This window comes from Hyperoodon ampullatus (genome assembly GCF_949752795.1).
Source record: "Hyperoodon ampullatus genome assembly, chromosome: 18".
Taxonomy (NCBI): Eukaryota; Metazoa; Chordata; class Mammalia; order Artiodactyla; family Ziphiidae; genus Hyperoodon; species Hyperoodon ampullatus.
Window position 1 is genome coordinate 46,084,943 of NC_136931.1, and position 106,852 is coordinate 46,191,794.

Genomic DNA, 106,852 nt, shown 5'->3' on the forward strand with positions numbered 1-106,852 from the left:
AAAGAGGAAAGAAAATCTACCATCCCACCATTCAGGGCTAACCATTGGTAACACCATTTGGCTATATATTCAACCTGGCGTTGTTCTGTACAGGCATGTGCTTTTCAGCAAAAATCGATTCATAGTGTACGTACTGTTGTGAAACTTGCTTTTTTCACTTTGTGTATTGAGTAGCACTGTTTTGTTTTAAAGTATGATTATGCACACACAAAAGCACACATATCATGATTACCTATGTAAACAGTACCCAGAAGCCCCCTTAAAACTCCCTTCCAGTAGACCCCACCCCCTCAAGGGTAAGCACTATCCTGACTTCTAACAGCTTAGATTGCTTTTGCTTGCGTTTGTTCTTTACATAAATGGAATTATACAGCATATATGCTTTTGTACTTAGCTTCTTTGCTCAACATTGTGTTTGTGAGATTCATCCATATTGTTGCATTTGGCTGTGGACCATTCGTTTTCGTTGCAGTATAGTATTCCATTGTGTTAACAGACCATGATTTATCCATTCTGCTGTTGATACCGCATTTGCATCATTTCTAGCTTTTGGCTGTTAAAATAATGCTGGCACAGTTTTTTCCTCCACGAGAGAAGCTGAAGTTAGAGTGGGTAAGAGGAACACTGACTTATACCTCTTAAGGACTTTGAATATTGTGAAAGATAGTAGTGCCCAGCTATGGTGCTGCTCCACACTAGTGTGCTACTGCAAGGAATTTGTAACTAAGAAAAAAGTACTAGCAAACCATGATGTGCTATAGATGTAGACATAGGTGTGTATGTTAGAGCAGATGCAGGGTTAATCCTCCTCTGTGGGCCTAGCCTTTTCCCTAAGGACGCTGCTCCACCTACCACCCTTCCCAGTGGCAGCACTGGAGTATTCCTTGCCCTACAAACTATGTTCAGGATGTAGACTTGGTGTCCTTGCTCCCTCCCTTTCTGGTAAAACCCCTACTTACTCCATTCAGGCTTATGTGATCCTCTCACTCTCCTGGTTACCTGATTACTCCCATCTTCTTAAAAAAATTATTCCTGCCTTTCTCTTCCTCTATACCTCCATCCTTCCATATGACTTCATCTGTGTGGCTTACCCATCTGTGTTGGGAGTCCCCAAGATAATCATACTCATGGCTATGATTCTTACAGCAAAAAGATGCAAAGCAAAATTGAGCAAAGGAAAGGGTGTGTGGGCGAAATCTAGAGCAAACCAGGCTCAGACTTTCAGAGGGGACTTTGAAAGTGGTGTCACAGAGTATGTACTTCATTCCCCCAGCAAAGAATTGTTCCAACATATGTGGAATGTTGTCTCCCAGGCAAGCTCATCAGCAACTGAGGGCCCAGGGTTTTGATCGGGGTCTGGTTATTTAGGCATCTTCTGCGTGGCACATACTAAAATCCCAGACTCCCAGAAGTAAAGCACAAATACACATCATTGACTGTGCAGTTTAGGCGCAGTGAGCCACCCTTATCAGTTTTGGGAATGATGGAAACCCTCCTCAAACCCTAGTTTCCAGATGTCAGCCAAGGGCCAAACTTGTAAGCAGTCTTTATAAAGGATAGGAGTCAGGCCTGCTGTGTTAACTTTCCTGGACCCATCCTACACCCTGGCCCCTGTTCCTTTCCCTGTGACCTTTTCTTCTCACCTCCTCCCACCCAAACCTGTAGACACACCTGGACCTTGTCTGTCAACCTCAACTGCATCATCTCTGAATCATGGATTTAGACACCCTACGCTTTGATCTTCCAACTGGCTTGCTCAAGAAATAATAAGTACATACACACATAGAGTGACCTAACCACTCCTTTGCTCAGTAACTGCGTTTAGCTTGGTGCAGACCTCCAGGTCAGGAATCTTTCTACTTTGGATTCATTAGCTTCCATCTTTCTTCTACTTTCCCTACCACCATCTCCAACCAGCCTAGACTCCTTGAACTATCATTATCTTACACATAACCTTAAACTCCCTTGCACCTCTTTTGAGCTTTTTGTGCTCTTGCCTAGAGAAACTTCAACCCTGAAAGCATCCAACCACCCACATGTTCAGTATTCACTCAGAGGGTTGTGTCCTGTGGAAGAGAATCACAATTGAATACATTAGTACCACTGTAAATCTGATTACTGCTCTCTCCTGGCCCTCAGCATTGCCAGCAAAACTTAGTACTTTTCTGTAATCACCTCTCTGTAGTCAGCAAATGGCCCTGCTATCCATTTCAAAGAGAACTAGAAGACAGTGGATGGAAACTGCCTCAGGCACTCACCACACTCTCTAACATATGCATCCAGCCTTTTCCTGGCTGTCCTTTAAAAACAGAGGAAAGATCACGTAGCAAAAAACTGCTTGTGCTCTGGCTCCCTAACTCCCACCATTCCCGTTACTGAATTACCTCTTTCTCTGTGTCTTCAACTTCTTCCTTGATAAAGGATCCTTTCCATTCGCATTTAATTATAATGCTAGCATATTATATAGCATATTAATGTGTTAGTATTCATATATTTATATATACAGGTGTAACTTGGAGATATTGTGGGTTTAGATCCAGACCCCAGTAAAGCAAATATCACAATAAAGTGAGTCACATGAATTTTTTTCTTTCCTAGTATATATAAAGTTAGATTTACACTGTACTTTTGTCTATTAAATGTGCAATAATAGCATTATGCCTAAAAAACAATGTATGTACCTTTATTTTAAAATAATGCTGTTGGGAAAATGGTGCCGATAGACTTGCTTGATGCAGGGTTGCCACAGAACTTCCCATTTGTAAAAAATGCAATATCTGCAAAGCACAATAAAACGAAGTATGCCTATAATTGTAACTATGTAGCATTTATTATTAGACTTCTTTTTTAAGAAAATTATCCTTGAATCCTACATCCTACTAGTTCCTCCTTAGCTCTTGAACTATCTAGATGCCTGATCCCCCTTTCACTTCTTAACCCACTTGTTCTACTTCATACACCGCTAAAACAGTTCTTGGTAAGGTCACTAATGATCTCCTGTGAGCCTTTCAAAGTTTTCCTCTCTTGCTTGTTTTACAGAAGCATTCCATACAGTCTGCCTCTCCCTTCTGAAAATACTCTTGTCTTCCTGGCTGCCCGATCCTCGGTCTGCCTAACTCTTAATTCTTCAGTCACCCCATTTTGAAATAATAATGTTCCTCAGGGTTCAACTTGAGCTTTTTTTTCCTTCTCCCCGCTGCTCCCCACACACAACACTACCACAAATTATGCAGTGGAGTTTCCCACATTTGGGGAAATCACAGGGGTCAGCACATCCGGAAAAGCCTCACCCTGGGAAAACCAACTTTGTGATCTTGTTATCTCTCCTGCCAGATAAGTTTGCTTTTTTTTCCCCCCCCCCTCTTTTTAAGCTGCGTACTCTCTCTGGCCTTAACTACATGGAGTTATTCTCACATTCACTCATCTAGCACAGAGCTTTTCTGAGTCTGGATCTGACTTTTCCTTTGGCCGAGCCGCAAGGCTTGCGGAATCTTAGTTCCCCGACCAGGGATTGAACCTGGGGCCACAGCAGTGAAAGCGCTGAGTCCTAACCATTGGACCGCCAGGGAGGTCCCTGGATCTGATTTCTTGATACCTGTGCTTGGAGGTCTTATAGTAGCCTCTCAAATGTAACGTTCCCCAAACTGAAGTGGTGATGTTCCCTCTGCTTTTCTTCCAGTGTTCTTGATCCAGTTATGTAGCAACACCATCTACTAACCCGACTGTGCTGGAAATATGTAAGTCACCTTTGACACTCCATTTATCTTCAGTTCTGCACCAGCTTCAAGCCTGTTACCAACTTCTATCAATTCTTTCTCTTTTTTTTTAACTTTTATTTTATTTTATTTATTTATTTTTGGCTGTGTCAGGTCTTAATTGTGGCATGTGGGATCTTTCGTTGTGGCGCGCAGGCTTCTCCCTAGTTGTAGCACACAGGCTCCAGAGCACGCGGGCTCAGTAGTTGTGGCGCGCGGACTTAGTTGCCCGACCAGGGATCAAACCTGCGTCCCTTGCATTGGAAGCCCCTCGGAAGTCCCAACTACTACTTTCTAAATATATCTAATACCTCTTTTATTTTTAAAATGTTTAATTATTTTGGTAAGAGATGTGTATGCATGTGTTTTAATCTGAATGCTTCACAAAGGCTTATAATGAAAGCCCTCAGTCATGCTAACAATCAATCATCCCTTGCTACCCCTAGTCTTTTGTTTTTAGTTTTACTGATTTTCTGTGGAAAAGGGGAAACTATTTATTCAACAAATCTTTATTGACCCCTTATGTAGAAGAGGTATAGTTCATTTGCAGGGTAAGCAACAGTGAACAAAATAAATCTTGGAGCTTGTATTCTGGGAGGAGAGAAATGAGTGAAATTTATATAAAGTATGTTAAGAAGATACTTAAGGGAATTCCCTGACGGTCTAGTGGTTAGGACTCAGCGCTTTCACTGCAGGGACCCTGGTTCAGTCCCTGGTTGGGGAACTAGGATCCTGCAAGCTGTGTAGTGTGGCCAAAAAAAAGATGCTTAAGTTCTATGGAGAAAAAGCCAAGAAGCGGGGGACAAGAAAGGGTGTGTGGGCTTGAGGGTGGATTGCTGCGTGAATTTTAAATAGGTTAGGAAGCTGACATTTGAGAAATGACTCAAGAAGCTGATTGGATGTTCAAGCAGAAGAAATTTTAGCTGCAAAGACCCTGAAGCAGGAGTGAACCTAGTATTGCTGGAGTGGAGTGAGGGAGGAGAGGCTTGTAGAATGTGAGGTTAGAGTGTCAGTGGAGACTGGACAGGGAAGGAATAGTGGAGTCCACTGTAATGATTGTCATTTGTTCCGAGATGAGAAGCAATTGTAGGGTTTTGAATGGAAGAGTGACAATCTGACTTACATTTTAAAAGATTCTCTGGGACTTCCCTGGTGGTCCAGTGGGTGAGACTCCGCAGTCCCAATGCAGGGGGCCCAGGTTTGATCTCTGGTTGAGGAACTAGATCCCGCATGCATGCCGCAACTAAGAAGCCTGCATGCCACAACTAAGAAGCCTGCATGCTGCAACTAAGACTCCGCATGCCGCAACGAAGATCCTATGTGCTGCAACTAAGACCTGGTGCAGCCAAAATAAATAAATAAGTATTTTAAAAAATCATCATCATCATCTCTGGGGAATTCCCTGGTGGTCCAATGGTTAGGACTCAGCACTTTCACTGCTGTGGGTCTGGGTTCAGTCCCTGGTTGAGGAACTAAGTTCCCGCAATCCTCGAGGTGCAGCCCCCCCAAAAAATTGGCACTTCTGCTACAATTGTCAGTGAATCTCTTCCAAATGCACATCTTTGGATTTAAAATAAATAAATTTAAAAAAATAAAAAGAATCTCTGGCTGCTGTGTTGAGAATAAATTACTAGGGAGGCCAGTTAGGAAGCCAGTGCAGTAACCCGGAGTGGTTCTCCCTGCTCCCTGATAGTAACAACATATGGCCTAGCCTTCCAGTACTGAATCTGCTGCAGAGGCCTTTGTGGTTTGGTCTCCTCAGTGGATTGTTCCTCTGGCTGAGGCTTTAATGTATGCATTCAAACAGTTAAAAAATAATAGGATTTCCAATGAAGAGCTGTTTCCCTTTTCTCACTGTCCCTCAGACCTACAATTACCCTCTTCACATGGAGCCAGGTTGTTTCCAATTTTTGCTAGTCCAAGCAGTGCTGGAATGACCCTTCATGAGTCATTTCACAAATAGATGAATGTATTTGTAAGATAAACTAATAACTGGAGATTCTGGATAACTGGAGACATAACTTCATAATTCTAATAAATATTCCTATGTCCCTTTTGATAGAGATTATAGCAATTTACACTTCAACTGGTTTTTCAGGGTGCTTATTACCCTATATGGTCACCAGTACGGCATTAGCAAACTTTTGAGTACGTTTGCCAGTCTGATGAACGAAAAGTGTTATTTCAGTACCCCGTGCATTTCACTTTGAGGGAGGTTGAACATTGTAAAATGAGTTTGGTATTAATATTTCCTTTACCGTGAACTTTTTATAAATATTCTTTATTTGTCTCCTCTGATGTTAGTGTTCTTGGTTATTTACAGGAGCTCTTTTTTTTATTAAGGGAAAAAAGTTTTTAATTCAATAATACCTGTGCATAGTTACTACAAATGAAACAAAATAGTATACAGTTTGTCTACTTCTCTTCCTTAAATGCAAATACTATTAACAGTTTATCTGTATTCTTCCAGAAAGTGTCCCTCTCAAGATCGTGTGTGTATGTATGTGTGCGCACCATACCCACGTCCCCCCTTTTGTTAATGTGTCAGTAGGAAGAGCCTGTGTAAACTGTTCTTTTTTTTTTTTTTTTTTTTGCGGTACACAGGCCTCTCACTGTTGTGGCCTCTCCTGTTGCGGAGCACAGTCTCCGGATGCACAGGCTCAGCAGCTATGGCTCACAGGCCTAGCCGCTCCGCGGCATGTGGGATCTTCCCAGACTGGGGCACGAACCCGTGTCCCCTGCATCGGCAGGCGGACTCTCAACCACTGCGCCACCAGGGAAGCCCCTAAACTGTTCTTTACTTTGTTATTTTCATGTGTTTATTAACTACGGACCTCCTGATATATAGATTTACTCTCTTAATTCCCCCCATACACACACACAGAAATTCGCACATCCTTGCTCTGTATCCTCTTAATATACTTACTATAACAATTACGGCTAGTAATACTCATTACAACTAAGTAAATATTTTTTATGGATGAGCCAAGTAGTACAAACCCTGTCTGTATTTCCTTTTTACAGAATGTTTTATTCTTCCCACCACTAAAAATTGCCTTTTTTTCACATGTTGGTTGACTTTAAAAGCTGAAAACCAATAATATTCTGATATGATTTTATAAGAATTCTTCTGCACAGAGCCAAGTGATATGCCTTCTCTACAGTTCTAGAACCATAAATACTGTACCTTTCAAAAATATATATTACTATGATCAAGATTAAATAGATTGTCTTTTTCTGGATTCCATCAGTTTCTTAAGATCATCTACATTTTAACTTGCTTCATGACTGGACCTTGCCTTTTTTCAATTTTTAGATTGTTTTTCCTTTATCTTTTTCCTTTTTCACATTTAATATATGCAAAAGGATGTGTGACCCATAATATGAGTAACTGAACCTATCACTTAACCCAAAAACTAGAGCATTACCAACAACCTGCATCTATGTATTACCACTCCCCTATTCCATTTCTGCTTCACCCAAAAGGAAACCACTATCCTGAAGTTTGTATTTTATCTTGGTTTGGTTTTTGTTCACGATATTTTTCCATAGAATTTTTTTTTCTTTTGACTGCACCTAGCGGCATGCAGGATCTTAATTCCCCGACCGGGGATTAAACCCATGCCCCTTCACTGGGAGCATGGAGCCTTAACCACTGGACCACCAGGGAAGCCCATCTGTAGAATTTCTGATTGGCTCTTGCACGTGTGTATTCTCTTGTGCTCTCTCTCATATCTTCTATTAATTGGAATCTACTCCATTCTTCTTGAGCTCACCAATTTTCAAATCTCATTTAGACCACTTTTTCCTTGGACCATTATTTTCCCTACAGCTTTTCGATTTTCCTGGAGTTTCTGAATGTTCTGTTTTGCTTGTATTTGTTGCCTTCATCATATAATAAAGTTTTTCCAAACTGTTAACTATCATTTGATTTAGTCTATGAAGTCTCATTTTTTCCTAGAGACTATTGTACTATAAACTTTCGCCATTCTGCGAAAGGTTATACAAACATGTTGCTTTCGAGATCTTCAGGAAACTTAGGATCCTGGGATTTCTCTTCATTCCTCTCCTGGGTTAGAGTCACAGTTTCCTCAATGCCATGTTTTCTATTTTCTTGTTAGAATTCTTACTTAGGGAGCTTTCTTAAAAAGTATACAGGGCCAGATAGTAAGTTCTCTGTCACATCTTCCTCTTTTTTTTTTTTTTTATTTAACAACCTTCTAAAAATATAAAAATCATTCTTAGCTCAATTGCTGACTGTTCATCTTACATGCAGTGGTACTAAGTCTGATGCCAATTTGATTTTTTTCCCATGATAGATGACGTGTTTTTTCCTCTTTTTTGGGGGGTGGGGAGGGGTGCAGCATGGCTTGTGGGAGTTCCCTGACCAGTAATTGAACCTGGGCCACAGCAGTGAAATCGCTGAATCCTAACCACTGGACCACCAGGGAACTCCCATGTAGACCCTTTTGACTTAAAGATTCGTATCTTTCCTTTAGCTCTTTCTCTTATTACTTCTTAGATAATTTCTTTGATGTTACCCACCCTGTTCTTTCACTAGATCTCCCTCTTACTCAAATGTTAAAGCTGTCCAATCGAGGAGGACTTCCCGGGTGGTTCAGTGGTTAAGACTCTGCGCTTCCACTGCAGGGGACACGGGTTCGATCCCTCATCAGGGAACTAAGATCCTGCATGCTGCACAGGGCAGCCAGAAAAAAAAGTTTTTTAATAAATACGGTAGGGCTTCCCTGGTGGCGCAGTGGTTGAGAGTCCGTCTGCCCATGCAGGGGACACGGGTTCGTGCCCCGGTCTGGGAAGATCCCACATGCTGTGGAGCAGCTGGGCCCGTGAGCCATGGCCCCTGAGCCTGTGCATCCGGAGCCTGTGCATCCGGAGCCTGTGCTCCGCAGTGGAAGAGGCCACAACAGTGAGAGGCCCGCGTACAGCTAAATAAATAAATAAATAAATAAATAAGGTAAAAATTAAAAAGCCGTCGAATCGAAGCTTTGTGTTTCTTAGTTTTTTTTACCAAGGTTGTTAATCTTGGTAGTAGACTTCCTGTAGTAGACTTTATTCAAATATCTGACAATTCTTGGTTATCTCTTATTGGAAGGAAGCAGAAGAGTTGCCCTGGAGCTCTGGGTGTGGCCAGGATTTGTCATCTGATAAATGCTCGAAGTTGTGATCTTTATCTTTGAGGTCTCTGAGGGCTTGTTCAGAGGTGCCAATGTTTCCAGATCCACAGAAACACTGTACCTGCAGGAAAGAGTCTTCCTTGTACTTGTTTGTTTTTCCTAGGAGTGTGTTGTCAAATTATAGGTCATTCCAACTGCAGTGAGAAACAAGATTGTTCACGGCTTGTTGTGCAGACAGACCTTAGATTAGTTTTCCTGTTTTCAAGCCCCCTTCTCACGCTTGTCCTCTGTCGTACCACCTGCTTCAGAGTCTGAAGCATTTCAGAGTTTCAGGCAAGTGGCTCCTCCTGCACAATAGCACCCCCGGGTGTGGTCCAGGTGGCAGCACCCTCTGTTCTGCCGTGGGTCACCACACTTCTTTCATCTGCTCTAATCAGTCTAGAAATTTGTTGAAAAAATACCTCACAGATTCCTCCCTGCCCAATTCTATTTATATTATAAATATCATCTTAGTCATTTACTGACAATTTAATGTAGTCTTAAAGGAAAAGGTAAAATTTGTAGTTGGTTTACTGTCTTTTTTTTTCTTTTTTTTTTGCGGTATGCGGGCCTCTCACTGTTGCGGCCTCTCCCGTTGCGGAGCACAGGCTCCGGATGCGCAGGCTCAGCGGCCATGGCTCACGGGCCCAGCCGCTCCGCGGCATGTGGGATCTTCCCGGACTGGGGCACGAACCCGTGTCCCCTGAATCGGCAGGCGGACTCTCAAACACTGCGGCACCAGGGAAGCCCTGGTTTACTGTCTTGAACCAGAAATCTATTTCCCTCTACTCGAGTGTGAAGCACCGTCAACCCTTTCCCCTCCCCCCTCCCACCGCGTTGGGTCTGTTGCTGTGCGCGCGCGGGCTTTCTCCAGTTGTGTCGAGCGGGGGCTACTTTTCATTGCCGTGCGCGGGCTTCTCACTGCGGTGGCTTCTCTTGTTGCGGAGCATGAGCTCTAGGCGCGTGGGCTTCAGTAGTAGCACACAGGCTCTAGAGCGCAGGCTCAGTAGTTGTGGCACATGGGCTTAGTTGCTCCGAGGCATGTGGGATCTTCCCAGACCAGGGCTTGAACCCATGTCCCCTGCATTGGCAGGCAGATTCTTAACCACTGCGCCACCAGGGAAGTCCAGCACCATCAACTCTTGCCTGTACTACTGTAATAACCTCTTCATTGGTCACCCTCTACCCATACTACACTCTTCCAAACCATTTTCTATGCAGTAGCCAGAATGAATTTTTGGGAATACAAATCTGACTGCCAGGTTATATCACGTGTCTTAGAGAAGGCATCTAATATGGAGGCCTCAAGAGATTGTGTCCTACTGGAAATGGCATCACTACAACTATGGTCTGAAATGGATGTGATCATGGTGTCAAACAGCCAAACACATGCTGCTCGCAAGAGCCAACCCCTAAGCAGGGCCTCTCTCTCCCCAAGGCCTCAGTCCTGGTCTAGGCCTCTGAGTCACAGATGTAAAAATAAGTCGCAGGGCTGTGAGCTAGCAGGGCAGCAGCGCACCTCTGGTTCTGTGGCTAGCTGGTGTTCAGCAGCAGTGAATTTGTGTCCAGCACTGCTACCGCTCCAGACAGCCTGGAGATCTAGCTCAGCTCCCGCAGGGACTAGGCCTTGGAGCTGCTTGTAACCTGGCACTGGGTTTATCTGTAGTTGTGAATGATCAGAACCTCAGGCCTATTCTCTGCAAGTATCTAAAGGGCTTCTTGACAAAGCAAGAAATGCCAAGCCTGTCCATACTTCTTATATCCTCTCCCTGGATGTGTTCCTGGGTCAGATGCCTCTCTATGTCTGGTTTCCAGACTGTCAGTGGATTTGCTCTTCAGCTTTCATCATCCCAGGTCATGACTTATGCTCAAAACATACCTAGTGTCTAAGCCAGCTTACTTTTTTCTTTCAGCTGCTACTTGGTTTAAATCTGGAAATCCTGCAGTCTTCAGACTTCCATTGAACGGAGATAGGCCACTGTCCTGGTGTCTATTCCTAGCACAGTCAGAAGATAGCTGCTTTTTCTTTTCCCAGGAATAGAAAGGAACTGTCAGACATGCTCATTTTTGCATTATCCCAACTTGAACTTCCCTTGTTCTCACTTAAGGAGGCAGGGAAGTATAGAACCAATATTAGTGGGTGCAAGTTATGTCTGTAACAGACAGCTACAGATGACCTGACAATGATGAGCCACAGAGACTGTTGGTGGAAAGGCTGGCAGTATCCCCAAAATTGCTGGCATGAGCCCCAGGGTACCTAATGGAGCAGGCTGACATCTTTTCACATTGGATCCTCTCTACATACCCCATGAACAAACTGGGTGTGCACACAGTCTTCAGCCTTTCAAAAAGAGATTTTAAAAACTTAGGATGGGCTTCCCTGATGGCGCAGTGGTTGAGAGTCCGCCTGCCGATGCAGGGGACACGGGTTCGTGCCCCGGTCCGGGAAGATCCCACATGCCGCGGAGCGGCTGGGCCCGTGAGCCATGGCCGCTGAGCCTGCGTGTCTGGAGACCGTGCTCCGCAACGGGAAAGGCCACAACAGTGAGAGGCCCGCGTACTGCAAAAAAACAAAAAACAAAACAAAACAAAAAAAACCTCAGGAAATTGGGAATAGATGAGAACTTTCTAATCTAATAAAAGACATTTACAAAAAATGTACATGTAATGTAATGTACATTACATGTAATGGTGAAATGTTGAACTCTCCTCTTGTGACTAGTGTCAATTAGCATCACTTCTATTCAGCATTGTATTGGCTGTCCTAGCTAGTGCAGTAAGGAATGAAAAAGAAATAAAGGTATAAAGATTGGGAAAAAGAAAACTATCATTTTTAACATGACACAGTGGGGTATGTATAAAATCCAAACCTATCTACAAACTGCTGCAATTAATAGGTGAATTATCAACAGCTACAAAAATTGCTTGTTTCTATGCACAAGCAACAAGTAATTAGAAAATGAAAAGTTAAAATATTACCATTTATAATAGTACCCCGCCAAAAAATCAAATATCTAGCAATCTAATGAAAGATGTGCAAGACCTCTACACTGGAAACTACAAAACTACAAAACATTTCTGAGAAAAAATAAGGGCATATATGCAAGACTTTGGAGTAGGCAAAGAAGACACAAAAAGTGATAACCATGAAAAAAAGTGATAACCATGAAGAGAAATTGGACTTCATTAAGACTAAAAATTTGTTTTATCAAAAGATATCAAGAGAGTGAAAATGGGAGCCACAGCCTGGGAGAAGTTACTTGCATTATGGAATATTAGCCATCAAAGGGCTCATAATCCAGAATATATAAAGAATTACAAATCAGTTTTTATTAAAGGACCAACAATTCAATTTTTAAAATCTTGAACAGACAATAAGTTCTGTCTAATAAATATTTAATAAACATATGAAAAGGTTTTTAATACTTTTTGTCATCAAAAAATGCAAATTAAAACCACAAGGAGGGAATTCCCTGGCATCTTAGTGGTTAGGATTCCGCACTTTTACTGCTGGGGCCCGGATTCCATCCCTAGTCAGGGAACTAATATCCCCAAGCTGAGGGGTGCCGCCAAAAAAAAAAAAAAAAAAAACCCACAGTGAGATGCCATAAAAGACCCATGATGTTGGGACTTCCCTGGCAGTCCAGTGGTTTAGACTCCATACTTCCACTGCAGGGGGCACGGGTTCGATCCCTGATTGAGGAACTAAGAGCCCACAAGCCGCGCAGCCAAAAAAAAAAAACAGACCATAATGTGAAGTGTTGGTGAGGACATGGATGAACTGAGCATTCCACACTTTATTGGTAGGAGTGTAAATCGTTATAACCATTTTGGAAAACTGATGGGCAGGATCTACTAAAGCTAAATATGTATATTTATGACCCAGCAGTTTCACTGTTGGGTACATACTCAGTAGAAGTGATTGGCTTATGTCCACCAAAAGACATGTAAGAATGCTCATAGTGTAAGTCATAATAGCCAAAACCTGGAAATAAATGTCCAACAACAGTAGAATGAATAAATAGTGGTATATTTATCAATGGAATACAGTGAAAAAAAAAAACAACTTGCTCTACACATTAACAAATCTCACAGACATCATGATCAGTGAAAGAAACCAGACACAGAAGAGTATATACCGTATGATTACATCTACATGAAACTCAAAAACAGGCAAAACTAACCTTGGTGATGGAGATTAGTAGTTATATTTGGAGGAGGTAGGGCCTGCTAAAGTATTTATATCTTGATTGGGGGTGTGGGTACAGTACGTAAGTGAAAATTTAGGGATTCCCTGGTGGCACAGTGGTTGAGAGTCCGCCTGCCGATGCAGGGGACACGGGTTCGTGCCCCGGTCCGGGAGGATCCCACATGCCGCGGAGTGGCTGGGCCCATGAGCCATGGCCGCTGAGCCTGCGTGTCCGGGGCCTGTGCTCCACAACGGGAGAGGCCGCAACAGTGAGAGGCCCACATACCACAAAAAAAAAAAAAAAAAAAATTTCAACTGTGCACTTAAGACCTGTGTATTTTATGTAAATTAAACATCAAGATAAAAGATATATGGAAGGGGACCTTAGATTCTCTGCATTGCTCTGCCCTCTGAGACCACACAGAGACCCCTGAGTGTCTTGATAACTCCCTCTGCCTCTGCCCTCCCCACCCCAGCGCTATGGAAACACAAATTTTTGCATCAAACTCTCCAGCGATTTCCTGTTTCTCTTAAGAAAGAGTTTCATCCTTCCCAGCCTGCCTTATATGATCTAGTCCCTGGGGAACTACCCTTAACTTTCCCTTAGTTCCAAATTCCAAAATGAGTCAAATTCCAAAGGCCTTTGCAATTCCTTTCACCTGGAGGTCTCTTCCCCAACTAATTGCTTCTCATTCTTCAAATGTCAGTTTAAACATTACATTTTCAGGACCTTCCAGAGTGTGTTAAGTTCTCCTTGACTATTTTTCTTCAATGCAACATGTCCTCACTATGCTTGCATGTCTATGTTTTACCTTTGTCATTTTTGTTTGGGGAAGGATCACTTTTGTCTTATTCACCACTCCATTCCCAGTACCTGGCGCCATGCCTGGCCCGTGGTGGGTGCTTAGAAACTTGTTGAATAAGTGAGCAAGTTACTTTATGAATGCCTGCTGTTTGGTATATGCGGTGCCAAGTGCTGGAGATACAGTTGGGTATGAGATGAATATCATAGAAGTTCACAGTCCAGGAGAGGCAAAACGTAACTGTTTTGTGAGATAAATACCATGACTGGGAAAATATAGCGTTGGGGATTTCAGAGAAGGCTTCCTGGAAGAGGAGGTCCATGATCCATGCTTTCAAACAACTTAAAGAGCCCCACAACCAGAGACCTGTCCTGAGAGGGGACCAAGCTTGTGACAGCTTCTGGACTCATGGTTCTCTTGGATTTGCCTGTGACTATGACTGTGCAGATGTGGAAACTGCTAATTTGATGAGATCACAGGATTTTTGAGAAGTAATCTCATTTCTTCTTACTGATCTGATAGGCTTTATGTGAGATAAAGTTTCACTTTCAGCGTTCTCCATATATGTTTAAGGCAACCTAGCTCCCTTTCAATAAGCCCAATCTCCCTTTTTTTTTTTTCGGGCCCCAGCAGTGAAAGCGCCAAGTCCTAACCACTGGAATCACCAGGGAATTCCCTCCTTGGTGATTCTTATAAGTGTTGGCTTATAAGTCAAAGGTGGCTTTTAGTTTCATCAGCTCCTTCTGAGAACCTCATTGTAGTCTCAGAACTGGATAGAGCTGCCCAGACTCATTTGTTGCAGGGCAGAGTGAGCATGGTTCATTATTTTGCACTTTAACAGCAATGTTTCATGGCAATGAAATCATTGTAGGTTAAGAGCCAAATTTTAGTTTATAAACTCAGCCTTTTCTCAAATATTTCTAGTAACTTGGCTTTAAAATGTTATTTGGTTCTGCCCAGTTTTGCCCCTAAATGGAAAGCATGAATATTTGGCAGCTGTGTGGCTTAGGGTTAAGGTTAGGCACAACATTGCTGAGCAGTGAGAAAACTAGAGGTCTGGGCCCCGAGCCCATTTCTCCCTGTGGAGTGAATGGGGAGAAACCCCTTTCACTGTTCACCACTCACACACACTGCTCTCCTACCTGGCTGGAACACCAGGTGCCCCGAATTCCACAGGGGAGGCAGCCAGCTGTCTGAAAACGGGAGTCCGATCTGTGTGGTCCTACCATCCAGCACGTCCATCGAACATGAGCTGAGGGGACTTCCCTGGTGGTGCAATGGTTGAGACTCTGCGCTCCCAATGCAGGGGGCCCGGGTTCAATCCCTGGTCCGGGAACTAGATCCCACATGCATGCCACAACTAAGAGTTTGCATGCCACAACTAAGGAGCCGGTGAGCCTCAACTAAGTAGCCCGCCTGCTGCAACTAAGACCCGACGTAACCAAATAAATAAATAAATAACATGAGCTGAGCATCCCAAATCTCTTGGGAGGGAGTCTAGGCTCTGTGACCAGGGCCCAAGGTTGTCAGGTCAACATTGACACCGGAAACTCAACCAGTGGCAGCTTTACTGTCCCTGCTTGCTACAAATTGAAGATCCAGTTGAGATGCCCTAAATGAACTGCAACTAGGGGCAACCACGTGTAAAAATCTCTGGAGGCCTAAACAAGTTCAAAGTCGTCAGGTCGGAGGACTCTGACATGATGTGTTGAAGAAACGGAAGAAACAACACAGCCCCTGAGGCGCTCCTTCCCACGGAGCCCAGCGGGAGCAGACAAGCTGCAGGGTGGCAATCTGTAAGTTACTCCCAGGCATCAGGACTGCTGCCAAGGACAGCCATTCTAGTGGCCACAGTGCTCTTTTTGTTTGGGCTAATAAATCCGCTCTTGTTTCAGTGACAATGAGTTGGGGTTATTACATTTTGATAACCAAAAGGAGGGTCCACCCACACTCAGGAAAGGGGACAGAGTTCTGGTTTCTTCAACCAGATGGACCCATCTGGGGGACTCATGCCCCTCAGTCTTGGCCCCCTTGTAGATTTACAAATCTGAGAGAATGCTCATAAATTTAATTGTTCAGAACTCCAAGTGTTCAAGTTTGAACTCTTTACAAGGCCACAGAATCAACTCTGCAAACTACCCTCCCACAGTTCTTGGGAGACACATCTTTCTGGACCAAGACCACAGCATAGACCTGAGCTAGGGTGGTGCCCATCACCAGGTCGACATACTGGAACCTGAGGAGAGCCGGACCTTGGCTGTCTATCAGCTATAGAATGGACTGGAGCTCCCTCTGGTTTTCAGGATAACTTGACCTCAAGCTGTGCAGCCCTTCTGGCTCCACCAGCACCAGAACCTTGCCTGGTTCCCTCCGCAGCACACCTTTCCTTCCTTTCCTGGTCATAAGTCCTTGGATCCCTGACAGTCTGTGAGTCCTGGAAAATATCCATCTCCATTGTGCAGAACTTCACAGCTGATAACTGTGGTATGCACAGCCTCTAGGGTGGTCCCTAGTGCATCCAGCAGCTCCCCCTCCCCCACCCCACACACATCCAGACCCCTCTGCTTCACCACACCCTGGAGAGCCCTCAGGGAGTCCCCCAGCAGCTCCCCCTGCCTTCACGTATCTTACATGTTCCCTAAGGTGGTACCAGGCATCCTGTCCTGGTTGCAGGGGAAGGGGCCTGGAATCCTGGGGTCCAGCCCACCCATCAGGGATCTCCCAGGCTCCTGGCCAGCCCCAGACCCTCAGAAGGGTCAAAGGCAACCTGGGATCTGAGAGGTGGGGGTGAGACAGAAGCAGACGGCTCAGCCTGGCAAGGGCTTCTTGGCCACAGCACAGCCATTTCCAGCCAGTGGAGGGTGGAAATGGAGAAAGAACAACAGGATGCTCAAATGGTTACCGGGAAAGGGAGGGGTGAGGAGCGACTTCCTCAGGGAGACGACCTGGAGACTGGGGCAGAAGTTTCCCCTTTGGCACATGACCCATGCTGCCCTCACCCCCTTTCCTGCCTGGGGCACACCACCCAATAGACTAGACTGGCCTTGCCCCAGGTCTCTCCGTACTCAGCAGCCAGCCAGTTGCTCTGTGCCCAGAATGTCTGGCCAGCCCTCTCCAGACTGGCTCCCAAATCCTGTGGATTCTGGAATGCAGCTACCCTTCCTGGGGCTCCCAGCCCATCTTGCAGCTTTCACATTCTGCCTGAGGGAGACCAGTGAGGTAAAGTTACTCTCCAAACTCAACCCCATTGCCCCTGCCCACCCCCTCCCCACAACCATCACCACCAAGAACACTCGGCTGGCTGTGAAAACCTCTTCCCTGAACGCTCGTCTTTCAGACATGCCCACTAAAGCCAACAGGTAAAAGCCCAGCCTGGAAGCCCTGGCTTTGACTGCATAAAGAGCACACAAGCCAACAGTAATAACTTTGGCTGTTCAAGAAAATCATTTCTCTAATCCCTTATGAGCCCCTCTATGTGGGATGCTCCTATTCTGCGCTCTTCTGATGTTAGGAACGTGGACCCCTCATAAAAGCTAGATGTAGAAAATCAGCTTTGTTTTCCTCGACAAGGGGAGGCTCCTTAGGTCAAGGCCAAGGTGCATCTCTGGCCCATCTCACTAACACAGTGCTCTTGGGTTGCCGAGGAGCTCCTGAAACCCTGTTCTGCTCACTCCTGCCAGAGAACAACCTCCGAGGCTCCCATCCCTTCCGTGGGGTCTGGCTCCAACTTTGCCTTTAACCAATACACAGGAGGGCAGGTGGATTCAGGGAGAGGCCTTTGTTTCCTGGCCTGGGCCTTCTTGGCTTCCTGAGGGGCAAGTTGAGGTGTTTGTCTGGTGGTCTCTGAGGCACCATCCCATCCCCCTGTGCATGCTGAGTCTCCAACCGTAGACCTCTCTGCAGAGCTGGATCAAAGCTTCTGTACCTGAGGATATGGGGGCTCCAGGAAGGTCCAGCCTCCACCTCTAGACCTGTGGACTCCATCCTCTTTTTTGGCACTCTGGTGTAAGGGAGCTTGGAATAAAGAGGTGACATGAAGTGACAAATGTCCCAAACCTGTGTGGTGGGTACATGGATGTTTTTTCCGTTCCTCTCCATATGTATGTGCGTTTGATGAACGAAAATAGTTCAAACCTCTAGGAGGTGGGTATGATAGTTATAGATGTGCTCACAAACCAGACTTGATATATCCACAATACAAGATGTCCTCAGGTAAGTCTGAGAGGTCCAAGACAGCCTGGTGCTCAGGGCACCACAGACGCCACCAAAGGGGCCCCAAGGTTGGCAATGTCCATACTGAGTTCCAGTAGGAAGTGCACATGGGACTTCCCTGGTGGTGCAGAGGTTAAGAATCCGCGCCGTCAGTGCAGTGGGTGCAGATTCAATCCCTGGTCAGAGAACTAAGATCCCTCATGCCACGCAGCACGGTCAAAAAAATTATTAAAAAAAACAAACTGCACGCATGGCTGAATAGGTCTCCAGAACCTCCTGGCCCTGGACTGAAGTCTAGAGAAGGGTCCAGATGGTGCCAGGCACGAGTGGTTTCCAGCACATTACTCTGGGACCATGAAGCTTGGAGTGAAGTGAGCAATGGTGGTTGGGTATGCAGGTCAGAGCCTGCCAGGGGGCCCTTTTAAAGACCCCATCCAGTGTTTATCAGGTATCTCTAGGCATGGCCACTGGAGGCTTGGAGGGGCCTGCATTAGGAGCTAGGAGAACCTCCGAACAAGAGATAGGCTTGTCCTGGGACTTCCCTGGTGGTCCAGTGGCTAAGACTCGGTGCTTCCACTGCAGGGGTGGCGGGTTCGATCCCTGGTCAGGGAACCAAGATCCCGCATACCAAAAAAAAAAAAAAGAGAGAGAGAGATGGGCTTGTCCTGAGACTGCAGGAGCCACACTTGGCCCACTCAGAAGCCGGGCACCATCATCTCTGATCCCTTTTCCAGCCTACACAGGTACGATGACACCAGTACCTGGGGACACTTCCTCCAACCCAGCTGCCCTCTTCCACATCACATCCCTTCTCCTGTAGCTTGGATTCTACAGCCTGTTATGTCAGTAACGCTCTCTGTTATTCAACCCCCAGGTGAAGCCTTTCTCCATCTTCTTACTTTTACCTGAAAGCTGCTGGGGCAAGGCAGTTAATATGAGAGAAGGCTCTATCAACCTGAAATAGATCCTCAGTACAATTTGGAAATTCTACCACATTTTTCCTTTCTGCATTCAGACCTTTCTCACTCTCCTCACACCTCTGTCAGCAAGTTCCCCTCACTCTTTACTGTAGCCTCACGTAAACCCATGGCCAAGCATTTTAGACCCCCTCCAGCCTTTTCAGAACCTCACAAGATGAATCACATCATCTTTCTCCTGTATATTCTGTCTCTTTTTGTCAACTGGATCTTCCTCTCTGACATTGAAACATGTTTAAGTTTCTTCCACCTTAAAAAACCAACCACAAAAAAGTCTTCCCTCAATCTACACCCACCTTCAGCTCCTACCCACAGCTTCAACAGCCCCCTAAGCCCCAGTGACATCTCCACCTCTCTCCCAAGCTCCAGACCTCCAGCCCCAACTGCCTACTGGGTGCCTCCTCTTTGATGTCATGTTCACAACGGCACTCATGGCCTTCTTCCTGTCTTCCTCCCTTCCAAATGTGGTCTTCAGGAGCTTCCCAGCACTGAGTGTCACCACTCCAATGGCTCGTCCCAGAAACCCAGGAGAGATTTAGGATTCCCTCCTCTTTCCAACCCTCCATGTCTAGTTCAACCACTGACTTTATTCCCCACTGCCACTACCATAGTCTGTGAATGGCTTTCAAAATGAGATTCACACAGCCACTAATATAAGAAGGCAATCTATTGGGGTAGAGGAAGAAAATATTAGAATTTAAGACTTATCTTTTAAAATTCTTTTTATGTGTGTTCCATTATGTAAATAGTATATTAGTAGTGTAGTGCATATAATTTATAAGTAAAATAAATCTGGATGATATTCAAACATTTTTCCTGATAGATGTACAAGAACAAAAAAATGTGGAGGTCCTGGTTTACATTGGGATCATCTTTTGCTTGGACAACGGAAATAGACTACTAACCGATCTCTACATCCATCTATCTATCTATCATGGTAAAAGATACATAAAATTTACCGTTTTAACCAATTTCTTTTTTTGGCTGCATTAGGTCCTCATTGCTGTGCGGGGGCTTTCTCTAGTTGCGGCAAGCAGGGGCTACTCTTCGTTGCGGTGCACGGGCTTCTCATCGCGGTGGCTTCTCTTGTTGCAGAGCACAGGCTCTAGGCGCACGGGCTTCAGTAGTTGTGGCAGTCAGGCTCAGTAGTTGTGGCTCGTGGGCTCTAGAGCACAGGCTCAGTAGTCGTGGCCCACGGGCTTAGTTGCTCCACGGCATGTGGGATCTTCCCGGACCAGGGCTCAAACCCGTGTCCCCTGCATTGGCAGGCGGATTCTTTACCACTGCGCCACCAGGGAAGTCCCCCATTTTAACCATTTTTAAGTGTACAGTTTTGTGGCATTAAGTACATTCACATTGTTGTGCAATCATCACCACATCCATCTCCAGAACTTTTTCATCTTTCCAACCCAAAATTCTGTACCCATTAATTACAAACTCCCCATGCGCCCCTCCTCCCAGTCCCTGGAAACTACCATTCTACTTTGTCTCTGTGAACTTGACTACTCTAGGTACTTCATATAAGTGGAATTATAGAATATATCTTTCTGTGACTGGCTTCTTTCACTTGGTGTAATGTCTTCACAGTTCATCCATTTGTAGCATGTGTCAGAATTCCCTTCCTTTTTAAGGCTGAATATATTCCTTTGTGTGGATATGCCACATTTTGTTTATCCATTCATACATCGATGGACACTTGGGTTGCTTCCACCTTCTTGACTTTTATGCATAATGCTGCTATGAACATGGGCATACAAGTCTACATCCACTCTTGCCTCTCCTCTCTAGTCCTTCTCCACAATGTAGCCCAAGTAATCCCTTTAAACCCACAAGTATGGTAAAATCACCCCTTGCTCTCAGGTAAGACTTTCTCACTACCTTCGTTTCTTGAACACAAAGCCACCAAAGACACCTGCTGTTACTTCGGCCGTAATGTCCTTTCCTCCCTGCTTCTTCAAATTTTTCTTTTCCCCACTCCTCTCCCTCTTAGGCCCTCAACTCCTGCTCTTTTCCTGAGCGAAGAATTCCCCATAACCCTCCTTCACTAGGTCAAGGGACGCTCTCCCTCCCTCTTCCACTTTCCCCTCCTACCGCTTGTCGCAATTGGCACTATATCATTAAGCGCATTTATAACAATGATTGTTTCCACCACTAGAGAATAAACGTATGACGGAGAGGGCATTATCCAGTTCCTACAGCTCCTGCGAGAACCTGGCATCTAGTAAGTGCTCAATTCTTCAGTAATTAATTTTCATAATAAGTCTGTGAGGACACAGCTGACCCCTCCCTCCCGGAGACCAAGTCACAGTGGAGAACCAGGGTGACCCTGTGGGCTCTGGCCACCGGTCCTCAACCCCCACCCTGGCTGTCCCATTTGGAGGTCCTCCGTCCCTAGGCAAGGGGGTGCAGGGCCGTCCCCGCCCCGCTCGCGCAGGGCATGGCTGGGCACCGCTCCTAGCCGCTTGGTCTGCAGCCACCCGGCGTCCGCCTGGGGCGGGGGCGGGGCCGGCCCGGAGACGTCACTTCCGGTGTACACAGCCGGTTCGGGCGGTGAGCTGGGGTCCGGGGAGCGTCGCAGGTGAGGAGCGGGCGCGAGCGGGTGCTGCGTGGCGCAGGCGGGCGGGCTCAGGGGGTGGTGGGCCGCGGCTGGGGCCGGCGACTGGACGAGCTCGCGGGGCGCCGCTCCGCTTGGGGCCGCAGGGCTCAGGGCCGTCGGCTCCCGCCCCTTGCCCGTCCGCTGTGGAGGACGCCGGGCTCTGGGAGCGCTGGCTGAGCGGACGGAAGCCTGGAGGGGCCTCCTGGCTCGTGCCTGAGACCGGGGGCGCGGCGGGGACCCCGCGGAAGCGGGGCAGGAAGGGCGCGGGGCGCTCCCTTGGGCCGCCGGAGCCGGGGCGGTCGGGCTGCCGCCGGGACCCGCTCCCGGAAGCCCGCCGAGCAGTCAGCGGAGGGACGGCGGCCTGTGGGTCCCGGGGTCCACCGGGACTGCCTAGGGACGCGGCCCTCACGCCGCCCCGCGGCTGCCGGTCGGCTGCGCGCACCTTCCCCGCCGGGCCGGGCCCCGAGGAACACGATTTTCCGGCCCCGCTGAGCCCGCTGGCGCAGTCGGGCCAGGGGAGGTTCCGCGGGGACCGCCGGAGGGCCGGGGCTGAGGATGAAGGACCCACGGCTGAGGGGCGAGCGTAGGGTCAGGGGTGTGTCTTCCTGCTCCGCGCGGTGCGAGGAAAGAAGCATGCCTGGTTGGCATGATAAGAATTTTGTTTATTCTCCTCACAAATTTTGCCAGATAAATACTCAGCTTGGAGGGGGGGGGGTTAATTTGAAAATAGCTTGTTTCCGCCCCGCAACCCCATTATAAAAGCAATTCATTCTCCTTTCTTCACATTCAAGACAGCACAAAAAGTGTTGTGACAATACTTTTTAAAGTGACCGTCATCCACCAACCTACCGCTCAGTGACAGCCATTGCTAACATTTTGGTGATATCAATAAATACAGATATTATCACTCTTATGGACTTCATAATGTACCGTTGTATATCATAAGTTAACAAAGCCAACATATACCAAGTTAGCATGTAGATTGTTTCTAATTCGTCACAAGATAGACAATTCTGCCAGAAGGATTTGTCTGATTGTTGTTTTGGGTTAAATTTACAAATGAGGTCAAAGGTAACATTCATTTAAAAAAGACATAGTATTATTTTTCCTTTGTTGACACTTCAAAAATTATTCTCCATCCCAATATTCATAACATCCATCCATATTTGTTTCTCCTTTCATGGTTTTATTTTTACTTTTAGCTGTTTTTAATTTACTTAAAATTTGGTTTTGGTTGAAGATATGAAGTTATTTTCCAAATAGGTTAATTTTCCCAACTTTACTGAATAAACTATAATTGCTGTTTTATCATATTTTAGACCTAAAGTTCTAAGTTTGTGTTTGTAAAGGACTACTTACAGATTTGATATTTAGATTTTGTGTCTGCTGTTTTATAATTCCATTCACAGTATCTTTTTTTAAAATCATTTTCCTTTGCAAGTCCAGGATGTATTTCATGTTTGAGACTCTTTTCTTTTGAAGTAAAAAAAAGTTTAGTTATTGCTGTTTCATTTGCTATCTTGCTGACAAGATAATAAACTCCATATGAAGAGTTCAGGTTTGTTGTGGCAACTTTTCAGTCTGGCATTTGAGATTCTAATCTTCCTCTATTTTTGCACACGAATACGTAGGTTAGCATTGGAGACCAAGATAGAAAAGTTCTCAGATTCCCTTGGCAAGCCTAGATTTTTCAATCTAAAATTATCTCTGGATTTTTGGAAGACAACATGTTTTAAGCATCCTCTTTAAAAATTTTTAAACAAGTTGCACATGATTCTGCTGAAAATTTTACTAAGTGTTTATTCTGTTGAAAACCCGAAGCCTAATACACCAGAAGCTTTTTGTCAAGCGGGTCTAACAAGTCTATAGGAAAATGATTGTTTCTGAGAGCTAGTGGACTGGGGCATCACATGAGTTGAGTGTCCACTCTCTCCTTTTCCCTCCTGTGACTTTCTGCTTAGTGGAAAATGATGACCTTCTAAGGTGGAGAGAGAATGTTGGTTTGAATAAGGAACTGCTTTTTTGGAGTTACAGAAAAAGCAGGATGCCATTTTCTCTTATAAGTTCACCAAGAGCCTGAATGTTTCAGGGGTTGTGCTTCAAATGTCTTTATCCATAATGAAACTGTCCTCCTGAGGGTCCTCTAATTGATAGATTCAGTGGCTGCTGCTTTCTCATTTCCCTTGACCTTGGCCATAAGTATTTGGCATGGTGAGCCACATTTTCTTGCTGTTGTGCATCTCCTCTTGGTTGGCCTTCTTGACTTAAGCTATTGTGATCATTAGCTTAACTTTGTGACTGTGCTTTTTCACTTGTCTTTGCTGCTTCTCTTCTTCCCACATCTGCCTGGGAGCATTTTCTAAGGCCTAGCTTAATATCTCTACCTCCTTCCCCCAATGCATGCTCCTTCCCACTTGTCCAGCATGTGACTTATAGGTAGAGACCCATTTCACCCCCCCATCCTCTTTCCAGTCGGTGACCCCAACTCAGACTTTGATGCAAGTAATTTCTTTCTCTTCCTCTAACTGACCCCTGGACATGTTTCTGAGGCCGTACTTTCTGCAGGTGATGAAGCCCTTCATTGCTTCCCAAGGTGGCCTGTCCTTCGTGACTCTAAATTTCTTACCAGCTGACTTACCACAACTCTTCTTCCTTCTTTTTTTTTTTGGCTGTGCTATGCGCCATGCAGGATCCTAGTTCCCCAACCAGGGATTGAACCCCCGCCCCCTGCAGTGGAAGCGAGGAGTCTTAACCACTGGACCGCCACGGAATTCCCTCTTCTTCCTTCTTGATTTGGGTTCTATTGCCATTTGCTTTCTATTCCTACAATTTGATTTAAACTTGTACCTTTGCTCTGAGGGACTTCAGACATAATTTGATCCCACCCTGTATTAGAAAAATGAGACCCAATTAATTTAGTCATGAATTTAGTTATCTCACATTTATGGAGTATTTACAGTACAGGCCAGTTACTGTACTGGAGGATTGGAATACAGAGCTGGAAGGCACAGCCTAGGAAAGAAAACCAAATAAGCAGTTGCCATCAAGTATCGTAAGTGCCTAGAAGCAGGAGACAGGTTTTAGAGATCTTGCCTGTCTTGCTCACTGCTGCTATCTCCAGGGCCTAGAACACACAGTGTTTGGGGAACAATTAAGTATTTGTTGAATGAATCAATGATCATCTGAGAATGAAATCAGAATAAATGTTAAATCAGCTATCTGTAGAAAAGATACAAGCCAAGAGACATTTTGTAAATGTAGTTTTGAGAATTTCAGGGAAAACTTTTAAGTTTAACCAAAATGACCCAGCTATAACCCTAGGAAGGCATGATTGGAATGTGTTTGTGGCCAGATGCTTAAACTTAATTTTATATCCTCAGAAGAAAGATTTTGATTCTAGAAGGAGAGGGTTGGGATGATGTCTGTGGAAATTGGGGTGGTCGGTCCAAGAGAAGAATTGGGTGATGTGTCTGTAGTACCTTCTGGGGACCTGGGCCAGAGGAGCTCTGTGCAGTCCTCCACTGGGCCTTTGCTCTTCCAAACAGATGGGTGCATCTCTGTTGATGCCTCTAGTGGAGAGAATCTTTCCTTTGCTTTTCTTCCATGATCCTAATGCCCTTTGATTAGAACATGGCTTCACATGGAGATTTCCTGTTGAGAGTGGTCTGCATCCAGACTCCTGGGTCAGATCCTGGACTTGGGATGCTGGCTAACCTCTCTGGTTCCCCATCCGAGGAATGGGGATAATAGTAGCACCTTCCTCTTTGCTGCCTAGCCCCTGGTAAGAGCTCAGTAGGTGTTAGCTCTCATCATTATTTATAAACTTTGTGACTGGCCCTCTGGTTAATACATCATTCACCTTTTGAGCTTAGATAGCCTGAATCAGTCCCCCTGAACCTACTTGCTCCTGGGTGCACTGGGAACCAGAGCTGAGAACCAGAAGGTGGGAAGTCATGACAGATAGGCTCTTCCCAAACAGCTTGTTCAGAGAATCCAGCTGCAGTTGTTAGGGAAGACTGCCAGGTGAAGGCTGTGCTTGAGCTGAGTACTGTGAGCCCAGCACCACAGGAAGGGGAGAGGACTTTTAGGCAGGGCCACGACGGCTGTAAAGGTATAGAGCTGAGCAAGTTTGAGGTATGTGAGTTGCAGGAGATTTAGGGTGAAGGGTGGATAGATATGAATAGGAGAGTAGAGGGAAATGAGATTGGAAAGTGGGGCCAGCTTTTGAAGATATAATTAATAGCAGTCTCTAACTTATTGGGCATAACAGTGTGTCAGGTGCTGTGTTCATCCCTTCGACTCACTGTGCTAGCCAGGTTTGGTGTGAAGTGCTTTGTGTATAATACCCTGTTTGGTCCTCATAACAACCCTCTGATGTAGGTATTTACTACTATAAGAGAAATGACATGTTGGATGTCCCCTCTATTCAGCCTGCACATTGCTACAGGGCTAACCCTTGACATCTGTACGTTTAAAAGTCTTTTGTGACTTCTGTTTCCTGATGAAGTCCAAGCCCACCAAGATTCTCTGACTTCATGAAATCATCTTTAGTTAAAGTGTGAAAATATGTGTCTTAGAACTGAATAAAAGCAGCATAGGTGCAGATATGCATCAAACTCAGAGAAATATCATTTCAATGAAAAAGGCAAGATGCAAGACAATGTGTATATGTGCCCATTTGTGTAAAAAAAAAAAGGGGGGGGATACACATGAAATAGGTTTCTAAGTGCAGAAAAACAAGTCGCGAATGATAGAAAAGAAAGAGTGATTGCCTTTGGGATGAGGCCCCAGAAATCTAGGCTGTTAGACTGACCTGGCTTTTTCTTGCATACTCTTTTGTACAATATGAATTTTTTCCACTGTGTATGTATATTTTCAATTAAAAAGTAATAGGAATTAAAATCTAAATGTCTGCTATATACATAGCAGTCACTTAGAGAGGGAATGTAGCATAGAGTTTAAGGGCAAGGACTATATCCAGACTGCTTGGGTTCAAGTCCTGCCTCTACCACATAACTAGTCACTAACCTCTAAATCATATAGCCTCTCTTTACCTCAATTTACCCTGTCTGAAAATGGGTGAAGTAATAGTACCTACCTCCTGGGGTTATAGTGAGGCTTAAAGGAGTTAATATTTGTGAAGTCCTTAGAACAGTTCCTGACAGGTGTGGGTTTTTGTTGTTGGTGGTAGTGTTATGGCCCTGTGTTTTACACCAAAGTGAATGTGAAGATGTGTCCAGTCTCTCTCTCTGTGTGCTTACAATTCATCTGGAAAGGGAAGACACACAGAGCTAATGATGAGCAATGGCAGTGGAGGCTGCAGGAGCTCAGGAAAGGCTCCATAGGAACTAAAGGGGCCTAAGATGGTGTCATCGAAACAGTGGATCTTAAATATGGGTAACTTCTAGAAAAAGTGAAAGGAGAGAAAAGGATGCAAAGAGGCTTGTTCCAGGTGTGATGTGTGTCCCAGATGGACTGAGGCAGAGAAATGAGACGGGAAAGAGCCTTGAGGGAGCCTGAAACTGGGATATGTCGTGCCAGGGCAGGTCATCATTAGCTGGCAGAGTTTTTCTTAGCGTATATAAAGTAATGATGGGATTTATAGCGATGAGAGTTTAGGCTTCATGAAATGTGCTAGCTCTACCTTGAACTTTCAAGTGGTTGTGAGATGTTCCTGTGTAATTTTTTTAATGAACCCCTTCATACAGGACATGTGGGTTACTTCCAGGTTGGTGCTTATAGTCAGTGCTGCCAGTGGTCGTCCTGGATGCAGGCCTCTACGTTTACTGAGTCTGTTTCTAGGGTTCATTCCTAGATGGTATTGATTTTTTTTTTTTAAGCCATTTTGACTATATTCCTTGTGTCTAGGCCACTGTCAGATACGTGCTTTTCCAAATTGGTAGTTGCAACGAATCATAATGTGAAAGTTTTTGAGTGTGGAATTAGAGCTAGATATTACCTGAAAAAAAAAATTGAATTTTCTTATTGAAAATCATTTTGGGATTAGGTGCTAGTGAGATCGTCGTATGACTGGGGAACCTGGGAATACCTGAGTCTTCCCCTAACCCACTCCCAGGTCCCAGAGGGGGATGTATGTGCCTGAGAACAGGTAGAGGAAGGCTGGCTTGGCTCCCAGACTTGAGTGCTGTAGGCTGGTAACCTAGGCAGGGAGAGGTGAAAGTGGTTCCTCTCACCAGCTCTCAAGGACCTATCTTGTCTCTGGGTCTCCAGGTAGGAAAGGATGTACCGTGCCTGTCCTTGTCCTTAAGTCACTTTGTAATGTGCTTTGTAAAGCGAAGTGATTCATTCCTTAGCACTGTCCCTGTTCTTTTTCTAGTTTGGGGCTGCAAGAGGGAGTGGTAGGCAGGGAAATGGGAGGAGCCATGACCTCCTTCCCGTCTTGAGTACACAGGGCAGCACTCCTTTTAGTTTGTTGCCAGGACTTTGGGAGTTGAGGCCAGGGCTGCAAGAAGGTAAGAAATATTTTTGAAAGTTGTTGTAACTGTGGTATTTGGGGTGGGGGTGGGGAGAGGGAGTTAGTATTTTTACTGATAGTAGGCCAGAATGAAGAATTTTTAAAAAAGATAAAATGCCGCCTTCTGACTGGTTCCTGGCCTGTTTTCAGAGCAGTAGTTCCATTTATTGAGTGCTGTCCTTTATGGATTTAATCCTCACCGCAGTACTGAAGAAACTGAGTCACAAGAGTTCAGGTAACTTGCCTGAGGTCATAGAGTTAGTAAGTGCCGTTCATTCAACTGATGGTTACTGAGAGCAGGATTTCATATCTAGGGTCAATCTGCCTCCCAAACCCATACCCATAACTACTGCATAACCTCTCAACCTTGAGAGATTTCATCTTACCCACAAGGTAGGAACATGAGCCACTGCCGGCCTGCTCTCTAGGGCTGTCTTCCCTGCCTCAGGAAGTGGTGGGAGGTGGGGGTGAGATGGGCAGGAGGCTCCTTGAATGTTCTCATTGCTAAATATTTGACCTGCTGAAATGTTTGTGGAGAAGAATGAGCTCCCTAGCTGTGACTCTGATTTGCTGTTCTTTTTGAGAGATGGAAAGGCTTGCTGGGTGTGCAAAATTGGAGTCAGTGTTCCCAGCCTGGAGGAGGGAACTTCTATAATATCCACTGATGAAATTTTCATGGGTACCTTAAATTTTCAGAAATGGTCCTGAAGCTGAAGTGTATTTATCTAAAGTTTATATAGTTCCTCTCTGTACTAAGAGAAATAATTTCCGTATTATGGTTTGATTTACCTGTTTGTATATAAGCTTCTTGATAAATACTTGTTTTTCCCCATTTGAAGTTAGTTTTGGATAGGTTCCACAGTGCAAGTTGTTAAGAATGAGTAACACTATACAACTTTGAGTTCTTAAATAACTTTCTAATGGATACATTCGTTTTCACTAGTTCAGCATGCTTTGTTTTGTTTTGTTTTGTTTTTACAAGTTTGGAAACTTTTTGGTAAACTGAGCTAAAACTAGACTTAAACAGAGCTGAGTAGACCAAGGCCTTATCATGCTGTAATACACTGGAACAAAAATAAACTGCAAAAAAAAAAATAAAACAAAAAAATAAATAAAAAATAAACTGCAGGTTTTTAATAGGTGTAGATTAAAAAAAATTTTTTTTAACAAATTGGATTTGAAAAATAAATCAGTGTGATTTTTACTTTAAAGTAATGATTTACTTTAAAGTAAGTTATTCTAACTCCTTGATTTATACTCGAATTTCCTTCAGCAGCACAGTTTATCACAAGCATTTTCGTAGTGCTTGGGTGCATTTTGATATGCAAATTTTTAAATTATCATTATTATTTTTTTTGGCTGAGCCACTCGCATGTGGGGTCTTAGTTCCCTGATCAGAGATCCAAGTCCCCTGCATTGGAAGCAAGGAGTCTTAACCACTGGACCACCAGGGAAGGCCCTGATATGCAAATTTTTATTGGTCCGAGACCATTTCAATTTACAGATGAAAACTTTGTTTCACCTGAGTAAATTTTTCCAGATGTTTAGGAGCCAACTTTGTTCACCTTTTGGTGGTGTATGGTAGTTGCTTGTAGATAAACCTTTTCTTGGCAAGGCTCTGACACCCCCCCCTTTTTCCTTTTCTTTTGAAGATTTCTGTTTAACAAAGATTTTTTTGGCTTAGAGTGTTTCTCAAATAAAATTCAAAAGTTCTAATATTTAACTTTTAATTTGTTGTTGTTTTGTTTTTGTTGTTCTTTTTTTTTTTTTTTGGCCACAGTGCTCAGCTTGCAGGATCTTAGTTCCCTGACCAGGAATCGAACCGACACCCTTGGCAGTGAAAGCGCAGAGTCCTAACCACTGGACCGCCAGGGAATTCCGTGGCCTATTTTGTTTTTAACCTGTGTTATTTTGAAACTAAATTTCAACTCTGTTGACTTTGTGGTTAGAAAATTTATTTCTTCTGCTTAACTGAAATTACCAGTTATTTGTAGATTACCAAATATAAAAGCTCTTCAAATCTGCTGATGACAACTTGCTTTGTTTTTATAGAGGAGTGTCATATTTTGTGATGATAAATTGTTTTAGAGCAAGTGTCAGTACAAGGGGCAGTCAGGTGTCACCACGTGGAAGCACTTGGTTCCTCCATTAGACCAGAAGCTCCTTGACATCAGACTGTTAACCTCTGCATCCTGGTGCCTGGAGCTTTCAGGCACGACTTACAGGGTTGAGCCATGCTTGTGGGCACAAGTGTAGAAGCATCTTTATTTTTATTCTTTTTATTTTTATTTATTTATTTTTGCATCTTTATTTTAACTATGATAGATTCCAGCTATGATTAGAATTTTTTAGAATTCTATGAATAGAATTTTTATTTAGTAGGGTTTTTTCTATCTACTTGAGTTTTCATACCTCAGTATAGGAAAGCATGGGCTTCAGATTTTGTCAACCAGTCAGTTATTTAGTAATTTTCCTTTTGTTTTGTTTTAATAGCAGTTTTAGTAGCCACTTCTTGACTAGGAAAAATGTAGTTTAATCTTGACTTCCTTAAAACTTCTTCATTGACATTTTTTTACTCTGATAGAACTTTAATGTTTCAGGAATTGTTGCATGATTCTTTAAATTAAAATGCGTTAGTGTTCCTTGAAAACTTTCTATATAAACTAGTGTCCAGTTTTGCACATAGTTTTCTTTGGGAGCAGTCTCCTGGGCACAGAAGTAGTCTGGGCTTGGTGGACCCAGAAGTGTCACTTCCTTTCCTCTGGCCTTGGCTCTCCATGCCTCCCTTTCCGTTTTGATGTTTTAATGATACCCTCCCTGCTCAGTGATTTGTGTTCAGGAAGCTAGGCAGTGATTACTTTTGTTTCTGCTTTGTGAATTTCTCCCCCCACTTCCTATTTTTACTGAGCAACTACGGGAAGTGAGGCGGCTCCTGGCTGGCTGCTGCTAAGCTCTGATGTTAGGTGGCAGAGGACAAGGCCTTAGGGCCTAAGCCATTCAAAGCATTTTACACCTTTGTCTTTGCACTGCCTCCTTCTTCATGAATCGTAGGAACACGCTCTTATGATTGGGTAATTGGGTTGAGATGACCACCTGTCCTTGTCAGCCTGGGGTTGGGGGGAATTGGGTGCCGCTCAGCTGGAGGGCAGAGCTTTTGTGAGGTAGGTGAGAGGTTGTTCCAGCAGTAACAATAGAACATAGTGGCGCTGTGGAGAAGTAGCTGTTGTGGGTGGACAGTGTGGCAGGAACGAAAGGTGGGTTGAAGGGACCTGTTGCAAGTAAGGCTGAAGAGGTGATTCTGGATGTAGGCGGGCCGTGACTGGCAGGCTTGGCGTGTGAAGTGAGCAGCCTATCTGCTCTCTGAGGTCTTTGACCAGGCCTCAGCCTCTATGGCGCTCTCCTTCCTCCCAACTCACGGCATTTGTTTTTTCAACCAGGTATTTAGCATTTACCTGCCTCTTTTCCAGTGATACCTCAAATGGACCTGTTGTAGCTTAACTTATGGGGAAAGTTTGTATCATCTTCCCAGAAAGAAGTAACTTTTTAATGTATTAGGTACTTGAATATAGAAGGAACTTGTTTAGCAGAGTTGCTCAATAGCGCTACTATTGACCTTTTGGGTGGATAATTCTTTGTCTTTAGGTGGACAGGGGGGTTGTCCTGTGCATTGCAGGATATTTAGCAACATTCCTGGCCTTACCCACTAGCACTCTCCCAGTTGTGACAACCAAAAAATGTTTCCAGACGTTGCTAAATGTCCCCTGGGCAGATGTCTGTGTGTGTGTGTCTGTGTGTGTGGCATCATCTTCACTTGTTGAGAGCCACTGTGTTAAAAGATTGAATGCTGACTTACTAATTTTGTGAAATGGAATAAAATAGAATGGTTCCTTGGGATTGGAGCTATTTATTAGTTTCTATTCCAGTATCTGACATTCTCATACATTTTTAGCATGCTACTTAGATTTTGCTGTTGTCTATCTATTATGCTTTCATTGAAAGATCTGGCACCTGAGCATCTGGAAGCTTGGCTTTTGGTCCTCATAGAAGATATTCTCTCTTGGCCTTACATGCTTGCTCCTGAAGGCTAGTTCTTTGGAAGCTGAACAGTGCTGGCATAAAGGTGAGAGCAAGAGGCATTTAGGATGTAACAGTAACAATAGCCAACATTTATGAAGCAGTTGTGATGGACCAGGTGAGACCAGGTGAACAGGATTGAACCATGAACTGTGGTGAACAGGACTGGCGGGACTGAATGTAAGGGATTGTAAGGAAAGGGAACAGGATAGGGACCATCTGGGATAATACCTTACGTTTAGTTGCAGGGTTGGTAGTGCCTTTAACCAAGGCAGTAAATGCAGGAGGAAGACCCAGGAATGGAAGGATGACTAACATTTGAAGTCCCAAGAGAGAGGGGTCTTGACTGGAGAGGTGAATTTGGGTCATTAGCAATGCATATGGCTATGATCTCCTAAAGAGAGACCACTTTCCTTTCTTTTCATTGCTTGAGCTCAACTTCCTGCCAATTTCTGCCAAGAATCCTATAGCTTGAAGCCATCTCCTAAGGGTAATAAACAGAATGTCCTGGTCTAGATCATTGACGGAGGTGGAATAATGCAGTGATGGAGACCTCCGCTGCTAGTGGCAGGCTCCCAGGCCCCAAACCCAGCTCTGTTGGGGACTACTACCTTACCCGCGTGGCAGGAACTTGAAGAACTCACTCAAGCTCTTTAACTGCCTCACAGGATCCTTGTGAGCATTAAATTAGGTAACAAATGTAAGGTGCATAGCACAGTGCCTGGCACTCAGTACCCATTCAGTTAATGTCAGTTGTTTTTATTTTACAGTTCTAGTGAGCATTAAATGAGATTATGTATCCAAAGCTCCAGGTATAATGCTTGACACATTGTAGTCACTTAATGAATGGTAGTTTTGTTGAGGAGTACTTGCGTGAACATGGCATGTCATCAGCTTTTTTTTTTTTTTTTTTTTTTTTAAAGCAGAACCTTTTATCTAGCACTTAGCTACTGCCTCTGTGGATAGCAAGGCTGACCGTGTGAATGCTGTATAGAAATAACCATTAAATAAATACTGAGGATGAACTAATCATTCAGCAGACATCTGTGCTTGGCACTCTCTAATATCTGGAATGAGCTTGGTGATCTTGGTGGTTGGAGGTGGCAGAGAAACACAGGGGAAACTCGCAGGTGTGATGCAGTACGTTACAATACAACAAAGACAATGCTAAGACAGGGCTAAAGACAGGCTCTTATGGTTGCACACAGAGGCGCTTCTACCTCAGTCTTTGTCAAGGTGGCTTCCCAGAGGAGCTGACATCTCAGTTAGACATCCCAGAAGAGTGAGAAGAGTAAGCCAGGAGAGCTTTCCATGCAGAGGGAGCTGAATGTGTAGGTGGTGAGAGGAAAGATGGCACAAGCAAGAACTAGGCAGAAATGGGGTGAGGGAGGTGGGGGGAGGTTGGGAGAAAGTTGGGAAGGTAATGGAGAGCCATAATCGATCTTAAGCAGGAGAGTGGCGTGATTAATCACACAGCAGCCAGAGGGGAGCAGTCCAGGCATTTAGAAGATCACTCAGGAGGCTCCTCTGTAATTCAGACAGGAGGTAAAGAAGGTTTGAACTTTGGATTGGCAGTGAAAATAGAAGGAAAAAGACTTGCAAGATGTTAAGGAGGCAGAAAGGGTATGACTGAATGATTCATTGGATATAAAGGAGAGTAAGGAGTAGAGGGTAACTCCAGATGTCTGGCTTGTTCAAGTAGGTGAATGGTGATGCCATTCACCAAGACAGGGAAGGGATATGGGAAGACTGGGGAGAGTTGGTTTTGGACATTTGATTTGGGGACCTGTCCATTAGGCAGTTGACTCTTTGGGATCTGGAGTACAAGAGAAAGATCGGGCCAGAGAGATGGATTTGGGGATCATCCCAGTGAGAATATGTTGATCTTAGAAACAGGGCACAGCATAGAGCTCTGAGGAACCACAGCACTTCAGGTCTGTCCGATGGGGAGTGACTCAAAGAGGCAACTAAGAATGGCCAGAGGAACAGGAGGAAAGGAAGGAGAACTAGCATCTTTTCATATCATTCTTTTTAATGTGGTAACACAAGGGCAGCCAAAAAAAGTAGAGCCCTAATGAGAGAGAGAACTAAGAACTGAATCATTCAGGCATTTTCTCCTGTCTGGATAGATACTTTAAATTCGTGAATGTTGAGAATAAAAATCTTCAAAGCATTTTTTTGGAGTGCATTTCTAAATATGGCTTGTGTCATTCTGAACTGACCGAAAAAGCACCATGGAAGTGGTTGGGCTTTGAACTTCATGGGCAATAACTTTACTAACCTCCCTAATTTCCTGTAGTGTCCCCAGATTATTAAGGGTGGGTATTTAGATTTACACTGTTGCTGTCTAGAGAGGACAGAGAACTTTCTGTATTTTTTTCCTCTGAAGGAGTTGTTTATGGAGTGGTTCACCTTTATTTTTTAAATAACAGCTTTATTAAAATGTAAGTCACACACCGTACAGTTCACCCATTTAAAGTGTATAACTCAGTGATTTTTAATGTATTCGTAGAGTTATATAACTACCACCAGAATTTCAGAACGTTTTCATCACTCCAAAAAGAAACCCTGTACCCATTAGCAGTCATTCCTCATTCTTCCCATTTGCCCCAGCCATAGGCAACCATTAATCTTTCTGTTTCAGTGGATTTGCCTATTCTGGACATTGCATGTTAATGGGATCATACAATATGTGAATTTTGCGTCTGGCTTCTTTCACTGGGCATAATGTTTTCAAGGCTCATCCGTGTTGTTGTGTGTATCAGTACTTCATCCGTTGTTTTGGCCCTGCAGCATGGCTTGCACGATCTTAGTTACCCAACCAGGTATTGAATCCAGGCCCTGGCAGTGAAAGTGCCGAGTTCTAACCACTGGACCGCCAGGGAATTCCCGTACTTCATTCCATTTATGATTGAAGAATATTATTCCATTGTATGGCTATACCACTAAGTTGTTAGACATTTAGGTTGTTTCCACTTTTTTTTTTTTTTTGTGGTACGCGAGCCTCTCACTGTTGTGGCCTCTCCTGTTGCGGAGCACAGGCTCCAGACGCATAGGCTCAGCGGCCATGGCTCACAGGCCCAGCCACTCCGCGGCATGTGGGATCTTCCCGGACCGGGGCTCGAACCCGTGTTCCCTGCATGGGCAGGCAGATTTTTAACCACTGCGCCACCAGGGAAGTCCTACATTTAACCTTTTGAGGTACTGCCAGACTGTTTTCCAAAGTATTTGCACCCTTTTACATTCCCACAGATTCTGATTTCTCCACATTCTTGCCAACACTTGTTATTGTCTGTCTTTTTATTATAGTCATCCTAGTAGTTGTGAAGTGGTATCTCATGGCTTTGATTTGCATTTCCCTGATAGCTAATGATGTTGAGCATCTTTTCATGTGCTTAATGGCCATTTGTATATCTTCTTCAAAGGGTTCAACTATATTTGATCATCAGTTTGGGCAAGGTAGATTAACTTGTAAAACCTGACACTGTAAAAAAACAGATGAACATACTTGACTAGAGAAATGAGGGAAAAGCGTGTGTGTGTGTGTGTGTGTGTGTGTGTGTGTGTACGTGTGTTGAAAGATGCTGTAAACAGATGGTAAAAGATAAAGGACAGGCTCCCCAGAAAAATAACCAGCACTCTTCACCCATATCAGGCCTGAGCTTAAGAAACAGGGTGCTTGATGATCCTGTTATTTAGCTGGTTATTTAGACCATGGTCTCCACCTTCTTCCCTACAGCACCTGTCTTAAGGCCACAGATATTGCAACCACTGCCAGGTTTCTGCAGATCTATGGCCTGACAAGTAGAGAGGTCACTTGCCACATGGATAAACATAGTTTCATTTATATTGAAGCATATATCAGAATTTCTGTCCTTTTAAGGCTGGATAATATTCCATTATGTGGTTATACCACATTTTGTTTATCCATTCATCCGTTGATGGATATTTGGCTTGTTTCGGCCTTGGTATTATGAATAATGCTGCTATGAACATAGGCGTACAAATATCTGTTTGAGTCCCTGCTTTCAGTTATTTTGTGTATGTACCCAGGAGTGGAATTGCTGGATCATATGGTAATTAACTATATGTTTAATTTTTTGAGGAACTGCCATGCTGTTTTCCATAGTGACCGTACCATTTTACATTTCCACCAGCAATGAACAGGGTTTCAATTTCTCCACATCCTTGCCAGCATGTTGTTTTCTGTGTGTTGTTTTTTTCTTTTTATAATAGTCATATATGCATATGAAGTGGTATCTCATTGTGGTTTTGCTTTGCATTTCCCTAATGATTGGTGATGTTGAGCATTCTTTCATGTGTTTGTTGGCTATTTGTCTATCTCTTTGGACAAATGTCTATTCAAGTCCTTTGCCCATTTGATAGTTAGATTGTTTGGTTATATGTTTTTGAGTTATATGAGTTCTTTATATATTCCGGATATTAATTCCTTTTCAGATATATGGCTTACAGATATTTTCTCCCATTCTTTGGGTTGTCTTTTCACTCTATCAGTTGTGTCCTTTGATGTACAGAAGTTTTAATTTTGATGAAGTAAAATTTGTCTGTTTTTTCTTTTGTTGCCTTTGCTTTTGGTATCATATGCAAGAAATCATTGCCAAGTCTGAGCTCATTAATTTTTATATACTTAATGAATTTTGCACTAGAAGAGTTATTCTTTTGATTCTGAAATTCTACCATTATTGGCCACTAATATAAAAACTTATTCTTCAGGTTGACTCTGGGTCCTATGACACGGGCTGGGTAGTATTAGATGGGTTCCCTTATTTCTGGCCTGATAAGAATTCCTGGGCTTATCTTTTTGTTTTTGACCCCAGATCTAGAATCAGCCATTTCTATAAGGAATTCTCATCCTATTTGGTGGGAGGAAGTAGCATTAAGGGCATTAATTGCAACTGGGATGTGAATTTAGATCTTTTCAATAAAGTAAATGTGTACTTTTTAGAAAGAAAAAGATAACTCATGATTCAAATTCAATAGAAGGATTACAGGATTTTTATTTCTTTGATTTTATGTTTGTGTCTCTTCTCCTTTATTGACAATAACACCAGAGAGGTACAGTCAAGACACTGTTTTAACTTGAAAAATCCTTCTCTGTGTGGTTATGCCACCAATTTGATAAATAGTTTAGGTTCACTTGTCTGTTTTTTATTTTTAGGATTGTTTTATTTTTTATTTACCTTTATTTTATAATTATATAGTATATTTACATGGTTCTAAAGATAAAACTATATAAAGCCAGGTAGACTGAGAGAAGTATGGCTTCCTTCCTTGCCTTTATTCTTCTCTGTACCTCATAGGTAAACATTTTTATTGGTTTTTGGTTTACTCTTCCATTGCTTATTTTTAAAAATATAAGCAAGTGTGTGGGGGGGTGTGGGGGTGTATCCCCTACAGGCTACTCCACTCCCATTTTATTTATTCCCTTGTTTTTCATCTTGGCAATCATCTCTCTTATTTCCAAGAGTTCTTCCTTGATTTCTGCTTCATTTATGATTTGCTTGCTTTTGTTTTAAGGTTGCATTATCTTCTCATATCTCTCTAAGGATACCAGTTAGAATTTCTTTAGATACCAGTTTTTCTGGGACCTAAAATATATGTTTCTTCTGGAGTCTGATCTGCTTTTCATCTTAGTTTTCCTTTATGTCCTCTTGGTTTTCTTTCATTATCTGGTGATGCTTATCAATGAAGAACCAGGTTGATTACATAGGTTATTGACAAGAGGTTCCTGTTTTTCCAACAGTCCTCTTGCCTTAATAGGAGTTGGCTGATTCAGTGACCAGGAGTGAGAAGTATGGAGGAGATCAGGTAGATGAACCTATTTCCCACTCCTGACTGTACCTGCTGACTCAAAGCTGGGCGTTTATCCAGCTCCTCCAGGAAAAGGGCTCTGCTTCTCTGCCCGCCTTTGGCTTTACATGTTCTGAGAAGTGTCTAGCTCTGCTCTGGTCTATCTTGTCATACAATTTCCTCCACTTCCTTTCTGTCTCCTAGAAAGTGGCCAGCATTCAAATAGACTATATCCCTCGGCCATTTTAATTACTGTTATGTTGTGGATTCCTTGTGAATATCTTTATGTTGTCTTTGGGATTTGAGGAAGGTGGGGAGGTAAGTATATGTGCCTGTTTATTTAGCCTGTCATCTTGAAATGAAGCTACTTTGTGCCATACCATTTCTGACAACAGGACTGCTTTTCACTCCTTTTTCTCTGTTGGCTTAATGACTGAAATGGATTTAAAATTGTTCTCTGTGTTCACAAATAATAACTATCACATCACTGAAACATGTGATGCCACCCACCCTAGAATACATAGATTTCTACTCAGTTTAGGGATTGGGTGACTTTACAAGACCTTTCTTATTTGTCAGTAACTTTTTTCCAGACAAGCAAGATAATAAGACCTGGTTACTTTCACTTACTGGAATGATAATAATAATAAGATCATCAAACAATTAGTGCTTAATATGTGCCAAACATTATTCTACATGCTTTGTATGTATAAACTCATGTAACTCAATAACAGTAGTTACTGTTATTATCCCTATTTTACAGACGATGAAACTGAGGCACACAGAGATTAAAGAACTTGCCCAAGTCACATAGCTGGTAAGTGGCAGAGCCAGAATCTCACCCAGTTAGTCAGCCACCAGGGCCACTCTCTTTTCCACTGCATCTCTAATGGGAAGCTCTTCAAATTTTCTCAGGATGACCACTTTTAAAAAATTTTATCAGTTATGGGTATAAGAAAACCCTTTTATACTTAACTTTTGTCTAGTTTCAAGCATGTTCTTTGTTATTGTTTGAAATACAAATTCCTGTTGGCTTTGATGCAGAAAGGAATGCTTTAAATGATGTAATCAGGTCTGAGTTCAATTTTAATCTATTGAGAATTTTTGCAAATTATTGTAGTGTTGAAAAGATGTGATATCTACTAAAATGTCCTTTTCTGCCATGTGTTTGAGAATCTTAGGCAGCATTAAAACTTAGGAATACCGTACTTAAATCTTATAAGTCTTGGCTACAACTAACTTCTGAGATCTTTCACAATGCATATTTATTTCCATGTAGCATGAATAGTGGATTCATAAATGGTGAATATTTTCCCAGTGAAAATTCTTTTTAAGAAAATACACAGCAGAAATGTCCTTAAATGGATTGAACATATTTTAGCTCTTCAGGGAGATAAATATGGAGGAAAACCTTTCAAAAAACAATAAGACAAGCATTGAGAATAATTTTATTAAAAAAATAAAAGATATATCCAGGTGCTTATATACATGTTTGTGTGCATTTTAAACTTTTCATTACAGAACTCTTTGATCATATACAACAGTAGAGCAGATAATATGATCAATCTCATGTGTACCCATCACCGAGCTTCCATCAGTATTTTGTCAGGGGATATTATGATCACTGCCATGAAGATGACTCCTTAGATGGATGTCACCACCTTCTTTGCATATTGTTTCTTGGCAAAAGCCTATTTGAAAATGATAGAACTTGAATGGTATTTCAATTCCATAATATTTCCTTGAATTCAACACTATCTAGTTTTGATTACAGCAAAGATCAGCACAGGAACACCAGATCTATTAAGAATAAGTAAAAACCAATTTTTGTTTTCTTCAGGAGCTTGTTTGTTCTTCCTGCCTGGAGAAGAACCCCAGGCTTGACTATTGGACCTGAGTGGTCTTGTTGGAAGCAGTTATGATACAAACAGAAGTTTTCATTGAATTTTCCAACCAGCCCCTTGGTTCTAAGAAATGGAGTCATTTATCACATGGAGGTGGAAGTCCCTTTCTGGATTCTTGATGAATAGGAATATTGGTGAAATACCTGAGTTGCCTTAAGTGGTGTTTATATAGTCAGCAACTTCAGATGTCCATGCTCAGGTGTCGTCATCCGGCTTTCAGCAGGTTTTTAGCTGACCAGTTTGACTCTCAAATTATAGCATGCATCTAGAATCACCTGAGGATCTTGTAAAAAATGCATATTCTCTGCTCCTGCCTCCAAAGATTGATTCGTTAGATTTGGATTGTATTCTAGGAATCAGCATTTTAATAGTCATTCCATTAAAGGGATGTTCTGATTCTAATGTCAGGGAAGGAAGTCCTTAAGCTTTGGTTGGCTTCTTTCTTTTCATCCTAGTCTTAACAAGGTTAACGTTAATATGGCATCTCATAAAAAATTGCTTAAAATTTTCCATTCTTAATAACATGTTCAGTGGGCACTATAACCACACCCTGTACACTGATATGGCCTATAGACAGACTTATCCTAATACAGGTGCACCTTTGGTGTTTAGCAATCAATTCTGATGCTCACAGCCTGAGGACCACACCTTGAGGATACAGGTGCACAGGTAGTAAGTGATATGGTGACAAAGGGTTCAATATGGGAATGCCCTGGGAGTCCAGTGGTTAGGACTGTGCGCTTCCACTTCAGGGGGCATGGGTTCGATCCCTGGTCGGGGAACTAAGATCCCACAAGTAACATGGCACAGCCAAAAAACAAACAAACAAAACACAAATAAACAAAAAATTAAGCTAAAAAATAAAGCAAAAGAGCAAAAAAACCCCACAGAGGGTCCAATATATATTTCTCTTTGGTGCCCCCTGACTGCGTTAGCTTGAGCCTTTGGCCTCCCCTATTTGGTTATTGCTGGACCAACACTAAGTGCAGGAAGAGAGGCTCAGTTTTGATGAAGTCACCTGCTGCCTCCAGCTCTGTGTAGCGTTCCTCTGTAGGGAAGGGAAACATGGCGAGTGTGGACGGCAGGTGGTTCTTCACCTGGGGCTCTAAATCCAAAACTGAATGAAAACTTTGGTGTTTTGGATAGTGTTACGACTATGGAGTGTTTTGTCATTAGCTTCTCAAAGGAATCTGTGACCTTTCCCTCCCTACCTCCTTCCACTCCCCCACCCTGCATACATACACACAGCAAAGAACCATGTCCTGGAGCAGCCTATGTGAGCATCACCTGGCCTCTGGAAAGCAACTGTAGGGACTCCGCATTGCAAAACAGCCTCTCCTGTGTGGAATCAGAATTGCTTTCGCCATCTTGTAAAAACTGTGCAACCCACAGCTGGGCTGGATGGGCAGCTGTGGCCGACTGTATTGCTTAGCCAATATTCCATGTGTCCCCCTACATTTCCCAGTTTACCTTGTGGTTACATTAGTACGTGTGACTAATTCTGGCCAAAGGGCTGTGATGGGAAGTGATGTGTGTCACTTACAGCGGGAAGCAGTAAAGAGTCGATATGAGTTTCTTTTCTTGTGCTAAGGTGACTGTGGAAAACAAAAGTTCCAATGATGTCCCTACAAGTTGAAGGGCTGCCTTGAACTTTATGTGAGCAAAAAATAAATCTTAGGTTAGGCCACTCCTTTCAGGATTTATTCCTGTAGCGTAGCTTAATGTGTCAGCCTGGATAGTGCTGAACAGAATATTTGTGTATACATTTAGAGTTCTGAGAGTCAAGGTATGGGCGCTGTGTGGTCTAGTGCAAGACATTTAGTATCCTGAGATTTTTTTTCCCTCATCTGTAAATTAAAGGGCTTAAATTAAATGATCTTTAAGGGCCTTTTCAGTACTCACATTCCCAGATTTGGGATAGCAGCATTTAAATCCAGATTTCTAATTGAAGTATGAAAAGGAAACTAAGTCTGGCATTAAAGGTATCTCTGGAAAACTTATTATTTTTTAAATTAATTATTTAATTAATTTATTTATTTTTGGCTGCGTTGGGTCTTCATTGCTGCGCATGGGCTTTCTCTAGTTGCAGCGAGTGGGGGCTACTCTTCGTTGCTATGAGCGGGCTTCTCCTTGCGGTGGCTTCTCTGGTTGCAGAGCATGGGCTCCAGGCGCACGGGCTTCAGTAGTTGTGGCACGCAGATTCAGTAGTTGTGGCTCGTGGGCTGTAGAGTGCAGGCTCAGTAGTTGTGGCACACGGGCTTAGTTGCTCCATGGCATGTGGGATCTTCCCAGACCAGAACTCAAACCCGTGTCCCCTGCATTGGCAGGCGGATTCTTAACCACTGTGCCACCAGGGAAGTCCCGAAAACTTATTTTTTATTATGTACCTTTTGCTATTAAATGAGAAGTTACATAAGGAAAATGGCAATGAAGTTACATAGGGAAAATAACAGCTTTATTGAGATATAATTCACATACCGTATGTGTTTTAGTATATTTAGAGTTGTGCAACAATCACCATTATCTAGCTTCAGAACCTTGTCATTGCCGCAAAAAGAAACCCTGTATCACTACCAAACGTAAGGTAGATAGCTAGTGGGAAGCAGCCGCATAGCACAGGGAGATCAGCTCGGTGCTTTGTGACCGCCTGGAGGGGTGGGATAGGGAGGGTGGGAGGGAGACGCAAAAGGGAGGGGATATGGGAACATATGTATACATATAACTGATTAAATTTGTGATAAAGCAAAAAATAAAAATAAAAAAAAAAAAAAAAAAAAAAAAAAAAAAAAAAAAAAAAAAGAAACCCTGTATCTATTAGCAGTGATTCTCCATTCCACAAATCTACTTTCTGTTTCTATGGATCTGCCTGTTCTGGGTATTACATATCAGTGGGAGCATATAATATGTGGCTTCTTGTGTCTGGCTTCTTTCACACTTAGCACAATGTTTTCAAAGTTCATCCATGTTTTAGCATGTATCAGTACTTCATTCCTTTATATGTACATAATATATATATTTAATGTTCCATTGTATAGCTATACCACATTTTGTTTATTCATTCATCAGTTGATATACATTTGGGTTTCTATTTTTTGACTATTTTGAATAATTCTGCTGTGAATGTTGATGTATAGATTTTTGTGTGGATTTATATTTTTCATTTCTCTTGAATATATTCATTAGAGTGGAATTGCTGGGTCATGTGCTAACACTATACGTATTTTAAGGAGCTGCCAAACCGTTTCCCAAAGTGCTATACTATTTTACAATCCTACTATCAATGTATGAGGGTTCCAGTTTTTCCACATTCTCACCAACACTTGTTATTGTTTGTCTTTTCGATTGAAGTAATAATCTTTGATGAAGCAACTATATGCAAGCTAGTCAGTGAAGAGATATTAATGTATATTTTACCGTGTTAGGTTTTTCTTTAAGCATTTGTAATATCCATTGGCATTTTTATAAAAAATTTCACCATGAGCTTAGCACTAAAATAAAAAATTTAATGAATAATAATATAACTCCTCAACTTGTTTAGCTTTTACAAATGTTATTTTTTATTTTTTAAATAATGCATTCTAGAAGGGGAAAAAAAGGAGTGAATGTGATTCACCAAGTGTAATTGTTCTCTTAAAGCATAAATTTGTCTTTATAAATTATATACTTCTAAATTGGCAGATAGATTGTACCTTAAATATATAGGCTTGAGCCTTTAAAAATCACAATGAAATCCTGAAAGATTGTACATACTGGAATTGCTGAATTGTTATATTAAATATACCATGGGTTCAGTACTTAAAGGAATCTCTGTATCTTGTAAGATGGTCAGTAACCCTCTGATTATTTGTTTCATAGATTGATGTTTTTGTATATTATATTTTTAAAAAGAGGAGTACCCCATTATGTTGGGAACACAAGTGTTTCAAGTAGTGTTATATATAGTTGATCCTCAAGGTTCTCAGATCTTGTATTTGTAGATTAGTTTATGGCTAAAATTTATTTGCAACACAAAATCAATACTTGTAGAGCTCTTGTGGTCAGTTGTAGACATGTGCAGAGTGGCAAAAAATTTGAATTGCACAACATGCACACCCCCAGCTGGGGATGAACAGGGTGACGCTCTGCCTTCTTATTTCAGCTCTCAGACTATAAACAAGTATTCCTTTCATAGTCTATTTAGTGCCACATTTTTTGCATTTTTATACTTTTTGTTGGCAGTTTCACTGTTTAAAATGGCCCCTAAGTGTATTGCTGAAGTGCTCTCTAGTGTTCCTAAGCCCAAGAAGGCCGTGATGTACCTAACAGAGAAAAGACGTGTTAGATGAGTGTCATTCAGGCATGAGTTATAGTGCCATTACCTGTGAGTTCAGTGTTAATGAATCAACAGTAACTAAGGTGTTTTTAAGCAGAAACACACATAAAACAAGGTTATATATTGATTGGTAGGTGAAAATGTTTTGACTAGAGGCCCACAGAATCTAGGAGTACTGATTCAGTATTTGCTAATTCAGTGTACATGGCAACTTTTTATAACTGCCTGTAAATAATGAGAATCAACTATACATGATGAATTGCTTTTCTCTTGTTGCTTTCAAGATTCTTGCTTTGGCTTTAGGCAATTTGATTATAATATGCCTAGGTTGATTTTTTTGAGTTTATCCTACTTGGAGTTTGTTGAGCTTCATAGATGTGTAGATTCATGTGCTTTTTATCAAATTTGAGAAATTTGGGGCCTTTATTTCTTCAAATATTTTTTTTCTGTGCCTTTCTCCCTCTCCTCTTCTGAGAATCCCATTATATGATGCTGGTATGCTTGATGGTGTCCCACGGGTCTCTGAGACTCTTTCCCTTTTTCTTCCTGTTCCCCAGACTGGATAATCTCAACTGGTTAATCTTCAGTTTCACTGATTCCTGTTCAAATCTGCTGTTGAGCCTTTAGTTAATTTTTTTTATGTTAGTTGTATTTTTCAACTCCAGAATTTCTATTTGGTTCTGTTTTAAAAATATTTCTCTCTTTTAGTAGTATTCTGGATTTGCTGAGACATCATTCTCATATGTTCCTTTAGTTCTTTTTTTTTTTTCTGTTTAATGATTTTACTTTTTAAAAAAAATAGAAGTATAGTTGACTTCCTTTTGTTCTTTAGATATGGTTTCCTTTAGTTCTTTGAACATACTGAAAATAGCTGATTTTAGTCTCTGTCTAGTAAGTCCAACATCTGGGCTTCCTCATCATTTGTTTCTCTTGTTTGTTTATTTGTTTACTTTCCTGTGTGAGGGCCATACTTTCTTGTTTCTTTGCATGTCTTGTTAAGTTTTAAATGAAAACTGAACATTTTTTATGATATAATGTGGCAACTGGAAATCAGATTCTCTTCCCTCTCCAAGTGAGTTCCAAGTCAGATCAAATAGAGATCCTTGCAAGTGGGATCTTCCAGGGTACCTGCAGATAAGTCAGACAATGATAATTTTCTAGGAATGAAACTCTGAAGGAGCTCTAGCCTAGTTCTGCTCCCTCCAGTTCTGCTGCCTGCCTTCTGGTTTTCACTGCAAATGCAGCTGTTATTTTTCAAGGTTACCATAGAGTTAGAGAGCAGGGAATGGAACTAGATCAAGTTAAAATGCTACAAAGCTGACTATAGTAGTCCCCCGCTTATCCACAGTTTCGCTTTCAGCCGTTTTAGTTACCTGCAGTTAAGTGCAGCCTGAAAACATTAAGTGGAAAATTCCCGAAATAAGTTTTAAATTGCACACCATTCCGAGTTGCATGATAAAATATCATGCTGTCCCATTCCATCCTGCCTGGAACATGTATCATCCCTTTGTCCAGTGTATCCACGCTGTATATGCTGCCTGAGGTTTCAGGCATCCACTGGGGGTCTTGGAACATATCCCCCATGGATGGGGGTACTACTGTATTCTTACTGAGATTCAGCTGTTTTTCTTGAATAAATGCTCCCCAGTTTGCTTCAGTCCTGTTAATTTCTAGAGTCTTTAAAAAGTTGATTCTGAGTCATGTACCACAATGTTCATTGCAGCACTATTTACAATAGCCAGGACATGGAAGCAACCTAAGTGTCCATTGACAGATGAATGGATAAAGAAGGTGTGGCACATGTATACAATGGAATATTACTCAGCCATAAAAAGAAATGAAATTGAGTTATTTGTAGTGAGGTGGATGGACCTAGAGTCTGTCCTACAGAGTGAAGTAAGTCAGAAAGAGAAAAATACTGTATGCTAACACGTATATATGGAATCTAAAAAAAAAAAAAGGTCATGAAGAATCTAGTGGCAGGATGAGAATAAAGACGCAGACCTACTAGAGAATGGACTTGAGGACACGGGGAGGGGGAAGGGTAAGCTGGGACAAAGTGAGAGAGTGGCATGGACATATATACACTACCAAATGTAAAATCGATAGCTAGTGGGAAGCAGCCGCATAGCACAGGGATATCAGCTCGGTGCTTTGTGACCACCTAGAGGGCTGGGATAGGGAGGGTGGGAGGGAGGGAGACACAAGAGGGAAGAGATATGGGGATATATGTATATGTATATCTGATTCAGTCTGTTATAAAGCAGAAACTAACACACCATTGTAAAGCAATTATACTCCAATAAAGATGTTAAAAAGAAAAGTTGATGGGCTTCCCTGGTGGCGCAGTGGTTGAGAGTCCACCTGCCGATGCAGGGGACATGGGTTCGTGCCCCGGTCCAGGAAGATCCCACATGCCGCGGAGCGGCTGGGCCCATGAGCCATGGCTGCTGAGCCTGTGCGTCCGGAGCCTGTGCTCCGCAACGGGAGAGGCCACAACAGTGAGAGGCCCGCGTACCGTAAAAAAAAAAAAAAAAAAAAAAAGTTGATTCTGACCAATTTGGCCAGTTTTCTCACTGTTTTTATGGAGGAGAGAATTTTTGGAGGTTCTTACTCTGCCATTTTTTATGACATTACTTCCCTCCCCTTTCTTTTTAGGTCTTTATTTTCATGAATCTGCTGCTTTCTTCTTAGTACTGAAATTATAGTTTGGATTAGATCTGAATCTTAAAGTTTGCCAAGGCTCTTCATCTAGAACTTTTTATTATACCCCAGTTAGTCATGTAAGCATGTACATTTCAGAGTAGTGCGGTGCACATATTCTTGGCCCCGCTGGCTTATTGTAAAGGAGGAAGGAGATTTGATTGAAACCAGCCATTTGGTAGTCTCTGCGGTACTGCCTTCTGGGTTTCCCCTCCCTCATGCTGTTCCACTTGGAATGAAACTTTCCTTACCCAAGCTTCCCTCCTTTTTGTTCTAGTTAATCCTTTGTTTCTTCCTTAAACTTTCACTGAAGAATAACACATAGGAAAGTACACAAATTATAGTAACTATGCTTGATTTTATTATCTCCAGGTAAATACCCAGATAATCACCACCCTGGTTAGTGGGTAGCCACCCACAGAGTTGACCATCTACCCCGTAAATCATTTTTCAGATGTAGCAGATGTTCGTCTATTCTAAATAGACATTTCTGGAGGCCAGTAGTATATATTTTTCCCTATTTCTCTCCTTTTTAATTGATATATAATTCTCATACCATAAAATTCACCATTTTAAAGTGTGAAATTCAGTGAGTCTTAGTACATTAACAAAATTGTGCGACCATCACCACCATGTAATTCTAGAATGTCTTCATCACCTCAAAAAGAAACTCTGTATTAATTAATAGTCACTCCCCATTCCCTTCCTTTCCTCAACTCCTGGCAACAACCGATCTACTTTTATCTGTCTCTACGATTTGCTTTATCTGGATGTTTCATATCAATGGAATCTCACAGTATATGACCTTCTGTTTCTGGCTTCTTTCTCTTACCATAATGTCTTCAAGGTTCAGCCACACTGTAGCATTTATCAATCAATACTTCATTCTTTTTTCTTTTTTTTTTTTAAATAAATTTATTTGTTTATTTATTTTTGGCTGCATTGGGTATTTGTTGCTGTGCGTGGGCTTTGTCTAGTTGCGGCAAGCAGGAGCCACTCTTCGTTGTGGTGCATGGGCCTCTCATTGCGGTGGCCTCTCCCATTGCAGAGCACGGGCTCTAGGTGCGTGGGCTTCAGTAGTTGTGGCACACGGGCTTAGTTGCTCTGCGGCATGTGGGATCCTCCTGGACTAGGGCTCGAACCCGTGTCCCCTGCATTGGCAGGTGGATTCTTAACCACTGTGCCACCAGGGAAGTCCCACTTCATTCTTTTTTATGGCTGAATAATGTGCCGTTGTATGGCTATACCACATTTTGTTTATTCATTCAGCAGTTGATAGACTTGGGTTGTTCCACTTTGGGGCTATTATGAATAATGATGCTATGGACATTCATGTGCAAGTTTTTATATAAATATGTTTTCAGTTTTTTTGGGTATATGCTTAAGAGTGGAATTGCTTGGTCTTAATGGCAACTCCCTGTTTAACATTTTTTGGAACTGCCAAAGTGCTTTTCACAGTAGAAGCATCATTTCACGTTCTCACCAGCAATTTATGAGAGTTCCAGTTTCTCCACATTCTCACCCACACTTATTTTCTGTTTTGTTTTTTGTTTTTACTGTAGCCATGCCAGCATGTATGAAGTAGTATCTTACTGTGGTTTATTTGTGTTTCCCTAGTGACTATCCATGTTGAGCATCCTTTCATTTGCTTATTGGCCAGTTGTATATCTTTCAAAAAATGTCTTTTAGTATCATTTGCCCACCTTTTAATAGGTTATTTGTCATTTTATTGTTGAATTTTAAGAGTTCTTTTTGTATTCTGGATACTAGACCCTTAACGAGATATATGATTTTCCAGTATTTTTGCCCATACTGTGGGTTTTCTTTTCACCTTTATAGTGACCTTTGATGCACCAACATTTTTAGTTTTGATGAAGTCCAGTTTATCTATTTTTTCTTTTGTTGTTTGTGCTTTAAGATGTCATATCCAGCTCCCCCTCCCCTCCCCCTCCCCCTCCCCCTCCCCCTCCCCCCTCCTCCCTCCCTCCTCCCTCCTCCCTCCTCCCTCCTCCCCTAGCACAGGGCCCGGGCGGCCGGGGCATTCTGCAGCCAGCAAGCCGGGCACACAGCTGCCCACTTGCGCTGTGCCTGCTGCAGCCAAACCCGGCCCGACAGGAGCCGAGCAGAGAGCAGGGATCATCACGAGCCCTGGCCAGAGTGAGTGCGTGCGGCCACCGCAGAGTTGGCACCTGGAGGACATGGAGGAAAGGCCAGCAGAGACCAACACCAGTGTGGATGACTTGGCTCCCCCCTCGGTGTCCCAGCTGGCCGAACGATTCAGGGAGCAGGCAGCCGCTGCAAAGGAGACACCAGCCAGTAAACCAACAAGAAGGAAACTTCCCTGCTCCCTCTCTCTGTTCCTCCCCAGGGTAGAACTGAGCCAGCAAACCCCCCTCCTAAAGTCAAAGTGAAGAGCTCGCCTCTGACCAAGAAGCTCCAGGCCAGTCTAGCCTTTGATCCAGCGACCCTGCTGCCTGGGGTCTCACCCAAGAGTCCCCGACTCAAGGCCATGGTATCAGCATTTCACAGCCAGCTTTCTACCCCCAGCAGCCCTGGCGTGTGGTCTCGGGCCAGCAAGCCAGAGGAGGTGCCCATCAGCTTTGACCAGCCTCCTGAAGGCAGTCATCTGCCCTCTTACGGTAAGGTGCAGACGAGGGGCTCCATAAAAAGGTGTCCTCCCTCCAGGCTATTCAGAAGGTCCCAGTCAGATTGTGGGGACCTGGGGGAGCTCAGGGCCGTGGAGTCCTCCCAGGAGAATGGTGCCAAGGAAGAGAATGGGGACGAGGTGTTCCCAGCCAAGAGCAAGACTCCAGGATCCTCTCCTCTGAGGAGGACGCCCAGCAGGACAGAGAAGCAAGAGGAGAAGGGAAGGGCCTCGGGGGTAGCCCAGCAGCACGAAACGGCCATGGAGAACTCTGAGGAGGGGGCCAGCCAGCGTCCAGCCCGAGCCTCCAGCCCAGAGGCAGAGGACGGGTGTGGGAGCCCCACGGAGGAGAAACCGGCTGAAGAGCAGACGGAAGAGCCTACAGAGGTGAAGGAGAGGGTGGCCAGTGAAGAGGAGGAGCCTGGACAGAGGAGCCAAGACACAGAGGGGCTGGAGGAGGGAGCTGTGGGGGAGATCCCCCAAAGCCCATCCTGGAGGAGGGGAGGGCGACCACAGTCCTGAGCAGGGGACCGGCAAGGAAAAGCAAGATGGAGGGGGCCGTCCTCGAGCCAGGCTGTGACCCTGGCACTGGCCATGCCCAGCCGGACACTAGGAGTGAGGTCCCCAAGACAGAGGATAACGCCCCTGTCCAGGACACTAAAAGGTGAAGAAGATCTCATTGTGCCTAGTGATAAAGCTGCTGGAGCTGTGTCCTTGAAGTAGCAGCAATGATCGTAGTGGCAGCAAAGGAAGCCATCTCAGGAGCAGGATGGCGTGAGGGTCTGGAGTCAGCCTGAGGACACAGGGTGCAATTTCCCGACCTCTGCACCATCAGAGACAGAGATTGGATCTGAGGGCCAAGACTTTTATCAACTTGAGTTTGTGTCACCTGATGGACTTGGTTTAAAAAAAAAAAAAAGAAACTTATTTAAAACAATTTACTGTGGTGACAACTCCCTAGGGATACTGGTCAAACTGTGGGGCCCAGATACTGTCCACACCCACCTAACCCTATAGCTGACCTCAGAACTGGACTGGGATTTACCTAATCAGATTGTGTTTGTGTAAGGTGATAGCCTTTTTATTGTTCTTAAGTTTTCATGGTTCTCAAATGTAAGTAAAAACTCATTTCAGGTAGCTAGAAACAAAGTAGTATCACTGGAAATATAAATCCTGTAAGTTACAGAAGACCTTAAATTGTATAGAGACCCTGAGACAACCTTTCAGCTTGGTCAAAATTTGACTGGCCAACCAATTTTGAAAACACTAGGCGAGAAGAGATAATTATTGAAACCTTAAAAAATATGTGTCTGTTCCAACAAAAACAAACAAAAAAAAGAGATATCATGTCCAAGAAACCATTACCTAATCTAAGATCACAAAGATTTACACCTGTATTTTCTTTCTTTTTTATTAAAGTTTATTTATTTTATTTATTTATTTTTGGCTGTGTTGGGTCTTTGTTGCTGTGCGCTGGCTTTCTCTAGTTGCGGCGAGCAGGGGCTGCTCTTCATTGCCATGTGTGTGCTTCTCATTGCAGTGGCTTCTCTTGTTGTGGAGCACAGGCTCTAGTTGCGTGGGCTTCAGTAGTTGTGGCACAAGGTCTCAGTAGTTGTGGCTCACGAGTCTAGAACGCACGCTCAGTAGTTGTGGCACATGGGCTTAGTTGCTCCATGGCATGTGGGATCTTCCGAGACCAGGGCTCGAACCTGTGTTCCCTGAAATGGCAGGTGGATTCTTAACCACTGCGCCACCAGGGAAGTCCCTGTATTTTCTTATAAAAGCTTTATAGTTTTAGCTCTTACATTGAGGCCTTTGATCCATTTTGAGTTAATTTTTGTTTATGATATAAGATACAGGTTCATATTCTTTTTTTTTTTTTTTTTTTTTGCATGTGGATATCTAGTTGTCCCATCACCATTTATTGAAAAGACTATTCTCTCCCAACTGAATGGTTTTGGCACCCTTGTCTAAAATCAGTTGACAATAGAGGCATGGGTTTATTCTAAACTCTCAACTGCATTCCACTGATACATATGTGTCATTTCTTATGCCAGTGCTCTGCTGTCTTTATTACTATAGCTTTACAGTACGTTTTCAAATTAGGAAGTGTGAGTCCTCCAACATATTTTTTTCAATATTCGTTTGGTCGTCTTGGGTCCCTTGCATTTCCATATGCATTTTAGGATCAGCTTGCCTATTTCCGTAAAAAAGGTAGTTCAAGTTTTGCTAGAGATTGCATTGAATTTGTAGATGAATTTGATGAAGTAGTATTACAAGTTTCATTTACATAAACTTTGGAAGCATGTAAAGCAGAAAAAAGTTTAATGTTTATGGTGAGTTTTAAAAAATTAGTAAGTAGGGGGCTTCCCTGGTGGCGCAGTGGATGAGAGTCCGCCTGCCGTTGCAGGGGACACAGGTTCGTGCCCCTGTCCAGGAAGATCCCACATGCCGCGGAACAGCTGGGCCCGTAAGCCGTGGCCGCTGAGCCTGTGCGTCCGGAGCGGGAGAGGCCACAATAGTGAGAGGCCCGCGTACCACAAAAAAAAAAAAATTAGTAAGTATATGGGTCTTACTTGACCTTCTAGGATCATCTGGCAGAGGAATGAGGGTGAACTCTCAGAGCCAGGGGCACCAGTGTACAACACAGAACAAAGAAACGTTCTCCTCAGGGTTGCTCAAGACACTCACTGTGGCCAATTCAAGGTGATGAGCAGCCTTCCGTCCTTCAGCACCCCTGCTGAGTGCTTCTTTTGTACATCGGAATTTGTACAGCCACATTGATAACAATGGAGCACTTGGCTAGGAATAGATATGATTGCCTTATTGTAATGAATCTGAAAAATGAACGTTTGGGAACAGATTTCTTACATATAGTTGTTTGATATCTTGTTTCTTGAAAAGCTTATGAGAGTTTTTAAGAATCAAGATTCTCTTGAACACAGCTACAAATGGTGGCTGGTTTAGTTGGATTTATATGCTAGCTGGGTTAGGATTGCTATACTTTTAGAATATGTGTTTGTATCCATAGCACTTTCCTCATCTCTTGCTCTTATAACCTGACTGCCTTCCTGTGTTCCTAATGCAGTTGTAGAACTGTAAAGGAGGCATGGTATTTGGCCATGATGAGTGATAACATATGACTTATATTTATTTTTATCTATCAAAAAAGGAAAATGGAAAGAAAGCCTAGTTATCAATAAGTAGACCAAACTATATACAGACATCATGTATATTGAAGTTTAATATAGACTACATGTATCGTTCAGTAAAACATATTCGAACTGTTGTTATGTTTGGAAGAATAGATAATTCAGGCAAGTGTAAACGTAGTTGTAGCTGTGTAGGAAGAATCACATTACTCTACTATTGTAGGTTCAGAAACTGCAACCAGAGGTGTTCAGACCTTGCTCTTTGGACCTATCCAGAGCCAGGGGTTCTATAGAAGCTTCCCCAGGGTGTAAGAAGCTGCACACCCTCCGAGGCTTCCTTTCGAACATCTGGAGGGAAAGTTGGTACCTGGGTGAGGATGAGAAGCATCCTGTCTACAAACCTGCCAGCCACTTAACCTCTCCAGGCTCTGTCTTTCTGTATGCTGCACTTCAGCCCAGCTGGGTATCCTGAACAGTCTTTAAGCCATCCTGCTTCAGGGCCTTTGCTGTGGTGGTCCTTTCATCTGGTGAGCCCCAGCCATCCCTTTTGTGCTTATCAAAACCCATCCTAGGGCTTCCCTGGTGGCGCAGTGGTTGAGAGTCCGCCTGCCGATGCAGGGGACACGGGTTCGTGCCCTGGTCTGGGAAGATCCCACATGCTGCGGAGCGGCTGGGCCCGTGAGCCATGGCTGCTGAGCCTGTGCATCCGGGGCCTGTGCTCCGCAATGGGAGAGGCCACAGCAGTGAGAGGCCCGCGTACTGCAAAAAAAAAACAAACCCATCCTACAATCAAGGCCTACCTCCGAGTAACATTTTCTTCATAACAACCTTCCTGATTTCTCTGTCTTTGCTCATTGCTCCATTTCCAAATCCCCCTTAAGGTTTTGTAAGTGCTCTCCTGTCAACAGCCCTCACCTAATCTGTGTACTCTTCTAATCCTCTTGTGGATATGTGAGCTCTTTGAGGAGGAAACACAAACATGAGTCCAGGCCCTGCTTGATGTGTCACTTGTCAGCCTGAGTTTTGGAGTGGTTAGTGGGGAATCAAACTTTTTGTTACATTATTTTTGTACTACAACTTGAGGAATTTTCCAACAGTCATCATATCATAGTTCCACTCTCACTATTGTACCTGCTTTTATAAGGTTTTTGTATAGTTTCTTATTCATTTGGAGCCCACCTTTGTGGATAATAGCATTTCAGGAGTTAATGTTCCAGAATTACTCACTGTCTTGTAACTTTCCTAACTCTATCTTATTTTTCCCCCTTACAGGAAATGACTTAGAAGCCTTACAAATACATCTGTGCATTCTTGCTTCAGACTTTACAATTGAGGGCCAACCCAGTCTGGGAGCACCTCTTATTAATGTTATACGGAAACTGCTACCTCAGCAAACAAAAGAAAAGAAGGAGAGGACTTATAATAAATGCCATTAAAAAAAAACTTGTTTTCAGAAAATATTAAAGGAAATTTTTCGCATTGAGAAGACATTTTACAGGTAAATGGATTTGGCAGGCAGGCTCTGTCAAAATTCTGCAGAGATTTGATCTTCCTTACTGAGGACTTAGTGTGAAGTAATTCTGTACTGCTTTTTAAATTGCTGTTGATCAGCTTGTGGGTTTTTGGGTTCTAACTTTTCTGGTATATTGAAGATACATTATATTACATTTTTTAAAGTTAAGTTATTTTTCTGCCATTGTAAATACAAGTATCAAAATATTCTTGCATAGCAATTCTAGGTAAACATTTTTCTCAGCAAACATATCTTTTTATTAAGAGAGTAGAATGCTAACATTTCTTATATAGCATTTTGGACACACTTTTATTTTTTGTCAGAGGTCCTGCCTACACTGAAAATATTAATTATATAAACCTATTGTCCTTTTCACAACTACATTGGATCACATGGTCACCTGCCTCATGGAAATGCCTTTTTTAAAACTTAGATTTGCAGAACTCCACTATTTTTATACCTAGCTACAGTTTTAGGGGGGAAAAAAAGGAATCAGGACCCTGACCCTCTCACGGTCACTGGGACAGTTCCCCTTCCCGCATGTATTGCTGCAGTGCCCAGGACAGTAAAATGGACTACAAGCGGCGCTTCCTGCTTGGCGGGTCCAAGCAGAAGGTGCAGCAGCACCAGCAGTACCCAATGCCTGAGCTCGGCCGAGCACTGAGTGCTCCCTTGGCATCTACAGCCACCACCGCCCCCCTGGGCAGTCTGACTGCTGCAGGCAGCTGCCACCATGCCATGCCCCACTCCACTCCCATTGCTGACATCCAGCAGGGCATCTCCAAATACCTGGATGCCCTCAACGTCTTCTGCCGTGCCAGTACTTTCCTCACAGATCTCTTCAGCACTGTGTTCAGGAACTCTCACTATTCCAAGGCAGCCATGCAACTCAAAGATGTGCAGGAGCACGTCATGGAAGCAGCCAGTCGGCTGACTTCAGCCATAAAGCCTGAGATCGCCAAGATGCTGATGGAACTTAGTGCCGGGGCTGCAAACTTTACAGATCAGAAGGAATTCAGTCTCCAGGACATTGAGGTAGAGTATCTTCTGTGTCATACTTGGGTAGGAAAATGTATTCCAGAGGTAAGTGAGAATGTTTGTCTTAGTTTTTTCTCAAATCACTGAAATGATGGTCTTTGTCCTTTTTCCACTGATACCCTGTCCTTGTAAAAAATTTTTGCATGCCAGGTTCTGAATTGCTTTCATTTCAAATTAAGTAGGATAGAAGATTATTAAACAAATCAGCCTATGTTTTATGTTCTTTAAATTTTCAAGTTGGAACTTAACCTGCAAATAACATACTGTTAAAAGTACATAGTAGGGACTGAGAATTCTAAATATGATTATGAAGATTTCTTTGTGAATTGTCATTATATAGAACCATTGGTTTAATGTAGAAAGTTCTACACATGTTTACAGGATAAGTTATTTTTTCAGTTCTAACTTTACATCTATTTACATTTGGATGCATTTGATTCTTAGTACATTTCTTAGGGTCTTTGGTAGTCAAAATGAAACATTCTCCCTTTTTCAGGGCTCTACATTAGAGTGTAAGATAGGAATACAAATTTCATTCAGAATAAACGTGACGTTTTTCCTTCCTTCATTTAGGAAATAATTTATTAAACTGTCATCTGTTAAATTAGCTTCACTGCTAGATTTTTAAAATTATTTTTACCTACTCAGAGAGTTCTTCTGAGTTTGATTTTTCCATGTGTCCTTGTACGTTTTAGCAGCACAGTAGAGGTTAGGTTTCTGGATGCTAGGAGGGAGAATGTTCCTTTCCCCATCCTGAGGTTGTGTTTGATTTTAGGAAATCACTAGTCTTCTGAACTAAATCTGGTGATTGTGGTAGCTGAATAAGCTAACTTATACTGTTGTGGGTTTAGGGGGGAAAAAAGTTAGGCTATTAAGTATTATGACTCATTTTTTATTGTGTTTAAAAGGCATATTGTGATTTTGAAGGCATTTCCAAGAGGAATTTAAAACTATGTTTGTTTTTATTTATTTATTTTTGGCTGCATTGGGTCTTCATTGCTGCGCGTGGGCTTTCTCTAGTTGCGGTGAGCGGGAACTACTCTTCGTTGCAGTGCGCAGGCTTCTCATTGTGGTGGCTTCTCTTGTGGAGCACGGGCTCTAGGCGCGCGGGCTTCAGTAGTTGTAGCACGCGGGCTCAGTAGTTGTGGCTCGCGGGCTCTAGAGTGCAGGCTCAGTAGTTGTGGCGCATGGGCTTAGTTGCTCCGCGGCATGTGGCATCTTCCTCGACCAGTGCTTGAACCCGTGTCGCCTGAATTGGCAGGCGGATTCTTAACCACTGTGCTACCAGGGAAGCCCAGAAACTATTTTTGAAAAGACACAATAGTCTTGGCGTAAATCAGGCATTAGGCATCATTAGACTTTTTCTGTAGAGGGAAAATAGTAAATTTTAAGCTTCGTGGACCACATGTGTCTCTTTCACATTCTTCTTTGTTTTTTTTAAATAATCCTTTAAGAATGCGAAAACCAGTTTTACCTTGTAGACCTGTCTGTTGGACTGGATTTGGCCCATGAGTTATAGTTTGCTGAATCTGCTGGTATAAATGTATAATATCCTCCTTGACTCATTCTATTTTGAACCTATCCAAGTTTATTTTTATTTTCTGATTTTTTCTATGATCACATCATATATTCAGAGAAATGGTGATTTTGAAGTACTTTTAAAATGGCTTGTCATAGTTTAGTTTTTAAATTACACATGTAAATCATATATAAAGTGTATTTTTAAGAAACGTACTTCTCAAAAGAAATTCAAGCAGTGAAACTTAAAACTACTGCTCTGTTCTCCCATCCCATTCCTTTTCCCAGAGGAGACCACTGTTAACTGGTTGGTTCGTGCCATTCCAGACTACTGTGTTTATAGGCACAGATGTACAGCTTTGACTTTTGTTTGTTTTATGTGAAGAACCATGTTTAGCCCTCAGGATGCCTGGTCACTGCTGTGCAGAGATGTGGCAGGAGAGCAGTTAGGGCCTCTGCCCTCTCAGAATGTGCTGAACAATATTAGACCCAGACTGTTTCAGCTCCCATCCTGCAGTGACACAAGCACCTTTAGCTTTATTTAGAATTTCAGGCAAGAATGGTTTGAAAATGAGGCCAAAGCCTATTATTTTAACCAGAACATTATTGGGCTCTTCTTCAGTCCATGCCTCCAGGTGCTGGAGGAGACAGAGCTAGGCCTCCAGGGCCGTTTGCCCTCCAACCCTGTAGGGCAAGTGCCCTTGTTCCCCAGGTCTGGACAGCTAGAGAAGGATGAACCAACCCTGAGGAGTTGGGTTTAGTAAAGCCACTGGGTGCAATAGCACCTACCTTGTCCCTTCTGCTTTCCTGGGACCAGCATGGACCATTTGAGCTGAGAAGGGGAAATATTTCTTATTGCTGTGTTTTGGAATTTTGGCTTGACTCTCCCCATTGAAATGCAATTAGGATAGCTGGAATACCACCATGTTTTTGTATATAATGGGCTAAACAGGCTTTCAGAGGCTAAACTGGAAACTAAGTGCTGTTGATGGGTTTTAGAATATATGCGTGTATTCTAGGTTTCAAACTGCTGACTTATGAGTAAATCCTAAAATGTGATTGTGAAATGTAGGCCTGCAGACTTAACATTTTGCTCTTTCCACAGAACAGTATTTGTTGTTTCTGGAATTTACGTACTGACGTGGTCTCTCTCTCAGGATATTCACCAACTCAGATGGAATAGCTGGGCATTTGGGGGGTTTTTTTCCTGTTGTTTTTTTAAAGATTTTATCAGCAAGGGCCAGAGAAGCTCTTTAGCATTCATCCTTGGGGAAAGAAGTCTGTGACATAACATTGATGAACTTGACTGGCTAGACAAGGACCTCTGCTCAAGAGCTTATTAGCCCAGGACTGCGGTTGAGAAAAGCCCTGAATTCAGTATTCAAATGCTTGACCGACCATTTGAAACCTAAGACCAAGTACCAGTTCCACTGTCCCACCCCTGAAGGTAGCCAAAACATACTTCTAATGCTCCCTTACTTGCAGCCAGGTTTTGGATATGCTCGTTGATTGACAGATCCTGGTGCCTGTGTCTAGGAACTGCAGTTGCCAACTGTGTGCTCTGGGGCAGGCAGGGTGTACATGAGTCCTGTCCTGTCTGTACTCATCAGTGACTTTGCCCCTTCCCCCGGGTGGTTCAACCTCATAATCTCTCTGTTAGAGAAATAAGTTGTGAGTAGAAAGTGACTCTGCTTTTTTTTTTTTTATAAAGGTGTTGTATTTATTTTTTAATTATCTACATTTTAAAATATTTATTTTATTTTATTTTTTTGGCTGCGACGGGCCTTAGCTGCAGCATGCGGGATCTTTCTTTGTGGCGTGTGGGCTTCTCTCTAGTTGTGGCGTGCAGGTTTTCTCTCTAGTTGTGGCGTGTGGGCTCCAGGGCACGTGGGCTCTAGTTTGCAGCATGTGGGCTCTCTTGTTGAGGCGCGCGAGCTCAGTAGTTGTGACGCGCAGGCTTAGTTGCCCCGCAGCATGTGGGATCTTAGTTCCCCAACCAGGGATCGAACCCATGTCCCCTGCATTGGAAAGCAGATTCTTTACCACTGGACCACCAGCAAAGCCCCGACTCTGCTTCTTATTGTCTGTATGGCCTTGAGCAAATCTTCTAACATCTCTAAGCCTCAGTCTGTCCATCTATAAAATGGAATTACCACCCACCTTCCAGAGTTCTTGTGAAGATCAGAAGCGATTAGTGTGTGTGAAACACTGTACCCAGTTAGTTATCATCATCATCACTTATTATTATTGTTTCCAACATGGCTTGAAAAGTGTTATTAGTCCTTCTCTGCAGTACAGAGCACAATTATGCACAGAGTCAAGAAAAGAGAGAAATATACAGCAGATTAGTCTCACTGGAACCCTTTTAGGTGGAAAAAGTTGCCACTCCTAGAACATTTGCTCTGCTCATTTCTTTCCTGGTTCTTGAGGGGAGCACCTCCCTTTCCCTTCTGTGTTGTTTTCTCTTTTGGTGTTGTAAGGTGGCAGCAGTATTACCTTGCCTGATGTAGAAACTGCCAGAACATTTCCAGCATAAAAGCCCTAGGGGACCTCTTCTAATAGTCACTGCTCTATTTCCCTTGCACCTAGAATGGGGGTACATAGGGAAGGAAGTGGAGTGGGGGATGTCTTGGAGTCCACTTGCTGTAGCTAGGAATCTTTGAGCAAGCCAATTGATAGTTTAGGTAGGATTTTTCCCCCCTTTGGATTTATAGAAAATATATAGTTTACATTGTATATATGAACTGGAATGTTGTCTAAAACGAGAAATATGATCTTAAGCAAGTGCTTCATGGGGATTCCTTTATGTAAGTCTCGAACTGCCAGTCCAGCCAAAATGTGAACTCAGGAAAAATATGGTTTCCCATATTGAATTTGTTCATTATACAAAGCTTTGACACACCACAACATTTTTTAGAGGTAGACCATACGGAACCTGCTGTTTCTATCTTTCCTCTTCAAGTCTAGGGTCATCTCCATTGGTGTGTTACTTCTAATGTTCCTGTAAAATGCCAGGCTACATGAATTGAGTGGCTGTGAGTTCTCTTTGATTTTATCTACTTCAGTTTTATTTGTCCTAGAAATCTGGTATCCTAACGAAGGATCATTTGCAAGTAAAACATGTAGTTCATATTAAAGAAGTATAGACAACCCCATAATTAGGTTTTCTATTCATTAGAAAGTCAAAGATGTCAACTTCTTTTTATAAACATCTATCATGTGTCTTAAATAAAATTACTTTTCAGTGCAAATGTAAATAAAAGAATCAAATTGACTTGTGGTTCATGCGTTCATTCCACAGATATTTATTGCACACTTTGTGCCAGGGACTGTTCCAGGCACAGAGGATACAGCGGTGAGCAAGACAGAAATTCCTCCCTTCACGTAGATAGATGAGGGCTGTGATCTTAGATAAGATAGTTAGAAAAGGCATCACTGAGAACATGATATGTGAGTAAAGAACTGAAGGAGATGAAGGAGTAGCCCCCAGTAATAACCGGGAAAAGAGGATTCCAGGCAGAGGGGACAGCTAGTGCAAAGTTCCTGAGGCAGGAGCAAACTTGAGTGTTTGAAGAGCAGTGAGGGCCTATTGTGGCTGAAACAGTGAGCAAAACAGAGACACTAGGGGTGAGGTCAGACAGGTAAAGAGGTCATCCTCTGAAGGGAAGGTGAAGGGGGGCAGCAAGATGAAGTGATGACACTTCTCCCCTTGCTTTCTTCACCCCGTGGCAGCTCTGGGGCTCCAGTTTCACCTCGGGGCCTCAGTGTTGGTACAGGGTTCCCAAGAGGAGTTGTATAGCTGATTCACTTTGCTGTATAGTAGAAACTAACATAACATTGTAAAGCAACTATACTCCAATAAAAATTAATTTAAAAAAATGATAAGTTGGGAACTTTGAACATGTACTGGGTCCTGGTCGATTGGGATTTGCTTCAAAACATTCCAGCAGAAAAAGGTGGAGTTGGGGAGAAGGATGAAAAAAACATGGCAGAATGTTGATAGTTACTGAAGTTTTTTGATGGGTTCACGGGGGGTTGTTATATTCTGTTTTTGTGTATATTTGGACATTTTCCAAGTTTAAAAAGGAGAGAGAAACTTTTGACCACATGATAGAAGTAATGTATCAGGAACACCCAATAACTGATTCCATTTCATAAGTGATTTGTGCATGTGAAGTGGTCTTCTAACAGAAAGGGGAGTATTTAGGAAAACTCCTCTGTTTTCTGTCTACTCACAAAATACTGCACGTCTGGAGCTGTGGTCGTAAGTTTGTTGGTGGGGTTTTTTCCCATACCAAGCAATTCTGGATCAGTTCTGACGTTTTTTACCTGGAGTTAGCATCAGATCCCACAGTTAAGGGCTCAGTCCCACTAGACTGCCCCCCCCACCCTGCCCCCTTAGACAGCAGTTACAAGTCCCGGGTGTTACCTATGTTTCTTACCAACGGGCTGCCAATCAGAGGTCCCCATGACCACCCCACAGGTTTGATTACTTTATTAGAGCAGCTCACAGAACTCAGAAAAACATTCTACTTACTAGATTATAAAAGGATGTAACTCAGCAACAGCCAGATGAAAGATATGCATAAAGCAAGGTATGTGGGAAGTGGTATGGGCTTCCATGCCCTCTCCAGGCTTGCCACCCTCCCAGCACGTCCACCTGTTCTTTAACCCAGAAGCTCTCTGAACCCCGTCCTTTGGGTTTTTTCTAGCCTTCATTAAACAGGTGTGGTTGATTAAATCTTTGGCCATTGGTGATTGATTCTGTCTCCAGCCTCTTCCCCTCTCCAGAGGGGTTGGTCTGAAAGTTTCAAACTTGGTTCCCCTGGCAACCAGCCCGCATCCTTAGGGGCTTTCCAAAAGTCACCTCATTGACATAAACTCAGGTATGGTTGAAAGAGGCTTGTTATGAATAACAAAAGATACTTTCTCTCTCTTATCACTTAGAAAATTCCAAGGGTTTTTAGGAGCTGTGTGCCAGGAACCTTGGAAGAAGACCAAAATATATATTTATTATAAATCACAGTATCACAGAGAGTGTCATTGAGTAAGGTATAGTGATGAGAATAAAGGCAGGTGCTTTTCAGAAAAATGAAGAAAATAAAAGTGAATCAAGGAAGAAAATGAGAATAGAGAAAAGAAACCTCTGAAGGCAGGACCCCAGCAGCAGGTAGGAGTCAGGGAAAGAATGTTGTGCTCATAATTTTGGTGACTAAAATGGCAATGTTGCTTTCTTTTAGGAGAATGTGATTTAACATTTCATAGTTACTAAAAAGTCTTGAGTGAATGTAAGGAAAAATGAGGTTTGATGGGCAAATTAGAATGAAACAGAAATAAAACAGTTCATGGAATGTAATTTAACATAGGACTACCTTTCCTGAATTACTTCCTATTCTAAATTTTTATGGTTCTTAGTCAGCTTCTGAGATTTCACAGAATTGGATAATAGCCTGTTTTGGCAGCCTCCTCATCTTTACAGATCAGGAATCTGAGTGTCTGTAAAGATGACATTTGCCTGAAATCTTTCTGGGCCCAACACACAGGGGTTGTGTCCTTTACCTCTCCACTGTTCCAGGCCAGTGCAGTCTTTGTGCCAAGGGATTTGTTTGCAGTGTCCATCCCTCCAAGAGACTTGGCTTTCTGACCTAGCTAATGCCGAAGTGTCCAGACACGGGAAAGTAAAGGAACCGCTGTGAGTCCTTGCTCACTCCCAATCCCTTCTGAGGCCCCACTAGCTCCTGGAGGAGGCCCCAGTCACCTGACCTGCTTTCTTCTTCACCTAGCTGCTTACCACCCACCCTCCAAGGTAAAATACAGATGAGCTGGCTGCAAGCTGGCAGAGATGAGTGAGGACTATCAAAAGCATTTGCAGAGACGTGGATGGACCTAGAGTCTGTCATACAGAGTGAAGTAAGTCAGAAAGAGAAAAACAAATATCGTATATTAATGCATATATGTGGAATCTAGAAAAATGGTACAGATGAGCCAGTTTGCAAGGCAGAAATAGAGACACAGATGTAGAGAACAAGTGTATGGACACTAAGGGGTGAAAGCAGGGGGTGTGGGTGGTGGTGGTGGGATGAATTGGGAGATTGGGATTGACATATATACACTAATATGTATAAAATAGATAACTAATAAGAACCTGCTGTATAAAAAATAAATTAATTAATTAGAAAGAAAAAGAGGGCTTCCCTGGTGGCACAGTGTTTAAGAATCCACCTGCCAATGCAGGGGACACGGGTTCGAGCCCTGGTCCGGGAAGATCCCACATGCCGCGGAGCAACTAAGCCCGTGCGCCCCAATTACTGAGCCTGTGCTCTAGAGCCCGCGAGCCACGACTACTGAGCCCACATGCCACAACTCCTGAAGCCCGCGTGCCTAGATCCCGTGCTCCGCAACAAGAGAAGCCACTGCAATGAGAAGCCCGCGCACCACAACAAAGAGTAGCACCCCCTCACTGCAACTAGAGAAAGCCTGCGTGCAGCAACAAAGACCCAACACAGCCAAAAATAATAAAATAAATTAAAAAAAAAAAAAACCTTCTGTATAGTGCAGGGAACTCTATCTACTCAATACTCTGTAATGACCTATATGGGAATAGAATCTAAAAAGAGCGGATATACATATATGTATAGCTGATTCACTTTGCTGTACAGCAGAAACTAACACAACATTGTAAATCAACTATACTCCAATAAAAATTAATTAAAAACGAAGAAAAAGTGCTTTAGGCCTGGTGGGCAAGACTGATAAATAAGTAGACTGTGACCATAGGTGTGAGCAGTGCTGTGACGCAGATGGAAAATAGCCTCAAGCCTGCCTGTGGGCTCAGTGTCCCCCCACCCAGTTCACTGTGAGGGGACCTAGCCCCCACACCAGAACCGCCTGCCTAACCTGTGAGAGAACCTGGTAGGCCCTGGTAAGAGTTTAAATTTTATACGGAATGAGATGGGATTTTTTTCAGGGGGATTTTTTTTTAAATTTATTTTTGTCTGCATTGGGTCTTTGTTGCTGCATGTGGGCTTCCTCTACTTACGGCGAGTGGGGGCTACTCTTGGTTGTGGTGCGCAGGCTTCTCATTGCAGTGGCTTCTGTTGTTGTGGAGCATGGGCTCTAGACGCGCAGGCTTCAGTAGTTGCAGTGTGTGAACTCAGTAGCTGTGGCGCACAGGCTCTAGAGCACAGGCTCAGTAGTTGTGGCAGATAGGCTTAGTTGCTCCACGGCGTGTGGGATCTTCCCAGACCAGGGCTCGAACCCGTGTCCCCTGCATTGGCAGGTGGGTTCTTAACCACTGCACTACCAGGGAGGTCCTAAAGGGAGATTTTGACTGATATGATTTGATATGTTTTTTAAAAAAAATACTATGGCTATGAGTGACAGAAACCAAACTCAAAACAGCTTAGACAACAATAAAAGCAAAAAGAAGCTGGTAGTTACATAGTACTTATGCTATGTGCTGTTCTGAGACTGTACACATTAACTCACTGAATTCTGTTAATAACCTTGTAAGTTAGGTACTATTCATATTCTCATTTTATTGATGAAGAAACAGGTGTGGAGAGGTTAAACAGCTTATCAAAAGCCTCATGGCAGGGCTTCCCTGGTGGCACAGTGGTTGAGAGTCCGCCTGCCAATGCAGGCAACACGGGTTCGTGCCCCGGTCCGGGAAGATCCCACTTGCTGCAGAGTGGCTAGGCCCATGAGCCATGGCCGCTGAGCCTGCACGTCCAGGGCCTGTGCTCTGCAACGGGAGAGGCCACAACAGTGAGAGGCCCACGTACTGCAAAAAAAAAAAAAAAAAAAAGCCTCATGGCAGATCCAGACTTTAGACCGAGGCAGTCTGACTCTATAATAGAGTACCAATTCTTGACCGTAGCACTGTCCTGCCTCTCAACAAAACAATGTATTGACTCCATGAAACCGAAGAAGGTTAGCTCTTTGGGCATGGCTGGATCCAGGGGCTCACACAGTGCTGAACAGACTCAGACTGTCTCCATGCCAGAGTTGCCAACAACTCAGCAGAAAGAGCACCTCTGCTTTCCCCCAGGTTCTGACAAAAGTTCTAGAACTGAGTCTGGTTGACTTGGCTTGGGTCACTTGCCTGTCCTTGGACCTTGTGGCCAGAAAGGTTAAACTAACGCACTGACTGGTCAGGCCTGACTTGTGTGCCCACTCCTGGGGCTGGGGTACCACCAGACTGAGAGTGCAAGGGGAGTGGTTCCCTGAGGGCTGCTTCCAAAGCCACGGGACTAGATGTTGGGGAGGCCACACTGCAAATGCCAGCTGGTGTGTGTCAAAGGATGTGATGGGGAACATATTTATGATCCTGGATACACCTGCTAAATTGTTTTGTTTTCAGGATCTTAGCAGTTTATTATGTCTTCTATGAGGCCTTTTGTTATGTCTCTTAGTAAAGTTCCATAATTTCCTTTCTAGTGGCTATGTATATTCTTAACATTCTTACGTAATCTTTATTTTAGTTGCTATTATGAATGAAATTATATTTAAAAGTTTTTTCTATAACATAGAAGCACCACTGATTTTTATATTTTTGTCTTGTCTCCTGCCATGCGACTGGATTCAGTAATTCTAATGTTTCAATTGGTTTATTTTTGTATATGTGGTCATGTCATCTACATGTATCTCCTCCCTTCCAGTAGTTATATATCTTGTTGTGTTGACAATAGGTTTTATTTTTAATTTTTATTTATTTATTTTTTAATTTTTTTGGCTGCACCTTGCAGGACCTTCCCCAACCAGGGATTAAACCTGGTCCATGGCAGTGAAAGCCCGGAATCCTAACCACTAGGCCACCAGGGAACTCCCTGATCATAGGTTTTAATGTATAAAACAATGAGTGTTAAGAATGAGCATCTTGGGCTTCCCTGGTGGCGCAGTGGTTGAGAGTCCGCCTGCCGATGCAGGGGACACGGGTTCGTGCCCCGGTCCGGGAAGATCCCACATGCCGCAGAGCGGCTGGACACGTGAGCCATGGCCGCTGAGCCTGCGCGTCCGGAGCCTGTGCTCCGCAACGGGAGAGGCCACAAACAGTGAGAGGCCCGCGTACCGCAAAAAAAAAAAAAACAAAAAAAAAGAATGAGCATCTTTGTTTTGGTCCTCATTTTAATGGCAATACTTTGGATGTATTACTATTGATTATTAATTTTAACAAATTAGTTTTTCTTATATATGATGCATGCTTAGGTAAAAAATTCAAACACTTCTGAATGGCAAAAGTCTCTCCAAAGGTAATGCTTCTCTCTTCCAACTCCATCCCAGTTCCAGACAGAACCACTATTAATTGTTTTATGTATCTGTGCAGATAGCAGCAGACATGCATATGCAAACATATCCGGAAAATACATCTTTTTACTCCATTATATATACCCTTTATTCCCTCAACAGCATACCCGTTAATTATTATATTTGTTCTCGGTTTGAAAGAATAAGCATACAGTTCCAAGGCGTAACAAATGTTATACCTGATTCTTCATTCAATGGATGAGTGTGTCACTTGCAGGAAAGCCTTGCGTGGTTTATGGACTTTCTCTCTCCAGAAGAGTCGTGATCTCCCCCATGCCTGTTGGTGATATCATCCTCAAAGTAAGCTCAAGGTTGCAGCTGGTGTCTGTGCGCAGGCTGCAGAAGAGCTGTCCAGGGAAAGAAAGCAGGAAGTGTTCGGGGCGGAGAATGAGTTGTCATTTGCGCATAGATGCTGACATCATGATGTCCTGCCCTCAGCTCTGCAGTCACCATGCTGCTCTTGGCCTAGTTTGGTGCTTTTATGTGGAGAGTAGCAACTGCTTTCTTTTCTTCTTTCAACAAATATGTGTAGAAGGATTGTCTACTGTGTGCCAGGCAATGAGAATGCAGCAGAGAACAAAACAAAGACCCTGTCCACATCCAACTCAACTCCTAGGTAGGGAAACAGAGAAAAAATAAATGGCACATACAAACATAATGTCAGGTAGTGAGAGGTGCTATGAAGAGAAATAAAGAATGATGAAGAAAGAGAGGTAGAAGAAAGGCCTCTCTGAGGATGGCACATTTGAGCAATGCCTGTCAGAGCGATAGTTGTACGATTCCAGGGGGAAGGATGCTCCAGGTAGGGTAGTGGTTCATTTGCAAATGGGGTCAGGGTGGGCTCTCCCTCAGAGGGCACTTGGCAATGTCTGGAAGTATCTTTGATTGTCAGAAAAATGGCATTTTTTTTTTTTTTCATGCTAGGGCTAGAGTGAGAGGAATCTTACTCATTTAGAAGAACTCGAGTGTTACACCAGAGGACCCGCGGTGGTTTAAAGGAGGAGGTACGATAGAGTAAAAGATACTGGACTTGCATGTTAGGGAATCAGAAATTCAGTGACTCACTATGTATTTAGGGGACAATTTTTGTCATCTTTTAGGATCTCAGTTTCTCTTTCTGCCTCTGACCAATATCCCATCCCCCCTACCCCGCACATAAACACCCATGGCCAGATGGTGTTTCTGCATGAAGTATAGAACATTAGGTGACCAGACTCAGACCCCAGATCATGAAAGGCAGAAGTTTGCAGCACAAAGCTCTTAGATTTTTGATTTTTAATTCAAATTGATTTGGAGAAGGTAGAGTCTTGGTATATCTCTTCCTTGTAGCCCTTCAGGTTATGTTTTAGTCCTGCAGCAAAACAGATGCCTGGATATTCAAAAGCTCCTGTCGACTGCCACATTTGAACTCTGTTGCAGCTCTTTTGCAGCCCAAAAGTCACCCTAGGAGGAAGAGATTTCTCTACTGTTTTTTAATTTTAACTTTTGTTTTTTGTTTGTTTGTTTACCAGTGAGGATTTGACATTTTATTCAAAACAGTATGATCTGAGGGGTTGTGGTGGCTGCATCTCGCAACCAGTGCTGCTGGAATCTAGCGAGTAGGGAGCAGGGATGCTGCTAACAACATCCTACGCTGCATAGGACAGCCCCTCCACAACAGAGAATTCTCTGGCCCCCAATGTCAGTAGTCATGATGTTGAGAAACCCTGAGGTAGTGGGAACCGGCTGGTGCAAAAACTTGAAACTGGAGCTGTGCTCACAGTTTTTGAGGAATAGCAAGAAGGTCGGTGTGGCAAGAGTAGAGAGAGGTAGGATAGGAAATAATAAGTTCAGAGACTAGTCAGGGGCCAGATCATGTAAGGTATTGTAGGACAGATGAGGAGTTTGGATTTTCTTCTGATTGTAATGGAAAGCCATTGGAAGACTTTGAGCAGGGGAGTGAAATAATCTGACTTTTGTTTTATAAGACTTCCTGTGTGGAAAGTAGCCTCTAGGGGAGAGAGGAGACTCTGCTAGTTGCGTCCCAACATCTAGTGTCACCTTCTTCCTTAATAACAAAACTCTGGGGAATTCCCTGGCCGTCCAGTGGTTAGGACTCGGTGCTTTCACTGCCGGGGCCCTGGGTTCACTCCCTGGTCGGGGAACTAAGATCACACAAGCTGCCATGGCATAGCCAGAAAACAACAACAACAAAAACTATGGAGGGTTTTTTGTTTGTTTTTGTTTTTTTCAGGAATATTATGCATGGAAAAGGGACTATACTTCCCAGCTTCCCTTACAGCTAGGAGTGGTCACTTGAATTAAGTTCTGGTTCATGAAGATGTAACTAGAGGTTTTGGATGAGACTGCTGGGAAGTTTCCTTAGAGGGAAAAAGGGTGCTACCTTCTCCCGCGCCCCCCCCCCCCCAGTTTTTTACTATCTAGAATGCAGGCAGAATGGCTGAAGGTCATTTAACCATTTAGAACTATGAGGTAGTCCCAGTATATAAGCCTTATGTGAGGATGAAGAGCAGAAAGATGGGAACTGGGCTCCTTGTGATACCCAGGAGCCTCCATCCCAGCTCTGGACTGCCTAACCCTAGATTTATTTTTACCTTAGAAAGAAGTAAACGTTGCTCTTATTTAAACCACTGCATTTGTTGTTGTTGTTGTTGTTATGTGTAGATAAAACTAATCCTAATTGAAAGGAAGCAGGAAGGTCAGTTAAGAGGCTGTTATAGTAATCCAAGCAAGAGATGATTGTAGCTTGGAATAGAATGGTAGCAGAGGGGGTGACTAGAAGCACTTGTACTTTTTTGTGTGTGTGGTAAATTATACATAACATAAATTTCGCCATCTTAACTATTTTTAAGTGTACAGTTCAGTGGCATTAAGTACATTCATATTTTTTGCAACCATCAACCACTAGCCATCTGCAGAACTTTTTCATCTTCCCAAACTGAAACTCTGTACCTATTGAACAATAACAACCCTTCCTCCTTTGTCTACCATAGACTTAGTTCCCCTCACTGGCCTTTCACTTTTTCATGTCCTGGATGATAGTTTATAATTATCCTGTTAGTTACTACGATTGATAGCAATGTAGCTGAAATATACAACTTCCTGGGAATTCCCTGGCAGTCCAGTTGTTAGGACTCTGTGCTTCCACTGAAGGGGCACAGGTTTAGATCCCTGTACGGGGAACTAAGATCTTGCAAGCCGAGCAGTGCAGTGATAAATAAATAAATAAATAAATAACTTCCTATGTGTGTTGCATGTAATAAATTTTTGATATATTTTATTTTGGAAAGCAGGCTATAAAATAACATACAACATGATCTAGTTTTACAAAAAAAACCTACAGGTACAAATGTAGGCTGTATCAGAAACATGTAATCAGTGGTTATATCTATTTAGTAATATTTGATACTGTTTATTTCTTTATTTAGCTTATCTTTTCCCCGTAATTTATTTGCAATGAATATGTATTACTGGTGTAAAAGGTTTTGTGCACCACAGTGTTTGGCCCATGAAGTAGGAGTTCAGAAACTGTGTCTGTTGATATTTTTACCAGCAGTAAAGCAGCATGTCCAGGGGCAGAATGTAATCTTGTCTGAATGATTAACATTTGGTGATGCCTCATCTACCCTTGAGGATGTGTTAGCTTTCTGTCCTCACTAGTTCTTTCTTCTGTACATAGCATGGCAGCTTCTTTGTGCTCTAGGTTAATACTGACTGCAAAGAGATTACTGTTTTGTTAGTTGCTTTTTTTTTTTTTTTAATATTTAAGTGCTCACTGTTAATCAGTTTTTAGGTCAGACTATACATGTTAGTTTCAGTAAGCTTGTTTTTTACATTTTTATGCCATAATTTAATCTCCATAAGGTACTTTCCATAGTCCAGGCATGGTCTACTGCATTCTGTATTTCTCTGGAGGCACATTTAGGTCTTTGTATCACATTCTGGTCTGTTGGTTAGGTCATTATGCAATAACTCTGGAATTATCATAAGAATAAAAGATTGGGAACATGTGGAACCAACTGTAATGTTTAAGGTACAAGTAAGTTTTGAAGAGAGAGAAATGACTGAATGAGTTTGGAATTTCTAATGAAAGCAGCCAATCCGGATCAACTTCATTTCATTCATTCTCGACTTTTAAACTGATCAGAAGTAAATGCTAGAGCCCCTGGAAATGTTTGACAGTATGGTATATGTGACACTTTTACTTGTTCTTCACTCTGCAGGGATGTGAGAAAGACGAATTGTTCAGTGAGGTTGAGCAAAAAATGAACTTAGACATTGTGTACATTGATGTGAAAATCACAAGGTATGTGGCAGGTGGGGTGGAGTTGGGCACTTCGTGATTTCAGCACGTGCAGATATAGTAAGGGCTGAGTCAGGCCCTGGCCCTAGAAGAGGAGTAACTAAAATTGTGAAAAAATTCTAGCAAGGTAGAGTTGACTATGCTAGTGTATAAAGAGTGGTCTTTTAGGGTTCAAAATAGGATGACCTTAAACTAAAGTTGGTTTTAATTAATAAAATATAAAAATCACCAAAAAGAAAAGGTTTCCTAGTTATATTCATGAACATAACCCCCTTAGCAGCACATGTGGTACGTTTATAGGGGAATGGGAAAGTGAACGTGTACCCTTTTCCTCTGCCATCAGGGATTCCCAGAAAACAAGGTTTCATTTCAGTAGATCCTCAATGGCTGTTTATAGTAATCCAGAATGCTCCATGGATATTTGGAGGCAGAAGTGGCAAGGTCGCTTATTGTCTATATTCAGGAATTGGGCCTTTATGAGGAATTTAAGTCACACCAAAATGTTTCTCTTAATGAAAGTCTGATAACAGCCTCTTATTGCCCCAGATTCCATCAACTTGGGATGCCTTGGGATGAATGGATATTTTTTTTACTAATGCAAATGTCAAGGGTAAGATTAAATCTGATTGCTTTCTTCATAATTATTGAATGGGACTGATGTGCTGAAGGCCTGAACAGGTGTTTTGGGGTTTGGAATTCCTCTAGAGGTAAGAGAAGCTGCTTCTTTTCCCAAGCCCTGTGTGTCCTCTCCCAGTTTATCATTGCTGTTTGCAGACAGTCTTAGCAGTCTGCTGTACAGATCATGAACTTTAAGACTCATGCCACACTGAAGTGCCACAGGCTACCCCACTTTTCACTCTTGTCACAGTACCTTTCCCACAGTTAGAGAAGACTGAGCCGTGCCTCTCAGTGTCCGTTTCCAGCCCAGGGAACTGGGCTGACACTAGGGCCTTACACTGTTTGGGAGACATCAGGGTTCCTGCACAGGGTTCCTCTCCCCTTCTTGGTATCCTTAGTCACTGTCGTGACTACATCCTGGATCTTGTCATATGAAGATAGCATAGCCTGATGGTTAGAACACAGTTTTTGGAGTCAGACAGACTTGGCATCAGATCTGTACTGCACCACTTATTACTGCTTGACACTGGAGCAAGTTTCTTTCTTTCTCTAAGCCTCATTGTCATCTATAAAATGGATGAATTGCTATCACCCCCCTGAGTCACTTCACTGCACGTCAAGTGCTTGGTATGGGTTAAGCACTCAGTAAATGATAGCTGGAACTCTGGAAGTTCCAGGTTGATAGACGTGGAACTCTGTAGCTCCACTGACAGTTTAAACTCACTGACATTTAAAATGTCTCTCTCTTTGACCAGTCCACTCATTTGTCCACCAGCTTGCCACACCTGTTCTGCAGCTTCATTGGATCCTGCAGTCTAGGAAACGTTCTCCCTGTGAAAGAGAAAGTAGCTGTCCTCAGCCCTTGGGTCACATGCTTCCAAGTTCATAACTTTAGAGTCTCTATTTCTTTCCAGGTTTCTCAGGAAGACCCCAAGGACTGGCTCATCCCTGTGATGGAGAGGATGGAGTCTGTTACAGGAGGGAAGCTGGGCTAAGACAGGAGATATTGTAGAGAAAAGGGGGCCAGAGGCAGGCTGGGGATTGAGCTTTGTCCTCTATCTGGAAAAGGTGGTGTTTATACATCTGTTAGTTTAGGTAAACTTGTAGAATAGATATTTTTTAAATAGCTTTTCCAGGGACTTCCCTGTTAGTCCAGTGGTTAAGACTCCATGCATCCACTGCAGGGGACATGGGTTCGATCCCTAGTTGGGGAACTAAGATCCTGTATGCCGCGTGTGGCGCAGCCAAAAAATAAATAAATAAAAAAGCTTTTCCAAGGTCCAGGGTGTAACCATTGGTTTGATTGGCTTTTAATGAATTGTTTGCAATACAAATATTTTGTCACAACCCAAATGTGTGCTACATACCTCATGAGTGGGGGAGGGAAATGCTGAGCTCTTGTTCGCATCATTTCTTCTATACACGGAAGAAATTTAGATTAAATAACTCATCCAAGGTCAAGCATGTAATAAGTGGTGGAGACAGTATTCCAAATGTCTGCCTTTTAAAACTGTCCACCATCTCTTCCCCCATTTGCTCCTGCAACAGAAGCATCCTCCTTCCACCATTCTACCCCTAACAACAAGAGGACCCTCCCCAACCCCCAGCCTAGCATCGACCAGCATTATCAGTGAATGTCCTGTTCTGGGCCCAGGACCCTGCATCAGGCCTTCAGAGGCCTTTCTCAGAATTTTCCTTTCGAAGGGAGAGGGATTACTCCATCTGTTCCCTTGGTCTTTTCCTCAGAGAGCCTTTTCCTTCCCACCTCACTCCTTAGTGTTCATTCTCCAGTAGCCCCTGACTTCGCATATATACTTAACTGTTCCCCACCATTAGAAGGTAACCCTCACAAGGACAGTGACTTGTTTGCTGTCTTTCTTGTAGTATCTTCTGGCTTTTTGTGCTTTGTACGTATCAGGCATTCACAAATTACACATCCGTTGAAAGAATGAATGACTGAGTTGTATCTGTCAGAAGCTGAAAGAATATGAGCCTAGAGCAAATGGCACATGGCATCTCCACTTCTCCCTCCTCCTCCCTCAGCCACAGCCTGCCAAGAGGCTAAGGAAGGAGGAGGAGGGAGAGTGTGTGTGCCTGAGGACCCAGCTTCACTCCTCCTCCTGGGTTTGCTCTGTGTGGAGCGTCAGGACACCATATCATTCTGGCCTAAGCCAGTTAAGGTCGAGCTGCTGTCCTGTGTCTGGTCTCAGTGCTGCCAGCCCACAGCTGTCTCCAGGTGTGTAGAGCCTGTTGAAGGCAGGGGAGCACAATGGCTAAGGGCATAGACACTTGAGTCAAGTGACCCCTCTGCCACATCCAGTTGTGTCCCCTTGACAAAGTTTCATAACCTTTCTGTGCCTTAGTCTTATTGTTTGTGAAATGGAAATGACCTCATATGGTTGTTCCTAGGATTAAATGAGATAATCAGTGTGAAATCTTTAGCATAGGTGAAGTACATGCTGAGTGTTTCGTTCAGGCTGGCTGATATTATGTACAATGCTAATTGAATACTCTTTTTTCTGTTTGTGGCACAAGTCCCTAGGTTGCTAGGTCTGCTTATTCTGTGTGGCTCACTCTGCCCCATCTTTGATGGGGAGGAGCTTTGAGGGAGATGTGAGTAGAGACCCAGGAGGTTTGTTTGAGTGGGAATTCAGCCTGTATTTCTGATGGTTCCCTATAGAAGGAGGATGCTTTGGTATGAGTTTTGTGTGTTTGCTTTAGTTTTGTCCTGGTGATTTCCACAGGGGAAAATAATTCAGAGGGAGTAAGTGTCACCACTGGGAGCTTGCCTGACTCTCTTTCTCCAGGAAGAAGAGCTCTGCCCAGTGCGGGTGGAAAAGGGCAGCATCTGAAATGTGTGCTGGGAGGTGATAGGTCCAAGGTTGAGTCTTAGTTTTGGCTTCTCCAAGGGACAGGACTGGGCCAAAGTGTGGGCAGTGGGGTTGGATTTTAGTTCCTTGTAAAAGGCAGTGGAAACCTTCACCACCTCCCCAAGGCAGCGCCCTGAGAGCTGGCAGCTAGTGGGCCCTCTCAGCTATGCTCCAGTTGGATTACAAACTCAATAAAATAAGTAATTTTTTGTTAGTAAGTAATCCACTGTATAGGCCAATGAAATATGAAATACCTTCCATTAAAAATGTTTTGAATGTTATGGAACACGATAAAGGAGTTACAAAAAGGTTTTATTGTTACTGTTGTTGAATTTGGTATGGCTAAAACAACTGTAAAAGATTAGGGGGACATGTCAATAATCTGGAAAGTGTCTGCTCAAGTTGCTTTGCAAGCAGCAAATTCTTGCTGTCTTTTAAAGAAAAAAGAAGTAGGAAATCATAGAGAACACCTTGTAGCTGGAGTTAACACAAGAAAGCAAATGGGGAACGACAAGTAATGTCAGAGAACAGCTTTAGCCAGTGCCAGAGGTTGGCAGATAAAGGCACATTTGTATCTTAAAATGTTTATGGTATGTAGTATATTTTTAGTATATATATTATAATTACATATTAATAGTATATATTAACATAGCATGTATATGGTAGTTTTTAAAATGAATTTTCTACTTCAATGGACTACTGCATCAACCAACTACTAATACGTATCAGGTGAGTGGGTTTCTACTGTTCTGACAAATGGACTTACCAGTATGTTTTGTTGACTCCTAGAAGACAGGTCTGTGAGCTTTGTTTTGTAAGACTGGAAATATGACATACAGCTATGTTAATAACTATGTAATAACTATGTTAATAACACTGTTACCAACATAACCTGTATCTTTGGATTCCATTTCCAATGGAATGTCTTCTTATAGTCAAACTGACCTTTTGGATTTTTAATCACCTGGCTTTTACTCTGCCCTCTGAATACTGTGTGGACAGAATTGGAATTGTGGGTTGCTCTGGTTCAGCAGGAGCTCAAAGACAACCAGGGTTGGTGTGAGCCAGAGTCCAGATGAGGGGAGTGGAGAACAGGAGTGGAGGGAGGCTAGATGGGAAATGGGAAGGCCCATGCGAACCTTGGGGCTTGCTATTTGGCTCAAACATCTTGATTTCTAGGTATCAGGCCACCCAGGTCCAAACGTGAGAACAAAGGCAGATCCTTCTAAAGCATGGTGACTTTTTAACTTCGTATGATTTCAGATTTCCAGTTAATTGTTACCTCTACTCCAATTGATAGTTGAGAATTGATTGCGGTCATGCAGTAGCAACCCACAGCCTTAAAATCCCTGGCTCTTTTGTTTCCACAGGTGTTGGGGCGATGCTTCTTGACAGTGGTGCAGGTCCATTTCCAGTTTTTGACCCAGGCGTTACAGAAGGTCCAGCCAGTGGCTCACTCCTGCTTTGCCGAGGTTGTTGTGCCAGAAAAAAAGAACAGTAGCAGTGGTGGCAGCTTATCCGGCATGGGCCACACACCAGAACTGGAGGAAGCTGTGCGGTCCTGGCGGGGGGCTGCTGAGGTAACCCTGACTTTGAGGAGATTGGTGCCCTTTGTTCAGATAAGAGAGGCACCACAGGGCCTTTACCTGTTGGTTCTTAAAAGAACCATTTTATGTAGAAGTGTGAGTTTTCAACTGCTGTCATTAGCTTGTTCATTCATTTAACAGTGAATGTCTTTGTAAATGCCCACTTCATGCCAGGCATGTGCAGGCACTGAGGTAGTAGCCTCTACTCACAGCCTCCTAGGAGAAAAGTCTTACAAAAACAGGTTTGAGGGGCCGTGATGGAGGTGTGCAGGAGCTCAGGGGAAGGGCCTGGCCTCCGACAAGAAGTGCATCGAATCTTCTAGGAAGAGGGACCAGGGAGAAGAGGCTGGAGGGTATATGGAGGGTAAGTGGTCAGCCAGGTAGCTAGGTGGGGATGTAGTAGGCGATGACACATTTCTTGTTGGCATTTTATTTTTTTTATTTTTTAATAAATTTATTTATTTTATTTATTTATCATTTTTGGCTGCGTTGGGTCTTTGTTGCTGCACGTGGGCTTTCTCTAGTTGCGGCGAGCTGGGGCTACTCTTCCTTGCGGTGCGGGGGCTTCTCTTGTTGCAGAGCACGGGCTCTAGGCACGCGGGCTTCAGTAGTTGTGGCTTGTGGGCTTCAGTAGTTGTGGCTTGCGGGCTGTAGAGCGCAGGCTCAGTAGTTCTGGCGCACGGGCTTATTTGCTCCGCGGCATGTGGGATCTTCCTGGACCAGGGCTCAAACCTGTGTCCCCTGCATCGGCAGGTGGATTCTTAACCACTGCGCCACCAGGGAAGCCCTCATACCTTTTATTTTTTATTTATTTATTTATTTATTTATTTATTTTTTATTATTTTTAAAAAAAAATTTTTTTTGCGGTACGCGGGCCTCTCACTAATGTGGCCTCTCCCGTTGCGGAGCACAGGCTCCGGACGCGCAGGCTCAGCGGCCATGGCCCACCAGCCCAGCCGCTCCGCGGCATGCGGGATCCTCCCGGACCGGGGCACGAACCCGTGTCCCCTGCATCGGCAGGCGGACTCCCAACCACTGCGCCACCAGGGAAGCCCTACCTTTTATTTTTTTTTTTATTTTTTTTTATTTATTTTTTTTTTTTGCGATACGCGGGCCTCTCACTGCCGTGGCCTCTCCCGTTGCGGAGCACAGGCTCCGGACGCGCAGGCTCAGCGGCCATGGCCCACGGGCCCAGCCGCTCCACGGCACGTGGGATCCTCCTGGACTGGGGCACGAACCCGCGTCCCCTGCATCGGCAGGCGGACTCCCAACCACTGCGCCACCAGGGAAGCCCCCTACCTTTTATTTTTAACAGGAAAATATTATTACGAATGCACTTGAATTCCCTTTGTACTTCTCCACTCTCTTATTCATATTCCTTTCTCTCTAGAGATAACCTCTTTTGATTTTGGAGTTTGTGATTCCTATGCATATTTTTATATTCTATATGTATGTATCCATAAATGTATTGTTTTGCACAATATGAAACTTTATATAAATGGTATCATTCACTTCACTAAAATCTGGCTTCCACTCCTACACAAGAACATACCTTGTCTTGTCAGGGTCACTGGTGCCTTCCACGTTGCCAAAAATAATTGGCAGAAATCCAAGGATCCCGATGACTCCATTCAGCAGCTCACAGCGACATGAGCCCTGGAAATCCTCTCTCCTTGTGGAGAACCAGGTGTTCTTAGGTACCTCTTAGCTGTTGGGCTAGCCTCTCCATCCACTTTGCTAGCTTCTCTTCAACATAACTTATGAATATGAGTTTCTCAAGGCTCAGTTCTATGTGCCCTCTCCCCTAGTGGGTCTCCGTCTAGTCTTGGAACTTTAAAAACTGCTTGTGGGCTGGGGCCACAAGCACACAAATGTGTGTGCCCGGTTCACTTCCCCCGTGGGCTCAGGCCCCTATATTCAGCTGCTGCCCTCCTCAGGTCTTCTGATGGCTTAGCCCTTAGCCTTTCTGCACACACTGTTCCTCCTCAAATCTTCCCTGTGCTAGCATGTAGTGCCATCCCACACTGGGTCCTTTGTGCAAGAAACCTGAGATTTATCCTCCAGTTTTTCTGTCACATCTACATCCAATCCATAAGAAAGCCCTGCAGATCCTACCTCCAAAATATGACTGCAAATCTGTCCCATTCTTTCTGTGTCCACTATCACTAACCTAGTTCAGGGAATCATTACTCTCCCCTGACAGCTTCAGTGGCTGGACTTGCTTCTCCCCTTTCTGTCTTGCCGTCCTTCATGTCTCTCCATTTCCTTAAGGTAAAGTGTGTACCCATCCCCATGACCTGCCTAGTCCCACATAATCTGGCCCCTGCCTCCTCACCAGCCTCATCTGTGGCCACTCTCCCCTGCTCACTGGGTTCTAGTTCCTTTGCTGATATCTCTGCCTGTCCTACCCCCACCCCACACTTCTGTTGACTGCCTCCTCTGCCTTAAACTCAGCCTAAATGTTGATTTCTCAGTTTCTCGGGCACTCCCTGTTACAGTTCTCTATTTCCCTTGGGATGTTTTTCTTCATTTTATATTTTTTAAATATTTTATTTGTTTGCCTTTTCGACCCATGAAGCTGTCAGCTCCAAGATGGTAGGGACCAGGTTTTGTGCTCCACTGTCTATCCAGAGACACCTAACATAAGACCTTGTGGGCTACATATTTGACTAAATGGAAGAGTTCTAGAAAGAGAGTCAAATGGTTTTAAACTGTGAGACTGTTAGGGTTCAGGGAATGGTTGGTATTCATACAGAATTTGTGGAGCTTTGGAAATGTATGGCATTATAGCTGCTAGTTAACTTCCTTTAGTCCTGCAATTTTGGTAAATATTACAACTCCTACCTTGGCCTAGAAGAACAAAAATTAACTGTTAAAAAATGTTATTTGTTGCACAAATGTTATTGCAATAAAAATAGACATTGAAAAATTGAAAGACAGTTCATCCTGAATCCTTCCTTCCATCTAGTAAATCAAATATATATTTTTCTGTATTCTCTAGTCCTGACCCATATGTATAGATAACATTTCATCACAAGACACAGATTAATTTCTTCTTGTTTTTCTTATGTGCTCTTCATAAACATATTTAGTGACTAAACAATAAGTATTTCATTTTCCTGTGCAGATTTCAAAAGTTCTGTTTTTCCTTTAATGTTACACTGTATGTTTTTTTCCTATTCTTTGTCTATTGGTGAGGTTTTTTACTTTGGTGTATAGGACCACTCAACCATATATATATAGTTTAATTCTGGAAACTCCAAGGGCCAATATACTAGGGTATTTGTCTTTTTTTTTTTTTTTTTTTTTTTTTGCGTTATGCGGGCCTCTTACCGTTGTGGCCTCTCCCGTTGCGGAGCACAGGCTCTGGACGCACAGGCTCAGCAGCCATGGCTCACGGGCCCAGCCGCTCCGCGGCACGTGGGATCTTCCCGGACCAGAGCACGAACCTGCGTCCCCTGCATCGGCAGGCAGACTCTCAACCACTGCGCCACCAGGGAAGCCCTATACTAGGGTATCTGTCTTTTTAAAGCAGGGAAATTTAAAATGTGAATGTTTTTAACGTGTATGTAATTTATATGTAATATAGATATAAAATAAATAACAGGTAGGTAAGTCTTTTTTTCCAGTGTTTCTTTTTTTTGGTCATACTGCATGGTTTGTGGGATCTTAGTTCCCTGACCAGGGATTGAATCCAGGCCCTCAGCAGTGAGAGTGCGGAGTCCTAACCACTGGACCGCCAGGGAATTCCCAGGGGTCTCTTAAATAAGGTAGTTCTATTGTCAGGTTTGCTTTCTCTTCAGTGCTTGATTCAGTCTTTCAGAACTTCTGGCTGCTTGCTCACTTTGTAATACAGACGATGCGGAATGTCTGGTTTATATCTAATTCTTAGATAGTTTCTTGCTTTACTATAGTTGTTTTCTGGTTTTTTTAATTTTGCTAGTATCTGTAAAATCCTCTTTTACCTACCAGTCACCATTTCTGTTGCAGGCAACATCTAGACTAAGAGAAAGAGGCTGCGATGGCCGCCTGGCAGGAATTGAAGTTCAGCAGCTCTTCTGTTCTCAAAGTGCAGCGATTCCTGAGCACCAGCTGAAAGAACTGAACATAAAGATTGACAGTGCTCTGCAAGTACGTTTTTCAGAACCGGCACATTAATATCTAAGGGATGAGAACAAGGGAGGGAGTCAAAGTCGTGATGCTGAACCAATTGGAAAGAGTAATAAGATGGTGGTTTGCCTCATGTCTTTTAATAACTATAGAAATTTAAAATTTCTGTTTTCATTGAACCTAGTCCGTTTATAATCTGCTATGTAATCTTCATTCTTGCAAACAATTTCTTTGCAGGCATATAAAATAGCTCTGGAAAGCTTAGGTCACTGTGAATATGCAATGAAAGCCGGTTTCCACCTGAATCCAAAGGCAATTGAAGCCAGTTTGCAGGTACGCTTTTCTTTCTGGTAGCTCCTGGGAGCTGTGGTATGGCATTCATGCCATCCACATGAGGCAAATGTCTTGAGAGGTGAGCTGTGGGTCACCTCTCCTCTCCTACCCAACCCTTTTCCAGGGCTGCTGCAGCGAGGCAGAAGCACAGCAGACAGGGCGGAGGCAGACCCCGCCGCAGCCCATGCAGTGTGAGCTTCCCACCGTCCCTGTGCAGATAGGATCGAACTTCCTGAAGGGTGTCTCCTTCAACGAGTCGGCCGCCGACAATCTGAAACTTAAGACGGTAGCTTTCCTTGGGGTTCCAACAACCGGGTGTGAACTTGAAAACAGAGTTCTTAAGGAAACCTGAGGGCTTGTAAAGAATCTAGACTAAAAAGCAAAACTTAAGTGAAGACAGGAGGCATTGACCTTCCTCAGTAAACTGGTGTCTAAAAGCAGACCAGGGTGACTTTTGTTGTGTTTTTTTTGGTCTCAATTTGGTAGGTCTTTATTGAGCATCCATTGGTGCCAGGCTAGGAGATTTGACAGCCCACTAGGTTGTGATAGGAACACAGAACGAGGGGGCCTCACCTGGAGGATTAAGAGATGTGACTCTTGAGAAGAGGACTTTAAGCAGAGAAAGACCTAAATAATAAGTATGGGGGTGGGGCTGAGGCTGTGAGATGGCCAGGAAGTAAGAGCCCATCCCAAGAGCTGAAGATCTTCCTTAGAGCTGTAGCTGGGGCCCCCCTGGCTGTCCAGGACAGTCACTAATGAGATTCGGATTTAATCGTCTTGAAGTAAGGCTTGGGCTCTGGTATTTTGTAAAAGTTGTCCAGGGGATTCTAATATGTAGTCAGACCTGAGGGCCACCGTCTAGAACAAGGCGAGACATGGTAGGAGCCAAGGCTGGAAAAGCAGCCCGGAGAGGCCAGAAAACCCCCAGTGTGAGGGCTGGGCTCCATCCCCAGGTGGCTGGCATCCCACCAAGACAGGTCGTGTAATGAGGTTTGCATTTCGGAAAGATCACCCTGACTTCAGGATGGACTGTGGCTGGGAGGGGAGCAGCACTGAAGGGTTTTGGCCATAGCCCCATCAAGTGATCATGGGAGGCGAGTGGAAGCATTCAAGAGCAATCTAGAAGTTATAATAAGCAGGACTCAGTGATTAATTGGCTGTGAGAGGGAGGGGAAAGGAGATGAGGCCCAGGTTTCTGGCTTGGACAGCTGCTTTGGTGCTGTTTATTGAGGCTCGGGGATAGTCATCATAAAATATATTTTTGGACGTGATTTTAAGGTTGCCTTTGAATTGTCCAAGTGGAGCTGTTCAGCAGGCAATTGGATGTATGGGTCTGGAGCCCCGAAGTGGGATCAGGGCCAGGGTCCTCAGAGGCAAATGGTCGCTGGAGCCAGAAGAGAGGCCGGGGGATCCAGGAAGTGTGTGGAGAGGGTCCAAGGAAACTTTGGCATTTAAGGCAGTGGCTGTGACCATTTTATAGTTATACGGCCATAAATGAACTTCTTCAGTAATGTGCTATGTCTGCCTCAGCATACTCTCCTTACACTATCTTGATCTGAGTACATTGATGCTGTGAATCCCAACTTGTTGGGAGAGTTCCGGATCACCAGTTTATTATGAGAGGACGTAACTCAGGAACAGCGAGATGGAAGAGATGCCTAGGGCAAGGCATGGGGAAGGGGCTTGGAGGTTCCATGTTCTCTCCAGGCACCTCCATGTGTCCACCAGATCAGAAGCTCCTAGGGTGACTTTTTTAATGAGACATTTGCCAAGTTAGTTTTATTCATAATTTTGTTTAAAATGTGTAAAATACAGGGTTTTGCAAGTACACTATAAAATGCTGTTTATGATTAATGTTTCAGTGGACTTTAATAAATTAAATAAGAGGAGAGATATTGTCATAATACTGAAGTAATTAGGACCATTTGCAGAGCATCATGTGTGCCAGGCATTGTGTCAAATGCTTCCCGTGCATTGTCTAGTTAATGCTCACCCATGAAGTGGGTACTGCCCTTTTCCCCATTTGACAGATAGAGGAACTGAGGTCCAAGGCCACACAGCTAGAAAGTTGTAGACTGGAATTGGAGCTTATACAGTCTGTTTCCAGAGTCTGCATACCTGACAACTTGTTCATCCAAAATAAAGATGAGGTTTTCATTGGTATTTGCTTTTGCCAGATGATTTTGTTTCCTTATTCAGAATTTCAAAACTCCTCAACCAGTTTGCATTAGCACATTGCTAAATAATGCTATATTTTGTGCCAGAATAGAAATCACATATGTGTATTAACGCACATGTATTCATATCTAGCCAGTCACGCTACAGGGTTGAGAAAATCTTTGAAGGTAATTAACGATAATTACTTAAGAAATTAAAATGACATGATATGGGAGTACGTAAAATGCTCTTCTCTTGAGGACTATTGTGTACCTGTAAATGCATTTCTACAAGTCTTAGAACCTGGTATGGCTTTATTTTGAGGTGCGAACTCTCTTTTTATCAATCTGTAGCATACAATGTTACAGCTGATCAAGGAGGCAGGCTGCTATAATGGAATCACACCCAGGGACGATTTTCCTGTGACTGAAGTCCTGAACCAGGTGTGCCCATCCACGTGGCGGGGTGCCTGCAAGACCGCCGTGCAGCTGCTGTTTGGCCAAGCTGGACTGGTGAGTGAGCACGTGTGATGGATGGGGGAGAGAATAGAGAAGGACGTTTCAGGCATGTGAGGATGTGGTGTGGGCACATGTGCGAAAACATTGGAGAATTTAAAAAGCACTTTGCTTGCTGCAGGTTTTAGACCAGATAGAAAAGGTAAAGGAAGAACAGCATTAAAAAGTCTTTTTTTGGGCTTCCCTGGTGGCGCAGTGGTTGAGAGTCCGCCTACCGATGCAGGGGACACGGGTTCGTGCCCCGGTCCGGGAAGATCCCACATGCTGCGGAGCGGCTGGGCCCGTGAGCCATGGCCGCTGAGCCTGCACGTCCAGAGCCTGTGCTCCGCAACGGGAGAGGCCACAACAGTGAGGCCCAAGTCTTTTTTTTCCTTTAATAGATTGATAATATGTATTAGCAGGGGACCTAGTTGCAAAATGATGTCTCCTGCTTTCCTGATTTTAAGGAAACCATTACATAAGTAACGATTTGATAGGACCCTTCACCTGGCCTGATTACTCTGGAGCCACAGTGGATGTCTTTCTGTTGCTCAAACACACAAAGCTTCTTCCTGTCTCAGGCCTTTGCCCCTGATGCTCCTTTTTCCTGAGAATACTCCTCTCAGATCTTCATGTGACTCACTCTTTCTCATTTTCCTGATGTCAGCTCAAATATCACCTCCTCCAATGGTATAAGTAGTGCCCCCATCCAGTCACTTTGTATCCCAGTTCTCTGTTTCTGCAATAAAATAACAACATCAACTCAGGTAAGTTTGGTCTTTTCACCTCTGGTGAGAAGAATAACTTTTGCCAAAGTTGGGTGGGGTCAGGAAATCAACACCTAGGTTTTTGTTAGGTACCTTTGACCCGTATACCTTATGTTCTTATCCCACTTTCTAGAATTAAATGACTGCTTTTTGAAGAGTTATAGCATTTCAGAGATTAAAGGAAGCAATTAGAGATTTAGAAAATTAAAGAACTGTTTCTTACTCTAATTCCTACTTTATTCATAAAAGGAGCTGTTGGGAGGATGCAGTCCTTTTGTTTGGTGTGAGTGCGTGCTCAGGTGGCCCAGCTCAGGGTGGTACTGCCTTGTAGAGGGCCAGGTGGGGGCCTGTCCACAGTGGTGAGTTACGTTTTGCTTAAGATCTGTTCCTTAGTATAGGAACCCCTAAGAAAAAGAGTAAACTGGAGACCCCCTGCTGAAGTATGGAGGTTTCCAAAGACCATTTTGGCTGAAACTAGGAGAACCATGGCAATAAGCTCTCCAGAAAGGAGCGTGTAAAATAAGGCAGGAGGACCCAAAGGCTTTTTTTTTTTTTTTTTTAAAGATTTTAGCTTAGTTTTTTAAATATATATTTATTTATTTATTTGGCTGTGCCAGGTCTTAGTTGCCACATGCGGGATCCTTAGTTGCGACATGCAGACTCTTAGTTGCAGCATGTATGTGGGATCTAGTTCCCTGACCAGAGATTGAACCCAGGCCCCTTGCATTGGGAGCACAGAGTCTTAACCACTGGACCACCAGGGAAGTCCCTCAAAGGCTATTTTGAGAAATCATCATTTAAAAAAAAAGTCCCATGTTACTCAGAGAGCAATAACTTCTTCCTAATTCCCTCCGCCTTGATCCCAGGGCACCGTTGTTTGTGACTGATAAAGAACCTTTAGATTATTGTTCTGGGGCTGGGAGGAGAGAGGAAACACCTGCCTGTTCCAACAATGGCTATTACTTGGACAGGAAGTCTTTTCCAAAGGACATTGCAGACCAGCTGTGAGAACTCTCTTTACAGTGGTGGAAATCAACTCCATTAGAGGCTGAATTTGGAATCCTAATAAGCAACTCTGCATGGCTTTGCCTTTTCTGAAATGTTACAGATTTGGTTTTAAAGTGTTTTATGACTATTTTCTTAAAATTCTTTTAGTTATTTGAAAATATATTCATTACTTTGTCAGACTCTTTAAATTACAAAGCATACTGTATCATCTGTGTAGTATTAAAGACTCCTCCAGGGAGTTCTCTGGTTGTCTGGTGGTTAGGACTCCATGCTTTTACTGCTGTGGCCTGGATTCAGTCCCTAGTCGGGGAACTGAGGCCCCACAAGCTGCACGGCATGACCAAAAAATATGAAAAATAAAAAATAAAGACTCTCCTCCAAATAAGAAGAAATCATTGAGAAAAGGGTTGGTTCTTCATTTTTCCTGAAGTAATTTTGTTTATATTGATGGTTGAGGATAAAAGGGTCTTTACAAAAAGCTTCATCGACTTCTGGCTTGGATTCAGTCATTACAGATAGGCTTTTCTAAAGCATTGGTTTGATTTTTAATGACATTTTTACTTCTTTCAAGTGCATAAAGTGAAAAAATACTTAGGAATGAAACAAAAGAAACAAAGTAATTCCTAATTAACATATTTACAATTTGGAAGAAGTACTGAAAATGATTGCAGAGTTCACTACCTCCTGCACCTCGAATGTGTTCGTGTTTATTGAAGTATTACTGTTTTCAGTCATCTTTATTACTTGCTTTTGTCTCCGTGGGGCTCCTGACTGGCCTCTGCGTATCTGTCTTGCTGGGGAATAGTTCTTACCAGAGACCAGAGTCACTCAGCATTGATAGGCTCATGCATTTGATTTGTTTATGATCCGTTTTCCTCTCTGAAAACTGATTTTTGTTTTTGTTTCTCTGTTAGGTGGTGGTTGATACGGCGCAGATTGAAAATAAAGAAGCCTATGCCCCACAGATCAGTTTAGAAGGCTCCAGAATTGTGGTTCAAGTCCCATCCACATGGTAACGTGACTCTTACATTAACACAAGCCAAGCCTAAGCACTGATTGATGTTTGCACATCTTTGAAAAGATTGCATTGTTTTGGACAAACCCTACGCTAGCTCACACAACAGGTCTTAACTACTTGTGCGGGTTTATGGTCAGTGGAGGTATGTTAATGCCATGTGTCATGATTATCGGTACACGATAAGGAAGGCAAGATGTCTGAAAAATAGTCTCATTGACCAGTAATGCATCTAAAATGTTATATACTCATGGGTCATAGTGAGCAATATTATCTTTTTGTGTTACTGAGTCCACAGCTTTTGAACAGAGTATATCATTTTCTCTAAGTCACCCAGCATTTCTTTAAAGCTGAGTACAGAACATAGAACTTCTTCTTCCATTTCTTCTCCTTCTAGCAACAACCCTGCTGATCTGGAGCTCATGTCATTACACACCCAGTGTCACTGCAAATCTGGAGGCAGACTGAGCTGTTCTTATTTTTAATTATTTGATTATATTTGTAAACTTATAATAAAGTATTCTTCTTAATCTATTCAAACAAAAGCTCCTACAGATCAGTAAGAAATGGGCAAGGCACATGGACAGGTAAATCGTAAGAGACATGGTCAACAAAGAGATGAAGAACATGTGTAACCTCACCTAACAAAGAAAGGAAGGCAAAGTAGAAAAACAATACAGTGTCATTTTGCCCATCATGTTGTTGAATTGTTTTAGAATAACAGTACTAGATTTGGGCCAGGCTGTACAAAAACAGGCACAGATGTTGTTGAATAAATCACACAGCCTTTCTGGAGGGCAGTTTCATTTGTCAGACGCCTAAAATAAGGGCTCTGACCTCAGCAGTTCCACCTCTAGGGATTTATCCATGTGATGTGCACACAGATTCAGCTGAAGGATCGGCATCACAGCTTTACTAGTAAACAAGAAAAATTAAGCCTATATTGGAAGACTTTTGCTATTAAAATTATGATCAGAATGAATATTTAACTATGTAGAAAATGTGTAAAGCATTTAGGTAGGAAGAGAGAGAGTTAGTAAGGAACCGTGGCACTATTGGTGTCCACGTGGACTAAAGTGGTAGCTGGGTAATGCATTCGAATTGTATTTAAATCATTTCTTCTTGAAATGTGAGGGGGGTGTCCGGTGGAGATTCTGCCGAAAGTTTTAGAATTTGTTGATATATATCAAGTAAGGGTTGGCAGTTTACTTCATGTCCCAAAATCTCCCTTTTATGAGTTTCTTCCCCACATTTCTAAATTTGATTATTAATGTGGCATAATGTTAATTTATATACATATCTTCATTCCTGTCAAACAGTAGTTGTGTTTTTTTGTTTTTTGTTTTTTTTGGCTGTGCCGTGTGCCTTGTGAGATATTAGTTCCCAGGCCAGGCCCTCAGTAGTGAGAGCGTGGAGTCCTAACCACTGACTGCCAGGGAATTCCCCAAGCAGTAGATTAAAAGCTCACTTTTTTGTAAGATTTTTGTGTTCCTGAATTCTTAATTTGTTTTCTAATTCACGTTCTTATTGAAAAATATTAAACTTAACCAGGATTCTCATTTTAAAGGAAACATTTTCGGGCTTCCCTGGTGGTGCAGTGGTTGAGAATCTGCCTGCTAATGCAGGGGACATGGGTTCAAGCCCTGGTCTGGGAGGATCCCACATGCCGCGGAGCAACTGTGCCCATGAGCCACAACTGCTGTGCCTGCGCGTCTGGAGCCTGTGCTCCGCAGCAAGAGAGGCCGCGATAGTGGGAGGCCCGCGCACCGCAATGAAGGGTGGCCCCGCTTGCCACAACTAGAGAAAGCCCTTGCACAGAAACGAAGACCCAACATAGCAAAAATAAATAAATTAATTAATAAACTCCTACCCCCAACATCTTCTTAAAAAAAAAAGAAAAGAAAACATTTTCAACTCTTGGCTAATTGGGTGAATATAAACAGTACTAAAATGGTTAACCCTGCAGTTTACTTCCACAACTGTCCCTGTATGATTGATTTCCTTTGTAATTCATTGCACCTCCTTGAAAGACCTCATAGACTGCAATTACTTGGAGAGGCTCCCTCTGCTGGCTACTTTTGGTAAAAATGCAAAGTTTTATGTTTTTGTTTCAAGTTACAGAATATGTGCTTGTTGAGAACTCAAAAAGAAGTGATTGCTTTATTCCACCTTTGGAAAAAATGAAATTATTAGCAAAACTAGTCAAGAATTTATTATATGCTTTGCTTTTAATAAAATGAAGTGTCTAGCTGCCAGATACATTTTTTTCCCCAAAGAAAGTAAAACCTTACTTAGATTTTTTTAACTTGTCATGCTTAAGCTATTCACCCATTCTTTCTTTCAACAAATATTTACTGAGTACCTAATATGTGATGGACACTGTTCTAGGCTCTGGGAATTTAATCATGAGCAAGACAGACAGGGTCCCCGCCCCTAATAGAGCTGGCTTCGTTATGGCATGGGGTTGGGGAGGGGACAGCTAATAAGCATAGCAGTTAACTTCAAGCACTGGCAAGCGTATGAGGGGAATAAGAATAGAGTGACATCATCTGATGGAGAATAACAGGTAGAGATGGCAGGAGGAGGCTATTTTGGATGAGGAGGTCAGTAATGAAGGGTCTCTTTAAGGATGTGACATTTGAGAGGAGCCTGCCATGCAGAGAGCAAATGGGGAAAGCATCCCAGGCAGAAGGAACAGCAAATGCAAAGGCCTGAGGAATGAGCTGGCATGGCTGGAATTATGCTAGGTGGTGTTGAAGACGGGGATTCATAGAAGCCAGGACTTGCAGGGTCCCTGAGGGACTTGGATTTTATCTAAGAACAGGTAGAAGCAAACGTAAGGTAGATAGATAGTGGGAAGCAGCCGCAGAGCACAGGGAGATCAGCTCGGTGCTTTGTGACCGCCTGGAGGGGTGGGATGGGGAGGGTGGGAGGGAGGGAGATGCATGAGGGAAGGGATGTGGGAACAGATGTATATGTATGACTGATTCACTTTGTTATAAAGCAGAAACTAATAAAAAAAAAAAAAAAAAAAAAAAAAGAACAGGTAGAAGGTTTTAAGCCAGTCTGGGTGATTTGTCAAAAGAATGGATTTAGTCTCTTCAGGGGTTTTTATTGATCAACTCTCAAGACTGATGAATAAAATTAAAATGCCAATTTGTTGATTTTTAGAAAGAGAAATTATTGTTATCACCAGGAACTCCTTTCTGCATGACCAAAAAATGCTCATCTAGTGGGCAAACATGTGACCAGCCAGATCACAAGTAGAAGTTGGCTTGGGAACATAGAACAAGTGTGTCCTGGTAATCAGCGATTCCAGGCTGAGAGAATCAGGTGCATGAACCTTGGCCAGGTCCACTGGCCAAGATTCTCTCCCAGGAGCCCAGGGTCTGACTGGGCATTGGCAGAGCTTACCTTGTTGCTCACTTATTCCAGTGTTTCTGAGGCTGGCTGGCTCACATCCTCACAGATACATTTCTTCTCAAGCCAAAGTCATGTTGGGGAGTGCTGCTGCCTCCTTAGGATGGCTTTGCAAGTGTTGATTTCACCATTTAACTCCCAGAGAGCCTAGGAACAGACAGCATCTTCCTGGTTCTCCCTCTCAGAAAAGGCTTTTTGGTGGAGGTGCCCTGGGTGGGCAGTGGGGACCTGAATGGTGGGAGGCAGCTCTCAGCGGGGAACAGTCCAGGCAAAGGTCCTGAGATGTGGGCAAACCCAACTTACTCAGGGCGTGTGAGAAGGCCTCATAGCTGAGACAAGGTGAGGAGAGGTGACAGCAAAGAGAGGTGTGGCCAGAGAGGCAGGAGGGCCAGGCCACAAAGAGCTGTGGTGAGGGGTTTGGATTTTATTTCAGTCATGATAGGATGCCACTGGCGGGTTTTGCACAGGGGAGTGGTGTATTCTGATTTGTGCTACAGGAGGCTCTGTTGCTACGTGGAGGGTGGGCCTTGGAGGGACAGGACTGGAGAAAAGGAGACCAGCTGGGAGGCTGGTCCTGAGACGCAGGCGCTGGTGGTGTCTTGGAGTAGAGCAGCAACGAGAGGTGGTGGAAGTGCCTGGATTCGGACTGTGTTATGGAAGAGCCGGCAGGATCTGCTGATAGGCTGGGTGTAGGAAGTGGGGAAAACCAGCAATGACTCTTAGGTAGACAGCTGTGCTGCATACTTACTGAGGAAGTCATAGGATTCAGAGTGGTTTTGGCGGGAGGAGAGGGATCAAGAGTTGTACTGACCAGGCTCCCTTTGAGCTGCCTGGTAGGTGTGCAGGGAGAGCTGTCAAAGGTGCATTTAGATATGTGAGGGTGGCGATCAGGAGAAAGGTCTAGACTGGCGAAGACAACTTGAGAGTCTTTATTGTAGGGATGGTCTATAAAACCACAGGACCACGTGCAGTCCTCTAAGAAGAAGGGACGAAGCCTGGAACGTGCCACGATGCAGAGGGAGGGGAAGGAGGAGGAGGACGAGACCAAGAAGGAACTGCCAGCCAGGTAGGAGGAAAACGGAGCAAGGTTGGGGTCTCCAGGGCTGCAGAAGACAGTGATCCAGGAGGAAGGAGACATTGCATGATGTTGCTGAGAGACTGAGTAAAGTGGAGACAGGTAACTGACCCTTGACATTGGCAAGATCTGAGTTGTCTGATAAAAGCTATTTTAGTGGAGTTATAGGGATGAACACCTGGTCAGAGTGTGATGAAAGGAGAATAGGAGGTAAGGAGGAGGAGGAGACTGTGATTTTGTTAAAATGGGGAGCAGAGGGGCTTCCCTGGTGGCGCAGTGGTTGAGAGTCCGCCTGCCGATGCAGGGGACACGGGTTCGTGCCCCGGTCTGGGAGGATCCCACATGCCGCGGAGAGGCTGGGCCCGTGAGCCATGGCTGCTGAGCCTGCGCGTCCGGAGCTTGTGCTCCGCAACGGGGGAGGCCACAACGGTGAGAGGCCCGCGTATCGCAAAAAAAAAAAAAAAAATGGGGAGCAGAAAAGTGGGGCAGTATCTGGAGTGGATGTGGGGCTAAGAGCAGGTGGTTGGCAATGCTGGTTTGTTTGCCAAAGGGAATATCACAGGGGAGAAACGGGGTGATTACTCGAGGGAGGTCCTTGGGAAAAAAGCAAGGCTGTACGGCGCATGTTGTGCTCAGGTGGAGGGTCAGCCCGTGGCAAGAGCAGGTCTTGTGCTCTGACAGCAGGGCAGGCAGTGTGTGTGGGCACAGACACTGGTGAACTGGTGGGATTAGTGGTGAGGGTGGTTGAAATAGATCTCATCTGCTTATGTGTTTTCTCAATTAAGTGAGAGTTGAGATAGCAAAGAATGGGAGATGGTAGGGATAGCAGAGCTTTGAGGAGGGGGAAGGTAAAACAGTCATCTTGGAAAGGGAAAAGATTAATTTACGGGAAAACCATGTTTATTGTTTATCTGAAGTTTGCCAGGCTGGCAGACAGATTTTTTCCCTCCACTGACCCTTGGTTTCTTAGGTACAGGTGTGAAGTGCTGTAGCAGGAGGGAAGGGTGGGACGTTATGTAAGAAGTTTGTAAAGGAGTACATACTGTGCCAGAGCACAGAATCTCAGCAGGGTAGAGAGGAAAATAAGGGCCGAAGCCGATGTTGGACAGTGAGAGGGCATTAGGGCCCTTGGAAGGCAAACCCTCCACCGAGCTCTTCTCTTCCTACTAAACAGACTCTAGACAGTTAGAAATCTATGGAGACCCCAAGCCCTATTGCTTCCTCCTCCTTTTGTGGAGCAACAAGCACAAGTGTTAGCCCTGTCATCCTCTCAATGTTCTTAAAATTACCAAATTTTTATCTGGTGCCAAAAGCTGTGGCCTTTTGTATAAGGCCTGCTTGAAACCCCTTTGCGGACAAGTGCAGCCCAGACTCACGCAGCCCGTTTCATGCCTAGGTGCCTGAAAGAAGACCCCGCTACCATGTCCCTGCTGCAGAGAAGCCTCGATCCCGAGAAGACCCTGGGTCTGGTGGATGTGCTCTACACGGCTGTGCTGGACCTCACCCGCTGGAGGGCAGGGAGGTTAGTGTCCCCACCCAGCACTTGAATTGGTTCACGTTCAGGTCCACACCTAGGGACAGTGTGACCACTTATAGGGTCATGTGAGAGTACGTCACTGATAGTATGTTAGTAAATAAGGCAAGAAAGGGAACTATTCGGCAACTTTTTTTTGGAATAATTTCAAATTTACAGAAAAGTTGCAAGAATAGTACAAAGAATTGCCCTTTACCCAGATTCCCCAGTGTTAACATTTTTGCCTTCATTTGTTTTATCATTTCAGAGTTAAGTACATCAAGGGGATTTTAACCCAACTCACATTCTCCTTATGAACTAAGAGCAGAAAAATATTTAGAAAATTTACTTATATCTTGCATGACATTTATTCATATCTGAAAGTAGCTAACAGGTGCAAGGTTATCTCTTTGTGAATTAACTTTAGAACCAGTAGAGACCTTAAACATCTAGCCGTGGGCCCTCCCCATGTCTTCATTCATGAGCCCAGAACAGTGAGGTGACTTATCCAGGGTCACACCAGCCATGACCTGCCCAGCTCCTACCCATGCCCTTTCTATCTCTAGGGCTTTCTTTCAGTACTGGAAAAAAGTCCTTGGAAGACTTCGGAAGTAACAACCATCTGTTCTTGGCACTGTCTGTGAATTACTTCCAAGGACAACAGTGCTGCATAGTGTCCCTGGGTCCTGCCCATTCACCCCTCTCTGCTGTGTGCATTTGTCCGTTGACCCTCTGCTGGATCTGCCAGGCTCCCAGTCCCCATCATCCAGGCACAGAGCTGGCCTCTGCCAGTTGCGTATCCCACTCTAGCTGTGTTTTGCTCTCCTGTGTTGCGGTCAGAGGGTTTCACTCAAAATCCTCAGGCCAGAAATCTAATGTAGTTTTCACAGCCCTGCGTTAGACATGGTAGATTTTTTATAATAAATATAGATAGTAAGTCCTTAAATTATGTACTCTTAAAACTCTTGGGTGTTTATTTATCTATAAAATAAATGAACCTGATACCAAACAAAGAGGTCTTTTTATTCTTAAAGTCTTTCTTAAATACCAAAGAGATCCATTTCATTGTCCAATTTGTATATTTGTCCTTTTTTTTAATGCATTTCTCTTTAAATAGGGAACAAGCTTTACCCTGCATACAAATCCAGCTTCAAAGGGAGATCTGTGATTTTGGAAATCAGGCTGACTTGCCTTCTGGGAATGGAAACAAATCTTCAGGTGGCCTGCAGAAGACCTTCTCCAAACTGACATCCCGGTTCACCAAGAAAGCTTCATGTACCAGCTCTAGCAGCAGCACGAATTATTCCATTCCAAATACCCCTTCCAAAAATATCTTCATATCTGGGTGTTCAGAAGAGAAGGCCAAAATGCCCAGTAATACTGATTCAAGATTACAAAGCATTTTGAACATTGGTAATTTCCCTAGGACTGCAGACCCTTCACAGTCAGCTCAGAATTCCAGTAATCAGATGGCCAATGGTTTTCTCATGGAGAGGCATGACAACTTCCTGCAAGGGGATGATGGCAAGGACGAGAAGGGTATGAACCTACCAACCGATCAGGAAATGCAGGAGGTGATAGATTTTCTGTCGGGCTTTAACATGGGCCAGTCACATCAGGGCTCCCCACTGGTGACAAGGCGTAATTCTGCTGCCATAGCCATGGTGACTGAGCAGAAGGCAGGAGCTATGCAGCCACAGCAGCCGTCACTGCCAGTGCCCCCTCCACCGCGGCCTCCCCAGGCTAGGGCACACACACCTCTGGCACCCCAGCCGGGCCTGGCACCTCAGCAGCAGTCCCCAAAGCAGCAACAACCCCAGGTCCAGTACTACCAACACCTGCTCCAACCCGTTGGACCGCAGCAGCCCCTGCCCCAGCATCGGGCTCCTGGGAAATGGGTACACGGCTCATCCCAGCAGCCAACACAACCCATTGGAGCCGGTCTGTCTCCCCTTGGCCAGTGGCCTGGCATATCTGATCTCAGTTCTGACTTGTACAGCTTGGGTCTGGTGAGCAGTTATATGGATAATATGATGTCGGAGGTTTTGGGACAGAAGCCACAGGGACCTAGAAATAACACCTGGCCAAACCGTGACCAAAGCGATGGAGTCTTTGGGATATTGGGAGAGATTCTGCCTTTTGATCCTGCAGGTATGTGAGCCCCCACCTCCCCATCTTGGGGTTTTAACTTAAATATTATCACCAAAGACTTCATAGGGCCCATCTACCACATCCTTACTTATATGAGGCAGTGACTTAATCCCCCTTTAAAGACCATTTCTCACTGTCTGATGGCAAGTATTGGGCAGTTCCAGCAAAGGTAGGAAGCAGTGGTTAGAATGAGTCTGATAAGGTAAGTGGAACTAATTTTCTCACTTTATAGAGGGCAGAATTGAGGCTAAAAGAAGTTGAATGGCTGAAAGTCCCATAGTTCAAGAGGGCTCCAATCTGGGCCCTCCCATTCATGGGAGCTAATATGGCTGGCCCTTCGTGGGCTGCTTTTTTCCTGATTACATAACCTGTTATGTGATTCGTTTTTGCCTAAACTCTAGAACCAGTGAAAGGTAGTAAGGCACCCTCCTGCCTTCATAGAATATAGCTTTTCCTGGCCTAGACAGTGTGAAGATTCACCAGAGTTATCTTAGGAAATTAGAAAAAGAATTTAGAAACAAAACAAAAATAAACTAGGAGGAGGAATTAATTAAGGATAAAAGTTGTTGTACACCTGAAACTAACATAATATCGTAAATCAACTATACTTCAATTTAAAAAAATGGATAGGGCTTCCCTGCTGGCGCAGTGGTTGAGAGTCCGCCTGCCGATGCAGGGGACACGGGTTCATGCCCCGGTCCGGGAAAGATCCCACATGCTGCGGAGCAGCTGGGCCCGTGAGCCATGGCCGTTGAGCCTGCGCGTCTGGAGCCTGTGCTCTGCAACGGGAGAGGCCACAACAGTGAGAGGCCCACATACCGCAAAAAAAAACCAAAAAAAACCAAAACACATCTCTTTGCTGGAAATAGAATTTAAAAAAAGAAGACTCCTCAATAAAAAATTTCCAGAATTAGTAAGTGAATCTGGTAAGGTGGGTAGATGCAAGGTAAATAGATAGAAATCGATTACTTTTTTCCTCTTAATTTAGCAAGTGGTACATAGAAGTGGAAAATATATTTCACTCACAAGGGCTGTGAAATACTGTAAGTAAATATAGCACATATTTATATAAATAACCACCAGAAGAGGAGATTCCCTACTAAATGAACCCAGCATTAACTATTAAAGGAAAGAAATGTTTTTGTATGTCTTCTCAAAATTCCTCATACTGCTGCTCATGCTGTCTTGTTCTTGCTCTCCTTGGGTGGGTGAATGTGGGGAACCCCTGGGGATGTGGGGAAGGGCAAACGGTTCCACCCTGCTATGGAAGAGCAAGCCCACCTGCCTGCCACCAGCTGGGTGGGTGTGGCACATTTTCTTAATTACTGATAAACAGTGTACATTTTTTGACAGTCCTATAATTAAATCCAGAGTATAAATGGTGTTTGGCAGAATTTTATCATCTTTGATCTCTATTGAGGCCTAAACAGCCTTTATGTCTTTAGCCTAGGAATCCTACTAGCTTTTCCTTCTGGATGTTCCTTTCTGATCTTCAAGTTCTTAATGTAGCTTCCTGCAGATGCCACCCCACGGGCATAAGGTCTACGTAGCCCTTTTTACAAATTAAGAAAGGGCAATCTGGATGGATGAATTACAGAAGGCACCCTCTCAGGCAGGGGCAGCTAGAACAGAGTGCCCCCTCTGGACAGGCACACAGAGCCCCTGCTCTACCCGGTGTGGGCATCTTTGTGCCGTGCACACCTGGCAGCTCCCTGAGAGAAAAAGCTAAGAGTGGGATTGAGCCCTAGTGTCTTTCCCAACTTGAAGCTAAAAAGTACATGCTGCTGAGTCATATTCAGTTTGTGACCTATAGATGTTTTCCTACCATATCTTTTTGTTTGACTTTCTCTGAACTTCTCCTATGCTGTTTTTCCTCCTACTTGTACGGCCCTGCACATCCTTACTCAGTTCTGCCCAGTACGTTTCCATCTACCTCTTAATGCATTTTAAAATTTTATCTTATTTGTTACCACTCATTATCTTCAAACTGAATTAGCAGATCTGCCTTCAATATCCAGGAAAATATTGGATCAGAGTTGAGCCCAAGGGGGAAGGGCAGGTATTCTCTATCTGACCCTGATGCTTTTATAACCTTCAGGTTATTTCTTGGCTGAAGTCATCATCTGATTTTCTTAGTTGTTAAGTATGTAGCACCACACACTGGAAAGTTTTTTGGGTTTTTTTTGTTTTTCTTTTTGATGTGGACCATTTTTAAAGTCTTTATTGAATTTGTTACAATATTGCTTCTGTTTTATGTTTTGGTTTTTTTGGCCCCAAGGCATGTGGGATCTTAGCTCCCTGACCAGGGATTGAACCCGCACCCCCTGCATTGGAAGGCGAAGTCTTAACCACTGGACTGCCAGGGAAGTCCCTGGGAAGTTTTAAAGTAACTAGCATTTGTCTTTAAAATTTAGTCATGGCTAAAGCAAACCTTTCTGTTCTCTCTTTATTTTGTCTTAGTGCACATTCAGCCTGCCCCAGTCCTAGGCATACCCCTTCCTGACAGTCCCTATGCACACACCATACCCCATCTTCAGACCCATGTACTGAAATCCCCATCTCACCGCAGCAGGCTGCAGGGCAAATCCTGCAGCCCTCTCTGGGTCACAAGCCTGGTAGCCCCTCACCACTTTTCACTGTGTGTGTCACCAAGACATCCTCAGAAGGTAGGGAAGAAAACAAGAGGCCACTTTGGCCCCAAATCTTGTTTATCCCTTTGTCTTAACGCAGTGGGTTCAGACCCCGAGTTTGCACGCTATGTGGCAGGAGTGAGCCAAGCAATGCAGCAGAAGCGGCAAGTCCAACACGGTCGCCGCCCCGGCAACCCCCGGGGCCACTGGCCACCCATGGATGATGCCCATCGGACCTGGCCTTTCCCAGAGTTCTTTGCAGAAGGGTGAGTGCTGGATGTGGGAGGGAAGCTGAGTTTGGGACCTGGGTGTTCCCCATGGGGCCTTTGTGCACCCTTATCAGGCAGTTCATTTCTAGGCCCCCACGTGAGAGAGTGGCAGATGGTCAAATTCTCAGGGGGTCAGAGCTTTGTGACTGACTGTAGGATGCCAAGTGGCATGTTGTGTCCCTGTGAACACACCATTGGTATAAATTGGTGATTTTTGAGACAGGCTCTTCTGCTCTAGACAAGGATCTTATTTGGTGGTGTTTGTGAAGTGATTGCATGTTTAACACAGTCTTTAGCTGAAATGAGCATGGCTATGAAACCTGTATCATTTATGGAATGTGATCCTTGTAGCCTACAAAAACCAAAGGTTTTCAGTTCAGTGTTTGAGAGAACTGTGGATTTTCATCATAAAGACATCTGAGGACTGATTTTTTTTACATCTCTTGTTGCTACCTGGTTAATAACTCTGCACAGCTAAAGACCATCTCAGCTTTTTGTTTGGTCTAAAATGAATTTCATCTATAAACCACAGGCTTCTGAGGAGTTTTTAGAGGAAAGAGAGAGACAAGAGACCACTCTTGGGTTGTGAGATGAGTGCAGGGAAAAGACTGTTGTTTTCGGGCTGGGGCGGGGGTGAGGGCTGGCCTCGGGCTGTCCAGCCGGTGTCCAGGCTGGCTTCAGGAGGCCCAGAACCAGCTTCTCTCTTTGGCTTTCAGGGATGGCCTGCACAGCGGCTGGTCGGGTGCTCAGGGAGACTCGGCCAGCTCGAGTGACGAGACGTCCTCCGCCAACGGGGACAGCTTGTTCTCCATGTTTTCAGGGCCTGACCTCGTTGCTGCTGTCAAGCAGAGAAGGTATGAAGAAAATTTTAAACCAAAGGACAGAGGGGTCTGTAAATGTGAACCACAGCTGTTCCTCTTACAAAGTTCAGTAGCCCCATCACTCCCAGTCAGCCGTGTGTGAAAGAGGCAGAGGGCCTCTTCCAGTACTGTCTTGCTGAAGCTTGTGTGGTGACTTAAAGTTGGGTTGAGTCTTTGCTGGTAGAACAGCCTCATGCAAGTGGTAGCCCACAATACCAGTATGACAGGCAGGGAGTATTGTGGAGAACACGGTCTGCTGATGCTGGTCTGTGCCTTATGGGAGGCAGCCCTTCCCGTGGGAGGAGCAGGACCAGGACAACCAAGTTCTAACCTAGGGCTCTCCAACAGGCTTTGCAACTCCAAACATGGGCCTGGCCCTCTCTGACCCTCTATTTCTTTGTCAAAGGTGGAACTGGATAAAATGACCCCCGAATGGTATTTCAAAGTTGAAAAAAATAGTTACATAGTATATTCAGATCTGAAGTTTTCAAAAGTAGTCACAAAAATTAAAATGGGCCCTGAAATAAGAGAAGAATTTGTTTAGAAAGAAATGCAGAGACTGTTGTGGGTGTGAGGAAGCAGAGGCCCAGAGGTGGCGTTCTAAAGGACATGGGCAGGAATAGAGAGCATGCACGGTCGCCAGGGCATCAGAAGTCATGCTGTGGAGGGGACAGGGAGGCCACGTAGCATGGCCCTCGTGTCACGGGGTCAGGCTTCATTGGATAAGCAATGGGGAGCAGGTAGATAAAGACGGAAGGGTACCTGAGTCACACAGAGTAGGATGCACAGAGCAGTTACGGTGGTGATGACAGTGATTGCTGATACAAGCTAGGGTGCATTCTTTGTGCCAGGCCCTGGGTTAAGCGTTCATGTACAGTTTCTCACTTAATTCTCACAAACACTGTATTTGTTTGCTAGGGCAACCATATCAAAGAACCACAGACTGGGGACTTAACGACAAGAATTTATTTTCTCGTAGTTCTGGAGGCTAGAAGTCTTGAGATCAAGGTGTCAGCAGGGTTGATTTCTTCTGAGGCCTCTCTCCTTTGCTTGCAGATGGCCGTCTTTACCCTGTATCTTCACATGGTCTTCCCTCTGTGTCGTCTGTGTCCTAATCTTCTCTTATTATAAGGACGCCAGTCATATTGGGTTGGAGCTCACCCTAATGACTTCATTTTAACTTAATTAGTTGTTTAAACAACTTATCTCTAAATACAGTCACATTCTGAGGTACTGGAAGTTAGGGCTTTAGCATTTGAATTTGGGCGGGGGAGGGACACCTTCATTTATTCAGTAGCACCCATCATGTACCAGGCACTGGTGATACAGCAGCAAACAAATCAAAGTCCCCTTCCTCATGAAACTGATATTCTATTGAAGGAAGGCCGATAAAAAAAATCCCAAATATGTCAGTTTGGATTAGGTGCTATGAAGAAAAATAAAGTAGGGTATGAGGGCAGAGAATGAGGGGAAAGGTGGATTTTCTGTGTTCTGAATGGCAGTCAGGGAGGCCTCTGATGAGCAGAAAGCTGAACAAAATGATAGAGCAACTGGTGAGAAATTGTCAGTGGGGTATGTGAGAGAGAAGAATCAAGGGTAAGACGCAAGTTTTTGGCCTGAGCATCTATGTGAAAGAGGGTGCCATGGACTGAGACACGGAGGACTGTAGGAAGAGCAGGACTGAGCCTTGGAAAGATCTGAAGACTTCTGTTTTAGGCACAGGATATTAGAGAGGCTGACTAGACGTCTAGAAAGGCAGTTGTAGCACCACCTCTGCAGAGGCTGCTGTCTGCACGTAGGAGCACTGATAGACTGGTTTACTTGGCTCTGTGCCTGCTATGCCTGCCTTGCATTCAACATAATAACAGGAATTTTTTCATGTTAGTAGTAAAATTAACAGCCTTTTGTTTTGTTTTTGTCACCTATCCCCAGTGCATGGTAAACAATCAGTCTGTATGTGTTGAATAAATGAACAAAAGGCTGGAGCTGGTGGACTCAGCAGCTGAAACAGCCAGTGCCAGTCTTCATGCCCACCACCTCTGCCCCAGCCCAGCCCTATGACGGCCTGCTGAGTGCACCACTCCATGGTGACCCACCTTAGTCCCCTGCATGTAGTGGACCCAAGGCCTCCTCACCTAGAACCAGTGCCTGAAGACAGCCGAGCCAAGTGGCTAGGGTGTCCTCTGGAGAGAAGCTGGACGGGAAGCCAGGTGACCACTGCACTGACCTCTTGGTTCTTTCAGGAAGCACAGCAGTGGAGAGCAGGAGACCAGCACGCTGCCCTCACCGCCTCTTCTTACCACAGTGGAGGACATGAACCAGGTATTGTGGGCCCTGCTCTCTCCACAGAGGGCTGGCTTTATGGGTACAGACCATGAGTAAGGTTCCAAAGCTTAACTTTTAAGAGGGCCTCAAAGCACCGAGGGGTTCTTTGTGGTTCAATGAGAGGTTCTTTATGGGAACAACTTTCTTCCTGTGATTTTTGTCTAAATGATTAGCCATCTCAGCTGACTCAGAGCCACAGAGGAAGCTCTGGGGCTGTGCTGTCTAATATGACAGCCATTAGCCACATGTAGCTACTTAAATTGAAATTACTTAAATATAAAGAAAGATCGAGTTCTTCAGTTGCACTGGCCATGTGCAGTGAGCAGCTACTGTACTGGATGGCGCAGACAGAGAACATTTCTGTCTGAAATGTTGCGAGTTCTGTTAGACGTGCTGCTCCAGAACTGTGGAGAGGGCTGGGGCTCTCACCCTGTTTCCTCAGTGGGTATAAGGACCAGAGATCTGGGGAGGTGGGAAAAGATGATCAATTGCCAGAAATGCCACTAAGAACCCTCTTCTGTCTCTCAGGATAACAAAACCAAAACGTGGCCACCCAAAGCCCCCTGGCAACACCCTTCCCCACTGCCCAGCACCCTGCCTGGCCCAAGTGCACCACTCTATGCAGTCGCCAGCCCTGGCAGCCAGTGGAATGACACCATGCAGATGCTGCAGTCCCCAGTGTGGGCCGCCACCACCGACTGCAGCGCCGCCTCCTTCACCTACGTGCAGACCCCGCCGCAGCCCACACCCCCACCAGCACACAAGGCAGCACCCAAGGGCTTCAAGGCCTTCCCCGGGAAGGCTGAGCGCAGGCCGGCCTACTTGCCCCAGTACTGACCCAGGACCAGCCTGCCTGCCTGCTCAGAGCTGTTGGGGCCAGTGTCCCCACCCCAGGGCTAATTAGCTGGCACCAGCCCCGCAGAGGACCAGTGCACCCTTGTCCCAGGCAGGGATCCTTGGGGATGGGGGTGGTTGGCAACTCCAAGCCTTTAAGGCCTGGCTTCTCAAAACTTTGGAGGCATCAGACGCCTGGAGGGCCAGCTGAAGATGGAGTTTTCTGACCCTCCTCAAGGAGATGCTGGGGGATCTTCGAGTTTAATAAGCACCTCTGGTGATTCTGATGCAGGTGGGCCACAGGCCACACTTTGAGAAACACAGCTCTCTTAAGTTTGTAGTCCCACTGTGTGTGTTGGGAAGGCCTCAGGCCTGAAGGCTGAGAGCAAAACTGACCATTCATCTGAAACCCTCCCGTTCCCCCTCCTTAACACATTGAGTGATGACCACACACCAATCACTGTATTTTATAGCTATTTTTCATATAGGTTTTTAGTTAAAACATCTCCTGCCTAAAATGCATTGAATATTTTAAGATAACAAATAGAGTGGCTGGAGGTTTGTTCAACACTATCTTTATTTAAGCTTATACGAACTGGGCAAAGTATAGAACATTTGTGATCAGAAGCAATCACCTGGGTTTTCTGTAGGTGGACAGCCCCTTGCCACCCCACAGCAGCACCCAGGGGGTGCAGCCTCTACCGGATTTACAAAAGCAGGATCATAACACATGTTGGAGGCATAGCCCTTATGGTGCGTGGACATGAGCCAGCTGGTTGCTGTCCGCGTGCGGGATGAAGCTACACCTTCGGCCCTCAGGTCCTTCCACCCGTGGCCGGAGGCTTCGACACAGTCTCCAACGTGGAGGTGTGGTCAGGGGCTGCAGAGAGACACTTGAAATTGCAGTAATATTGTGAGCTGGCTCAAGACAAACCAATTAGGATGTAGATAGGAATTAATTTAAAAGTTTTTTCTTTAAAAAAAAGAAAACCTCATTTTCAGTTAACGTGCTATTAAATAGATACCATCCTGTGGATTTAGGGATATTTTTCCAGCCAGAATGGATCCAGAAGAATTGAATGGTGCTTAAATTGAGAAATAATAAATATATCTATATAGACTAGGCATACCCCACTGTATATTAATTGAGGTTACAGAAGTTCTTTATATAAAACTTATTTAAATTTTTCATATTTCATCTTTGAAAAAGTCTAATTGAGAAAAATCCATAATATTTTCTGGTATGAAAGTTTGACAGTATTAATATTTTTTTTATATTTTCTTAAATCATTAAACCATTTTAATATATGTTAACTACTAATAAATGGTTTATTCTTTCTAACTCCATATAAGCTTTTCCAGCAAAGATTGTAATAACACAGTTATGTTCTCAGTTTTCTATGGATATAAGTAAATTTATATTTTAAAATACCAAAAAGAATATATATATATGTACGTATACACACTAATTATAGAGGACCCTTAGGGTGTCTGAGCCCAGCCATCTGAATTTTTAGTACTGTGTTGCCAGGCTGTTTCCAGGCCTCGGGTGTTGTCTTTTGTGCTGTGTGCGGATGCCATTGCTGCCTGTACTCATGATCCTTTCACCGTGGGTTCTGAACAGTCACCTCACCATGTTTACAGAGAACTATTTTGTACATAGACTTTTCAGGCACGTGCTTTGCGCCAACCCTGAGTGGCTCTTGTCTGTGTTAGCTGTCACAGTGTGTGCACTAATCTCTGTTGAAGTTGTCCGTGGCTGTTTTACTTGTTAGATAGTTTTCTATTTCCTCAGTAATGTGTCTGCAGTACCCTGTGTTTCAGGTTCTGTTATACTGAAGTACTCTTGTTTTAATAGTGCCTCCCCAAAGACCTCATCCTGGACAGAGGTCAGTCCTTGATGCTCCAGCGCAGGTGACATCAACATTGCTAACTGTCACTTTCCAATCTGTTTTTCTCAAGTAAGGAAGACATTTTGTGATTGCATCTCCATGGGCTATGAGACTGTGTGAAGCTGTTTGTGTGGTCTCCTTGTAGGTGCTGTGTTCTCAGCACCACCTTGCTCTGAATACTGGTAATTCCAGGTGCTGCGCTCGGCAGAGGGGTCTCGCCAAAGCGCATGTGTGTGCATGTGTGAGTGTGTGTGTCCTTTGTGTGGCCGGGCGTGGCTGCATTGCTCGTGTGACTAGTTACAACCCTTCCAAACTGGAACTCTACATTTTGTATCTTACTTTTAAAGCTCCTATAAGTAAAATAACTATTGGCTTTATTAAAATATACATTTAATAATTTTTGTATCTCTGTTGAAAATGAACTGCAGCAGATACCATGTCGGCAGCCCTGTCTGGTTCATTACTTTGAAAAGCTGCACCCGAGTAGATTTAGGTCGGCCTGTCCTCTTATTCTGAGCCCTTGCAAGGGTGATACCACTGGGGGGTATTAGGATGAGCTGGGGTGGGTGGGCAGAAAGCAGGACAACCTACCACACCTCTCCTGTTAGCTTCCTGAAGGCCAAAGCTGGAAGAGGCCTCTGTGTGGGCAGAGCCAATGTCGTGGTGAAGGAGGTCACCTGGAAGGATGCAGACTCTCTCCTTGGGTTGTGATCTGCCAACACACACATTCCACCAAACATGGGCGCTTGTGAGCTGCCCAGCCAGCCTTTCCAAAGAGCAAATAGATGCAGGGGTGAGGTCTCCCCCAGTTCTGCCAGGGACCCACTGTGTGGCAGACAGACCCTACCTCACAGGGGCAAGAAGGACTAGTCTCACTGGATGATGCCATCCTGCTAATGGAGAAGGAAAGATTGCAAAATGGGAACCACAAAAGGCGGGTGGGTTACAGGGGAATTTCAGCTCATTTTCATTTACAGCAAGACAGCATTTGATTGAAACTTTTTTTCATGAACTTAGGATAATGGAGTAAGTGAGCATTAATATATAACCTACCCGTACAAGTACCACTCAGGCTTCTTTCTGTTGAGATGCCTAAAAGCTGAGCATGAGGACTTAGTCCTAGAGCCTTCTAAGTGCACCTCAGGACAAGGCTGCTTAGGAACAGCCATGTTGCATGGGTATGCTAAGGAAGACACTGAAAGTTCATATTAAAATGCTAGACAGAAAAACACATTTTATTCAGACGTGTTCCTGTTTAACACTAGTACCTGGTGCTGTTCCCTGACTTCTGATTCACAACAGTGGTGGAGACAGGAGTCCCGTAGCCCCAGCTCCATGCCAGGTGGGTGGGGATGGAAGCAGGACAGATGTTCACCGGAGCCCCAAGAAGGTCCTTGGAGGCTTTGGCTCAGCCGAGAAATGGAGGATGACACACAGGTAGGTGAGGTCCTTAGGAGGACGGTGCCCCTCCTTTTCCACCTGGGGGATGCTGGGAGAGTGGGGCGTCCAGCTCTAGGAGCGTAGCTGAAACACTGCATTCCAACCATGGTGCTGTGAAAGGACGTTCCTCTTGCTCTGTGTGACCCCTCTTGTGATCTGCTTCCTGATCTGGAGACAGCTCCTCAATTACCAAAAAGCCATGTATGTGGACAACATGACTGTCAGGCTCCCAACCATATGTGCATGGGAGTCTGAGGAACCTCCAGGGACAGGCTCCTGGAAGTAACACAAACAGCTGGCCTTATGATTCCACAGGGATCTGCTGGCTGGGCACAGGCCTCTGCTTGTCTGTGAGGGGGACTGGATGTGGCTTATATTGGGACTGAGTTGGGGATGTGGACCTAGGTGAGGAGGAAGGATTGCTTCAGGAGTGTCATTCATTTCAACATTTACTATTGTCACATGGGGGCGAGGCCCTTGCTAGGATTGGAGCCAGGGCTGCGTAGAAGATGCCGTCTGTGATCGCAAAACTCAGTCTTTTAGGGAAGACAACCCCCTCTTTCCCAATCTTGGTAAGAGGTGCCACTATTCATCCACCCGGCGCTCAGGCAGAAATCCTAGAAGACATTCTTGATCATCTTTACTCTCCTTATTCACTTCAGCAGCAAGTCCTACAAGTGCATCTGCAAGTACATTTAAATTCCACCATGTTCTTATATCTCCACTGCCATCAACCTGGTCCTCCCCTAGCTCCTGCCTTTCCTTCTCAGGCCCCAGGGTGTCCCATACACCCCTGCTACCTCAAGGAAGCCTCCCACCCCCACCCCTCACCCAGTGCCCACCTGCCTGGGCCTCTCCAGTTCTGTTGGGCCACAGCCCAGCCTCCCCCCAGCTTTGTTTTTCACTACAGCACTTAGCACTCCGCTGGAATGTGTGTTTGTATGTCTCTCACCTGAACCAAGGCCTCAGTAGAGCAAGGAGCAAGTCTCCTTCATGGCCACATGTGCAGGGTGCAGAACAGCTCGAAGCATCTCAAGACAAGCCAGATGAAACGAGGTGTTGCTAAGGCCAGAGGCAAATTCTAATACAGGGCAAAAATAGAACTAGCCTTAAAATAAATCGGTTCTCACGTCGGGCTGAAAAATACACTATGATCACTGTTTGTACTAGAGCTGCAAGGAGGGACTGACGCTAGGAGCTGCGGGTAGGGCTCTGTAGCTCAACTAAGTACCGAGTTTTCTCTTCTGCTGGAAACTCATGCCCATGTGCGGTGGGGAAATTATTTTAAAAACCAAACAGTGGATTCAAAGGGTAAGCTCTGTGGCGACATCCTGAAGCGACAATACGCGGCCGAATAGGCGAACAGCACGAAGCACGCAGCACAAGCTCCGAGCCTCCTGGGGGCGCTGACTCCCCCGTCCTCGGGGCTCCGAGTCTGCGCACGCGCAGTCCGCCCCAACCCGGAGTATGCGCACTTGTGCGCACACGTCCATCCCAGACGTGCGGGCAGAGGCGTCTGCGACTTCCGCGGTCTGCCCCCCGCTCCTGTCCCGGCGCGGGGACATGCGCACACTTGCACCCCCGGACGTGCGAGCCCACACGCAGACGCGTGAGCACCCCCTCTCTACCTGAGCTGATCCCGCTTTCCCTGCGCGTAGACGCATGCGCGCCGCACCTCCGGAGAGTGGGCCCAGTGCCAGGAGATCCTCGTATCTCCGGCGAACCGCGATTTCTTGCCCTTTCCTGGTCAGCGTGACTCAGCACCCTCGGTGGGGGCGCCTCCCCGGAGCAGCTCGCGAAAATCCATCGGCGTGTATCGCCCCACAGCCGATCTCCTTCAGACTCCGGCCGTCGCCCTGTCCACGAACCTCCCTTTGCCCTTGTCCTGGTGATCCCCTGGTCTCCAGGTCCTGCCTGACCCCTGTCCAGCGGCCCTGAATTGAGGCCTGACTTAAGTCTACCCTTCAATCAACTCCTCTCCCGGGTCATACCATTTTGCTGAGGGCACTTGAAGGTGACTGACTGACTGGAGCAGTCTGTTGAACTTTCTGAGCCAGGTTTTCTTTCGGTTGTGATTGTCAGCCCTTGGCCTGGGTGCAGATAACCCTCCGAGAGCTTCACTTCCCCTGGATTCTGAACCCTATACTGTGCGGTTTGCAGACCACAGCATGTGGTGCCGATTGTGGTGACGGTGGAAGAAAACACGTTTAACGTTTGTCAACATAGAATTAAGTTACTATTTTTCCAAATTACAGGCCCCACTCCACTCCCCCAAGATTTGGTTAGAGAGGCCACCCCACACTCCAATGTCTGATCCCTTCCACACACTGCATCTTTCCTAGTGAGTTTCTCCGTACTGCCCTACACAGATCCTTAGATCCACTCCAAGGGGACCAGCGTTAATCCAGTGGTTGTATTCTCCTACCTCTGTCTTTGCCCATGCTGCTGTCCTTTCCGTTGGAGACGTCATTCTGGGCCATTTCCACTTGTAAAATTCTACCCTGTCAATCAGATTTAATATCACAAAGGCCTACTTGATGTTAGAACTGGGATAATGGGGAGGGCAGGGAGGGATTGCCTGCTCCTCCACTTTCCCTGTACCTTCTTTCCAAGGCTGAAGAGTCAGGAGGTGGCAGGCAGGACAGGGTTGTGATTAAGAACAGGGCTCAGGAATGGGGCAACCTTGAGTTAATTCTCTACTTAGTAGCAAAATGGCTATTTTCAGATTTCTTAATCTGTCTTAAATGGGGAGGACAACAGGATATCCCTCATGGGGCTGCTATGAAGGTTATGTGGGAGAGAATTTAGCACAGAGCTCTGCACACAGTAGACTGGTGGGAGTAGTAAAGTATCCATGTTAGTAGTTGGATGATGAATGGCTTTCAATTAATAATGGCTTGCCTTTGAGCTACTCTTTTTTTGCATTTCTCTCCTTAGCTACTGTGAGTTATGGTCCTCCAGATAGGAACCTAGTTTTCTGCTAACATAGAAAATCCACATAACTGGAATTTCTTTTTTTTTTTAAT

The 106,852-nt window shown here is 44.1% G+C and overlaps 1 protein-coding gene and 1 pseudogene across 2 annotated transcripts; both read left to right on the plus strand.

Annotated features, from left to right (window-relative positions):
• The first annotated feature begins 49,183 nt into the window (after nt 1–49,183).
• On the plus strand, nt 49,184–50,508 carry LOC307066253 (capZ-interacting protein-like; annotated as a pseudogene). Its single transcript has one exon. The product of its transcript is annotated as a capZ-interacting protein-like (transcript).
• A 4,326-nt stretch (nt 50,509–54,834) lies between these two features.
• GARRE1 (granule associated Rac and RHOG effector 1) lies at nt 54,835–100,497 on the plus strand (the record flags this gene model as incomplete). Its single annotated transcript, XM_079724411.1, has 13 exons — nt 54,835–55,329; nt 75,318–75,527; nt 79,524–79,664; nt 79,881–79,976; nt 80,101–80,262; nt 82,487–82,645; nt 85,317–85,414; nt 91,309–91,434; nt 92,543–93,576; nt 96,307–96,472; nt 97,192–97,329; nt 99,579–99,657; nt 100,189–100,497. 13 exons carry the CDS (start codon nt 54,835–54,837, stop codon nt 100,495–100,497), a joined length of 3,213 nt encoding a protein of 1,070 aa, XP_079580537.1.
• Nucleotides 100,498–106,852: the final 6,355 nt, after the last annotated feature.